This window comes from Pelecanus crispus, chromosome 1 (genome assembly GCF_030463565.1).
Source record: "Pelecanus crispus isolate bPelCri1 chromosome 1, bPelCri1.pri, whole genome shotgun sequence".
Classification (NCBI taxonomy): domain Eukaryota; kingdom Metazoa; phylum Chordata; class Aves; order Pelecaniformes; family Pelecanidae; genus Pelecanus; species Pelecanus crispus.
In genome coordinates, this window is record NC_134643.1 from 199274214 (window position 1) to 199401702 (window position 127489).

Here is a 127489-nt window from a genome sequence, read left to right on the forward strand (position 1 = left end):
TCCATCATATGAACACACACAATGCATACGGCTATGCAAAAAAAAAAAAAACGGGGGGAAAGTTGATCCTTTATAACAAAGCTAAAACTTTACATAGAAGTACACAGAATATAGTAGGGATAAAGGAGACAAATTACTTGCTGCAAATGTCCCTTAAATTTATATGAAACTAATATTTTCTTCTCTATTGAGAGAATAAACACAAATCCTTCAAACAGAAGCACATACTGGTAGACTGTTAGAAAAAGCAGATCACAGCATATATACAACCTATACTCACACAATGAAAGCAAACTGGAAAAGGAAGTGCATAAGTTAAAGCTCCTGTTCATATCCATGCCTATGCCTGAAGTGTGGGACAGGACATCAAAGCTTCTGCTTCTGACTTTCTTCGACCTCAAGACAAGATACTTAAAACCATACACAGGGACTTATATACATGCCTTCATTTTCAAGGAAGCTGAAAAGTGGCTATCCATTTAAAGACTTACTCAAATTTCATCACCCAGACAGGTTCAATGTCTTCCCTTATTTCATTTACTCACACAATAAAATGTTGTTAAAAACATACTTACATGAGTTAGTAAAACATCGAAGTTTTATTTTAAGTGAAGAATAAGTTTTAATATTACAGATTCTCTCTGTATATTTTCCAAGGTTTTATAGTAGACTATCTTACTGGTGTTCTAAATGTCTTAAGCAAAGTGGTAGTCGAGATGCCTTAGTAAAAGGTTAACTGCTTTTGGATTCACTGCTATTGTCTGGCTAGACCCCAAAGTAGTTTATGTAATACCAAAGGAGACAGGCAATAACTTCATAATTAGGAATCACGCTTCTTAGTCAGAGCCTCATGTTTTAATGGAAAATGTGGTTTTCAGTTCTTAACAACTGGAATCTGGATTGATTCTGACATCTAACTAACAATGACCAATTCTCATGTAAGTGTCACTCCCACCTTCCTTCCCCACCTCACCCTGTTCTCTATTGCTTGAATTAGTCATGCAGCCAGACTGATGTCTTACCACCAAAAGTAAGCAGTTTTCTGGCTGTAAAAAAGAGGAATTGAAATGATGGGTCTTATTATGTTTCCTTTTTTATTTCCCCTACCGTTTACTTAGGCATATAAATATTTTAAGAATGCAGACATATGCTGGGATTATTTTCAAGGTCATAGAATGCAAAAGAAATCATGCAAGAAAGTAAATACATAATAAGGATGACTCAGATTAATTTGGAAATATCTAGGAAGTCATCAAACCTTGTTATTCCCCACTGATAAATATTTTGTAGTATACTTCATAATTGTCTGTCACAGTAAAGTCAAAATATTCTATCTATGAGCCACAATGATTTCTGTTACAACTTATTTAACCTGGAATTAGTCAGAATTTGAGAACAATTACTTGCTGTAAATGTCCCTTAAATTTATACGAAACTAGTATTTTCTTCTCCATTGAGAGAACAAACATAAATCCTTCAAACGGACACATATACTGGCAGACTGTCAGAAAAAGCAAATCACAACATATACAGAGCCTTTTCTCACATGATGAAAGCAAACTGGAAAAGGAAGTGCATAAATTAAAGCTCCTGTTCATATGGATCCCTATACCTGCTATAGAGCTCCCACTACACGATACACATATATGCAGCTGTATTCTCTGCCTCTTTAACACCACTTTTCCCACAAAAGTAGGTTAGCATATCCCAATGGGTCTTCTGGGGATGACCAAAACAGGGTGACATTGTCTGCAATGGGCCATATCCAAAGCCACATCATTCCGCTCTGTCCACAAATGGAAGTTGAACATTTGGAAGATATCCTGCCGTCAGGGCATAAACCCAACTCAAATTTTGATGGTGAAAGTACTCATATGTGAGTCAGCTTCGCAGAGCAGGGACACTCCCAAACCCTGCACTTCTGCTTGTTCTGAAAATAGACTAATGAAATCTCTTAACAACTACCCAGTTACATATTGCTTTTTCATAATCGCATGCAGAAGTTCACTAGCTTGTATGATTTGTATTATCATCGTGATTGGAAGTCCCAGGCAACATGAAGGTCCTCTCATGGTAGACAACACACTAAAATGCATTATGAGTCAAAACCCCTGCTCTGAAGAGCTAAATTAGGATTGAAATGTTCTGATTCCTGAATGCAGACATCACAAACAGGGTTCTTGATGAAACTTCTACCCCAGAAGTCCACCTTGTCTCCAGCAGGGGGAAAAAAAAGTGTGCTAAACCACTTAGAAATCACCCTCTGAACTGCTCCAGTAAAGACTGTGGTATTTAAGGTAGATGAAAACTAGTGACACTTTACTTCAAATCACAACACTGCAATTTTGCTACTTCACTAGTTGATAAATAGCAAGCTCAGCTGTCCTCACATCAAGAGGGGATGAAAGGAGGGGGAAGGCAACCTCATTAGCCATCTTGCTTTCTGTTCCTTTCCTCATGAATTGAGGCTCAAAGCAGAATAGAATGATGAGCAATGGGAGGGAAGGTCGTTTTCCTGCAGACTCACGGTGGTTAGAGACAGTGTTTTGAACCCAGATTTTGAGTGACATCTCAGCTTTGTAGCAGAGAATTCTCCTAGAGCATATGGCATCCTCATAAATCAGTTGATGGCAACCTAAGTTCTGCTCTGATTAGAATTATTTTTTAATAATAATAATAATAATAATATGGGGAAGTGATGTGCATTATGTAAAACTATTGAGTATACTTGTATTGCTTTGGCTGGACAGAGTTAATTTTCTTCATAGTAGCTTGTATAGGGCTATGTTTCAGATTGGTGATTAAAACAGTGCTGATAACACAGGGGTGTTTTAGTTGTTGCTGAGCAGTACTTGCACAGCATCTGCTTCTTACACTGCCCCACCAGTGAGTAGGCTGTGGATGCACAAGAAGTTGGGAGGGGACACAGCCGGAAGAACTGACCCCAACCGATTAAAGGGATATCCCAGACCATATGACGTCGTGCTCAGCAATAAAAGCTGCAGGAAGGAGGAAGGGGGAACATTTGGAGTTATGGCGTTTGTCTCCCCAAGTAACCATTACACATGAAGGGCCCCTGCTTTCCTGGAGATGGCTGAACACCTGCCTGCCAATGGAGAGCAGTCAATGAATGCTTGATTTTGCTTTGCTTTTGCGCATAGCTTTTGCTTTACCTATTAAGCTTTCTTTATCTCAACCCACAATTTTTCTCACTTTTACCCTTCTGATTCTCTTCCCCATCCCACTGGCTGGGATGAGTGAGCAGCTGTGTGGGGCTGAGCTGCCTACCAGTGTAAACAACAAAATACTGTAACTACACTCTTCAGCTCAATGTTATACCGTCTTTTCCTCAGAAAACTATGCAAAAAAAAAAAAAAACCAGACAAACAAAACAAGGGCAGTAGGAGAAAACCTGATGGGGTGAAGAATGCACTGTGTCTCAGGAAGGAATATCACTGTGGTTACAACAGTTTAAGATATATTTTTTTCAAATTTTGAAAAATTTTTAATCATTTTTTCCTCAACAAGGTGAAGTGCAAAGTCCTACACCTGGGGACGAACAACCCCAGGCACCAGTATATGCTGGGGGCCACCAAGGTGGAAAGCAGCTTGGCAGAAAAGGACCTGGGTGTCCTGGTGGACACCAGATTGACCATGAGCCAGCAATGTGCCCTTGCTGCAAAGAGAGTCAGTGTTATCCTGGGCTGCGTTAGGCAAAGCATTGCCAGCAGGCTGAGGGAGCTGATCCTTCTCCTCTGCTCAGCACTGGTGAGGCCACACCTGCAGTGCTGTGTCCAGTTCTGGGCTCCTCAGTACAAGAGAGACATGGACATACCAGAGAGAGTCCAGTGAAGGGCTGCAAAGATGACGAAGGGACTGGAGCTTCTCTCCTATGAGGAGAGGCTGACAGAGCTGGGACTGTACAGCCTGCAGAAAAGAAGGCTCAGGGGTATCTTATCCATGTGTATAAACACCTGAGGGGAGGATTTAAAAAGGACGGAGCCAGGCTTTTTCCAGTATTGCCCAGTGACAGGACATGATGCAATGGGCACAAACTGAAACACAGGAGGTGCTGCCTGAACATTAGGAAACACTTTTTTTACTGTGAGGGTAACCGAGCACTGGCACAGGTTTCCCAGGGAGGTTGTGAAGCCCCCATCCTCAGACATATTCAAAACCCAACTGGACACAGTCCTGGGCAACCTGCTGTAGATGGCCCTGCTTGAGCAGGGAGATGGACTAGATGACGTTCAGAGGTCCCTTCCAACTTCAACCATTCTGTGCTTCTGTGAAAATAAGCAACTATACCAATATTTACAAGTGCATGCACATCTGTAATGTATTCAATCTTTTCTTATTTCATATTTTATGAAGTAGTTGTAAAGAATTAAATGCAGAAGAGACATCACACCACACTATCACACCAGCCTGTCATATAAATACTTAAACACTGTTTCATTTTTGTTGACCATAAGTTGTTGTGGTCAAAACACAAAAAAGGATTCATCTTACTTAACTCTATTTCCCTAGGTAACTAACTAAATTAGTTGTCTGGGGTCCTGCTACAGGCAGTTCAGTTCATTCCACTCATTGTTAACTGTGGTTAAATGGGGGCTTTTATGCAACAGAAACCTGAACTGCCACCAAAAGGGATGTTTCCACATCCCCCATACTCCTGCATCCCCCCATGGAGACAGGCAGTATGCTGGACCCTGACCCTGCTCATTCCAGCAGCTGCTAAAAGAGACACAGAAGGATCAATGGGACAAATGGGGCATGACGGGACACCTCCTTCAGCAGCAGCCCAGAGGCATGTTAGCTTAAAATGGGCCTCTCACCCTGACCTCACTCTACTTCTCTCCACTGGCTTTACAGGAATTTTTAAAATATAGCTCCAATGAATCTGTCTGCTAGACAGCAATTATTTTTTTCTGCTGTAATTAAATGTGTTTCATACTAAATCTGACCAACTCAGCTGCGCCCCAGCCAGTGGCAAAACCTTACAATCTTCAGCAGTTCAAAATCAAGCCTTATATATCCACATGCAGTTCCCAGTGATGAAAATATATGCAGGTAGGAAAAGGAAAGAAAAGTAGGATTTTATTTTTGTTACTTTGATCAGACATCTTTTGATCAATTGTTGGTACCTAAAGTTTACTGAGAGTATGAATCAAAACTCCTGTTACTGGGACCTACCTAGTGCTATATCCAAATAAAAGTGAATGTGAATAATAAATCTGCAGAAAGTACCTGCCTAAAAGTTCCACTTAGGCACAGAAAAATACACTCATGCATAGCATGATAATAACAAAGAATGTGCTAATTATCAGGAATTATACTAAACAGAAACATGCTGTCTTTGTAATAATAATGTGATTCACAAAAACTCTCCCAGAAGGAATGAGATCAGATTCCAGTCATTTTTAATGTGGTCATTTTTCATCTGTTCATTGATCTAATTGCTTCATCATTTACAATTACATTTACATTAAAGATTTGCATATTTAACTCACAATCATATAAATGTTCCCATATGTCAATGACTTCATTCTAGTAAACACAGAAAAGGGATGAGGGTGCCAATGAATACTGCTAAGCTTCTTCCATAACTGAATCACCGTGTCACAAAAAAATCAAATACTATAACAGAATTACTAGGAATCAGTCATAAGAAACAGCTGCATAGCTCCCCAGACAATATTAAAGCAACATAGCTAATGTTGGAACCTCTGTGGCTATGACTCGAAGGAGAAACAGAATGTTTGTGAATATTCAGGCTACTTCTCAGTCTTTGCTTTCAGTGTTACACAGCAATACCCTGCCATCCTACTGCTCCAAGCAATGACCTACTGACTGTTGTATGTCCAGAAATCCTAGAGAAGTGCCAGCTGCACATGTGCAAATCTATTATACATACACAGTCAGTCTAATGTAGGGGACACAGGAAACTATTAAGCATCTCCAGGTTTCTAAAATATTCTATCCAAAGTTCATTCCTGTTCAAAGAGCAGGCAAAATGTGAGCTTAAATCAATCCTACCAGTTTTGTTAACACTTTTCTGCCAGAAATATAAACATCTGCAGTCATGTAAGTAAAGCAAGCTATGCAATACCTTTTTGAATACTGAAATCACTGATTCATTACAATATTTGGCCATATTCTCAACCTCTGTAAGCCGCTATGGACTTTGGTATCACCAGCTTACTCTAGCCTTCCTTATTGAATGTTGATTTTGTAACAAGTATGACCATGAGAAACAAAGGCTACACATGGGATCCACCTCACCTAACTTTAGACCTCTACACAGAAACATTATAATTATGGTTAAAAAATAGATACTTCTATGGCATGGTTTATCTGCTCTATCTTTGATGAACACTCCAAGATAAGATGAATCACTTGAACCCTTTTAGGACTGATTGTTTCATACCATTGAGCAGGGATTTATCTCATTGTCTTTTAGCTACTCAAAAATTTACAAATCTGAACTGAACAGCAAGGCCCCCCTGACAGTCACTGGGGAAAGACAGGAATCTCCAGAAAGCGATCCAATCCTGATACGGACATCTAAGATAGGAACAATCGCAAGCTATGGAAGAAAGTCACTTGGATTCTTAGCTTCATCATTCCTCCTGAGAGCATAGCAGCCTAGTGTGGGAGCATTTTTCCATAATTATATATGAAGTCACATCAAAAAGCAAATTACCCCAATACTTATATCAAAGGTGAGCAGGTCTGTCTCTTAAGGGTTTTCCTCTGAATGTAAAGAGAAGATAAATATGAACACCCAACTAATTTATATAAGCAATGAAAGAAAAGAAGAACCAAATTTTACTAGGTTGAGAAGAGTGGTTTCTTCTTTGAGACTTTTTTTTTTACTCTATTGGACCATAATCCACACACAACACTGTTGAGCAATCCATGGTAATAATGTTCAGAAAGAATTAACTTCACTGTCCTACATATCAGTCCTATGGGTGATATCAGAGTGATATCAGATTCCTCCTCTAAAACCTCTCAGTCCCAGAAATGCATACTGAGCAGAAGCACCAACCCACCACAGTTTCCACAGGCAGGCCTAGGAGGAAGGTTAGCACCTAGTCAGTGCTTTTTCTCCGCTTCACCCAAGAATCTGAGGCTGATCCGAGAGTCTCTGAGATGCCAAAGGGTCAAAAAATGGAAACAATACTCTAATGCATATCTCTTGCTTAACTGATACAGGTTCATCCATTACCCATGTGTCTCAGTTGCTGGAGAAAATAACGGATGGATGGAAACAAGCTGTCTTGAATATAAACTAGGAAAAAGATGTCTGACAGTGATACTTAAACATAATTACTTGCAGTACCTTGTGGCCACACCAGTCTCGACCTCAGTCATGGACTGTAATTTCCTATAAGCCAATCAGCAGAAAACCCAGGACTCATACAGATTCTTCACTACTGCACAATCTATAGAGTGACAAGGAATACCTTTTGCTTCTGTAGCTCATCAAAGGAATTCAGTGACATACAAGAAATCTGTGACACACTGACTCATTGTGCAACCTCTGCCTTTATGTTATGCTGCTTTGAGTCATTGAACCTACAGTCATGTGTGGCTACTGTGTGAACAGCCCATTCAAGTTGCTAGAGTCAGCTTAATTAATGACAAAACTAAGCACTGATACACCACCTCCATGCACACAGCTTCCCTACCTTTCTGTTTGCTTCTGCCTCAAAGCCAAAGTAGTAACATTAACTTAAGGCCCTTAGAGAGCTAGGACCTGATAGACTCAGACAGTTTAGCACCTACCTAGATAATCTGCAGAAACACTGCAAACAGAAACATGCCTGCAGGTAGACTGCAGGACAGAGGGTTCTCAGTAATAGGCTACCACATATTAATACAAGCCCAGATTTTCAAATGCTTTGCTAAGAATACAAAGCCCTTTCATTTGCTAAAACTTCCTCCAGATTGACAAAAGAAGAGAGAGTAGAACAACTCAGGTACTGAAGTGGAAAGCCTGGAAGTGAAAGGAAGTTGGAATGATGCATTGTTCTGTAAGTCTGTAACATTTCCCTCATAACAAGAGAACAAGCACACTTCCACCAATAGAAAATTAGGCCCCAATTTTAAACCTATTTAATCTTCATTAATTGTTAGCCTTTGTACTATTATTCTAGCAGTGCAAAAGTATGCTGTCATCCTCATGAACATAAAAATATCTGTCCTTATAAGTTTACATGGACTGATTTCATTTCTCCATTTAATTTAGCTGAGTTATGCCAGCACACCATTTTAGACATGCAACTATGAAGAAGGTGGAAGCAGAGGAAAACCACCAAAAGAAATATTTTTTCTGAGCACAATCCATCTTTGTTGTATAAAGTTCTTCATCTCAACAACACCTTGTTCGCCATCCAGGTTTGCAGTTGACAGGTTTGTTGCAGGTAGTCTTGGAGATACAGGGGTTGCAGAGTTACAAGTACAGACCCAACATCTCAATTTGTTCCCTGTAAATCAGTGTGGCCAGCATGAATCTCCTCTGTCCAAATGACAACCTGCAGATTGACTTCCGTGGCCACTTGCTTCCAGCTGCCAGAACAATGTGTGCCTCATCAATGGCAAGAAGACTAGTTTACAGCTTTACCTTTATTTTTAAATGAATGGTTTGTTTCATTCAACAAAAGACTTTCTTGTGATCATCCCATGGCTGTTTTTGCCAGCTTTTCACATCACGTTTCTTCATTGTATGTCATACATAGAAAAACAGAAAAATATGTCCTGCAGCCGAAATAATTTCCCACTCAAACATAAAAACACTAAAACATGAACAGTCGGTGAGAAAGCCGTATAATGACTCAGCAGGAAACATGTAAGACACAGATGAATATGAGTCAGAGACACAGAGGGTTTATTGACAGTATTGACTGCTATGCATCTCTCCGGGAGAGATATGTCAAACGGTGGGCTCTGAAACATCCTACTCTCAAACTGGAAATCTAAAATGAAGAACAATGTTTCATTCATAAGATAATCTGCATGGATTTGAAAAGTGTAATGTTAAAGCAGGTATTAACGCATAAAATACTCTAAAAGTGAGGACAGTGTGGGAACCTAAGAATGTAAGAACTGCCCTTCCAGCTACAAAAATATGTTCAATTGATTCCAGCAGTGGCCACTAGCACCTGGTTTACAGAAAAGAGCAAGAAAATGTAAGCATATAGAGATCTTTTTTTAATAATATTTTCTTTGTTTCCCACAATCATCAGTCCAGGGACATATTGAGCCAGAGTTTGTATCCAGACCACCATTTCTAACAGTTACGCAGACCATTTTCATCCATTTGACTAATCAGAAATGCCCATTTTTTTCTCTTTTTGTATGATGAGAAATTATGCAAAGTCATTCCCTTACTCAGCCTCTCTACCAAAAGCTATTCAGAAGGCATGAAAATTCATGACTGGAAATGTGTTTTACTCTTTTCACCACTGAATACAAATGAGTTAGTAAAGTTCAGAAGTTTCCCCCCACATATGGACATATTTTCTCTTTCTTCCTTTTCTTTTTTGCCATTTTATCGTATTTCCAATGAAGAGGTTCTAAAACTTACATAGGACTGGAAGGGGAAAAAACAAACAAACAAACAAAACAATGAAAGAAAATAGCATGTCTTAAATGTTGTTCTATTTCATTCTAAGACAAAAAGGGAAAAAGGAAAAAGTAGTGGTAAAAAAAGAACCCTAAACCATTCAGTCCACCTCTTGCTGGGTTTACAAGATAATTCCAGTTGGAAACCTTAGCTAGACTATATTCCAGGCTATGTGGTTTTATCATTTATCTGTCCAAATTATACCTATTATATCTGCTATGCAAGCCACATGCTATTTGCACTGTGCTATGGTTGGGGGGGGGGGGGCGCAGGAAAGGAAAATCTATCAGCAGCAAATCAGACATATAATGAGGGAACAACATAATCTGTTTTTTACTGAAACCTCTCCCATTCTTTCATGCAGTTTTGAGCTTTCCATTTAAGTGCTTGGCTAACTTTCTCCACATTTACAGAGGTTGCCCTTTTTCTTAAAGTGGGACTGATGGGAAAGTGTGGGCTTTTTTTTTTCTAAAATAACAACTGGAAATATGAAACAATTATTCCTTACCGGGTACATTTTCAACTGTTTTTTCTTTATATTAGAAGATTAGATTTATATTAGATCTATAATTAGAACAACTTTGAAACAACAAAATTAAGGGGCAAAGCTTACTGGTCAATTCAGTTTAACTATGTCTTTATGTGCCATCACTCAGTTGCAGTAATCATATTTCTTTTACCTTATATTTCAGTGTAGTCATTTCAGGACCACTCAGGTGTAAAAATAAAATACCTTAAGCTAATAAAAAAGTTCCTCTCTATGCAACATTTTCTTTACAGAGGACTAGCTATGTCAGGACTAGGCTGACAACTTATGTGAGGAACAACATGTGACACCGATCCAAAGGAGACAAAGGAGAAATTATCAGGAGGACCCCCAAACAGGGAAAGAACTATTAATGTTAGATAAGCAACTTTTTCTCATACAGTCACATAGGCAATTTTTCCTGACTCTAATAATTAATACTGATAAAATTAATAGAGTACCAAATGAATGAAAGTGTGAGGAAATCTGGAAATAAAACGTGTAATATCACCAAACCATACAATAAGTAAGTACACTTTTCAAAAAACTTCTGTGGAAAAACATCTGTGCGAAAAAGTGCATTGGTTACACAAGAGAAACCTGGTGCCTGTGTGATGCTGGTTTGCTAACATCTGGAGAGCAGACGTTCCTCAGCCAGAACTGCCATGTTGCAGGAGCAATCTTTGAAATAAAACCCACAGTCAGGGCGACATTGAAGGTGACCTCAGCTACAACAAGATTTCTGATTATCAGATCATGTAACCATTCCTTTTCTATCAAATCCTCTGTCACTCACTCCATACACAGACCACCAATGTGCCAATGACCTACTGTTTAATGTTTTATTTACCCTGTGTTCACTCTCATGCATTATTCATTGCAGGGTATTCAACACTGCTGTGAAGACAAAATAGTATGTTTCTGGGTAAGTTTTCATGGTTATTTATGGTACGAAATTGTATCTGTCTCCTGAGTATATTGAGCATTATATGACACTTCAAAGGACAGCTCCCACTGACTTCCATCCAGCTGTGAGACCTTAGCACTTCTACAAATGTAACCATAAGATCTCAGACTGGGCAGCCATTTATTGACCGTTTATTGACCACCAGAAAATGACTTTTCCAGTGACATAGCACAGCCATGACAGAAACACAGGATTCTCCAGGGCTGCAGTCATACATATAACTAATAAAACTAACTTTCTTCTTGAAAATATTTACTAAGAGAAACCTTGCTATTTCAGTAACAAGTTGTGGGTCCTGCAGGTTCCTGCAGATAAACCTAATTCATGTCCAAAGTAGGTGTATTGGGTTTGTGAGGCAAGGTTTTGGTACCGGGGGGCTGCAGGGGTGGCTTCTGTGAGAAGATGCCAGAAGCTGCCATCATGTTGGACAGAGCCAGTTCTAGCCAGCTTCAAGATGGATGTACCACTGGCCAAAGTTGAGCCAATCAATGAAGCTGGTAGCACCTCTGTGATAACGTATTTAAGCAAGGGTAAAAAATGCTGCACAGCAGCAGCTGGGAGATAGGAGTGAGAAAATGTGAGAGGAACAACTCTGCAGACACCAAGGTCCGTGAAGAAGAGATTCCCCTGCAGCCCATGGTGGAGACCATGGTGATGCAGGTTGTTCCCCCGCAGCCCCCAGAGGTCCACAGTGGAGCAGATATCCACCTGCAGCCTATGGAGGACCCCACGCCAGAGCAGGTGGATGTGCCCTGAAGGAAGCTGCAGGCCACGGAGAGCCCACACCGGTGCAGGCTGCTGGCAGGAGCTGTGGCCGGTGGAGAGGAGCCCCATGCTGGAGCAGGTTTTCTGGCAGGACCTGTGACCCCGTGGGGGATGCACACTGGAGCAGTTCTTGAAGAAGAGCAGCCTGTGGGAAGGACCCACATTGGCGAAGGTCATGAAGAACTGTATCCCAAGGGTAGGAACCCACGATGGAGCGGGGGAAGAGTGTGGGGAGGAAGGAGCAACAGAGACAAAGTGTAATGAACTGACTAAAACCCCCATTCCCTGTCTCCCTGAGCCACTCAGGGGAAGGCGGTAGAGAAGCTGGAAGTGAAGTTGAGCCCAGGGAGAAGGGAGGGGTGAGGGGAAGGTATTTTTAGATTTCTTCTTATTTCTCATTATCCTACTCCATTTAATTGGCAATAAATTAAACTAATTTCCCCAAGTTAAGCCTGTTTTGCCCATGACAGTAATCGGTAAGTGATCTTCCTGTCCTTAGCTCAACCTACAAGCTTTTCATCGTTTTTTCTCCCCCTGTCCTGTTGATGGAGATGGAGTGATAGAGCGGCTTGGTGGGCACTTCCTGGCCAGCCAAGTTCAACCCGCCACAGTAGGACAGGAAAGCATTGGAAGATTAGGGGTATACAGCATGTGAAGTCCCACAGCTACTGAATAAGCCTTTATTTCTTGTGGCTTAGCCACAAGAGCAGTGTCTCTTCAGTCTTCCTGTTTGCCTTGTCAGGAGTCTTCCTACAACATCTTGGACTGTGAGTGATACAGCACTGAGACATTTTTTGAGTGTTATCTGATATGGGTCAATCAGTACTGAACTAAATCTTCAGCAAAATGTTAAAATAAAACCTGAATCTAAACATGTCCCTTCTTCACAAAGAAAAACAAACCTAGGCTCCATATACTCTAACCACTCTTTGTAAGTCTCTGAAGTTCAGGAAGGCAACCCTAATACCTACATAGACTTAAATTGAGGTATTTCTATTTGTTCCTTACAATGCATTCTCACTCATTTATTGCCATGAAATGTTGTATACTTTCTCATATGTTATGTAGTAAATGCTGCATTTGAAAGAGGTAGCTGTCTGAAATTATATAGAACTTAGTTATTGTAGAAGGCATTAGTTTCAAACAGAAATAGCAAAAGGCTATGCCAGAGACTTCTCCAGTTTACAGCTGGACTTACTTCAAAACACCTAGATTTTTTGTCAAGCAATTCAGAATATTCTTTGCTGAGGAGAAGAGTGAGGTTTTATAATTAAGCCTATTCATAGCATCTGCAGAACTGGATAGTTGCCGTCTACATCAGAATAATGCTGTAGTTGCTTAAAAGATGAAGTTATGGAGTCAAGAGAAAGGACATCCAGTATTTATAACTCACATCATTAGATAAATTGCATTGGTGGTAAACCCCTTATTTAAAGCAAATAACAATGACACCAATGACACTAATTCAGAAGGATCCCAAAATTGCAATTAAGAACCAGTTCACAAATAACTGAAATACAGCACAGAGTTGTACTTAAAAAATTATGTTATGCTATTCATAAGGCATTTTGTAAAGAACATACAGTTATACAATCTCTGATTTAAATTTCTAATTAAAAGCTTTATCAATATGTTTAACTGTCTGAGTAGTATAGTGAACTTAAAACAGGATTATTTACATGACGTGAAGTCATGCAAACATGTATGATCTGCAAAGTCAAAATGTGTGTTATTCCCCAGGCAGCAGTTTGTCCTGGACATAGTAATTAATATTTCTAGCAAAACAAAACAAAGACGAAACAAAAGACACCTCAGATTGTGGAGGGACGCAGGTTAGTGAATGGTGCACTATGCTGCTTTTAAGGCCACAGGCCTTGGGCTGGCCCGTCTCTTCAGTTAGCCTACCTGGCTACACACTCTTCCAGGACTGAAATGGACTCCATGGGAAAAAGTCCTTAGAATCGTGAGGAGTAGGTGTTAGTATTGATAAGACATTTATTTTAACACATAAACAGAAATTACAAACCAACTTTTCATTACCATATGGAACAAACTGGCTTTGTTCATGTAAGAAAGGGCCAAATACTCTTGATTTCAGTGTCAGTTCTAAGTTTTGGATTTATTTATCATTTACAGCATACTGTATTATAATAGTAATACATGAAAGAAAGAAAATAAAAAGCTAAAATGAAAAGGAAGCAAATTCCCATAGGAAAGCTTTCTAGATTCTCTACACGAAAAGAAGATGCAGTGACTGTTCTATCTGGAAAGCAACAAAAAGAAAATGGATTTGAGTCAATGTTCTTCTTAACAGACACACTTGAGGCTCATAAAGCTGAAAAGCAGATGCTGCCAATAGCTGGAAAGAAACATATATTCTCAAACAAAATTATGACCTGATACATAAGACAAAGTTAGATCATAAGGATACTTGGCCTTCTCACCAGGTGATTTTTTCCATGCTATGTCAGTTTAGCAATATTTAATCTGACTTCTTTTCACAACTACTTCTTCATAAAAATAGTATTTTTTATACTGAATAGCATGTTAAATTGACTGAAACCAGAGGCATATTGAAAATTTTAAAACTTTGAGGCACGCGAAGAGAAGTATAATGTAATTGCTTACTTTCTGGGCTTGAGAAAAGAAATGAAGGGCCTTGCTTTCAGCTATTTCATTGATCAGTTATTAATTTTATTACAGTTAAAATTAGTACTAAATAACTTAATCCAGATTTCCCTTAAGTGCCTGAGTATCACTGTAGATGAGTCCCAACTGCCATTTTAGGTGCGTAGTTGCGTTAATTGAAAGTGTAGCCCACCAAAATCACCATTTGGTATCTGTTCAATCTGGAGGGACAGAAACTGTGCAGCTGGCCAAGCTTCTGATACCAGAGTTCACCTGATGCCTTGAATGCTACACCTGGGAACTCTCAGAAGAAATGTAGTCCTGTCAGCTCTGAGAAGCTCAGCACCTGTTTCATGCATAAACCAGATTAGGTGTTCCTCCAGTCCCAGGCTTGTTACCTTTTAAGAGCTCAATTCATGAGGCATGTTCAGAGCATACACAGTGGGTCAATCTCTCTGTAAAAGAGAGTGAAGTGTCCCTCTTTCCATCATTAGTGGTTGCATAATGATTAGTACAATTACCAAAGATGTTGATGATGGGCATTTAAGTCCACTCCTTGCTTGGGTGATTAAAAATTCTGTTCCTGCTTTCCCAGGGAATCCTCTCCCCACAGCTTTAGGATGTTCAGAAAAATGTGTGCTTGTAGCATAAGACAGTGTGAGGGATGAGTGGAGGAAATTGGAGCTATTTTTGATAGCTCCATTCAAATTGGGCCATTCTTCATGGTTAAGAAAATGTTCTTCAAACCAGATAGGACAAAAGAACATGGAAGAAAGTGAGGAAAAACTCCGGAGAAAGGACTGATAAAATGTGGATCTAATCTCTGATCATCTTTTGAGAGAAAGGACTGATGTCTCCTCAGTTTGTTACAAGGGCTCTACCTTCAAAGGAATTTCTGGGCAGTGATTCTGCTGCAGAGAAGCGTGGGAAAAGTTATGGTTAACAACACTGCTGTTTTCAACAGTTTTGAAAATGTAGCATCTATGATTTCCCAATCAGCGTGTTGGCACTCATGAAACATCCATAGGTACTTAGCTCTGCCTAATTTGGACAATACAGTGTGTTTCCACTAGTAAAATGAACATGCCAAAGCACTTGCTCTGGTCTTCCGGCAAGTTGGCATAGAATGGTGTGCATCCAGGCTAGTAAACTCACCACCTTCCAAAACACCTTGTGCCGGATGCCATTTAGGTGGCAGAGACCCAGGCATATAATGTACCTCTCAGAGCTTTAAAGTTACCCACACACATCTCTAGCACGACATACAGGCCACACACCCCCTCATCTGCCTCACACAGTGGATAACTTCAGACCCAGAGATGCTCTCACATGGGCAGTTATTGAGCACACTGCGTGTTAACATGCTGCCTCTGGATGCTCATATTCCCAAAGCTCCTACTGCTTTGAGGTTTTGTTACTTATAGCCATATCAGACAGCCTTCCATGCTTTCTCAGGCTTGCCTTCTTGTTTGGGGCCAACAAAACTGTTACTCAGCAGAGGCTCCACAACACATGCATCCCACGTCTGGTTCTGAGACTTGGTAATGCACAAAAGAAAACTGCTATTGAGGCCCAGACCTCCCTGCCAAGGTCAATAGCAACAAGGAGGTCCTAGTCTGCTACGCATTACCTTTTAAGAGAAGGGAGGCCTAAGGCTTGAAAGACTAACACCCATTGGCAAGACTACATTGTGTTACAAGTGGGATGACCAGCAATGGATGAAGAACTTCCCCCTACAGAGAGCCACCTTTGAAACTCTCTGTGGAGAACCGGCCCTGGATATCCAGCCAGAGACCATCACAATCCATCAGCCTATCCCAGTGGAGAAAAAGATTGTCATTCTTCCCTCTTTCAAGCCTCACTACCCCAACTGTTGCCAAATACTGGGTAACCAAATTAGTTTCAGAAAGCCTCCAACATGCAGGAAGGTGTATGAAATTGTGAAGGCTATCAGCTACATCATCTACACACGGCTACTATGTACCAGCAACGCTTGATATTTACTTGGGCATTTATTTTGGCATAAGTAGTAGGACAAAGATGCACTGAACAAGTAACTCTTCTTAAATTGGGTGTCCTGAAAGACAGTATCATGGGAAAAGTAAAATGTTAGAGTCAAAAGGCTTAATGCAACTGAGGTTTCAGAACGGCAATTTGGTCATACTGAGTCACAGGGCAGGCCAGCGACGCCTGGCAAAAAACAAGAGATGATCCTGGACTGCCAATGAGCTATAGCAAAAGTTGAATAAAGTCTATGATACCAAATAATCAGTTGGTCAGTGACTCTCTTACATCACCTCACTGATTTATTCATCTTCCTTGTCTACTGGAACTGCAAACTGTCTTCCAGAGACAATGCTGTATCACGCACCTGTTTCTCCTTTGTGGGAACTTGTAGCGAACAAGCTCCATGTACAGTATATCAAACTATACACTTAATCTGGTAGAATTCAAGCTATGACAAATTTACAGGTCATTTTACAGTGTTCCTCACAAACGTGTTACAGAAAACTTTCTCTGCCTTTTCTTGTCACAGTATATATTACCCTTCATGCTGATAGAGATAGGTAAGTTTGTTCTGCACCATCTTATAGTTCTGTGAAGAATTTAATAGTGTCCACCTTGCTTTTCCCAACTTCAATTCACTAAGACAAGGTGAAAACAGAAGCCTGACAAATCCCAGCACACAGTCAAAATGATTTCCTTTGCTACAGAGCAATTGACAAATGTGCAAACCCATTACATCACATTCTCCCACAAATATCGTTATCAGAGCTTCTCAGAAACATAATGACAACTTCCATTTGAATTTAATCAAGTTCTGTAAATGTGAGATTTCTAAAAGAATAATTAAGCCAAATATCATGGAAAGAACCTTAGTTGTTCTGGATAAATACACAACTGCATATGTGAAATTTTAAATTATTGACTTTTTCAAAAACTTAAGGAAGGAGGGAGGTTTCACCCTATGCAAAATATTAAAAACAAATACTAGCAGACCTGTCAAACTTCTCACACTCAGTTTAACACTCAATCTTCTGGCTCTGCCATGGTCCCTTCAGTTTGTGTTTTTGCAGCTTCACTATGCCAGAGGCCCACGTCAGATGTCACATGTCACCCTGATCTGGGATTTGTTGACTACTGGTTGGACAAAACGGCTAGTGGGCTGGTAGAATGGCAGCAAAGCCAGGAGCATGATCACACTACATGGTCCTCTAGAGCAGCCACTCCGCACTATCAGCCCTTCCCTGCGCCCCCCCCAGCACACATACCATAGAGCACACTGACTCCAAATGCAGGTATACATCCCTCCTGTGATGCTACATGCACAGCAAGGAGCTGCTGCTGCTGTCACTCACCCCCGTTTGCAGGCACACATCCAGCATACAAGCAGACATCAAACTGACAAATGAATCCTGTGTGTCTGAAGTCCAGTCACTTGAGAGGGATATTTTCGATATTTTAGATGCTGCTCTTATAGCAAACAATGCCAAAGGAGTAAGTGCTGCTACTCATGTCAGGATGAATACTAACTTCCCATCTGTTCAGGTCTCCTTTTCTTGTCACAAGGTGGAGCTAGCTGTCTCAGGCTTATAGTCAATATAGCAGGAAAAAGAATGTCTCCTTTCTTACACCAGAAGCAATAGCAAGCTCCCCATCTGCCTGCCCTTGGCTTTGAAATATACTGATGTGGTCAGTGTAATTAACCCTTTGTATAGGTTTGCCATGAGCCTTGTGACTCCCTTTTACATTAGCATGTATGAATTTTACCAACAGGACACTACTAAAGAGCAGAATACAATAATGTTAACAAAGTACTGATCGCGTGCTATTTTTTATTCACTCACAACAACATGAAATAAGTTCTTATAACCAGCAGGGAAAGAGCAAAACTCCATGGACTGGGTGTCAAGCTATGAAATATTATGTCAAAGACCTTGCCCATCCTTTGGATTATAAACCATTACTGTTGTGACCCATTCCTTCAAAATGCAGCTGAGAAGGTTACATGACTGGAATTAACCCTTGTTCTACAGAACTAAGAAATGTCCCTTATACCTGTCTCATCTTCTTTAAGTAGACACTTAAATAACCAGTGTATAAAATGCAACCACAAAGCTGGAAATAAAGCTTCAACAGCAATTAAAGCAAAATTTAGAGATATATGGATTAAAAAACATCATAGTTAATTTTTTTTGTCATTGCTAAATTAAGCTATATAATTTTATAATAACCATGGATCTGTCAAATGTGCCTACTTCACCAGTATTAAATACAATGGATTATTTAATATTAACTGAATAATATATATAGCCTCTTTTAAATCTCTAAAACTTACAAGCCTCTGACAAAATTTTCACTTCTGGCAACATCTTAAGAGATTTCTCCGTAGCTGATTTTTAACCATCTGCCTTAGCAGTACAGCCCTGACCTCTAGTGGGTTGAGTGAAACAGTCATTGCAGGCAGGATAACGTGCTAATTTGATTTAATAAATAATTTAAAGCTAGAAAATGTAGAAGTACCAGCAAAGCCATACAATCAGCCAAGGACTAGCTATTTTATTAAACAAATGAAAATTAATTACAGACCAACAGCAGTACTGTGTTTGCCTTATGCCAACATCCATCTGATTGATGAGGTGTTTGTGACACTCAGCAGATGATTGCTCATTCCCGCTGGGAGCTCTGTATTAAGTAAACCCCATTATTAGTCTCTTAGCTATCTGCATAGTTTGGTTGACTTATCTTTTTCTGGTTAACTTACCTTTTGCCCAAGAGAGATGTATCATTGGATTCAGAAAAACATAAGTCAGGTTAGGGATAAATACATTGCAATTTTTTTATAATCTAAGAATACCTGATTACTGTGAAGACTTACTACATTCAGTGAAAAATGAACACTTTCCTGATACACTCCAGACTTCAAAGATTAAGGATCTTAGGTTTCCTGTTATTTTTGTCCCACAGTGAAAATTAAATCCAGAGCTCTGAAAAGATTGCTGCAATGATTTTCCAACTAAATATGGGAGGCTTCCATATGAAGACTGTAGAAAATATGCAAGACACAATATTAAATTTAGCTGTCTTCATCCAGAAGGCCAAAGAAAGACACAAAGTGATGGGAATGAAGGCTGTCTCTTTCAAATTCCTGACATAGGGTAAATGATGTATGGACAGTCTTAACAGGATAGGCTTAGTTACTCTACTATGCTACTTCCTATATATCCTACAGTCTCCAGCACAGAAGTGCTTAGGAAAGCACTCGTACAGTTGATTCTCTTAGTCACATTATGTACCTACATTAATGTAAATAATGTTGTTCTGATTTACCATGAACTAAGCAAAAGGGAATCAGATCAAGCTAGACAGACAGAACATAACAAAGGCATCATTATTGGAATAAAAAATAATTAAAAAAACCCCACAAAGATACCTCTTGCAAAGAGTCACAAATGTGCCGCACTTTCACATCATCTGTATATGGCAAATATGCAGATATGTTTTCCAGACTCTGAGTACTGCAAGAGAAGACCAACAAATCTGTTGCTTATGAAGTCTGGAAAACTCAGCCAAAGCAGCTCATCCAAAAATTAATTATGTAGAAATGTTATATTTCTTTGCTTATTTATTACAGAAGGAGCTCAATAAAAGTTGCATTTTTTAATATTTGAAGAAGAAAACATCCTTTTTCTATCATTACTATAGATTAATTAACTCAATATCCACATTAACTTTGTTCACAATAGACATACATACATATATATATTTTGCCAAATGAAGAATTTGACAAAAATTTCTAGGGATTCCTGAGGCTGTCCTAAATTTTGTTATGTTAAGATTCTTGCATTCAGACATCATTGCCTTAATTAGAGGGCCCCATTTTACTGTTCCAGTACAGTTTGACATGGCAACCTCACTGTTTAGTGAAAAACCAAGTTGACTGCTATGATCTGTCATATTGTACCAACTGGTACTGGACAAATTCTCTCCCCTGAAATACTCAAAACATAAGAGATGATTTAAAGGTAACCCTCCCTTTATATTCTAGCATGCTACAGTCCATTACATAAGCTTGGCATCATAGATTCATACTTAAATTTTTGACTGTATCTACATTGCCCTAAGTTCTCCTCGAAGTGCCCTCAGTACCAAACTCAGCAACTTTTCACAGATTTTGTTCTACAGCACAAGTGGACTCAGCCTGATAGTCTATGGGCCCTGCAGTACTTTCCAGCACAACTCCTCAAGCAACACATACCTCCAACCACAGGTTCCCTGGCTTTTGGAAAGAGAATGACAGCTATCCCAACTCCAACTGCAAGCAAGGGATTGACCTAGCGTCATGCCAGAATCCTGTGATAATATCAGTTATTAAAAGCATGCTTTGGCATTCTCACAACGATTTCTGTGTAAGCACAGGGCAGGGAAAAGACCAGCCAGAGTGGCATTTTTTTATAAAGTATAACCTGGACTGCATAACCTCCTCTAGCCCTAGCTAACCCTGACTGTCTGCCTCCAGATCATCAGAGAGCTGATCTACTCTGACCATTCTCCATCTCCCCAGTTCTCACTTCCTCCTCCCTCCCTTTCCAAAAGAAGCAGAAAAACTGCATCCAAAAATCACTCCTAGTAACCTCAGCCTCTGGTTTGCTCTCTGTAGCCCACGACATTTCAGATTTACCATCGGTCTGCTGTTAAATCTTCTTGCTTTATTTGCTGTCCTGAGGAGGATGTTAGCTGCTAAATTCAGTCTCCAATCTCCACATTTCTGTGAACAGAAATCCCAGCAAGTCTTTATCCATTTCAACTCCTATTGACCAGTTTGTGCTGTGTCCAGCAGGAGCTGTCAGGTTCAAGCAAGGGGGAAGCAATGAAGAACAGATGGTAATTAGACATTCTAGGCTGGGTTGCCCATCCTGCTCCTCCTTTGTGTCTGTGAGATGCTGGTAGGAATGAGACAGTCTTTTATGTAGGACTGGGAAGTAAAGTGTCAGAGGTGCAAATAAGTTCAGGGTAGAGCAAGATGGAGATGTTGAAGAAGTTGAAATGGTCTGCAGAATAGAGGTTGTCTCCAGGTGTCCCATACATCAGTGGTGTGAATGCACTGTTCATCCTCCTAAGGCTCCATCATGTCCTGCAACACAGACAAGGTAGTTCAGCTTTAGGTAGCCTCACTGCAACTGCCATCAGAAGAGGAAATTCAAAATAACACATGTGGTTGGAACTAAGTAGCTTCAGCTGTTATATTTTTCTGATGGAAATCATAAATAATTTGCAATGATAAAACAATTTCTTTAGCCGTCAAACCAGAAAGCCAACAAAGACGCCTAAATCACTCTGTGTAACTCAGAACATTCTGAAAATCAAGGCTGGTTTTAAGGGTGTCTGGCTGAGCTTCCCAAAACTGAGGCACGAGAGCTCTTGCAGAAAGACTCAGTTTGAGATGGAGACACCTAATTTTAGGTGTCTACATGTGTTAATGCTCCTTTAGTCAGAGGAGCTCATCAGCACAGCCAAGAAGTCCAAGAGAGTGACTCAGTTGACCAGCCACAGGCTGAATAAAGACAGGGCTGTAGTACCATTTTAGACTCCGTTAGGGAACCTCTGAAGAATACAGATCTTCCTCAAGTTCTGTGTTGTATCTGACAGTCCTGAAAACATGTCTAAGATACAGCAAGGGCATCACAACAGGAACTAGGTATTTATCTTCAAGCAATGGAACCTTACGCAAGATACCTACTTTAGAGCAAGCTGAATTGATTTCGAGGCTTTACTGAGTATAACGAACACCTATGCTCCTAGCTCACTTATAGTTACTTTGTGTGTATTAATTATGTACTGAATCCTACCCCAAGTCACTTAAAAGCATTCACTCCACAGTATTTCATGTTTTCTTAACCTCTAAATGAAGGGGGTTCCTCTGTAACTTTCTGTGCATGCTTTTGTGAAGCAAAAACAAATGCTCAGACAACAAACTGAACATAAATTGAGTAAGAACGTTGTTTATCTCTATTCACCTGTATTGGGTTTGTGTGGTGAGGTTTTGGTAGCAGAGGGGCTACAGGAGTAGCTTCTGTGAGAAGCTGCTAGAAGCTTCCCCTATGTCCGCTAGAGCCAATGCCAGCTGGCTCCAAGACAGACCCGCCGCTGGCCAAGGCCAAGCCAATCAGCGACAGTGGTAGCGCCTCTGGGATAACGTATCTAAGAAGGGGAAAAAAACCAGAGGAACACAAAACAGCAGCTGGAGCGAGGAGTGAGAATATGTGAGAGGAACAACTCTGCAGACACCAAGGTCAGTGAAGGAGGGGGAGGAGGTGCTCCAGGCACTGGAGCAGAGGTTCCCCTGCAGCCCGTGGTGCAGACCATGGTGAGGCAGGCTGTCCCCCTGCAGCCCAGGGAGGTTCACGGTGGAGCAGATATCCACCTGCAGCCCGGGGAGGAGCCCATGCCAGAGCAGGTGGATGCCCGAAGGAGGCTGTGACCCCATGGGAAGCCCACACTGGAGCAGGCTCCTGGCAGGACCTGTGGAGAGAGAGGAGCCCACGCTGGAGCAGGTTTGCTGGCAGGACTCATGACCCCCTGCAGGACCCACGCTGAAGCAATCTGCTCCTGAAGAACTGCACCCCATGGAAGGGACCCACGCTGGAGCATTCGTGAAGAACTGTAGCCCATGGGAAGGACCCACGTTGGAGATATTCATGGAGGACTGTCTCCCATGGGAGGGACCCCACACTGGAGCAGGGGAAGAGTGTGAGGAGTCCTCCCCTGAGGAGGAAGGAGCAGCAGAGACAACGCGTGATGAACTGACCACAACCCCCATTCCCCATCTCCCTGCGCCGCTGTGGGGGAGGAGGTAGAGAAAATTGGGAATGAAGTTGAGCCTGGGAGGAAGGGAGGGGTGGGGAGAAGGTTTTATTTCTTATTTTCCTACTCTGATTTGACAGGTAATAAATTAAACTGATTTTTCCCAAGTCGAGTCTGTTTTGCCCATGACGGTAATTGCTGAGTGACCTCTCCCTGTCCTTATCTTGACCCACGAGCTTTTCATTACATTTTCTCTCTTCTGTCCAGTTGAGGAGTGATAGAGTGGGCACTTGGCATCCAGCCAGGATCAACCCACCACATCAGCAACTGTAAAATTCTATTTAAACAGTCAAATTAGAAATATCGGCCTACAAAAGAATGGATGGTTGTACTTGACAAGGTGTATCTGACCTTAAAAATAAATAGAAGCTGTGGGTCTTCAGCATGTCTGCAAATGATTTAAGTACTAAATACAGATGTACATACCCAAGGTAGGAAATGTTAGCCACAGGGATTTATAACTGCCCACACAGAAAGTCAATGACATAACTGAGTTAGAATTCAGGAGTTCATGGCTCTCTGCCCTAAGTTTTATTCACATGCCCACAGTCTGCCTGATTTGAACAAAGAGCTTCCTACTCATAGCGTGCTGTCATTTCTTTTTTCATCTGTACTCAGATGAGAGGACCATACTTGAGACACTGTCTCAGCCTGAACATATAAGTCTGACTCAGATTCATATGCCTGAATGCCGTTTAATTTTGAAACAACACAGGAAAATGAAAATCACCTTCGCAATTTTGTATTGGGACAAGCGTATCACTATTGCTACAGAACTCTGGTACTCTGTTCCCATGAATGCATCAAACATACTAATCATGCAGATCTGCTTATAGACAGATAGATATTATGAATGAAGGTTTGTTATTGTTACAGAATAATCCAACTTAGATTAACAATGAGACTGGCTTCTCACCTACGCAGAAATGTTTAAAGCTTAAAAAAAAACAGTCCCACCACAACACTTTGATCTGCCATTTTGGTTTGTATTTTTATTGTTCTATACAGTCAGCAAAGTGAAACATATATAACAAAATTTGGTTCCTGTCTAAGAAATTTTGAATTTTTTTTAAATCTAATAATACGTATCACAGATTCAGTTAGTCTTTGAATGATCTTATTATAGACAACTGAGCTCACTGTTCCTTGTAAGCTATGTGGTTTATAAGCCAGAACATCAAGAGGCATAGCAGGCTTCATAGCAGCTGCTGTTAATCCTTTATGCAAAAGCCATTTGCTCATCGGATACTTCAGGACCTGAAGAGTCCAACCTCCTGTTCAAAGCAAGATCAGCTATGGAGGCAGACCAGGCTGCTCAGGGTTTTGTCCAGTCAGGACAACAGGTAGGTAAGAAAGGAAACTGAGAGAGCTTTGGCTCTTGTGCCAAGAAGGTACCTGAGGTTGCATGTACAGGAAAGTGTCTTTCCGAGTGAACGGATTAATTTTCCCTCAGCGTCAGAAGGGAACAAAAGAGGCATTGCAAACACTTCTATCACAGTTTGTCTTCCAATAAAGTTTTGCAGCAGCATAGCTATTCCCTGTTCCTTCTGTGGAGCTATGAGTATAGGATCAGCTGATTTCAAAGCTTAATTTAGTGAAGAAATAATGCTGAGAGAATTAAGTAGTATTGTCAAGTATTGTTCTGTCAGTATTACAGGACAAAACCAATTTTGCTGACCCAAGGCAGAAAAGCCACACCACACTACAACTGAAAGGGATGAGGAAGGGATGAACCTTAAGGAGAAGTTAGTTTAAATATGAGAACTCAAATGCAGTGATCAACAAAAGTGGATTATCTTTCCAGATTCAGCTAGAGTCAAGTGGAGATCCATGTTAAGTGATGGATCTCCACTGCAGAGCCCCTAATGTAACAAAGCAAATTGGCCTGTAGAAGCATGGGGTATACAAAGCCTAATCTGTTCATCTCATCTGTTACACCAGACAAGGTTCTTGACTCAAACAGAAGAAAATCATGTTTCTTACTGAGGTCTAAGAGGGAGATTCTGCTATCAGGAAAAGGAGCTTGGGAGACTAAGTTATGGACGGACAACTCTTAAGTTGGAAGGGATGAGGAGAAATGGCTTTAATTATTTATTGTCAGCATTCCCTGTTCTGAAGGAGAAAGCACACTCATTGTCTGGTAGCAAGAACTTTCAATGAAATTTAGTCAGTAAACTGCAAGATGACTCATAACATATTTTCTTGGACAGCATCTATCTTCAGATGCTCTGCATGTGTAGGAGGAATGGTAACCAAGAAGTTTTAAAGGACAGCTTTTTAAATGACACATGCTGCACAAAGAAGAAAATGAGAAGATGAACAAACTGAAAGATAGATGGAACAAACTGTAAGACAGTACAGAAGGACTACCAACCCTGAGGACTGATTTTCCAGTTTTCTCACTGGAAAAGTAAGTAGGTTCCCAGACCAGTTCTGTACCTCCAGCTTTGTTTGAAAACCTGGGTTCAAAATGTTCAGGCTTTTCCACATGGATTGCAGAGAGCCCAGAGAGAATACAAAGATAACTGGATTAAGCTAACTGAAATCAAGTACATATGACTTGCTATAGGAAATCTAAGATTTCCAAAAGCATGAGTAATTGGGGAGGGCAGGCTTTACCATGAAGCCTACTGAGGTCATTCAAGTGGGAAAAGACTATACAGGAGCTCATATTTCAAATGATGCTCAGAATTCCTCAGAATGGAAGAGAGTGATGAGGACATTTATCTAGCATGATGAATGGCTAAATGACCAGGAAAGCATGTCCAGTGCTCCAGAGTTAATCACTGAGCTCAGAAAAAAAATTCTCTAAATTTAAAGCTTCCTATTCTGAGCAAGTATAACAAATGCTAGAAATGTATTACAGGATTTGTATTTCCACCACCAATCTTCCCTATCCCGAAACCACCATCACAAAACCTGCAACCTTTCCAGGAGGATAATAACACGGATGGAAACTCCCAAGAGATTCTTGCTACATATTTTTAATAGAATTATGAAGAAATTAATAGTTTTTATTTACACAGATGCTTTACAACTCTAGCTTTAATGATCTCACATGTATTATTGTAATATACACGTGATTTTTAGCTAGTTAGCTCCAGTGACAAACTATCTGCAGTGAAAAGACTAATTTTCAGTAAAATACATATGACTAATATATGCCAAATCAAGCAGAAGAAGGTAGAAGACCTTAACAGACTTAGAATAGACAACAGCAAGCATTCAAAACACCATACTTACAACACTCTTTACCATTATCAGCATTGTGTAAAAGTTGGCCATACATTCATTATTTATTCCATCTGTGTACAATAAGGAATACATATTAATTTGTTGCTGGTAAGGGGACAAAAAGGGCATAAAGAGACAGTATGTTTAGAGAATATGCAAACCATCTGTGATCCTAAGACATCTAGTTCCTCTGTTGAGAAGAAAGCACATTTCCAAATCCAACACTGAAATGCCTTTGTAAACAAAGGCTCACACTGGAGTAATAGCAATATGCCGTTTCTCACCCACCACAGTGTTATGTTAGGCAAGCTGAAGCCCACACACAGACAGGTAGATTGCGGCCAGATTCTCCAGCCCAGATATAACCTAACTTGGAGGTAGCACTGTGGGAAGGTTGTAGGCCCTCCAGAGGCCGAGCATAGCACAGGACTGAAAAGACATTTCTGCCTTGGATACAAGGTATTTTGGGGAGTCTTCAGGCAGATAATAACTACGCATTACGCCAGTCTTGAGAGGTTAGATCTCCTCATTCCACCCTGAACTGAGATGGGAAAAAAAGGCACTCAAAACACAAGTCCTGGTGATATAGGCTAAGAATATAGCTCAGGTGTCAATCTTTCATTTTCTATAGCCAAACAGTGAATAGTTGAGAGTAAAGCAAGCCTCTTTTTCACGTAATGATAATCTTTTACGAGAATGGACAGGAAAATGTGTCATTAGGATGTCATTTGGATAGGAGGTCTTATGAAACGCGCAGCTCTCCTGCAGCTACTCAGGTCACCATTTCTCCGCTGTGAATCCCCATGGGACTTTACAGGATTCAGCACATTGGTGCAGAGCTGCTCTCAAAGGCAGCACCACAGGAGCCAACGGAAGGCCTGCTCAGATGGTCACTGAGCAGTGACAGAATGTGCAGTCAACTAAGGGTTGGCATTGTCACCAAGCTAGACCATGGCAAGAAGAACGTGTTGTTAGTGTGTGGGTCCCTCGAAGGGGATGATGATGTTGCTGGGCAGAAAGAGGCTGTCTGATTATCCCAAGTAAAATACAACACAGTTCAAAAACACAGGAACTTTCTGCACATTGCCACTCCAATGGTGAGCCAACACTCCACAACGTTGCTCTAGGCATCACATTAAGCTGAGATGAAATGAGATTTAATTTATGCCTGTATTTTGCTATGTTCAACTCTGACTAATCATATGAAAATACAGAAAGTTACAGACTTAAGCAGAAATCAAAAAATTATTGTTAATCCTTTCCAAACAAAGCCTAGCTAACAATTTAGCACTCTCACATTCCCAGCGTTCTTCAGTTCACAGGAAAATGTGACTGAAAATGGCATTATAATGACAATTATATTCTGATAACTTTTATAGTTAAGGGGTAATGTGAAGCAGATGGCATACAGCACAGAACTATAGAAAAATTTAGGTTGAAAGGTAGTCCAACTGCCTGATCAAAGGTGGGCTAGCTTCAAAGTTAGATCAAATGCAGCTGCAGAACCACTGTACCATGCATCTGCTAGGTGCCTGGATGAGTCCAGGAAGAACTGTCATCTGCTCCTGGACCAGGATGGGATCCTGGTCATCTCTTCTCTGGTGTTCAGGAATAACGTGGGCTCATGACAAACCATTAAAGTAGCTTTTCACATGCTGAAATTAGGTGCCCATCTTGTTTATCCCTGCATCTCAAGAACACTGACCCCATCAGAGGTTTTTATTGTATGTACTGAGAACCTCTGAGAGACTCTAGGCAATCCCCAATATCGATACAGGCTGAGGGATGAAGGGATTGAGAGCAGCCCTGCAGAGAAGGACTTGGGGGTACTGGTGGATGAAAAGCTGGACATGAGCCAGCAATGTGCGCTCGCAGCCCAGAAAGCCAACCGTATCCTGGGCTGCATCAAAAGAAGCGTGGCCAGCAGGTCGAGGGAGGTGATTCTGCCCCTCTACTCTGCTCTGGTGAGACCTCACCTGGAGTACTGCGTCCAGCTCTGGGGCCCTCAGCACAAGAAGGACATGGACTTGCTGGAGCGGGTCCAGAAGAGGGCCACCAAAATGATCCGAGGGCTGGAACACCTCTCCTATGAGGCCAGGCTGAGAGAGTTGGGATTGTTCAGCCTGGAGAAGAGAAGGCTGCGAGGAGACCTTATTGCAACCTTCCAGTACTTAAAGGGAGCCTATAGGAAGGATGGGGGCAATCTTTTTAGCAAGGCCTTTTAGGACAAGGAATAGTGGATTTAAACTCAAGAAGAATAGATTTAGACCAGACATAAGAAAAATTTTTTACAATGAGGGTGGTAAAGCACTGGAACAGGTTGCCCAGAGAGGTAGTAGAGGCCTCATCCCTAGAAACATTCAAGGTCAGGTTGGACGGGGCTCTGAGCAACCTGATCTGGTTGAAGCTGTCCCTGCTCACTGCAGGGGGGGTGGGTTAGATGATCTCTAAAGGTCCCTTCCAACCCAAAGCATTCTATGATCACCAGCAATTATGACCTCCAAAATTCTGGCTATCCTCTAAGTGTGAGATGCAGAGGGGCTAAGAAGAATCCAGTGCTGAAACCAAAACAGTGTCAGCAGCAACAAGATAAGAGTACCTGGCTGGTTCTGCAGGAGGCACCCCAGCATCACTCTTTGCCTAGAGCTCCCCGTGACTAAATTTCCTTGAGTTTTCAAGTCACCTCTTGTTAGGACATGTCAAGCACTGCAAGGTTAACAAAGGCACTGAAGGGTAGTGTTAGGTGTGGTCTTTCATATAGGACTGGCTGCTGAATCATGGGGTAGCACACTTGCTCAATGCTATGAACAAATAAGTTGTGACTCGAGCCAGAAGTGCTAGAAAGGCCTGGGAATAACAGGCAACAAGTCAGGTAAGTGCTGTGCCCAGAGACAGTATGTGCAATGTATAGTGTAGATGTGCCTGGGAGAGCTTGGAAATACTTGGACTCAAAGTATGGATACCGGGAGCACATCCCAACCAGGAACCCTACTGCTAGGATGCCCATAGAAGCGACCCAGCACAGCACTGTAGGCATCTCATGTGAACCTGGCAGTAGTTTATTTTAGCCACATCCTTTGACTTTCCTGTCCATGCTAAGGGATGATGAATTTAATTTTTTTCCCCAATTTGTATGATTTTAGGAACACAAATCCTACTTTAAACTGTTTTCCTAACATGATGATGTTTCAATCCTTCATCACAAAGATTTTTATCAAGTAATCCTGATACTTGTTAATCTGTAACAACATATTATTTAACTTTGCTTGCAGACAGATCTGATCATTGTTAGACAAGTATCTGCCAAAAGCAATACAGGCATTAATTAACTTCTCTGGAGGAAGAGGTCACAGTAAATTTCTTCTCAAGCTGCCCCCAATCCCTTTGTTGTTGACTATGTAATTAAAAGAAACTTCCAATACATACATGAACGTATATATACCAAATCTGCTACACAGTTCTGCTTTATCTATTTTGTCCTATTTTACAGAAAACTGAATATTCCAGAAAAACAAACAACTAACCCCCAACAAACAGGCAATCATTTTTTCACTTTACAAACAGCGGGCTTTTAATGCAATTTTAAAACTAGCTTTTATCACTTCAAACTAGTGGTTGTTTGCATAATGATCTGATGAATCACCTCTAGCAAGCTACCCAGAAGTGCTAAAACACTCACAATAATCTATTCAAGAGAAAAGAGTCTTAAATGTTCACGGTATCATTCTTTAGAATAATTCCTGTATACCTCAAACGGGAATTACGAAAACACAGAGCATTACGATTGAGTAAAACTTACATTCGGGCAAAGCAATTACCAAGTAATTTACATTACTAAGCAAAGCTTCCCCAGCCATGCGTCCACCGTACCTTTCTCAAGTAACTCCTCCCTGTCCTTGAACTGCTCTCACACCACCCACCACCCAAATTTTCTTCCCTGCCCTCAGAGAAACCAGCTTCCGCAACGCGCTGCTGCCCGGGAGCCACACAGCAAAAATCTTCAAACATCCTTACGGCATCCCTGAGACGCAAGGAAGCAGATTCAGATCTTCACAACGGCATTACACCTTTGCCCTGCGGAGGCAGCCGGGCACCTGACTCCCACTGGGATCCCGCCCCTCCTGCAGCCGCCGCCCGCCTCAGCCGCCCCGCCCCGCCCCTCAGCGCCCAACGGCCACTCCGGGCGCGAGCGGCGCCCGCGGGCCGCCGGCCAAGGGGCGGGGCTTAGGAGCCCGCCCTCCCGTCTCTATGGCGACGCGGCGAGGCGCTTCCGCCCTCGACCTACTGCACCTCGTCGCCATGGCGACTGCCCCCGCCCCTTCCGGGAGCGACTCGGAAGCGGCGGGGCGGAAGCGGCCGGGGGCGCCGCGGTGGGCTGAGGCGGGGGCGGATGAGCGGGCGGCGGGGGCCGCTGTGCGCGGGGCAGGGCCCCGCGGGAGGCCGGCAGGTAACGGCGCTCGGCGTCACGGGTGTCCCCGCCCGGGGCGGGGGCGGTTGGCCGAGTGGCGGCGGCGGCCCCCCCCTGCGCCCTGGCGGGCCGGGCCGGGCTGGGCTGGGCTGGGCTGGGCCAGGCTGGGCTGGGCCGGGTGGGCCGCGGGAGCTGGGGGCCTGGCCTGCGCCCTTCGGCTCGGCCGCAGCGCGATCTTGCGGCTTGGCCTGGTCCGGCCCTTTCCGGATGGCTGCTGCGGTCGGTGGCTCCGTCCGGTCGCTCTCCGCCCTCGCAGGTAGGCCCGTGTCCGCGGAGACGGCGGCAGCCTCGGCGGGCGCGGAGGTGCGGTTGGCCCGGCCGCCTGCCCAGCACCGCTGGGCGGGGCGGTCGCAGCAGGGCCTGGGCGGATCGGGCTCCCCGTCCCTCCCGGGGCTTGCACCTGCACCTCGCTCGCAGTCGGGCTGGGTGCTGTGTCGGTCTCCTTCTCCTAGGACCTGGCTTCAGCCTGAGCCCCGGCGGGGGCGGAGAGGCTGCTCGGAAAGCAGCTGGCCTGTCGGATGGCACGGATGGACGCCCCCCGGGCCATCCTGTGCAGGCTCCTTTTTGCCCACCACCTCGCCGTCTGCCAGAAGCCAGCAGGTTTCAGCCTTGCGGGGAGCTGCGAGTCACTGTGGTTTTTTTCCTATTGAAATTGGTTCCACGCTGTAACAGCTGAGTAAGGTTTAGGGAGATGTGAGGTAGCAGGTATATGTCATCTGAGATTTAGAAAGGTGTTTGGCAAAGCTGTGGCTGATGTGGAATGTAGCTGCAACAGAAATATTTCCACAAATTAAAGTTATGTGTGGTGGAATTTCTTAAGTGGATATTTCAAATATAGTGATGCACTGTAGTGTTCAAATATGAAAGCAAAATTGACTTGAATTTTCACATCTCATTAGGAGTGATACTAAGGACAGCATTTAAAGACTGGGGGATTTGAGCTAGGGGTTTTTTTTTTCATACAACTATCTAGCTGAATTTAAAAATGAGATGGCATAGGGACATAGTATCTGAGGAGCATGGTAGCGTTGTGCAAATTTTATTCACTTTGTAATTGACAGCTTACTGTGACTCAGTATTAAACTAACATCTCAAAATAGTGCTGATAGTGGAATTGTTATCTATGGAATAATACCTTCATAAAAGCAAAACAACCTAATAGGGTATAGTAAATGTACTGGCTGCTTGCCATTAAATATTCTAGCCTTCTGTGTATCTGCTGTGGTGTTTGGGGTGTCTAGGTAGACTGCTGCAAAAGAGAAGAGTACTTGGCTGTATAATTTCAATTATATGCTTATTGTTACTATACTACTTAATATAACTAATGTAAAATGATTGTGCAAAGTAGTAGTCATTAGAATAGGAACCTCTGCACTTAGACTTAATGGTACCTTTTTGTTTCTGCTTTTGGAGGAAAGGATACTATGCAAATGAAATTCAAGTACAATTAACCACTGAAAATGTTGTATTTAAATAAAATGGTTATTTAGTTTCTTAGTGATATTTTTTTCTCCTTGATTTTTTTTTCCCCCCCTAGTACCCCAAGTGTGACTGTAAAATATGATTCTTTGCCTGCTGTACCAAACTTAAGTACTTCTTTTGCCATTTGGTCACCTGGCTTCAACTACAATGGTAAGTTTTGATTCTGGTAATATATTTTCAGATCTTTTCACTCTAGTCTCCTAGCTGTCTGGATGATCCGGAGAATGCCATTAATGTTTCTTGTTTTCTTAAAAAAAAGATTTTTCTTGTCACTCCTGAGTTCTGACATTTCTTTGTTCAGGAATGTCCGTCTGCATAGCTTGTAAATACTTCTAAACAGTCATACATCATAGGAACTATTGTATAAAGCTGTTGGTGTGTTTTCAGTCACGACTGGTGTTAGACAGTGGAGCATGAAGTATAAATCCTGCCTCCACCTAGTATTCTTCTATTCACAGGTGATAATATTGCCATGGATTTTTACCTATTGTCAAGTAGTCGGTGAACTGAATGTCTGAAATCATGCAGTTATCCACTAGACCTATGTATTTGACATATTAATATAGACACCTAAACATTTTAAAATTTCAGTGCTCTGCAGTGGCAGGTTCTAATGAATAATAGCGTGTCAAGTGCTTCTTTTTTTTCTTCAAGAACGGGTAAGAAATTTTGTTTTAGAGGTACTGTAGGTGAATGGTAAAAAGCCCAAGTATTTTTGCTGTATATTTCTCTGTTGTTACTGTAGTATGCACTTCTCCCCTGAATTCTCTTCTAATGTATGAAATAACTAGTGCTGCCGTGTATTGGACGTGGCTCGTATGCCTTCTGTTCCTTGAGGTTCAAGTAAAGTTAGTGGCTTTTACAAACAGCTCATAGGGATGGGTTAAACTGAGGAAATAACGCAAATGTGTATGTGGGAAGGAGTACCTATTACAAGTGTTTCTAAGCTTTAATGAAGAGTGGGAGATTCTCCAAAACATTTCTCTATATTTTTTGAATAGTGCAGCCTAGATTTTCTACTTGTCATCTCTAATTGTTTTGGTTAATATTTGTTATTACTTTCACTAGGTGTGATTTCTATTCCTACTTTTAATTCTAATTGCCTTTCATTGTTCTAAGACTTCATAATTTAGTCAAAACCTTGCAAGTGTAGACACTTGGTGGTGAGATTAATTACTATTGATGTAGTTACATGAGGTTTCAGCTGTTAAGTTTAGTATGTGCCAAAGAATGTTTGAGCCCATCTTCTGACTATAAATTCATATCAGTAGCAATAGAGTTTTCATAGGGGTTTTTATGTATGAGGATGTTTAAACAGTTAATGTACTTTCTGAAAAAAAACTTTGTAATTCTTACAGCAACAAGCTTTAGAACTGGCATTGGATCGTGCAGAGGTAAGGAGTAGCTACATTATTTGCCCGTAATATATCGGTCTCACAGTTAAAAAATACCTATTGTATTTTTATATTTCTTCTGAAAAGCAGTGGAGGAGCATGTTATGTAAATGTATATGTGTGTATGTAAATAATCACACATACATGTAACACTGGTTTTGCAAAATTCTCACTAAAATTGCTATGTCACGTATTTGTCTCTTACCCATTGTACTGAGAACATCATCAGGTGCAATGATGATAGACTATGTAGGACTTCAGTTTTCCCCTTTTAAACAGCAAATCTGTGTGTTGTGAAATAAGCAGAGATGTACGGTGGTGATCCAGGGACAGCTGGCAAAAATATATGGCAAAATCCTCTTTGTGTTTTTAAGGGTAGCCCACTTGGAACGAAGAGGCAAGTGCCTTCACATTCATGTTCGTTCATGCTGACATCTGATATAATGGATACCTTGAACCCAATTATGGGAAATACATGTTTCTGTGGGAGAACATCTCTTCATTGAAATTCTGAACTAAGGTGTTAATCAAAATACATCAGACAGAGTTTTGGAAAAACATGGTTAGGATATAAGCTACATTTAATGTGGGATGATATCTTAATTCTTCTTTTTTAATTCAAATATTTAATGTATATGAATTGTATTTGTAATACACAGCTCTACAGAGAAAACTAGTGTAAATGCAAGAAACAAGGGGAAATTTAAACTTCCTGAAGTTGGTTACGTTGAGGAGTATTTGATTTGCAAATGTTGTCGAGCCAGTATGCATGAATTTGGTTGTATCTTAGCATGTTATCTTCAGTACATTACCAGGTTAATTTCAGTAGTGTTAACTACTACAGAAGTGTTATTTACTACTGTAATTGCAAAACATGAATGTAAAATCAAGACTTTGCTTGCAACTTATGCCACAGCTATGAAATGCTGTTACACAGCTAAATTGAGATGTGTCCTTGTTGATGACTGTATCATACACCAGATCATGTTTAGTACACTTTTGAAACAGTCATGTACCATAATTAAATTTCTTTGTAATATATATGTTATTTTTTGGTTTATTTTTGTCTTCTAGTATATCATTGAAAGTGCCCGTCAGAGACCTCCCAAAAGAAAGTATTTATCCAGTGGAAGGTAGTAAGAGTTTCAGTATTCAGCTTTTAAATAGCATTTCTTTGATTTAATTTTAGTTACATTTTAAGCTTTTTTAATTTCAGAAAATCTGTATTTCAAAAACTCTATGATTTATACATAGAAGAATGTGAAAAAGAGCCTGAGATAAAGGTAAGTGGAAATAGCTGAAAAGCATTTCATTGCTGTCTGAACAAGCAAGTTCAGAAAATATTTTTTTTTATTTCACTTAATTCCTTTGTTAAAAAAAGAATAAATTCTGGTTACTGTAGTAGTTACCTAAGGCTAACACTACAGGAGAAATTATTATTATGACTTTTGTGAACTAATCTTTGTAATTGAATAAATCTGTTTTTAAAGGTAATAAGGTAGAATGCTGGCAGAGGATTGTAAAGATTGTGCTCTTGAGATGCTTTTCTATATATGAAAAGAGAGAATTTCAAAAGAATGGTCTAGAATGCAGAGGTGTATGTAACAAGTTTATTAGATAACGGTACTATTAAAATAACTGAGTGATATAATATGAATAGTAAGGCCTACACTGGCTTGAGTGACCTGTTCATTCCGACGTAATTGGGCGTCACTGAAGTCAGTTGTCGCCAAGTTCAGGGCCAGTGTCAATGCCGTGTGCATTGTTGTCAGTATCACTGTTTCAGAATTAATGGCTTAGCATGACTGCCGTGGGAAAGAAATGCAGAGAATTTTTTTAGAATCTTTGTTGGAAATTCAGATTTATTTCTCAGATAACTGATGAACTGCTAAGGTGTTTTGTGAAATTCTTTCATAACGTTAGTAAAGAAGCTCAAACAGGCTTAGCAACAAATCTAAGGTGTAAAATCATAGAATCATTTAGGTTTTAGACCTTTAAGATCATCCAGTCCAACCATTAACCTACACTATCAAATCCACACTAAACCAATCAAGGGTAGACTAGACTAAACCATGTCCCCAAGTGCCACATCTACCCATTTTTTGAACACTTCCAGGGATGGGGACTCCACCACCTCTCTGGGCAGCCTGTTCCAATGCTTGACCACCCTTTCTGTAAATAAATTTCTCCTAATTTCCAGCCTAAACCTCCCCTGGCACAGCTTGAGCCCATTTCCTCTTGTCCTATCACTAACTACTTGGGAGAAGAGCCCAACACCCACCTCACTACAACCTCCTTTCAGGTAGTTGTAGAGAGCTATAAGGTCTCCCCTCAGCCTCCTCTTCTCCAGGCTAAACAACCCCAGTTCCCTCAGCCGCTCCTCATAAGGCCTGTGCTCCAGAACCTTCACCAGCTAAGGCACTAAAGGCACAAGCTACTTTGCTAAACTGTGAATATCTAATGGAATAAGAACAAGTGTAGAATCTGGTGTTTTGCTGCTTTCCAAGGAAATAAAAACCTATGAGAAGACAAATGGGAATGAGATATTAGTTACTGAGCACCTGTAAGTCTTTTTTGTGATTCTGATGCAGTTGTTCTTATTTAGCATATGGTGCTGATTCAAATCACAAACATGAGTAACGTGTTAAGCAAATTACAGACTTGAAAAGGTTAAAACATCAATAGTGAACAAGTAACAAGATAATTGAGCATCAGGGAGAAGATTTGACTTGCTAGACTGGAATCTGGGAAAAAAGTAGGATAGCTGTTGCTAAACTAGAAGGCACTCAGCAAACTTATCCAACCATAATAGGATTAAAGTAGTGAAGAGAGTTATAACAACATCGCAGTAGGTGAAGTGGGTTATTGCTGATCTAGATTTGAGTGAAAATTTAAGTGATGCTTTATTGAAGAATTGGAAGCTTATTATGATAGAAAAATTTGTATTTAGAGCCCTTATTCACTGAACCAAGATATGGATAGTTAATAGATATCTTGGTCTGATGTTATGGGTTGTAATTACTGAAAATGAGAAGCTCAAAGATCGACGTGCAAAGGTTAGAATTAATGCCATTGTGAAACTTCATCCATGAGCATAGAACTGTTTACTTGTCTCTTAATTTGAAGAATAAAACTGAAGAAGGAAATAGTGTTCTGAGTGGAGTTTGGCCAATGACTTGAATATAGTTAGTTTAAAGGTTTCAGTGTACAGAGGTGTGAAAGTTTCTATTCCAGTATTGTACCATCAAAATGGTACAAGTTGTAATTATGCTGTCCACTCAGAAGCAATTTTTAAATTGATGCTGAATATTATTGTTCAGTCTTAACTTTCTCCCTTTATCTTAGCTCTTGTAATACTGCATCTCTCCCATGTTCCTATTTTCTACCCTGCAGTTTGCTTGGTCACTCGTATCCTTGTTCTTCGTGTGCACAGGGAAGATCAGATTTTCCACAATAATTCACAAAGGGCTAATTAATTCTTCATCTGCAATTAGTCCAGTCAGTCCAGCTTCATTACTTCTCAGCATCTCTTCTGTTTGTGCATATGCACACTGGAGAGAGAACTATGTTGAGGTGATTATCTAGAGCAATTTGTTTCATTTGGACTCTAGTGTGCAGCATTCCTGTATGTAAAAGTTGAAAGACGTAAAAATCAAACCCAGTAATTTTGGAAGCTGTCTTAAACACGAATGTGGAAACAGACCTGGTCTGTGGAAACAGACCTGGTCTGTGGGCTGGAAGGATCTATGCTAGGCAGGTAAATCTGAGGGGTTCCACTACAAAAAAAACCCCCAACGAACCAAACAAAAAAACCCTCTAAAACCCCAACAAAAAAACCAAACCAACCCCACACAAGCAACCTAAAATTACTGATCAGTTGCCTGTTCTCAGCTGGTGCCTTCTGACAGCTGCACATGGTAGCATCAGTGTGCAAGCATGAAAACATACCAGAGTAATGAAAGTTTCAGAATGCTGCTAATGAAAGTCACTTGAGTTCCACGTTGGTCTAGTGCAAAAATAGTAAAGCACAGGTCTGCTACTTTGCTGTAAAAGTGCTTCTAAGAGGTACACTGGTAGCTGAGGGGAATGAGTAATTACAATACGTGAATAAGCCAAATGGTGCCAGATAACAGTGGGGGGTTTTTTGTTTGTTTTGGTGGGCTATTTTGTCCTTGATTAATCTCTAATGGTGATGAGTGATATGCAGGGTTGGATGTATTTGAGAAATTGTATAAAACATCTTGCGTGCATCTTTCTGTTCTTGAAGAATATATAAGTAACTTGCATGTGTAAGGTGAGGAAACAATTAACTGTAAGAATGTACTTTAAAGTAAAGCTGACCTCATTAGGGTTAAACAAGCAGACTTTGTTCTGACCACAGTATTCCTGAAGTTTGATCTGCAAAAACTTACCTTAGCTGTTACTTAGGAAACAGATGTGGGTTTTGCCTCTGCTCCAGAGGCTGCATGGCCCTTGTCTTCATGAGCTGCATTCATACTAGTCTCTATTAGAATGGCAGCCTAAAGATTCACACAGCCAGTTATATCCTAGTGGAAGTATACTTCATTATGAGTTGCATTCTTCTCTCAGGACCTGGTTTTGGTTCAGCTAGGTCACAAGCATCTTTAGGCTTCAGTTTGTTCCTTGTATTTTGTAACAAAAAAATGATGCTTCCTCAAGTTATTTTATCGAGTTGGGGTTTATTTTTCAGTCAATATATACAAAACTCTGCTTTGCTTTTTCTGCTTCCTGAAAGAACAGTGCTTAGCATTGTTCATGAAGTTAATTTTTAAATAGTTAATAGTTCTGTTGAAATTGAGACAAAAGCGTATCTTCCAAGTTGCATCTTCTATGCATCCATAAAGTGGTGCTGGGATTAATGAAACATGTCCAAAGTCAAGGAATAACCTGGGGTGGTTGGTTTAGATTTCCATTTCACAGAGATATAGTAAATAGCTACAAGACCTTTTTTTATGGAGGTGATCTGTTTATTTTGTGGTTTTTGACCAACTTCTCAGTCATAAAGCTACATGGGGAAAATCAATTTAAGATGCTACAGTGAGGGACAAGAAAAGCAGTCACAATAAAGATAAAATCATAATTTTGTGTAACACCAGTGCACCGTTGGAGGAGTAGGTATTAAAATTAACATTTCGCTCATAGCCAAGGATGGAGGAGTAACAAACATAGCATATAAATCACTACTTCAGTCATGTTAGCCAGGAGTATTGGGTGTTCTGTATGCAGTGGTAGTCATTAGAAGCCACTGGGAGCAACAGGAAGCACATGAGCCTTCTCTGTGCTGCTTCCCAGCCATCACACAGTCACTGCGGTGCGTTTTCAGGAGGGAGGAGTGCCGCTTTTCTGTGGATGAAGTCAGAGAGGGTTAGGAGTTTTAGCTGATGTAACAGAGCAGTATAACTGGCCTGGTTGCTTGGTATCTAAACTCTTGCAATGAACACTTAAGAAATACAATACACCTCACGCTACTCCTTGATCTTTAAAATCCTTCCAGGTAAGACCTGAGCTAATGCTTAGTATCAGCCCTGAGATAGTATCTCTAATAGCCAGCTCAAAGGAAAAAACTGATTTTTGTAGTCATAAAAAATTTTCATGCTTAGTGAAATGTAACTCTGCCTGCTTAATGAAATGTTTGTACTTAAAATGCTAATTTACTCCAGTGTCTTAGAGAGGCTTTATATTTTAAAATGTGTTTAGAATATGTCTTAAGAAGTTCAGGTCATATGAATGCAGTGTCAAAAATGTTCTTAGGCTTGTGTTGTTGTCCTCTCCTCTCTTTTTACCTGTCTTACCCCTCAAACATCCTAACCCCCCCAAAAAATGAAACGAGCAAACAAACAAACAAACAAAAAAAAAAAAAACCCAAGCCATAACTAGCCAACTATTACTGAACAAAACCTAAAAATTAAAAAATAAAACTAACATGTTATTCACCAAATAAATTTAAATTCAAGAGTGATGTGATTAACTCAATTTAATTACATGTACAATTGAATTACCATTATACATTTTACTTAAGAGGTGTCTAAGGAGCAGAGACCTTCCGTAAAAATGAATCTCATGGCTATTTCTTGCATTCATAGACAAATTTCTGGGGAAAAAAGATTAATTATATATTTAGAAATACTGTGAGTGGTTACTAGTTAGTATAAATTATTCAGTGCTTGTATTTTGGAGGGAATAATACCCTTAATTGAATGATCCTTTTTCTTCAGCTCATGAAAATAGTAAAGTTGAATTAGAAATGTTAACAGTATTATTAGTAACAACTTCTAGAAGCAGTATTAATTCTGTCCCAATGGTAAAGGAATGGAATTGTTTTTAATTTTTGATTGCTTTCGTTTTTATTTTTAAGTATAACTTTAGTATAAATAATTAATTTCTTCTTAACCTCTCTTACATAACCTGATGATCTTTTTTTAAATCAACTCTTACGGAATTCTCATATTCCTTTCTGTCCTCCTAATGCCATTGCATAACTAAATATGAAAGTATTAATCTATCCAATACTGAAAAGTAACTTTTCCATCAAAAGATGACAATATCTCAGTTCTTAAGAGAAAAGATGTCAGAGTAGTTGACTGTTGACTCCACGCTCTGATGGCAATTACTGTACCCCAGACTACTTCATACTGTGTCTAAGTGAAAGCCCAAGAGCTGTATCCCGTGTGCAGCAATGTGTCTGAAAATTGAAGCAGCACGTGCAGTCTCTTGTTCTGGGGTTCACATGAGTGGTGATTAATAGGAGTTTTAGCTGAAGAAAGTTTTGCACGGCAGGCTGCAGCACCAGAGTCCCTTATGAGGAACTGGCTTTCCTGAGAAGTCTCTAACTTTGCCATGACGTTTTACCCCATTCTCCTCTGCTCCTCTAGTTCTTTCCCCATTAATTCTCCAGGATTTATGTGCTACTTTGTCGTTTTCTTTGTGTTAGTTTCCACAGTTTCTAAACTGTAAAAGGCAGTAGGATGTAGTCGCCATCATTCGTGATGCATGGGGAAGAGTTAACTTTGGGAGTGGTTCCAAAACTACATAGCAGGAGATGAAAAAGATTTTTTTCCTTTTTCTCTGCATACCAGTTACAATGATGTGTTGGATTATATTGCTGTGGGATTTGGGGTTTTGTTTTCGGTACTTTTCTCTTAGGAACAGTTCCCCTACAAGAAATGATTCTGCTTTCTATGTTCCCAGTATCTCTGGAAAGATAAATTTGTTCAGAAAGAGATAGCCTTCTACTACTTGGCTGGGTGTATGTGAAATGAGCAGAGTTGGGCAGTCTGAGTGCTAGTGTTAACTTCCAGTGAATGGTTCCACCCAGACCTTGTATTCAGCTATGAAATCTGCCCCCCAACCAGAAGGTGTAAAATTATCTGAGGTTTAGAATTCATTGTTTTAAGTTCTCAGGGGGCTTTTAAAATGATTAAATTTGTAGGATGTACATGGTGTCTTTGAAACTTACTAACTAATTTTAAAAATCTGTTATACATGGAAAAGATCATTCTTATAATTAAAAAAGGAATAGTCTCTGCTGCTGCTGGATCAGATTTCAGCAAATACAAACAAGGCAGTGCAATTAAGAAAGCTTCCAAATGCTGTAATTCAATATTTTAATCCTGGAAAGAACTGTCTCTGTCTGTTAGGAATATTTGAAAGTACTAAATATTTTGTTGTTGTTATCAAACAATATATAGTGTATAAATGATGGTATAAATTATGCTTATAGAAATGATACAAATAGTAGTGCACTGTAGATTTACAACATTGTAGCATAGGGTCATTCTTGTTAATAGAGTTGTCTGTGGACTTATAATTCGAGGGTTTTTTTAATTTAAATGAGTATTTTTTTTTTTAATCTGTGTATAAGTATGCATAATAATACATAATGAATATACTCTGCTGAATACAGTCCAATTAAATTTAACTGGGCTTGTTTAGCTATATACTTCAACATGAATCTAAATCATACTCATTCTAGCAATTGTTTTTATTGCTACTAATTACTTGATAGTATTATGTTCATAAGCAATGTTTGCTTTTAAAGCAGAAGCTGAGGCGAAATGTGAATTTACTCGAGAAGCTGGTTATGCAGGAGACATTGTCATGTCTGGTAGTGAACCTCTATCCGGGAAATGAGGGTTACTCACTTATGCTCAGGGGAAAAAATGGTTCAGGTAATATTTTTGCTATTTATTTTAAAAAATACTCATAATGCTGTATAAATAGTTAGAATGTGTTGTTGCTTACATTTAACTGTTTCACTTCTAACATAACCCCTTGTGCAAAAAAAACCCCCACAACTGTACTTGAACTAAAAAATTGCCTAAAGCTATGAGGTGCTCAGAAACTGTCTCTCATGGTGCAGCGTAAATCAGTAGATACAACTCTTTTTGATAGCCTTCCATTCTTTTATTTCCCCTTAGCTTCCCAAGTTGCTTATCTGAGTTTCTCTCACTTCAGGCTCCTTCTGTCAAATTGTTTCTTTCACTGCTTCCTAAATCTAGGTCTGACTAAAGGCATCTGTGTTCCAGTTTAGTTGCATCTTCATGCCACTGGTACTGTGAGGTGCAGTAAGAGCATACAGTATATCAGCTGGGAGCAAAAATTTCATCCCGTGGAGCTATAAAGGCATGTTGCCTTTTGGCACAATAAGAGCAAAATCAAGCTCTGGGAACAGAAATGGATGTAAAAACATTATTTCTGTGCAAAAAAATTGCCTGTTTGGATACGTTTACACTGTCCCTGCTTTTTCCTGTGGCAAGCTTGTTTTAGATTTCACGTTGTTAAAGTTTGAACTTGAAAGGCAAAAGAAAAACAGTATGTTTTGTTTAAATTCAGATTCTGAGACCATTCGGCTGCCTTATGAGGAAGGAGAGCTGCTTGAATATTTGGATGCAGAGGAGCTACCACCTATTTTGGTTGATCTTTTAGAAAAATCTCAGGTTTGAATGTTTTGTTTTCAAAAAGAACTTATGTTTTGTACCCAGATGGACCTTGATTTTTTTTTTTTTTTTTTTGAATGCTTCATGTAGGTGGTTCCAACCACAAGATGCAAAACACTTGTGCATTTGGAACTGTAATATTTAATGCCCCAAATAAATATTTTATTGATATATAGGGAAAAAAAAAAATGGGGAGGAAGGGATAGAAGAGAGATTGCTATGGTGAAGGCTGCTGAACAACTTCAACTCTGTGCTCTAGCAAAATATTCTTTGTTGTTTGTCATTATGACGTATTTGACATGGGGAATTTCTTAGAACCATTGCTGGCATATGAAAACACTACGTTTGAAGCTTGTATTTTAGGTATGTCTAGGTATGTAGTAAAGACCACTGGTCTGACAAAATTAAGGATCAGTTTTATCACTGAATATTGTATGATACATAACAGACTTCTTTTTGGAGGCAGGGGCTGAGGCAGATTGGTAAATATTTGTTTATTTACAAGTTGGGGTTTTTTGTTTCAACTAGGTTAATATTTTTCATTGTGGATGTGTCATAGCAGAAATACGTGACTATAGGCAGTCTGGTAACATGAAATCTCCAACGTACCAAAGCAAGCACATTCTTTTGCGTCCTACAATGCAGGTAAAAAACATTTTAAGTCATTCTTCATTGTTATGGTAGTTCCTAGACTGGATACGAACTATTACTGAACATGTGTTGTAGTTTAACCTGGCAGGCAGCTAAACACCACACAGCCGTTTTCTCACTCCCCCTGCCCTGCCCCAGTGTGATGGGGGAGAGAATTGGCGTAAAATTTGTGGGTTAAGATAAAGACAGTTTAATAGGACAGAAAAGGAAGGGAAAAAAATAATAGTGATGATAAAAGAATATACAAAACAAGTGATGTACAATGCAATTGCTTACCACCTGCTGACCCATTCCCAGCCAGTTCCTGAGCAGTGGTTGCCACCCCCCGGCCAACTGCCCCCAAGTTTATATACTGAGCATGACATCATATGATATGGAATAGCCCTCTGGCCGGCCTGGGTCAGCTGTCCTGGCTGTGCTCACTCCCAGTTTCTCACTGGCAGGGCATGGAAAGCTGAAAAGTCCTTGGCTAGGGTAAGCACTACTTAACACACTGATGTTTCAGTTGTTGCTATCAACATTATTCTCATACTAAATCCAAAATACAGCACTATATGAGCTACTAGGGAAAAAAAAAACCACAAAAACGCACACCTCTGTCCCAGCTGAAACCAGAACAGTATGTTAAGAAATCTTATTTAGTTGAAAGCTAATTACCATTATGTCTTCTTCCTCAGACTTTAATTTGTGATGTGCATTCTATAACAAGTGACAACCACAAATGGACACAGGTGGGTTAACAGTTATTTTAGAACTTTACAGGGGTGTGGTAAATATGCAATAAAATAACATTTATTTAAATTTTTGTTTAATAAAATCTGATGATAATTTTTTTGATTAATCCAAACTGTCAGTGATGTGCATAGTGCTGCATGGGACACACTCCAGAGAGCTGCCAAATTAACTTGTTAATAGCATCTTCCCACAAGATGCCACAGAAAACAATAGGATTTGCTAAAAGTTTTGGAGAATCAGACCTTAATTTTTGGTAATGCAGAATGACAGTATTGGAGTTACTCCAACTAGTTTACCTTACTTCATTCACCTTCAACATACATCCCCAGAACAGCAGATGGAGTCTAATGACACAGTTGTTCCTCTAGCGTCGTTTTGCTGTTGATACTGTTACAGTAAGGAGAATCCTAGGTAACTATGGTTTTACTATGTAGTTAGTTAAATGCTGAATAGCATGGTGTACGCAGTGTGCTCGTTTGTATTTCAGAGCCACAATCATGCTCAAATCCATTTCAAATTGTAACCTGAAGTCTAAAGTAGATCGTCTTTATGGCACTGATTGCCAGTCCATCGATATAAATCACTGACAGAAAATGGATTTCATTGCCACTAGTACTGTGTTTAAAAGAAACAAAGAAAACTCACACAAACAGAACATGCCCTCTACTTTTCAGAAGGATTTATTTTCCTGTTGGAAACCCCACCCAAAGCTCTGTAATTCATAATAATGGTTAGTGATACTTAACTGTTGAATATTTTCTTTTGTTGACTATCCACACACTATTTTTTCAGTTTTCTTTAAGATACTGTGCTCATATGTGTAGGTATAGATCAACTTAGTGTAAAAGCCTTCGTATTTTTTACATTTATTAATAGCTGTGTATATTACAGGAGGACAAACTCCTACTTGAGAGCCAACTTATTTTGGCTACAGCAGAGCCTTTGTGTCTTGATCCTTCGATAGCAGTGACCTGTACTACGAACAGACTCCTGTACAACAAGCAGAAGATGAATACTCGCCCCATGAAACGGTAGTTTTCAGTGTGAAGTGTGTTGAGACTTTCTTTGAAATTTTATGAAGTGTTTCAAAGAAAAATATAAGCAATGCTTTATGTGAAAATTTTGCTTTTCGTATGCAGTGCTCAAAGTAACATCTACTTAAATATTAGGAATATGAGGAACAGTCAAGAAATTATCTTATTTAAGTGCTCAATATTGTACTGTATTTCAATTAGTAGGTACTGTAATATGCTTGTTTTTGCATATCAAAAGAATGTGTATATTTTCTTAACATAATACTTTATTGCAGTTTTGATTTTGTCTTTTTCTTTTTTGCATAATTCAGACATAAGCAGAGTCAGATGGCAGCTCAGTAATGTAAAATACATAAACGGATATCTTGCATATTGGTCTCTGATTTGTTAAAAGCTATGTACAAGTTTAACCCTGAATGAGGAAATCAAGGGAATTATTTATATGCTTGATGTTTAGGCTAAACAGAAGCGTAGGTGTATTAGACACTTCAAAAAATTAAAAGTAACGCAGCATGCACTATATACAAAATGTTGAAATTGTTTCACTTTTGTGCATGGTTGTTCACTTTTTTTCACAAAAGCTTGAAAGGGTTCACGTTTGTTCTACTAAAAGAGTTGCATTCACTCTTTAGAATGAAAATGTATGGATGGCCTGTCAGAATTACTGACGTATTTAAAACTAGATTTGCATTGAAATACTATGCCAATATACAACCAGTGGTAATGTCTAAAAAAGTATAAAAAGTGAAATTGATCTGGCTGTCCTTAAAATTAGAGCTTGGTGGTCAACAAACTTTACACTAGAAAAATAGGCAAAGGTGTTAAATGAATGTCCAGAACAGCATTAATGTACCAGTGGGTTTGGCATGAGACAAAGAATGGAGGGTAGTTACTGTGCTTATAACTGTATAGTTACATAAGCAGTACACAGATCTTTTGACAGAACTGAAATATATGATAATACACAAATATTTTAAGCTTGGCAACTTTTCAGTTAGTTACTCATTTTGACAATGTACTTCAATTACGCATTTCAAAAATAACCCTATTCTTAGTGCTGAAACACATGAACAGAATACTGTATTTTTTTAAAAATATGAAGTCAAGAGTTTGAGTTGTACCATGTAATCCAGACTAGCGATTTTAAATTAATATTTCAAAAGCTGTTTTTTAGTCTCAATGTAAGTAGGATTTCCCTGCATATTTTTGTGTTTGTGTACAGGCAGTGGAGATTTTCATTTTGATGGTTTTACAAGCTTATCTGTCATTTTACCATAGGTGCTTCAAAAGGTACTCCAGGTCATCTCTGAACAGACAGCAGGAAGTAGCTCACTATTCAACTCCACCTCAGCTCAGACTACTTGACTACTTACAGAAAAGAAAGGAGAGGAAAGGAGCCCAGCAGTATGACCTCAAGATTTCTAAAGCTGGAAATGTAAGTGTTCTGAGACAGGTGGGTATACTTCTAACTATTTATTTAAAACATTTAATAAATTAATACTGCTTTTTCATCTTCCAGTGCGTAGATATGTGGAAACAGAACCCTTGCTACTTGACTGCGCCTTCTGAAGTGGATGTAAGTCCAGTTGTTAACATTAGCAATTATTAGCAATTGTATTGAACATTGTATTGTATGAAGAAGTGACTAAAGAGTATCCAGTATCAAAGAATGACCTTTAAAAAGTGGGAGTGATTTTAATGTTTAAAATCATTTTTCTATACTGTAAGGTGTAAACACAAGTTAAAATACATTGGAATGCATTGCAGTTGTAACATGATAGTTCGGATAAGATAAACAGTGCAAACAGATCTTTAGTATTGTTCATCTGTGGGTTCAATGAGCACATGTCTATTTGAAGTTCTCTGATAATATAAAAAATAGAAAAAGAAATGAGGTAAGGAGATTATTTAAAAATTAGTCACTTCCCAACCTGGTAGAAATTCCTCTTTTTTGACATGATACTATGAGACATAATATTTTCAATAGTTTAATTTTTTATATGAGAGCTCTGGTTGGGAATTCTTCTGATCACTCAGCGTGTGTTCTTTTCTCGGGGACATTCATATTCTCCATTTCTGTCACTGCCAAAACACATACTACTAGCGTACAGAAGGGACTCAGTAGACTAGACGAGGTTGTAGCTTTGGACTTAATAGGGCTGGCATGAGTGTGTGTTAGACATGAAATGATGCTGTAAGTTTGTACAAACCTTCTCCCTTTGCACTTCAACAGTATTGTACCTGACCTAATTAGAGTCCTTAGGACTTAGTGGTATTGCAAAATTTCTTAACCATTCCACGTTGCAGGCAGTAATCTCAATCTGTAGTCTTTAAGCCATGTTTCACACATTTAAGTTTAACATAGCAAATATGGTATAACATAATAAATGTAAAGTTCTGAAGGTTCTCCAATTCATTTTTTCTGAATGGATAACACAAAGGAGGGACACTGTACAAGTATCAAGCTATCCTTGTCTGTTTCTTGCACTCACTTTTAAAGACGATCGTGTTAACCATTGTTAAAAACAAGAAACTGTGCTAGATTGACTTTAACTCTGGCCCAGTATGACTATTGTTTGTTCTTTTCTGATACCTCCATTTTCTTTAAGGTGGAAAAGTATGCCAAAGTGGAAAAGTCTATCAAGCCTGATGATTCACAACCAACTGTCTGGCCAGCCCATGTGAGTAGTTTAGACCTTTGGCCAAACTTCCCTGTCTAGTTAAAATGCCTCTTATTTCAACAAAATCTAAGTAACATGTGAATAGTCTTTCCTCCCCCAATTTAATTAATCTTCCATGTGTTATATAGACACAGAAAGATTACCACAGATACTTGTAATTTCATACAGTGTGGCGTGCATGTGATCAGTCTTGTAATTTCCTCAATTTTCCAGAAATACAAGGAAAAGCAACTTTAATCTCCCAAGTAACATGTGCTGTTGCTGTATAGTAAAGAAAGCATAGTAAGTTAGAGAGCAGTACTGTGCTCAACAAATTGCTTTCTTAACTCAGATACTCAGACTGATGGAAAAGAGCTTCTGTTAAAATGAAAATGTTAAATTTGGAAACAGATTAAGTAATACTAAATACCTTTTACAAAAAGCTCTTTCTGCAGTGTTTAAGGTGAAACTTAAGATTTTTGACACAAATTACACAATTTGATAAGTAGCCATTTAATATAATTAGCCATAAGTCAATTCATAATGTCTTGCCTCCAAAATTACAAAGAATTAATCTTCATTAACAGCATCTATCATTATGTCTTTGTAGTTTCATATTAGCAAAAAGTAATACCTTTTCCCATAGAACTTAATCTTTGTCTCCAATGTTTTACTCGGGACATTTTTTTGCATTGTCATAATTTACATAAAACTTTCTAGAGGTTTCCCCAGTCTGCTTCTCCATATCTAACATGATTGTTTAGGGTTTGCAATATTTTGTATTTTTAAGAGATGATAAACTCTCTTCTCATCCCTTTAGATAACTTCTCAAATCCCTTTCCTTTTAGATAATGCACCCCTTCTTATAGAGTGTTTCTTACTGTGTTGTGTAGAATTGGCATATTTTACTAGCTGTTTCTTTTACCACTTGTTTAAGACTTACTTAGTTATTTTCTTCTGTCTTTTTAGGAAATAAAAGATGATTATGTGTTTGAATGTGAAGTTGGTAATCAGCTTCAAAAAACAAAACTGACCATTTTTCAGTCTCTTGGCAATCCCTTGTACTATGGTAAAATTCAGACACTCAAAGGTGATGAGGAAAATGACAACCTATTAACTCCATCGCAGTAAGTTACATGTTCTTTTAAACTGTGCTACGATCTGATAGATGAACAAAGACAAACAGTACTTATAATTTTCAGTTATAAAAATACTCTAGAGCTAGAAATCTGATTTAAGAGTTTTGTTTGAAAAGTTCAGGTCATGAACCTAAAATTTTTTTAACAAAAAAAACCCAAACCAGAATGTGTTCAAGCAACCATCATATCTTAAATGTCCTTTTATGTAAAATCTGCATGTTCTTTTACATTAAAGATGCATTGTAAAAAAAAAAAAAAAAAAAACAAAAAAACAAAAAAAAAACCACCAACCAAAACAAAACCCCAACAAACCCAAAAAAAAAAAAAAAAACAACTCCTCTAATTGTGGAGATACCATGAGACATTGTTAGCACTCTTTTCAGTGTTAACTCAGTTTTGATTGTTGTCAAAATTTGCCTGATGCTGCAAAAACGTAAGACTTCATTACATTATGTTTACCCCTATGCAAAGAAATTTAGGCTACATAAGTGATGAAGAAAAACATGAGCTCCTAAGAAGCTTCATCATTTTGAATTGTTTTGAATCTGCTGGTTTTTGGCTGTGGTTCTACAAAGATTCTCTATTCTTGGCTCTTTTTGTTGTGTGTACCAGATTCTTTGTATGGAGGAACCTGTGCAGCAGAACAGACCCTATAAATTTCAGTAAGGCAAGAGCAGTGAGCCCGAGCAAACTTTAGTTCTGTTAATGAAAACTATTTTTATTGTCTAGTGTGTAATTCCTGTCTTATTTTTTATTAAAATCTTAAAATCTTAATAGTCAGGATGATTTATTCCTAGACTGAGCTATTTACTGTTTCCATACTGTCGTGGTTTAACACCATCCAGCGACTAAGCACCACGCAGCTGCTCACTCACTCCCCCCAGTGGGATGGAAGAGAGAATCAGAAGGGTGAAAGTGAGAAAACTCATGGCTTCAGATAAAGCCTGTTTAATAGGTAAAGCAAAAGCCACACACTCAAGCAAAGCAAAACAAGGAATTCATTCACCGCTTCCCATTGGCAGGCAGTGTTCAGCCCTCTCCAGGAGAGCAGGGATCACATGTAACAGTTACTTGGGAAGACAAACACCATCACTCCCAACATCCCCACCTTCCTTCTTCCCCCAGGTTTTTATTGCTGAGCATGATGTCATACGGTATTGGAATATCCCTTTGGTCAGTTGGGGTCAGCTGTCCTGGCTGTGTCCTCTCCCAGCTTCTCATGCACCCTCAGCCTGCTCGCTGGTGGGGTGGTGTGAGAAGCAGAAAAGGCCTTGACTCTGTGTAAGCACTGCTCAGCAATGGCTAAAACGTCCCTGTATTACCAGTGCTGTTTCTAGCACAAATCCAAAACATAGCCCCATACTATGAAGAAAATTAACTCTATCCCAGTCAAAACCAGCACACATGCTTAGTACTGATCTTCCTGGAACAGCAGTGCTACCTGACAGGCTGGGAATTAAAAGGATTTATAGGTGTTAGATGCCTGGGGTTTTTTGGAAACCACTGCTCTAAGACATTACCAGTTGAAGTTCATAAAAATTTGGATACTTCCTCGTTAGAAAACCATCATATGAACTAAAAGGTGTGGAAGACATTTTTGTTGTTCTGCTGCAAAATAAAACAATGCTTTTCTTTTTAGCTAGAGAAACAGATAAAAGGTCTGTAGTGTTTAAAAAAAAAATGACTGAAGTAATAAGTTCACAAGCCATAAGCATTACACAAAAGAGAAATGCTTATTTAGGAGTTCCAGAAAATCATGAGGAATCAGAATATGCATAGTGAAATGAAACAATGTAAACTAAATGTTTGTTAAAATACTACAGGTAGGGCTGGTTTTGACATACCCACAGGACACTTATGTTTATGTTTCAGTGTAAGCTTATTGATATGCTGATTTATACATAACTTTTCCCTTGTACTTTTTACAGTAGCGATTCTGTAGCAGTTACTTGCATTTTTTGAAAGTATAAAATACAAAACTTCCATATTCTGCCTTTTGCTTTGTTGGCAATTTACTCTTTAAGGAGACTATATTAGACCATGTGTGTATATTGCAAATATAGTTATGAAGCCAAATTTGTATTTCAAGTACTAAATACCCAGTCCATTAAATGGATACGGTATCCCTTGTATTTTCAGCAGGTCTGAAAAAAGAGCAGCATTGACATTCATTCAAAGTTTTGTGATTACAAAAACATGTTCTTTTAGTTAAAATTGTGACTGAAAATGTATTATACATTTTACGTTTCAGGTTCCTTATTGGTTCGAAGACTGATGCTGAAAGGTAAATTAATATAATGTATACAACCATTTGGCTTCATGCCAAATAATTAATGCTGTTCCTTTTTGCCATTATGACTGCTAATGTTGTGGTTATAGAAACAGATGCAGAACAGATGAAGAAAATAAGAGGAATTAATCATCATAACAAGAAGTAGGATATAGTGTGCGGTTTCTATATTTAACAAGCAAGGAAGAATAGAGGAAAGCAAATACGTGAATACAGGTGTCCCACTACCTAAATTTCAAGCATGTCGTTACAGTTATTTGCACAATTATTCTTGATTACACCAGCAATAATAAAATTCAGAGAGTCCTTAGCCGGAATTTCATCTTGACATTTTGTATGGTAAATTAGCAATCATAGAAATTGTTTGAACTCTAAGTGTAATCTAGGGCTTGTATATATGCAACTTATTTTTGTGTGTTATGCATTACTCAATTCAGCTTTCTTAGAGAAGCAAGTAACAAAACAGTTTTTCAGTTGTAGAATGATTATGAGTAGTAATTCTGGGATAAGAGGCAGCAAAATAAGTATTTCTTCAAATGTTTGTCAGTGTGCATCACATGAGACACCTGTGTTTCTTTGTGCATATGAGCACAGAACCTTTGCAAAGCAATCTCTGCCAAAACCATTGTAGTTCTGTGCCTTCATATGAGACCTCGAGGTGAGGTACATGCCATAGCTCTTACCCCCGCCCTCTTCTGAGGTGCTTGGCAGGAAGACGAGTCCTTGATTTGGTCAAAAATCAATAATAATGTTTTTTGGTTTAATAGATAGTTTTGATAAAGAAACTCTTTGCTTATATTCTCTCCTGCCTCCATTGTGCTGATAGAGACTTTTGCTGTTTGTGCTGTAAGCTGAACTGGGGGATTGGTTGACTGAAAACTAAAACAACAATAATACAGGGGTCTAGTTTTAACTGGGATTGGTTTCCTGATCCAGTTTGCCTCTGGGTTGCACAAATCATTCAGTCAAAATAAGCAGTTGGGTTTCAGGGACTAGAACAAGAAGAAGCTGTACAGGAGGAAGGAGGGCAGGACCACCTTTTTGAGTACATGGCATTTTATTGCTCTAATTCCACTGTGATTTTAAGGCAGTCTAAAACCTAATTGCTGAAAAAAGTACACTGCACCCTTTCCTCTGCTGTGTATCTTGGGGCCCTTGCTTATGTCTGTATTAGTCACGTAGCAGCATACTGAATCAGTGCTATACCAAAATAAAGTGTAGTTCATTGCATTTAGGTGTAAGCTAATGGAAGTATTCCAGCAGTTTTTCACTGAGATTCAGTCTGCCGGAGTATAAGTGACAACATGTCTTTGGCTTGATTTTTCAAGACTGCAAGGTCTTTGTGAAATGGTATTCCCTCAACTTACATCTCTACTAATTTGAGAGAACTAGTATTTGATTTGGTAGAACAGTATTTTAAACTTGTTTGCGTGATGCTATTGAAGCTTTAAATTCCTGGATACATCACTGCTCATTAGTCTCATAGAACAAGACCTGGCTGTCCTGGTGCTCAAAGAAGGGTGATCGCTTTTGGTGTGATAACTGGTTCTTGGGTGTACATTCAGTATGGACCTCTTAGTTCACCCCTTGCTTTCAGAGTCCTCATCTGACGTAGACCTCAAGTTAAAAGATAATTGACTGTTCTACGGGGAGCATAAGCAGAGGACACAGCTTTATAAAAGATGCTGGACCCATGTGATGGGAATGGGATCGCCATTAACTGACATCCCAAAGAACTGCAGTTACTTTTGGGAAGGGAACTGTTCAGTCTACTGTTTTGCCTATTCTTCAAAAAGAGGGTTTCTTCAATGTGTTTCTTAAACTGTATTTTGCATTAAAAAACCACCAGATTAAAAGTTAAGATGCAATAAATTTAAGAAAAGAGCCCAGAAACATAAAGTAGAAAGATATATAGAGATATAGCTATGTTTTATATATGTGCATCTCTATTTTATATGGATACACACTTACATAATATATACTTACGTATAAAATGAACAATATATGACTATGTAACATGTATGATGATGTGTGTTTACATATACATATCTACAAGTTCAAAGTTGTTAATATATTTATGCGCTCATTATTTGTTTCAGAGTGGTGAACCAGTATCAGGAGTTAGTACAAAATGAAGCTAAATGTCCTGTGAAAATGTTTCATAATTCAGGTGGATCAGTCAATCTTAGTCATCTTTCTCCAGGCAAGGAAATGGAAGTGAGTTTATTGAGCCATACACTTCTTTTATTTGGACTTTATTATTGAATTATTAGAATAATTTTTGCTATCCACATTTAAAAGTAAAATAACCTAGAAATTTCTTTCTGAATTAATTTTTAAATGATTTGTTGTCATAATCATTCAGAGTGAGTATATTGGAAAAGTTAGAGGAAAGCACTTTTGTTTTCAGTGTTCAAATGTTGTGTCTTTTAGCCGTATCTCTTTTTTTTTTTTTTTAGCAGTGTGTAGTGTAGTTAGCTCCAAGGTTTTGTTGTAGCATTTTCCACAGTTCAGATGAACCTTTCACAGAGCAGAGCATTTTACTGTATGTAAAATGCAGCTATGCATTTTATTTTACAGGTCAGAAAACACAGAAGCAGATGTAGTAGCTGAACTTCTTTTCTTTTACCTTTAGAAATTATTAAAGTCACTTTCTCTTTAGTTTGAAGATGAAAACTTAAAAAAAAAAAAACCACAAATGGTAAAACCTTTAAAGTGCATGTGTTTGTATGCACACATCCAGTAGAAATTCCTGTGTTCCCGAAGTCTCGTGCCTGTTGGCATTGCCTTGTGTTTTACTTGCTGTTCCTGGCTTTCTTGGTCAGTACTCTAGTGGTAAACTGTATTTAGGACCCAACTAGTAAATTAATTTTTGTATCCGTTGGGCTATTTCCTTTGCTACATCTTTCCCCTAAATACCTACTTTTTAAATCTATATAAATGTATTAAAACCACAGCATAACTTAGGATGGGAGGATACTTCTGGAAGTAGTCTTGTGCAGCTGTCCAAGTCCCCATGGAAAGCTGGACCAAAGTTACTCAGGTTACTCTACTTAATGATCTAGTCCCCTTTTGAATGAGACATTAGTCTTTACTTTCAGAATGAAGAAAGCAGTTTTTAATAGTAAAAGAGAAAGGTAATCCTCAGAATTTTCCTCAAAAGATTCTTTTTTTTTTTTATAAGCAAGCAATTAGAAACATGTAGAGGGAGTGTCTCTCTTATTACTGAGAATCAGTGGAAGCGAAGCTATCTAAAAAGGCTGATTCTGCACAATGGTGGATGCTCTGATTTGTTAGCCCATGCACATCTAATTTAGGCTCCAGCACTGAAATACTCCATTCAGTATACTGACAGCCTTATTTGCTAGTTTCAGCAGTTTTTGAACTGTATGTTTGTTTAGACACTACTTTCTTTTATGGGATACCTGCTTTATAGGTAAAAATATATAGACTATAAATGTGTTTCACTGTGGAGTCTTTCGATGGTGTCAGCTATTGGAATTATGGATTTAGGGTCTGTTGTGAGTGACTGAGAACTACAGACTTGATTAGCTGAAGTTAATTTATGTTCGAACAACCTAATAAGTAGGCTAAGAACGAACAGAAAGGGAGCACCTTTCCTCTGAAAAGATTAGTGAAGTTCTGGTCCCACTGAACTCAATGAGTCAGTGGGACTTTCCTGAATGTATTTCAGTTCCTACACCCAGAATCAGGAAATCTGATCCTGTTCTCTAAGGAAATGGCAGATGTATACAAATGGTGAATGAATGAAATCATGTAATTTTTCAAGAAAGACTAAATTGTCCTTTTATTTAAAATGCATCTCTCATTCTTGCATTTGTGAAAAGTTACTAAGAAGGATTTCTGAACTGTGGAGAAAAGTGAAACTCCTTAATTTTTTTTTTTTTGCTCGCTTAAAATTTTACCGGCACTTGCAAGCTGCTTCTTGATGGTAAGCATTTTATCTAAAGAGAGTCAGTCATAGGCTATGTTTTAAAAATAAATAAATAAAAATCTGAAATGTTTGAAGGGAATTTTGTCATGGTTTTGAGGAGTCAAATACAAATGAATTGTCTTTTCTATCAAATATGTGGAAACTCACATTATTGCTGTGGTAGTGTTAATTTCTCTTTCCTCCTAGCAGCCAGAAAGTATATCAGGCTCTGTTCAATCTTCAGTATTGGGGAAAGGTGTAAAACACCGACCTCCTCCCATCAAATTACCTTCAAGTTCAGGAAGTAGCTCTTCAGGTAATTATTTATTGACTTCAGCATCTCCTTTCTATGTGTTCTGCCTATTGTAAAATGACATGATATCCCTTTAGTAAAGATTTAATTTAAAAAAAAAATCAATACCCTCTTTGCGAAAATAGCATCATTTTGTTGAATTCTGATTATATTGTTCACAAAACTTGTATCCTAACAAAATTCAAGTTAACATGTACTCAGAGAACAATAATGTATTTTAATTATGCTTTTTCAGGTAATATTTTTAGTCCACAACAGTCAAGTGGCCATCTAAAATCCCCAACTCCTCCTCCTCCTCCTTCTAAGCCTCCTGGTCTTTCTCGGAAACAATCTATGGATCTTAATCAAGTTAGCATGCTCTCTCCAGCTGCCATGTCTCCTGCGAGCTCTTCACAAAGTGAGTCACGACCTAAATTCTCCATTAAATCTTAGGCTTTTGCATAAATGCTTCCTGAGATAAACTTCTTAACCTGTGGAATGATGAAACTTAAGTGTACAGTGTACCCTAAATTGTGTAAGTTGTGCAGCTTCAGGCAGGTCTCTTGTTCACTGTATGTATTTTATGTTTATTGTAACTGTGTTCGTTTTTTCTGTATATATGTATGCACCCTCTGTGTATACGTTTTAATACATTTTATGCAATTAGTATGATCGCATTTATGAAAGGCTGGTAGATGATGTGATGAGATAAAATTCCAAAGTGTAGATTTTTTTTTCCTGCAGTGTAAAAACAGTATGTTAGATCAGTTTGCCTTTACATAATTTAAGCATCTGGTTTTTAAATGTTATAGGAGCTGGTGCAGTTGTATCTCTATGTATGTATATAATCTGATCAGTCCCAAGGTGGTGATACAATAAACGATAAGATGATTTTTTAAAACACTCCTACACTGTTTTACAAATCATTGCTGATTGCAAGTGTGGTGGTGATGCTGATGATGATAGCACCATATTCTCAGGTGTTAAAATGTAAATTTCAATAACAAGTGACATCCTAGTTTAAGTATTTTCATTAACGCTGACAGGATCATTGTAATCATAGCTATAGATCATAAACATTTTTTTAAAAAAATGTATGCGTCTTGAGACATTTCGTGAACAGATTTGTACAAAGAGAAATCATAGCTGCAGTTTTTCAGGTTTTTTATGAGTAATTGTATACTGCACATTCCAGTATCCTGCACAGTATTATAATACACTTTTTGCATTAAATGATTTAAAATCTGGATAGCTCAAAAGGTGTAACTTTTCTGCCTTCTTGTTTTGCACAAAGAAAAAAAGAAAACTTCTAAAAGTTTTCTTCTAACATATTTACTCTTTTTACATTAGTACTATGAATTGTGTAAATCTGCTGCACACAGTTGTTACTTTAAGGCTCTGGTCACAACAGCTGGACATTCACATTTATTTCCTTTCTTTCTGCAGGACATGAAAGCTTAAAAAAAAAAAACACCCTCAAGCTTTTTGAGGTTTTGTTTTGGTTTTCTACTGAAACTCTGCTTACTGCATCCACAATAAATATAGCTATACAGGCTACATTTAAGCAGAAGAAATTACCCAGTAACTTTTAAAGATGCGGTATTATCCTCTGGTTCTTGAACAAATATTTTTAGTTAAACTCCCATTTGCCAAATTTTGATCAAATATCTGATGAAATTTAGATCAACCCCAGGATTATTGAAATAGTGTATGTTCTTTGTTGAATCTGTTGTTTTCCATATGTTTTTAACATGATGCTATTGTGCAGGCAGTGCATATAGACTATATGTTTAACATTTTAGGACAAAAACATTAATTAGGTTAAAATGGTCACTAAGAAATTGTTTTATTTTGATTTAAGTATTTCTGAATGGAGTTGTGACTTAATGTATGATAAATTATGGAAGGACTTAATGGAGGATAGAAATTGGTGTATGGCTTAAGGAATTAAGTGTGGAGAATGGGTTTTCTGTGTGATTATACTGCATCCTTAACAATGAGTGCGTGCTGCAACACTCGTGTCGTGTAGAGATTAACACTTGCAGTCTGAAAAATGGAACAAATTGTCAGTGCTAAATACGATTCCATTAACCTTATTATACAAAAAGGACTGGCCTTTTATAACGAACTAGCACTTTTTATTTTTCTCAATGAGCAGGGTCTGGAACTCCTAAACCATCTACTCCTACTCCAACCAACACCCCTTCATCGACCCCACACCCTCCTGATGCTCAGAGCTCAACTCCTATTACCCCTTCTGCCACCCCTACTCCCCAAGATTCAGGCTTCACCCCTCAGCCCACTTTGTTAACCCCATTTGCTCAGCAGCAAATGTCTCTGAGCCAGGCACTGCCTGTAATGACCATTCCTCTTTCCACCATGGTAACATCCATTACTACAGGAACAACCTCCACCCAGGTCATGGCAAACCCTGCAGGACTTAACTTCATCAATGTAGTGGGCCCTGTGTGGTAAGTTTTTTGGTTTGGTTTTTTTTTTTTCCCTTATGATGGTTTCTTGCCCTGGGTGGGTTGGTTGCTGGAACAGTGGGGTGGGGAGGGGTGGGAGTGGTACAGGACTGTCCAGCATCCATTCGGATAGATATTTTTCAGGATCTGCAGTACAAAAAGATGATTCACTTTATAACTACAAAGTGAAGAGCCACTAGAAATTGTTTGTGTTTCTCAAATGTAAGGCACTTACTATCAGAATATTGAAAAGGTCTGTTAAGAAAATTGTGCTTTCAGCTTTTTGGACGCATATAGTTGAATTTCATAAAGCTTAACCTCAATTTCAGTGGTTTCTGAGGTTTTGCTCTTTCAGTTTGAAAACTTTTTTATTAATCAGGAAGTGGAACACCATATGCAGACCACTCTAAATGAAAAATGGAAAGAGATGTAATATTAAAGTGCCTATGAATGGAAGTTGTATGTGAAATACAAGAAAACAACAAATCTGTTTTCTAACAATTTAATCAAACATTGAGGTTAAATATTCTTTGATCCTTAAAACTCATTTTGTGGTTTAAAAAAATAACAAATGCTGCTGTCAAGAACAGATTGTGTGGTATAATGTGAACTGCTTTTTAGACTAAAAGAAATTCTGCGATCGGTATAAGATGGTCAGTGTAAGACACACAGTGTGCTTCAGTGCAAGTTACCAGACACTTAAATTTCTCATCCAAGGTATTCAGCAGTTGATCACTGTTGATTAGATCTTTTTTATAGTGCAAAAAGAAAACACAAGCCTGTTCCTTAACTTTTTGTTATGATAGTACAACCATTTTGAAGATTCTAGAAATACTGAAAGAACAATGGAAAATAAACCACAAGTGGTTCTTGTATAGATTATACCAAAGAAAAAAAATCGTATATACCAAGAATATGGATTTACGTATTTGTTATACCCTAGGCATAATGATTTTTTTAAGCTGCCTTGATGCTTTAGCCATAATCCTATTTACAGCAAACAACTGATTTACTTGTCATGAGACAGAGGGCAAAAACTTAGTTACTCAGACTTGCTTGTACCAGTTGGGTTTGATGTCTTGTCTTTCCTCTTCTACAGTGGAGCACAGACACTGATGAGTGGTTCAAACCCTATGTTGGGGTGCAACACTGGTGCCATAGCCCCTGCAGGTATAAATCTGAGTGGCATTTTACCATCAGGAGGTCTGGTACCAAGTGCGCTGCCCGCTGCAATGCAGTCTGCCTCCCAAGCAGGTTAGTGTGAATAAGTTGAAAAGCCACCCATCAGATAGGGACAGTGTGAAAACATATTGTGAAAACAATGGATGATGAAAGTGGCCATTGTGTGAACAGATTTTGTGTTTGATGGCTGGAGCTCGGGAACAACATACATATTTTTGCATTCAAAGTGTAGGCTGCTTGTGATTTGTTTGATTTTTGAGGAGCTAGACCGGGGAAACCTACTCTAAACCTGGATTGTTTGGTATGCTTAGTAGGAAGTTTGAGAGAAACTCCAAATTCAAATGCAACGTTGGTAATGATGACTGCCAGAAAAAAAGGCATGACTGAACTTAGAAAGAGGCATCACTTTTTAAATGTGCAGGGCATTTTATTCTGTCTCTGGTACTGCTTTATTCTAGTAGGACAATCAATTAGTTCATTATTGTCTTCAAAATGACTATAAATCTGCATGCCTCTAGTCATTAAAACAGCATTTAAATTCTTAGTTATTTTTTTCTGAAAAAAATAAAGGCAAAAAAAGCTGTAATGTATGATTATGGAAGCAGAAGTATAGAAAGGACTTCAAGATATCCATCCCTTACACTGAGGCAGAGTCAAATCTGTCTAAACCATACTGAACCAATGCTTATCTAAACTGGCTTTAAATACCTTCACTAAAGAAGATTCCAGTCTCCCTCAGTAGCTGTTTGCAGTGGTTCATTATCCATATGAAATGTTTTCTTCTAATTGCAGTGCATCTCCTTAATTGCAAGTTAATTTGTTTTCCTCCTGTTCCTTGCAGACATGCAAAATAGTTGTTCACCCTTTCTCTTTACGTTCTAAGTATCAAACATGCTGTCACATCCCACATTTGTCTTCTCTTTCTGATAGGTCGTATTTTTCAAACCTTTCATAATCCTGTCACTCTCTTCTAGACTGTCCAATTTGCTTACATCCTTCTTAAAAAGTGATAACCAAAACTGGACACAAGCCTGAGCTTGGCTGATTTACCACTGTGGAGCACAGCAGAATAAATGCATCTCATCTTTTCACAACATTCCCGTTAACATTTCCCCAAATGAGGTCTGCCTATTTTTATTTGTATTTTTTTGCAACAGCATTACATTAACATAAAAATGACTTTACTGGTTTAAGCCAAAAATCCATCCAGTTTATATTCTGTCTCTGACAGTCGCCATTAGAGGATACTTAAGAGAGAGTTTTAGATGAGGCAAAAGTGTGAAGTGAAACATCCACTGTATGTAACTGTACCTCTTCTGGCAGTGTACAGCTTTGAGACTCTCTCAGCTGAAGACTATTCACGTGGATCTCTGTGCTTAGTATCCTGTGCTAGAATTCTAGTCTGTGGATTTATCTAACTGGTTTTTTGAACACATCTATATTTTTGGCATCTACAGCATCTTGTGACAGTGAGTTTTATAAATGTAAACTGTGTGAAGAGGTTCTTTTGTGTGTTCTGTAGTTTGTGATAAGGATGATTTGGATATGTTTGTGACTTGCTGTAATTTCTCACGTCCTTTCTTGCTGTATAGACACAAAGCTAGTTAAAACTTTGTACTTGTTCGTTTGTCTTTTTTTAATTCAATGTTACTGATTTTTGGACCCTTTCTTCAATTCCCCAGGATCACTTCTAATTCTAATTCTGTCCTTTCAAGCACTATCAACCTTTACCAGTTTGGCATCACGGATTTTTACATGCTGCGCTGTTGCCCACATAACAGATGGGAGTAATGAGCTGAGCTAGGTCTGTGGCAGACCTCTGGGGGATTCTGTTTGACAGCTGCTGTTTTACTGGAGCATTTGTATCAGCTCTATACCCAACTCACAGCGTACTACATATACGTCTTTTTTTAGCGTAGCTTTGATGAGTGCCATGTGGAATAATGCCAAAAGCTCTACAAGTCAGATACGTCTTGCCAGAAGCCCTTGTAGGGGGTGGGCAGTTGGTAAGATTTTGGGTGGGATTGTTTTCTGTTACTGATTGAGAATCTGAGAGCCTGTTACTTCATGGAGTCCTTGGCCATTTCTGGAACTACTGTACAAAGACTAAAGCTTCATAAAGCCAGAAGACAAATCACTGAAGAATAACTGCTATGATATTCTCCACATTCACCTTTGTGTAAAGGCATTAACAGGTTATAGGTTACGGGGTACAGTGTTCAATAGCAATACAGTTTTCTTTGTTTAGTCAGCTCTCTTTAACTTTGAATCTGGATAACTATGAACTTATCAACATTACAGAAAATGCAGCATTGTATTAGGTATAAAATTTAAACTTGACAGTGTTCCAACTTCCAACTGTTTAGAAATGATCCCAGTGGAAGGGTGTCTTAATTGCAATACACATATATAATTAAGTAAAGACTTCCTACTAATAAAAAGATGTTTTCTTTAACAGGCAGCCCCTTTGGTTTGAAAAATGCATCAAATCTTCGGCCCTTAAATCTTCTACAGGTAATTGATATACTTGGACACAATAATAATGATAATTTCGTAATTTTCTTTAGAGACGTGTTTAGTGCTGCTTACTGCATTGCCCCTCACAGATCTTTGAAGCCAGTTGGTCAGACAAACCATTTATTGCAAATTTTAATTGCTTATTTAAAACACTTAGAATGAGAGAAAAAGCTACTTCAATAAAGATATCAGGTGGAAATTACATTCTTAGCTCACAACAAAGCAGCTAGTTCTCAGTAACAATCTAAAAATGCTGACATTTGAATTCAAGAGATTAATCTTAAAATACAATCTTCTGTTTTCAGGATTTGCCTAAGCTTTTGTTGCAAATCATTCTTCAAACTGAAGTTATGATTATTTTAAAAGCACAAAACAGTACAGTAGAATCACTCAGGGGTTACATGTACAAGGCCTAAAAGCTGAGCTGAACATGCACAGGTAGGTGCAGTAATAGCTTTAAAGAGCTTTGATAAAGTAGGGAGTTTAGAAGGTCTGTAAATGTTTTCTTTCCACTAAGCATACATACAAACATGAGCAAAAGTTGCTTATTATGTCAGAGCTCCATTTAAAAACAAAACAGGAAATGTTTGTGGAACCGGGTGTAGTTCCTGGATCTTGGAAGTCAGCTGCAAGTTACAGGTGCAGCAGCACAGCTTCAATGGTCCACAAAATGTTGCACCGTGCTTCAAAAAATGAATACCGGTAGAAGATGAGCTGTAGCTCTGCTAGTTCCTCCTCCCACTCCTGTACACACTCCAGAAACATGGAAGAGGGCAGGCACAGGAGGCAGTTATGCCAGAGTAGAGCTCTTTCATAAAATATAATGCTTGTATTGGTGTGATTCCATGTTGAAATACATCCTTTCAAGCTACCTCTGCCACTCATATAAGCGAAGAATAATTTGGCTGAAATCAGTGCAATTAAAGCTGGGGAAAGGGAGAGGAATCTAGACTGTGTCACTTCAGCATTTTTTTGCCTCAGACCTTGTGGCCCGTTGATTGGAAACGTCTATTAAAATTTAGTGGATTATTCTGAAAGTGAAAATAATGTAAAGGCTAGTCTTAAAAGCACTGAATATTTCCAGTATCAATACAATCTCTACTATTTTAATTAGAATAATAAAATTGTATTTTTCTGTGGAAGTATCTCACTATAATTTAATGCAGGTTTGTTTTCTGAGCATAAAGCTCTTTCACAAACAGCAGTTGTAAACTGATTCATTTTAAAGGATTTAAAAAAAAAAAAAAAAACCCACCAAACAAAACAAAACCTCCGAGGAGTACGTCATTATCAATGTCATGTTCACCCTAGGACAGTGGGAAACTCAGCAGTTTGATTGAATTATGCCTTTTGTTTTTAATCTTCAACAGCTTCCAGGTGGTTCACTTATTTTTAACCCACTCCAGCAACAACAGCAGCAGCAGCTGTCACAGTTTTCTCCACAGCAACAGTTTCAGCAGCCTACAACCTGTAGTCCTCAGCAACAGGGAGAACAGGTGTGTGCTAACAGCCCTCAGTCTGGGGTGCATGGATGAAACAGTTTCTCCTATTCTCCCCATCTCCACAAGTAAACGAGCCTTTACAGGACAGATACGAAGCAGAGGGGGAGGAAAGTCTTCCTCCAGAACATTCTCAAACTGCAGAGACTGCAGTGGCTTTGTGGCCATGGCTGGAGCTGGGTTATAGTCCTTTATTTGTACCCTGTATAGAAGAGCTATAACAAAACAAGTGGCTAAGCACTGTCTTACTATAGCATGAAGAGAGCCAGCCCACTGTACGAGTGGTGTGAAATCAGCTTAGTGTTGTCCTGTTTATCATAACCAGCAGATACACCAGATGAAGAGAGGGAAAACACAATCAGGATTCCTAGAGTAACTAAAACTACTTATTTGCACTGCTGTGAGCTGGCTTATGATCCTCACTGCTGTACTTCCAACAGAATTGTCCTCTTTGCACCAGAGGAAGTATCAGTCGGCTTTAAAGCTGTAATCTTAAGACACTTGCTCTACTGCTGCCTGTAATTAGTGTTAAAGGCTTTAATCACTATAGAAGTCTAAAGTCTTTGATAGAGACCCATCTGTCTGTTCTCAAAATGACACATTTTGCATGGTTGGTTCTACCTGTGCCTAAAAATCCTATCAGTACTAATGCAGCCATTTGAGGAAAACTTAGCTGCTCTGCTTTTGTTGTCTTTATCTTTTGTCTTCCCAGACATGCAAGACTTCTGTTTACCAAATAGTCTCTACTGGATACTCAGTTTGTCATAATAATTTTGCTTGTGCTGCTGTAGACTGTTCATAAATAAGATGTCTCTTTAAAATGTTTTTTTATGGTGTATAGTCTCCTGTGTCACAGGCCTTGTTCTGGAATGTGGGACAGTTTAATGGGAGACTTTCAGATTTATTCTCAGAATCCAAATGTCAGTTACTAGTTGAATTACTAAAAAAAATTCATGCCAGCTTGTACTATTGGGTTTCATTTTCTAGGCATTGAATGTTAAGGGCAATCACAAAAAGGTTGATGTAAGCCTTCTTGTGGCAGAAAGTTCTTCTGGAGGAAATCAATCTCTCTGCATTGCCTAACTTGCTCTACGGAACTTCTCTCTTACCATACATTATAGAGTCAGACTAGGGTCATTAGTTCAAATGAGCTATTAGGAATACCGGATTCCTTAGCTTTCACTGAGGATAAGAACGTATGTGTTCACAGTGCTGTAATCCCAAGTGCTTAGTGGAAAAAACCTAAGCCCAAAAAGACCAACAATTTTCTGTGCTGCGACCAGAATATACATATTCTTGTCTCATACTTAGGGTTTTTCCCCAATTGTTGGTTCTATGACTTTGTAAGTCTGTCTTAGTCGTCCTTATCGAGATGATGGTATCTTCTTAATCATCTTTTGATCAAGTTTACCTAGATCTTAGTGGCATTATTTCATATGGTTATTCGAAAGCAGCATTGCAACTCCTGGAAATGCACCAGCTCAAAAGCTGCTTTTTTTTTTTTTTTTCTACCCTAACTGATAAGCCATGCAGTTTGCTTGAATTGCATATGTAATACTTTACTTCTGCACTTTATGAATCAGTGCATAATTTAAGTTCTAGAAAAGGTCATAATTCATTACCCTTCAACTTCAGTAGACACTAGATCAGACTCTGCTAATTCCATTTGACTGATTACTGTGAGAACTACTCTGTTCTGAAAATAACATTTTATAAGCAGGGTTTGTATTTTTTATGGAATCAGGGAGTGCGTTGCACAGGATGAACATGTGAATGTAAGTTTCAGACTTTTCACATTTTGATTGATTAGGACCTTTGCACATGGATGGTTTCAGGTGTCACCTGAAGACTTTGGGGTTGGGAGTGGGACAGGAAATGTCCTAAGATTACAACCATAAACTGTAGTCTCTGCTGACTGCAGGGAAGTTGACAACGACACAGGACTTCTGCTGGGTAACGGGCCTAATACCATTTCTGCCAAAACAGAGCTGTTTTGGGGCATTCAACATCTGTTCGTTCTACTTTAATAGTTGACTACGTTATAGCCTGTATCTACATGCACTGGAAGATGTAGAATTAAATGTTTTTAAATGGCACTTCAAAAGTTTGCCTTCACACTGGCTTTGTTTACTTATTCATTTATACCAAAGTTTGGTAATAAGGATCAAGCTTTTCATTTTTGCTAGGGGTCTGACCAAGGTCCATCCAATCAAGATCAGGCATTATCTGCCCAACAAGCTGCTGTAATTAACCTGACTGGAGTAGGGAATTTTATGCAACCTCAAGCCACAGGTATGTGCTTGCTGAGTCTCCTTTTGTAGTTAAGTGTGTATCTTGATAAATTCACACTGAAATGAAGTTTGGTCTTAAAGAAGTCTTATATTGGATCAGAACAATTAACTGTTACCACCATGTGAATTATACAAGAAATAGTGAACTTTCACTTTCCAAGCATGCACTTTTCTGCTTTGTTTGGCAGTTAAGTGTAGTAAATTGATAGTATCACATGAAAATAAGTCATGCTTGACACAAAAAGAAAATACAGGGAACTTCCATGCCAAACTTCATTGAGGAATGTTTAACTGTGTGCTTGACATCCAACATGAGAAACCTCTTTTGTGCCTCCACAAGCACTTCATAATCTAATTATGTTCTAACTAACAGTATGTATATCATGTATACTTTATTCTGCACTGTTTCCAATTTGACTCTGAAACTAATTCTGTTGATCCCCTTTTTCTGTTAACACTCTATTCCTATGTCTTCCTTGCCTGACCCTGCCAAACTCGACCTGACCTCTTTGACCTGCCTGCTTTCCCCTTCTCCTTTCTTAGTGTTGTCTCAGCTTGGCTCTGCTGTGAACAGACCTGGGCAAAGCCTTCCTCAGCAGAGACTCCAGCTCTCCTCTGCCTTACAACAGCAACAACAACAAGCCTTGCAGCAGCAGCAGCAACAGATACAAGTAATCCAGCAACTTCACTCTGACTGTGTTTAAAAAATAAAACTAAAAAAAATTTAAAAATACAATTCTCAGCTCCAAAACCAAAAATCCTGCCCCTTTGACTTTTTTTTTTTTTTAAATGTCTTCATGGTTTCGCAAATTTTGGCAAACTATATCATGAAACATTTGCAATCTGTGGTTCTTTCAGCTTGGAGCACTGAATTTATTTTTATTCAAGCCATCCACCTTCCTGATTTGCTAACATTCAAGGAGTGCTTGTGGCACATACCTAAGTAAGCTCTGCCAGGTGCCAATAGATTTCAAAATAGCATGAGTGTAAGCACCTGTAATTCAAATGTAGCACTGCTACAGTCAGTACATGGAAGCAACAGCTCTGGCAAAGCATTCCTTTAGTATTCTGTCATTCAGATGCTTTACGAAAATATTTTAATATTTTTTTTAGCACACAGTCTCTTCTTTGTGATACATATAGAAAATACAATGCATACACTGAGAAGGTATTATGTTAAAAGTGTACTGTGTAACCCGAACATTCACTGAAGTTGCTGAGTTACTGCAGTTACTGCAATGGAGAGAAAGGGCAAAGAAACAAAGCTGTCCAAGTACACGTATAAAATGTTAGCGATGCCCTCAGCAGGCTTCTGTGCCACTGGTGCTGCTTGACTGTACTCACTGCCCCAGTATGTGGTGTGTTCCTCTTGTCAACCTGGTGCTTCCTCATTTTTTTTCCTCTTCATTTCCCCCCCCCCCCCGCACCTTCCTCTCATTCTTCCTGATGGGAAACATAGCTTTATAGTCAACACTAATAAGCTTTTTCTCCCCCTTCTTCATGGCAGCAGTTGCGATTCTTGCAGCATCAAATGGCTATGGCAGCGGCAGCAGCAGCACAAGCAGCTCACCTGCATCATCAACAGCATTCAGGCAGCCACTCAAAAAGTAAAAGGAAAAGAGGAACACCGGCCCCTCCAAAATCCTAAGACTTACTTGTTTATTCCCACCCCCCCAATAAAAAAAATTATTCAGAGGAGATATTCCCCCTGCCCCCAATTACAAAGGAGAAAGCTTAAAAACAAATCAGTGTTTTATATTACTGGTGGAAAATGAACTTTTGACATTACACTGAAATAAATGAACTGGTTGTGGAAGCTAACCCTGCAGAACGTTGAGATTTCATCTATAAATCAGCTAGGGTCTGGTTTCCTTAAGTCACTTAATTTTTTTAACAGAATGCTCTATCTTGTATTTTTTACCACTTGGCAGCATTGTACATAGTATAAGGGTGAAAAACATTTTAGAAAAAATGAATTTTGTAAATGTAGTATTGGTATTTGTTTATTTAGTATAAAAGGTTTGTGAACACTGTAACAAATACAATTTTTACAAATCCATTTTTGAGAAGATCTCTCCTTTTGTTCACTTGGGCTTTATACTTTTTATTACTTTGTCTATCAGCTTCTTTACTTCTTTGTGTCTTGTAACTGCTCTGGTGATGCAGTCCTGAAGCTTGGCTCCGGTAAGAGGACTTCCACCTAAAAATTAAAAGGGAACAGTTTGATTTTCTACTCACACTTCAGTTAAGTATCTCGATAATGTGTTTTCCAAATGAGAGTATTAAGTAATACAATAATTATCATGACCAACAACTTTCATCTGGGGAGCATACAGCTTCCCCAGCTCTAGCCTCAGGCAAAGAAAACAGAAACAAACTGGAGGTGTAACAGAAGACATGCTCAAAATCTGTCCTTGGCTGTATGTAGGTCAAGCTGTGACTTCTTTTTGAACTTAGAATAGACTAGACTACTTCAGCTGGAAGGGACCTACAATGATCATGGGGACCTACAACTTCCACCATGCCACCTTTTTCAAAATGAATTTCAAGAGCGAGTCAATAAGTACTCAAGCAGACAGCCTGTTATGATAAAGCACCCACGTTTTACAAAGAAAAGCAGGTACATAACATCTGGGTCAAGGAAAATTATTATCTCCATAGGTTCCTGTGTAATAAACTTAGAAGTACCGGGTTTATGGACGGAACATAGTCTGCCTTCATCATCAGTTACAATAGTTACTGTTCCAGTTGCTACATCTTCTTCTTCAGCAGTTGGATCAACAATGAGTAATGTGCTTGTAAAAGAAGAACATAAGCAGACACATCAGTATATGTTGCTCCATTAACATTATTGCAAAGTACGCATAACTTACTAATTTTTACTGTAGTCTTACAAAATACTTGTAGGTGGATTTAGTGCTCAGGCTTATGTGTTTTCTCACCAAAATGCACCAATTTAAAAAAAGAAGAAAACAAAAAAAAGGAAGTGGGAGATTACACATATTCAAGTGTATGTGTCTGTTAAAATACTGTCTCTTGGAAATACAGCTTTATGCCGGTTTCACAGACATGACACCCCTGTATTGCAGGAAAATGCAATATGCAGTCACTTATTTCATAGTTACGCAAAGAAAATGGCATTGGTTTTAGGTGTAGGCTGCACTAATCTCTACTAGACCTTAAGGCAAAACTCATTTCCAATTCACCAAAGTAGTTCTCAGTTTCTTGTCAGAGAACTCTTAACACCACTCAGACTGGGAATAGTTCAAAAATGGATTTACTGGGTTCCTCAAGGCAGCCATGTCATACATCATGTGATGCAGATCATTAAAAGATACTAAATGTTGTTATTTTTGAACCATTAAATAAGTTAAAAATAGAGCAAACTAATGGAAAAAGTGGAAAAAGTAAAAGGAGGATCTAAACTATAAGCCAACTTTGCACAACAAGAAAAACTTAAACTTAAAAAAGCCGAACCACCACCATTCAGCCTTAGTTTCTTCAAAAAAAAAAAAAAAAGTTTTTAAAAAATCACTACCATGACAAACACTTGGCTGAAGTGCAGGTATCATGACAGGGAAGACTTTAGATGAAGTTTTCATGAAGCCTCAGTTTACGCTGTTAAATTTAGAATTGATGTAATCAAACTCAATTTAGCAGCTGAGTACACCTATGCTAAGTGATGTTTATGACAAGTTTGTGGGGGGAAGTCAGTAGCAAGGCTACAGGAGCTCATTACACAAAATAGATGGAAAGGTAACAGAATTTTTCAATTTGCATCTGAGTTCAATGCATAATTAAAGGTTTTCTGGGTACTTTAAGACTTCACCAATAGTTTTGGATTGCCATTTAATAGCAATAGCGTAACAAAAACATCAGTCTGTAGCTACGCTACTCGAAAATACTGCTTTATTAATTCTACCCACGTGCACTGTGCAGCATCGGCCCTTTGCATGATACAGGGACCTGGCACGCACGGAGAGTCTGATGCATCGGACTTTTTATTCATGCACAGGTTGACCCCACAGGAGCCAGCTGTGGAGCTGCACAGTGCTCTGCATCAGTGTTCCTCACATGGCCACGCTATCCAGCAACAACTCAGAAGTTCTATTTATTCAAGGAAAGCTTTTACGCAGAAGAAGAATGTCTCTGGAAGTCAGCATATGTAAAGCGTATTATTTAGAGGCCTGTGTCAACAGCTGTAGAAAAACTAATAAAGCAGAATTGAAAAAAACAAACAAAACAAAACACCCCCGCCTCAATATTTAGTTTTAGGAGCTACAGGGAGACTTAAGTAACTTGTTTGATGCAACAGCCAGTTTCAGTGAAGGGAACAAAGCCCAACAGACTGTCACTGAAAGCTTTCTTCCAAAGGCAACTTTTTTGTCTATTGGTAAGTATGTGTGATTTGCGTGCAAGTAACATTCTACTGACAACCATCTGCCTATCATGCTATCCAAACTCTCTCGCTTTCAGTCTACGTCAAACTTCAGACCCACAAGAATAGGTATTAAAGCAATTAACAGAAGCACTCTAAAGTACTGATCACTTTCTGCTTTGATTCATTTTGGTAATCACTTGGTTAACATTTGAGATTAGTGCTCCCCGCACCCCATCTCATATTTGAATGAAAGGGCCTATTAATCATTTCTGTGATTGATGTGCCATAAACCCCTGAGTCTCTAAATATACCTAAATCTTAAATCAGATTCATAGCACAGTGAGCAGCACCTTATTTGTCATTTTCTACTTTTCAAATGGATACCGCCATAAATAACTGTATGTCTTATGAACAGCAGCAGAACACATACTTAACATACTTAGACTAATGAAGAGCCAGTAAACAATTTCAGGTGAGGAGTCAAGTTATCAGACGTGATTATTTTGAATTCTCATAATCAGATGCTTTACCTAGACGAACAATGAGTTAAGAGTGCTGATCATAGTTCATCTTGGGTAATTACGTTTTCAGTTATCTAGACGTTCTGTTGTTCTAACTAGACCATTACTTCTTACTTCCTCTGTTGACTAAATCCTTGGTATAAGCTGTTCAAAACCTACCATCTTTTCTATCACTTATTTACATAGGCTTCTAAAACATTAACTGCATTGGTAACATTCTTTCTTCTCAAAGATACTGCAAAAACATAACACAATACCTATTTCTGTACTCTTAAGCATATCTTTTAGGTTGAGAACCAGTTCTGCTGTAAGTCAGAGGAAGGAGTTGGACAGACTTCGTTTTGTTCTGCATACTCATTCATGTCGCACAACTACAGGTCAGTTCAACAAGAGAGGCCGTGGATTTAAGATCAAGTGAAACAGTGCTGCCTGAGACTGCACATTCTTCACTAGCAGAAGCACATAAGCAGCGCAGAAACATCACTGGTAGCATCCTCTGTCTTTCGCTTCTTTTACATACACAGTTGTTTTCGTAAGTACAAAACAGTTATGAACTTACTCATCAAATATAGCAAATGATGTGGCAACTGGATGCTTTCTGATAATCAGAGGATTCTTCTGTTTTAAATTAACTTCTGATAAACCAGTTTCTTCATTTATAGTAACTGATGGCAGTTGTACTGCAGAGATAAAGAAATGACAATGATATAATATTAAACATTGCTGGTTTTACTAGGCCTAGAGACTACTGAAATATTTAAGCTGTTCTTTCACCATACCGGTAAGCCACTGAAAACAGATCAGAATAGAGTTTTGGCTACATTACTGGTGTTCTGTACAAAAATTTCTTGAATTCGAGGAAAGTATTTAACTTAGAACTACCCATTTGAGAAAGTATTCTCCTCAAGCTAACATCCTTGCTTACACTGAAGCATTTTCTGCTTCCAAAACACCATACAATTACAATACCTTTACAGTCATAGTTAACAAAAAGGACTTTTCCCCAAAAAGCCTACTGGACATATAAAAATCCGTGCAATCTGATCTTCAGATAACTCTTGCTCTGACAACCCATACAGTGTTGGAGACAAGAAAATCAAGAGCAAAGTAGCTATAGGAATTCAAAGGCAAGCAATTCATTTAGAAAAGGAGGCCTTGCTGTAAGCTTCCTTTTATACTGCCTCCTACGTGCATTTATAACCCATGTACCTGTGAATAATCAATCCACACGTTGCATGCATGAAAACAGTTTTTTTCAAACTACAATGCCTTAAGCTAGGAATACTCTGTTGTGACAAATAAGCAAAGCCCCCAACAACTTATTCTGCCTACACAAAATACATTAACAAGGTAAGACCCTGATCTAGACATTAAAGTTGTTTATAACCACCACTGAAAGATTCAAATCTCTGACACAGAACAACACATGGCAGATTAGCTATTAGTCTTATAAGAGAGCAATAATACACATACAAAAAGATCCTGCTCCCCAGGTGTTACACATCTACGGCATCCAGACCATCATTTCCACTTTGTATTTGCATTTTAGTAATTTAGCATCCAAATGACAGCAAAAAAGCAGTCTTAAGGAATTGTGAACCAGGTACCTATTCATCATTATTCAAAACTAACGTATTTCTCCAAGCAATGCTAACCAGAGTGCATCTCTTGCTCTAGAGAAGACTTACCGTTTTTTAATGCTGCTAACAAAGCAAAGGCACTGGCATCCAAAATGTTTCCGTCATAGTCCAGACATATGATATCACAGTACAACACCCAAGCAAGCTATCAAAAAAGGTTTGCACATGTGAGATATTACAGCAGCTAAGCAAATGGTGCAATATCTAAGAAAATTCTGGCCACATGAACAAACAAACATACTTATTTCTATCATACGATTTTTACACTTCACATGTAAACCAAGCTATGAAGACTAAAAAGCAAAAACAACAACAAAACCACCCACAACCCCAAATACCTTCTTTAAAGTCTCAACACTGTCATCTTGTTAGTATGTCCATCTTCATTTTGAGATACAACTTACCTTGCCATTTGCAATACATAGATCTTCTTTCGCTATTATCTGTGAACTAAAATAAAATGAGAGAGTAAACCAGGAAACAGAAAATTGTCTTGCAGAGTTGTTTATGTTTTAAATGCATTAAGATGATTCTTACTTTTCAATCACATCTGCAATGAACTGGCTTGCTGCTTGAGCCTCTTCACCAGGTGGTCCAGACCGAAACCTCGTTGAACAGAGGGATGGCAGTTCTACATTTGGAACTAGGTAGCAAGAATCATTAGTCATAAACTAACGAAAGCAGGCAATGGGATATCAAAAATAGAAATAAGACAATGCACACTCTTAATACCATTTTATGTACTTCAAATGAAAGGGAAGACCAAGAATTTTTCAATCAAGCCTTCCTATTTCTTCCCTCAAAAATAAAGTCATGCATGAGTTTGCATTAAAGAACCTGTAGTACTCTGTACTCAGAAACCATGTATCCCATGGAGAAGCACATACTGCTAACTACCATTTTCTGTTTGTAATCCTGCTATGAATATCATGAGCCCACACAAACTCTTCTTTAAGTGTTAAGCGTTCTTAAGTAGATCAAGAAACAACAGCATTTTCATCCCACTGCCTGACTTTACTGGTATGCTATCTGCTTTTCATCAACCAATAAAACCTGATGCTTTAGACTTGAAGCAAAAACATTCATAAACATTTATGAAAAAAACCTAAGCATAATCAAGTTCACTGAAAACAGCAGACTTTGGAGATGCCATATAAAAAGGGGACTTAGTCTAAGTTCTCAGTTCCACGGAATTATTTTATTTCAAAAGAAACTCCAAACGGGACTGAGGATGCACCCCTGGGAGTTCTACAGTTCTCGGAGAAACAAACAGGGTTTATTTCACTGTTTTTAAGAGTTAAATATGTTGCCTACTGGAACTTCAAGACAAAAGTTAATGCGTTTTTGCGCTACCTTACATGCCACAATCTTTTATAGACAAACAACCTTTCCCCTCTTAACATACATACTTTCCCCTGCTGCAGGTTTGTTTTCAGCCTAGTCTGGAATCAGCAGTAAGAAGGTAGCTTTACGTGGAAAACTCGCAAGCAGAGCAGGGAGAATTCTGAAATTTCTGAAGTACCACTTCCTAGATGTCAATTTGGAAACTGCTTTTAAGGAAAGTAATAAAATTTTACCCAAATTCATTCTTTTAAGAAGCCTTCACAACACACTCAGTCTGTCCCATCATTACAGCCTTTTAGCTGAAGCAATACAAGATCTGAGTAAGATCTACACTGAAAAGCTTACCAATATATCCCTTATTAGCAGAATCTACTGCAGGTGCAGCAAGTTCCTGGAGAACAAAAGACAAAAATGGAGCTGAATTTTTTTTACAAGAAGACCTTCCACCTATTCTATATACGAATGGTCATTTTCTTCCCAGTTATCATTACAATGAGATTTACAACACTCATTTTTAATCAGTCCCTGTCTGTATTTTTCCTACGGGAAAATTCAATACAGGGACGTGCAGCGATTTGTCTCGTAGTTCATGGCAGGCCAGCAGTAAAGTTGAGGCTACAAGGCACTTAACAGTCCAGCCAACTAATTACCAATGCACTTAATGATCACTATTTAGTAACTCTTCAATTATATAGCTTTTATCTAGAAATAACAAAGACACTATTTTTTGTATGTATCTTTCCCCATACACAATACACACCACAAAAATACATTTCTCAGACTATACAGGTAGGATTAGACAATTAAATTATATATTAACTTTCACATCTGAAAGTAACTCAGGTGAAAGACTGTAATTGTGTCTGGCTGGCATGTTATTGTAACTCTGCAGGAGATTCATTCTAAACACGAATGCACAAGTTCAGCTAACAGCCAAGTTAGAATAAAAATCAACCATACCGCTTTAATTCCACAAACCACGGTAGTATTTCCTAACTTCACCAGGGCAGAACCATCTGCAGTTGTAATTGAACCTGAAGAGAGAAAGTGCTGTTCAATAAAATCTGGTTTTCCATTCAAAGGGCCTTAATTAACATCCACCTTCACAAAGTGTTTACCTTCCATCATTTTGTACTAAACACAGGCTAAGCAAAGTCTCAGTGAATCCAGGGTGGGAACAGAATCTCTCTATTAAACAGTCAATCACACAGAATCACACAGAATAGTTGAGGCTGGAAGGGACCGCTGGAGGTAAGTCATCTAGTCCAAACCTCCTGCTCAAGCAGGGGCACCTACAGCCAGCTGCCCAGGACTGTATCCAGACAGCTTTTGAGTATCTCTAAGGATGGAGACTCCACAACCTCTCTGGGCAACCTGTGCCAGTGCTCGGTCACCCTCACAGCAAAAAAAGTGTTTCCTGCTGTTCAGAGGCAACCTCCTGTGTTTCAGTTTGTGCCCATTGCATCATGTCCTGTCTCTGGGCACCACTGAAGAGAGCCTGGATCTGTCTTCTTTACATGCTCCCTTGAGGTATTTATATACATTGATAAGATCTCCCCTGAGCCTTCTCTTCGCTGTTCTGAACAGCTCTGTCAGCCTCTCCTCATAGGAGAGAAGCTCCAGTCCCTTCATCATCTTTGCAGCCCTTCACTGGACTCTCTCCGGTATGTCCATGTCTCTCTCGTACTGAGGAGCCCAGAACTGGACACAGCACTGCAGGTGTGGCCTCACCAGTGCTGAGCAGAGGAGAAGGATCAGCTCCCTCAGCCTGCTGGCAATGCTTTGCCTAATGCAGCCCAGGGAAACACTGACCTTCTTTGCAACAAGGGCACATTGCTGGCTCATGGTCAATCTGGTGTCCACCAGGACTCTCTGGTCCTTTCCAGGAGGGTGGCCCACAGCATATATTGGTGCCTGGGGTTGTTCCCCCCCAGGTGCAGGACTTCATGCTTCTCCTTGTTGAATTTCATGAGGTTCTTCTCAGCCCATTTCTCCAGCCTGTTGAGGCCCCTCTGGATGGCAGCATGACCCTCTGGCCTATCAGCCACTCCTCCCAGTTTGGTGTCATCTGCAAACTTGCTGAGGGTACACCTTGCCCCACTACCCAGATCATTAATGAAGATGTTAACAGGACAGGACCCAATATTGATCCCTGGTGTACTTTTTTAAACCAGAAATCACAGATGGTTACCGTAAGCCCACCTTTTGGCTGACTTACAGCAAGACCTAACAGAAGGCAGTGTTGCACAATGGGAGAGACTCTCAGTGTCAAGTTTGAGCAATAATCATCAGCTATTCCATGGTGGTACGCTAACCTGTATTCTACTTTTAGAAATTACAAGGTGTAAGAAAGGCAGGTAAGGTGCTGCTGCTCACTGCATAAGAAGTATCTTGCCTCTGCTTGAGACAGTTGCTCAGCAAGCTTAGACCAAACTAGAAGCCAGGAGTCACTGCCTCTTTCAAGATGCTAGGGCATCAATTTCGTACTAGTCAGTATATGCCTAAACATTGCCTCCAGTATCTATAATATACACTGCTGATCTTAGAAAGAAACAAGTTTCCACGACCACCTAAATTGTGCTGTGCATATCAGCCCAGGAGCAGAACCGAATAACAGTGCTCAAACATATTACTGTACCACACGTGCTTTTTAATGCTTGTTGAAACTGAAAATAAAAATCCTTCCTCTTTCTTATTTCAAAATTCAAGCACCAAGAAAACTGATTAGCAAGTCATTAGGGTCACTAACTACTACAATCTGAGATGAATAATACTTCCGCTATGATTATTATTATTCCAAATAAGCACTTACCTATGTTAACAGTGGTTGCCCGGAATTCACCTAATTCCCTTCCATCAGGTCGACAGTTCTCTTTCTAAACAAAAATTACAAAGTTCAATTTAGAAAACATATTTTATTAAATAACACACCAATAGTTATGCTATATGAGTTCACATAAAATAGTATTCTCTTTTTGGCAGAAATATGCAGTTACAAAAATGCTAGGGAAAACTCGATCACATTCCAGCCAGCTTTTCATCAACTGACACATAGTTTGTGGTTGTAGGCCTGCAAAAAGACCTATTTTTTTTAAATTTATTATAATTTATTTAGAAAATCAATATAGCAATAGATTGATTGTCTCAAGAGTAAGTACTACAGGCTAGATTCAGAATATCATCCAAGAATGAATACTCACTGATACCTTAAAATGAGAGTTTCCATCTATCTGCATTGTTAGATTTTGTAGGCAATTCCTCTCCCTCATCCCCACCTAGTGGAGCTCTTAAAATTAATATTAGAGTGAACTAAAAAAAAAACCCACACCAAACATACCCCCCCAAAAAAACCCCAATGTTCAAATATTGTCAGTCAGAAGCTGTACAACACCTCAACCTTAAGTCAGAAATTGCACCAATTCACCACCATGTTAAATCTGAATTATTATTCATCACAATTTCAAGCTTCTCAAAAGACTTCTGGTTCAATTATGACAACCAAAACTGACTGCAACAATACTGGACCCATTTCTAAGTTGATACTACTTAGTAATGGATAGACTGATTTAATATACCAACAATTCTGTGGTTTTCCTTCACAGTTACTGTGAGCATGATTAGCAGTGATATTCTCTCTTATTTATTTTTAGTGGCATCTAAAAGCCTGGTGTGACATAATTTTGTACTAGACAGAAACCTGCATCGCCATCTTGGTCAAATTTAACTCTCATTCCTTTAGAGTCCAACAGAAGCATTTACCCATCAAGTTGAACAGGGACACAACCTGCTGCAGCATCAATGCCACAGACAGATGTAAAAACATGTTCTGAAGAGTATGATCATTTTTCCTCTGCTCGGTGCTTTTTTTGTTTTTCCCTTATAGTTTCAGGTTTCTACACAGACGAATTAGAAAAAGCGGAAGCAAGCACGAAAAAATTGATTACAAGCAATTTATAGATACATATCATGATTTACTTACCAAAAAACTTCTGTAATATTCCAATGGTTCCACTGTTCTAAAACAAATAGAAAAAGAAGTTCACATGCAAGCTCCCAAGCAGGTAAGAGATAGCAAAAAAGATGAGCAAGCATGAACCTACAACAAATAATTTGACAATCAAGATGACCAGCAAAGCCGCTTAGCAATATGGTTACAGATAGATGAGGAAGCTCTGAACTGATCTAAGAAAAAGACATTTTCCTACCCTCACTTCCAAAACGCTGCTTCTTTACAAGGAAGCTGCCTGCACATACATCTAACACGAACTACTACCTTTCACCTCAAAAACCCTGACTATTAGTTTTAATTCAAAAGGTGTGTTTATTGAGACAAGGGTGTAGAATCTTTTTGAAGAAATGCAGAAAAGATAATTTTATTACAGTGTCTGAAATATTTGTTAGTTTAAGGACTGCATCCAGATGTACAAAATGGTTTAAACAATTTTACAGTCTTGAAACATTACAGTTTCTCTTAGAATCTTTAAGAAAATGGAAAATTAAGAAATATGCTTCATGCAGTGCTTCATTCATAATAATTGTTATTATTAATCACATACTACTAACAGCATTTGTGTATTAGTATTTTAAGCACAGAAAACTGAAGTAAAAAATACTCATAAAAGTGTCATAATATTGAACAAAACCTTCTCAGTTTTGCTAAAATAAGCACTTCTGGGAAAAAAAAGGATAACCGGAAAAGGCAAGTTTTCCAAATGCAAACTAACATACAGATGTATCACAACTCATGATGGCAAGCATGAAATAATCCCCGTTGGTTCCCCATATGTTGGCCCTGTACTACTGTTTTTTAACCCCAACACATGGCCTGTTCTCTTCCAGTTCATGTAAGAGCACTTGCTAAACTTTGTTTCACATATTTAAGCTGTAAATCTGGAAGAAGCAGGGACACTGGAATAGGTTTCCCAGAGAAGTTGTGGATGCCCCATCATTGGCAGTGTTCAAGGTCAGGCTGGATGGGGCTCTGAGCTGACTGACTAAGCGAAAGATGTCCCTGGCCATGGCAGGGGGGTTGGACTGGGTGATCATTGAAGGTTCCTTCCGACCCAAATCATTCTACAGTTCTAAAATGAGCAGGAATTCCCTACTGTTCTAAGCTCCTTGTAATGCTTCACTAAACTAGTTGTGCCCATACCTCTTCCCTTCGACAGAGAAGGCTGCCATCCTCGGCTTGTAATGCCCCGCGAACCATGGGACAGTTCAGGCTGGTGGGGCCTCTGGAGGGCGTTGGGTCCAACCCCTCACTCAAACCAGGTCCACACAGAGCAGATATATCGCTCAGGCCCTTGTCCAGCTGCACTGACTGCCTCCAAGGATGGAGATACCACAGCCTCCCTGGCTGACCACCCTTCACTACAACCAGCCGGGTTAGCTCAGTTGGTTAGAGCATGGTGCTAATAACGCCAAGTTCACCGGTTCAATCCCTGCTTACTGCAGGGGGGTTGGGCTCGATGATCTCTCCAATCATAGATTCTATGATTCTATGACCTCCCCCCCCAGTTTCTATCCAGAATCATGTTTCAACCTGTATCCACGGTCAACCTCTTCTGTCTTCTCCACACCCACCCTGTTAGGTAGCTCAAGGCCCTACTGATCTCTGCACTGAGCCGTGCTTTTTAAAGGCTGAACAAAGCCAGCTCACTCAACCCCTCCTCGTACTTTTCGAGGCTCCAGCCCCTCAGCGCCCTGGCAGCTCTCCATGGACGGTGCCTTCGCCTGCCCACATCTCAGAATCATAGAATGCTTTGGGTTGGAAGGGACCTTTAGACGCCATCTAGCCCAACCCCCCTGCAGTGAGCAGGGACAGCTTTAACCAGATCAGGTTGCTCAGAGCCCCGTCCAAACTTACCTTGAATGTTTCCAGGCATGGGGCCTCCACTGCCTCTCTGGGCAACCTGTTCCAGCGCTTCACCACCCTCATTGTAAAAAATTTCTTCCTTAACATCTTTCCTGTACCGGGATGGCCCAAAGCGGAGCCGGCACCCCAGGCGCCCAGCGCCACGGGCCTGAGGCGGCCTGCGCTGGGTGCCAGCAGGAGGAAGCTCCACGGGGAGCCCCCGACACCCACCCGCGACCCAGCGCCGCCGGGGCCCTCCCGCGGCCGGTACCGCGGCGTCACCTCAGCCGGCGCCGGCCGCAAACCCAGCGGCTGGAAGGGGCGGCTGCCGGCGGCAGCGGCAAACAGCATCGTAAAGAAAATGGCAACAGTTACAGCGAACAGGCTGGAGCCCTCTCCCCGCCGGGCGCACGCCGCTGGGGACGGCGCAAGGCCGCGGCGGTAACGGGGTAAAGGCCCCAGGAGTCCCCGCGGCGCCGGGGCGGCGCGGCCTCGGCGCTCAGGGGCGGGCAGAGGGGCGCCCGCCCGCCACGGGGGCCGAGGAGCGGGCGGGACACCCCAGCGCCGCGCAGGGGGAGGACAAGGGCCGGCGGGCCCGTCACTTACTTGAAAGCCGTCGCCATGGCTGCGCCGCCGCCGTCCCGGATGCGCCGCCGCCTGGTGACCCGGCCGGCCGGAAGCCGCTGCCGGAGGCCTGGCGGCGGCAATGGGAGCGGCGGCAAAGGGAGCGGCGGCGCTGCCGGGCTCCTGCCGCCGGGGGGCGCTGGCGCCTTCCCGCGCCACTCGCGGGGCGGGGCGGCCCCTCTCGGGGCGCTCGCTTCCGCCTCGCTGTCGCTGCGCGATAGGGCCCCGCCCCGCCCCGCCCCGCCCCGCTGCCCTCCGCCGGCCATGGCGCTCCCGCCGCCCCTGCCCGAAGCCGCGGCGGTGCTGGCAGCGCTGGCCGCCCTCCTCCTTGTCCTGGTGAGAGCCGCGCCGCGGTCACCGCGGGCCCGGGGGGCCTGCGGGGCGGGGGCGGGGGCGGGGCGTGCGGCGACCCCGACCCCGCTCCCGCTGTGCGGGGCAGGGGCGCTGCCCGGCCCCGGGGCCGGCCGAGGGGGGGCTCGGCGGTCTGCGGCGGGCCCTGGGACAGCGCCGCGGCCGCGGAGGCGGCGGGGCCGGCCCGGGCTGGGCGGCAGCGCGGCTCTCGCACCTGGCTCCCTTCCTGCAGCAGCTGGCGGGGCTGTGCTGGTGCGTGGTGGCGTGCGGGGAGCGTGTCCTCGCAAGGCGTGGGGTGGGACGCCTTGCAAACGAGGTGCGAAGGGAGCGTTTCGGCCCTGTAGCCCGTCTTGTAAAATAGCCCGGTAACGCGCTTGCACGGTGACTGCTCGGGAGTCCTGCGCGTTTCTCAGTGACTGAAATACCGTGCAAGTTTGAGCACTTCGGCACCCGGAAAGTGAAATCCTGCAGCCCATCAGCAGTACCACGTATACGGTGTTCCCGAGTAAAAGCGCTCCAAAAACCAAGTTCTACACATTTATTTTAGCCGTGCGTAAAAATGATCCGAGCCTCAGTTTTGCAAGCAGGTATGGCTGACTGGGCACGGGTAGTGCCTTTGATTTCAGTGGCTCTGTGCAGGATCAGAGGCAGCGCCAGCTTGTGTGGTAGGGATAACTTGGGGAGGGGGCAGCGGTGCTTGGACCACAAGTTTGGAGGCATCTGCATGCTTTGCAGTTGAAAACAGCAACACGCCAATAACGCTCATGGCAGTCAGAGTAGGTGAAATGGAGTAATCGAATGGCACGACAAGGTTTTGGCCCTGTGTGATTTGGTCACTGGATGATGTACTGCACCGTTGACCCGCCTCATTACTGAAATATAGTTGGTTGCCCCATGTAGCACATTCAACAGCTAGGTAAACCTTTACTAGAATGCTCAACAATTTTTCTTATTTCTTTTTCATCACAGGTTTGTATGATTGCTCATGTAACTGCCAGAAAAATGCCAGCCCTTCACCGACATGAAGAAGAGAAATTCTTCGTAAATGCTGAAGGCAGGAAAGAATCTGTACCAAGTATACATGATCCCCCTACAAGGGAACTCTCTGTTGTTGTGCCTTCATACAATGAGGAAGACCGGTGTAAGATTTTTCTTGTTTTGAGAAAAAGAAGAAAATCTGTCTGTTGTTACTCTAATAATGCAGAGGTCAGTTTATGATAGCAGTAGATTCTGGCAGGGCAGATTATGTATCTGATTTTGGACACAGTTTCCAGAAAACAGTCCAAGTACATTGAATTTCAAAATTAAGACACTGTGTAACTTGATTTCTGCTGCTAAAAATAGCATGGGGCACTTGTAAGAATCCTCTTTATTTTAATGAAGTCTAGCAGAATGGCTGCTCATTGCTCCTGTAAATGCTGTAAGGCAAGAAGTAGAAGACTTAAAACTGATTTGAGAACTTCCCACTCTGTAAACAGCAGCAGCAGCTTCAGACAAGCAGAAAAAAGGATGATCTCATGGGTTTCTGTTTGATTTGGCCATATGTATGAGTACCTGATATTAAAAAGTGAAGGCTTTCAGATGCAATAGAAATAATTGAACTCTAAAGCTGTACCACTCACTTGACAATGTGTGGTAGCACCCATTGTCCGTCTTTTTCTCAGTGAGTGAAAAAACCGAGCTGTTCAGGATTCCATTAAGAGAGATGTTGACAAATAAAGTGTGTCTGGACACAAGGTAAGCCTGGCCGTTTCTCAAGTCCAGTGCATTCCTTGTTCCTAGTTCTCATACACCTGTTGTCAGTAAGCAAGGTCTTAATATGCCTCATGTGATTTTTATTTAGTTGTCTCTCTCTTTGGAGAGAGAATAATCACGTGAGATGTGCTCAGGAATGAACATATACTGCAAAGACAACCGTAACATTGAATGTCTTTCTAACCTGCAGATAAATCAGCTGCAGAAGTAGTTCCTGTTCATTGGCTGAAGCATCATGGCCAACAACCTTAGTAAGAGAGGGCATGTTACTGACTAGCGTTAGGAATTTCTCTTGTTGCCTTCTCTGTCAGCTTGCATAAATAGATAAAGTCAGTGCTGGTTTGCAGGGTCAGTCATGGAGGGTGATTTTTTTTTTTTTTCCTTTAATATTGTGTAGAGAATTACATAGTTCAAAATGGAAAGTTGGGTCTTATCTTCAGAAGAAATGTTTTTATCCTGTCTTACATGTGTGATTTTCTTCAGTGTTTTTTTGCATTCAGAAAGGACAGGACTTAGAGTTGCAGGTGCTGAGCTTGTTTACTGAAGGTGGTGGTGTATGAAAGAGGCCATTTGCTCAGCTTTGCTTTGTGGTTGTTTTCAGCTTGCTTGTGCAGGTGCTTTTCGGTGCTTTGCCTGTTATAAACTACTAACCTGACCGCCTCCACCTTTTCTGTAGTACCTCTTATGATGGATGAAGCTTTGGATTATCTAGAAAAAAGACAGGTATTTTCATTTTGCATTCAAAATTCATTATTTTTCTATGTATTATGTATAATAAGTCAGTGATCTAGTCACTTTGTTATTTTGGTGTATGTTAAAACAGTATTACTTAGCCACTTAGAAGTAATGCTTCTGTTTCTTATCAGTTATTTTTAGATTGAATGCCAGAAGGTATTTTTAAATTAAATAAAAATTTAATATACTGCTACATGATGAAAAATCTTTGTATGCGTCATATCTCTCCAAGACAGAGATTAAGGATTAACCATACATATAGCTTTCTAAACTAAATCCTGGTTTGTTCCAACAAGTTTCTTAAGCATCTGTTCGTCATTAGGATTTGTTCTCTGGGTAAGAAGCCCTATTGTGAAGGTTTGTGGGTTTTGTTTTATTTGGGTTTTCTTAACAGTGATGTTGTTCTGAGCTTTCATCTTTTATAACTAAATTGATTTTTCAGTTCTAGATGGTAGCTAAGGAAAACTGACAAGCCGATGTAATGGAACACACATCAAATATGGCAATATTCTTTAATTATGCCATCTTAAGAAATCTACTACATCGTACTGGTGTCTTTTGGCAACCATGAATGAGTTAAAAACTGCTAGGGAGAAAAGAATGCTGATGTTTGAAAGACCTACTGCCTACTTAAGAAATTGCATGAAATGCGTTATTTCTGTTTTTATTTTCAAGAAACAAGATCCTTCATTCACTTATGAAGTAATAGTGGTTGATGATGGTAGTAAAGATCAAACTACAAAGGTAAGAAAAAGAAGTGTCTTACCAAATAATCAGAGGTATGGATTTTTGTACTGCGTTTGTGAAATATGATAATATTTTACATTTATGTTTTGGTACTTGAAGTAGTTGACAATTAAAAATCATGCTTCTGAATACTTTCTGTCATTGTCCTATATGCATTGTGCATGTCACATACACACATGTATACAACTATAATTCTTTTGCAAATACTAGTATTCTCAATTGGCATTTGTGACAGCCATTTTCCTGCAGCTGAGATTCTGAAAATTCTAATCGTAACTTCAGGAAATTTCTGATTAAATATTCTACATGTGCATAGTGATGTGAATATGAACTTGAGGAAGCTAAAAAGCCTTTTAAAATAGCTGATTTATACTGTGATTGACAGAACAGCTGACATGTTATATAGCTCTTTCCTATACCCATCATGGGATTGTTCATTTAAAAATCCCCATGCTAGTCGTAGTATTTTTGAAATAGTTCTGCATTCTTCTGCTTCAACTTTGATGTATGTCACTGGAAAGGAAGGCTGGCCAGCTTGATGGGTTTTTTTACTACTGCTTGGAAGATGTTTGAGTTAGCTGCTGAAGTGAATGCTGCTTTTTCATTTACTTCCATTAAGCTTGTCTGTTAAGGATTGCTCATACATATTTTTTGACTGCTTTGCATTCCTTCTAGCATCATTTCTAACTGAGCACACTATAGCCATGGGCCTCTGGCCTTACAAGGACTCAAGACAACCTTTAGAAAAAATGAGAGGAGAAAATTCATGCTTTTTCTTCGCCATAGCATGGAACAAAATATGTGCATCCCTGCAGTGTGAATGGGATTTTAGATCACTGTGAATTTTTGTTTAAAACCACAGATAGCAGCAAGAGAAGTGACAAGTAGGTAGCAGTAGTAGAAAACTATTTTTCTTTGATTAACTATTGGTGTTGGTATAAAAGGTCTGTAATAGTATGATATAAATTACATTAGTATTGAGTTTTTTTGGACTTGGGTGAATGGGGTTTAGAATAGCTTGGGGGAATATCCTGTTCTTATTGAACATGACTAGCTTCTTCAGTCTTCTTGTGTTGACTGTGAACTGGTTTTTATTTTCCCAAACAGACTCCAGCAGACACTGGCAGTGTATTTGTGCCGACTGAAGTCTTTATAGCTCTGTGCTATTAATTTGTTTTAAAAAAAGGGTGAGCAAATGTAAACTTCCACCTTGATTCCTGGTTTTGTTTTATGCTGGTTTTTTGTGTGTCTATCAGGTTGCAATGAAGTACTGCAAGAAATACGGAAGCGACAAAGTGCGAGTGCTTTCTTTGGTAAAAAATCGAGGGAAAGGAGGAGCAGTCAGGATGGTAATTAATACTTTCATCTCCTTCTCTGTCTGAACTACCTGTGCCCAAATATGCAGAAGATAGAGCTGTGCTGATTGACATTTTCAATTCAATACATTGACAAAATGATTATCAGAAAACTGAGTACAGGTTCTATAAATTAAGGCAAAAACTCTTTTCAAAACAAACTTATTTTAGATCTTGGAAACAGTATTTTCTTGCCAGGAAAATCAATAACAAAGAATTTTTTTACGTGAGAATTCAAAAGAAAAAAAGACCTGGATTTCATATTCCTGTTAGTTCCACTTAGAAATAGGCTTGCGTTTAAAAAAACCCAACCAACAAAAAAAAAAAACCACACCTTTACAGATTAAAGTAAAGCTTATGTAGAGGAAATACAACTAAATTTGCAAAGATTGCTTTCGAGGTCATAGTTGTGTTTTTAAAAATGGCTAATGAACAAACACTCTCATCCAGCAAAGTTTGTGTTTACTGAAGCCCACTGTTATCACCCACGCTCAATAGTAGAACCAGCACAGTTCATGCTTTCATGTATTAATTTTCACATAAATATTATCATAAAATCATCATGTTCTAAAAATAAAATAGCTGTTACACGTTTAGAAGGAACATTTTTTCCTAAGATGAATGGCACCGTACTTTTATGAAAAAAGGGTGGTATCATTTATGGGTTATCAGTGACTGTCTTTATCTGTATTTTAAGCTCTATCTTTAATATGTCAATTTAATTTTTTTTTATGAAACATGAGTAAACATAGCAAATGGAGAGAACATTAAATTAGAACATAGGGAGCTTTTGTAAGGGATATGATTTTGAAGTTATTCCGAGAGAAGCAGAACAATTCTCTGTGTGATATATTTTTGCACTGCAGAGTGTAGAGTGGATGTATATACTACTACTTCCTTGACAGATTTTTCCAAAGTCACCTGTGCTTGGTTACAACAGTACTTTTGGCAAACCCACTGCTAATTGTTCTCCTGTCTGGACACCTTCAAAAATTGTCAAAGATGTCTGACTAAGAATACAGCAAAACAAGCTGCGAGACCTGTGCATTGCAAATGTTTCACAATGATACTGTGACTTAAGACTTACTTCTGAAAACTATTTTAAGATTGTCTCTTGAAACAGTGTTAAGAAAAAATGGTGCTGCATCCTCCTTTCCATAGCTCAAATGACAAAGAAAAGCTATCCAGTGCAGTGGCAGCTGCTAATCACTGCTTCTTTGCGCTCCCCTGCATAGCTGACTGTAGCAACTTGTTGTCTCTTGGGATCTTGGTTTGTAAAGCTTTTAGTTTGCAAGCTTCTCTGGAAAGGGATTGTTAACCTTTCGTGTTCATGCGTTGTCTGTCACTGTAGGACACTACTCAGTGTGTGAAGTCTCTTAGGTGTTATTACAATATGAATTCATAAATTGTTGTTAGTAGCAGACTACTAAGACTCATCTGTTGTGTTGAATCTTTGAGATGCCACTGTTCTAGTGGCTACATTAGGTTTTTGGAGTGTCTTGCAGCTCGCTTAAGACAAATACTGATTTCAGAGCTGTTGATTTTTATTGACTATTTTGATTGCAGGGTGTCTTTAGCTCTCGGGGAAAAAAAATTCTTATGGCTGATGCAGATGGAGCTACAAAATTTGCAGATATTGAAAAAGTAGAAGAAGGTCTAAAAAATCTTCAGCCATGGCCTGTGAGTATAAATTCTCATGGTTTTAGTTTAATACACATGTATACAGATTGATTTTTATAATTCTCTTCAACTTGAGTTTTTTGAGATCTGGTTGAAGATGTAGGTGTACGTCTGAAGACCTAGGTGTAAGCTTAGAAGCTTGCAAGAATGGGCTGTCAGAAGGTAGCTTCCAGAGAGTTCTTACTTCCTTTCCATTCACTGTGCCTATTTCGATGCAGTACATAATGTTCTATTTACCATTCTTCCTTTGAAGTTGTTCTATTTTGTATAAATACCATGTGTTGCCTACTCAGTTAAAAAAAGATTTTTTTCTTTAACTGTTTTGTATTTTCTTTTTATCTGATGTCATCCTATATACCTTTAAGGATGCATCTTAATTTCACCCTATTTTATAGAGGTTCTTTTTTCTCAGACTTGTTAGGTTAATAACAGTATTTGGAAGAACTTTTATTGTAAATAAAAATTCAAAAACCTGTGAAACAAGAGCTCCTCCCTGCATAGTCATTCTCTTTTGGGTGCTTGACTTGAAAGAACTGAGGTTTATTTTCATTAACCTGGTGCTTAAATGCAGAGCATTGAGGTACTTGTAGCTAGTTTCCCAAAGTGCCAGAAGCGACGTGCAGCCTTGCAGCGGGAGCGAAGGGTCGCAGTCTGTGGGCGCAGGACCACAAGGTGCGGGAGCCGCCGGGCGGCGGTGTTTCCCTGACGCTCTCTGCTACCAAGGCGGCAGCAGCTGCCGGTTCTCCAGCATCGGTCCCGCACTTGCAAATATAGTAGGTTTGAGAGATTTCATGTGAGAAGTAGTAGCGTGAGAGTAATTTTAAACCTTTTGTTTTGATCACGTCTTTTGATTTAATTTCATATTGTATTTTTGGCTGACACTATTGCATTTTATTTGTTTGAAGGTACATCACTGCACAAGTACTTTATTCTGTTACCCCTTCCACAGTGCAATATTTAGGGAAAACATACATTATAACATCAAGTGCCTAGGAGTGCTGAATGCTTATCTGTGCTATTTAACACATTTACCATATGCATACCTCAGAGGAACGATGTAAGCTAAACCAGACCTTAATAAATTGAGCAATTTGTATGCGCCATATGCAAAATGTAATAAACTTCAGATGATCTATTAATTCTAGAAAAGACTGATTTTAGCCTCAGAATCTAGCAGCAGAAAAAGTGCAGCTACAAGAAGCAGAAAAGTGTACTGCTGCTTTGAAATTTTTTGTTGTACAGTTCTCAGCACAAGATTCCACTGATTCAGAAAACGTTAGTTTAAGTAATAACTCTTTAATTTGTATTCCTGTGCAGAACCAGATGGCTATTTCCTGTGGTTCTAGAGCTCATCTGGAGAAGGACTCAATAGCAAAGGTTTGTTTCCATTTCCTGCTGTGTACTAATACTCAAATATTTGATTCTGCTCTACAGATTTTACAATTAAATAATCAATATTGGTAAAAGAATGGAAGGTAAAAAATAGGAAAAGCTTTTCGTAAGTGTAGCATGTGCTCCATCATATGCAAAGGATGTGTTCTAGATTTCAGGCGCTTTGAACTGGTGTCAGTTAGTGTTCCAATTTATGGATTTAATTTTCCTAGTTGAGAACATCTTACAAGCAGAGCTTCTAATCCCTGACAGAATTGGTAGTTAGTAACCAGTACTGGGGCTGGAGTGGAAGGCAACCGATGAGTTCATTTTTATTGATTGCCTTCTAGTGCAAGAGCTTGATCTGCAGATCTTGAAACCTGTTCAAAATGAGTTACGGATAATTAGCAGCAAACTGTTTGAAGAGTATCTCAATTCATGGGAAAGCACTGTAATTTTTCTGTATTACTCATAGTAAAATTTTTGAGTTTTGAGCGCACAGACAGTACTGTTCTGTGTGTGGCTCTTGTGGAATAAACAGTGATGCATAAGCACACAGTCTTATCTTGCATCTGGTTTTCTGATGTCTTGGCAGACAGTAGTTGACAAAGCACAGGCATGGAACTTGTATTGCAACAGACGCATTGCTGGACTAATTTTTTTCAGCATCATTGGATGTGCTCATCATGTTGAATGTTCTCAAGAGTAAGCTTTGTTTATACTGATGTTTAATACTTGAAATGTTTCTAAAATATATACACAACTACTAAAATAGTTACGAAAGTTCAAAAGAAATTGCACTGGTAATGTTCAGCCCCTGGTAGATCTTTAATTTTTTCTTCTGGTTTATCCGGTACAGTTGGAGTGGTTCACTGGAAAGACTTCTTGTAAATACTGCTGCATATATGTTAGCATCCTCACAAAAAAACCAAATCCAAAACCTTCACCATTATCAGAAATTAGGATAAATCTTTGACATGGTACTTGCATGCTTGTAGTACAGAATATACCATTTGCAGTTATTTGTTATCTGTGCAACCAGTGTATCCTGGAAATGTTGCTACTACATGGAGGCCATGTAGTTGATACATTTGAGCCCAGAAAAAATGCTTCATTGTGTGGTCAAGTACTGAATATAGATAAACTTTCTTCAGTGCATTCATACTTCTTTTCATCTTTGAAGGTCTTGCTACATGAAGGAGAGGAATTGGAACAGGACTTTATCTTTTAATGCAAAAGTACAATTTTTAGGATGTGTCCATCCTTTGCTTCCTGTTTCTCACCATATTTCTGACTTTTTTGGTAAAGGAATCACCACCTGATTAGGTAGTACTGCTCTGTTTGATATATGTAGCCCATTTCATCACCAAGCTGTCCCTAGACCGGAAAGGAAAGACTCCCTTTACCACATTGGGAAGAGACTGTTGTGCAGTGCAGTAGGTGTAAAAAAAATTTAAAAAATTAAAAAAAAAAATTGCAAAACAGTCTTTGAGAAGCTGGGATTTCTGTCTGGGCTTAGTGGCATCTAAAACAGTAGAATGAAGCTGTAAGAAGCAGCTGTATGGGATTTATTATTAAGATCAGAATTTCATCCTTAAATTCAGTCTCAAGACATCAAGAATTCTGTTCTGCCTCTAGAATTGTTAATGTACTTTAATGAATCCCTAGTATGACATGCATAAATAGTCCTGGGAGTGACGAACATAACCCAGGAACTCCTCTTTGTGAAGTAAGTGCACAGTTTCACTGGCTGACAGTCATGCAGCCTCTAAGAGCTTCCCAGTTGGGACCAGTAGCCTTGTGTTCTTGGTCACACAGTGGTTCACCTTCACCAAAAGAGCCAAAGAATCTACACCAGATCAACCATTAACCTAGGGCTAGAGCACTTTACTGAGAGGCAGAAGCTATGAATTTGAATTTCCTTAAGCCAAAGGCTATTACATAATAAGCTGAGCATCTTCTCATTTTTCAAATGAGGCTTGAAATTATTAGCATTAAAGGCATCTCTTATCACCCAGAGATGCTTACCAGTTAAATTGTTGGCTCCTAAAGATTTTGCATGGTATTTGGCTTGCAGTCTTAGATACAATCACCTAAATTGAGCTTAAGACCAGCAGTGAGTTCAGAAGCCGTTTGTGGATCAGAGTTCTAGTTGTTCAGGAGCTGTCTTGAATAAAAGACTAGGAGGGACCTCTGCAAACACAGAGTCCAGCCTCTGGATTCTATGGATAAACTTACCTTTATGCTTATTATGTCCAGAACAAAAGTGTAACCAAGGAGTAGGCTGGGAGAATGTTTACCAGGAACATAAAATACATTGGTGAAAGCAAAAGAACAAAAGAGGTGACTGTGTAACATTGCTGGAAATATAAAATGAAATATTATCTTGCACAGCAGCTGTTACGGTAGTCCTGTTTTCACTTGGTCCACCATATACTGCAAAAAAGTGCATTCTCTAATTGTATTCCCTTAAGTGCCTTAACATTGTGTGTGTGTAAGCTCTGGAGATCTCGCAGTCTTGAGTGAAAGAAGTGGGGGGCAAACAACAAGAGATGCTTCCATTTGTGTTATTTTTATATTATAAAACTTTTTAATTCTTGAGTCAGAGTAGCGGCTAGAACCTGTTTATTTTTAGTGTGTTTTCTTAAGAATAGCAGTGTTTATTGCACTGCTGGCTTATTCTCCATTGTTTGTCCTGGTAAATTTTGAATTTGTTGGACCTGTTCAACCAATTTTTAGGAAAACAAGAGGACTAGACCAAGGGGAAAAAGAGCTTGTAAGTGTCCAGTGGAATAGAGCATGGAGCATGCTGTCCCCTTCTCATTCACTTTTCCTGGGGGAATTCCCAGAGAACCATGCAGAAGATACTATGGCTATCCCACTCATTAATTGAAATCCAGGTGCAGGTTCCTGCTCCGCTTAATAAGGCATTATCCAGAACAAAAAGCTGCTCTGAATTAGGGAAGGCAGAAAAAAGAACTTGGGCTTCTCATGTCTTAGGCCAACATCCTAACCATGCGCTTGACTGGCAAGTCTTTCCTTTTCAGCTGTAATTTTGTTTCACTGTAACAATTGAAAAGTTCTGGTTTTATTCCAGTGCAAAACAAAAACAGTTTGCAAACTTTGAAAGCTATCACAAAACAAGATTATGGTCCAGCTTTGTTCAAACACTTCACTCGTCACTTGAATGAAACCATCTAACTTCTCGCCTTTTGTCCACAGCGCTCTTACTTTCGAACTCTTCTTATGTATGGGTTCCACTTCCTTGTATGGTTTCTCTGTGTCAAAGAGATCCGGGACACACAGTGCGGATTTAAACTTTTAACCAGAGAAGCTGCCTTGCGGACCTTCTCAACTCTTCATATAGAACGCTGGTAAATTCTTTCTTTTTTTTGTTGTTGTTTTTTTTTCTAATCGAACATGATTTTGAAAAAGTAATTTCAGTATTGCAGCTACTATGAAGCATGTGATGTCTGTGTATAAATCCTAGCTGCTCAGTTTAACCAATTATAGTACTACTTGCTTGGCAATTCAGATTTCTTGTTATGCTAAAATATCCTGGTATTTGCTAGGAATTCTATTTTATTATTAGGATACACTTTAGGAAATAGTTGAGTAATTTTATTCTTTCTACTCGTGATGATAGGGAGAAAGGGAACAGATAGGCTTACTAAGTTTTAATTTTAAAAGAGCATCCAACATAAACTGCAAGAAGGATTTTAAGACTACATTGCTGAGATTTTGAGTGACAACAGTTGACTCGACTACTTGCAGGTCCATTTTACTTTGGCATGTGGTATAGAAAGAGTTGTGTAATACTGAGAAGTAGGACATTTTGGTTTTGCCTTATCAGGGCAACTGGTAATTGATTAGGGGAGCAAACAAAAAGAAAATCCCAAGAACTCTTCTCTCTTCACCTCTAAAAGAAATCTCAAACAAACAATTCTTGATTGTGTTGTAATCCACTCCCTATTTCTGAGTGTCCTCTCTCCTTTTACAGATATGAGCCATGCAAGCAGAGTAAGAAATGGAGAGAAGCTCTTATTATGATATGGAAAGTTAAGAGTTGTTAATGCTATTCAAAATTTTTATTAGTCTATGCATTACAACCTCACAATTCAGTACTGCTTAACCAAAACATTTTACCTAAAATCCGTATCTGATGTTTGTAATCACTGAAGGCTCAAAGTGAAAGGAAATGCCCACTTTTAGCTTTTTTTTCTTGCTAGAATATTTCATGAGAGAACTACTGAGAGATCTCATTGATGTAAGACAGTATAAAAAGGATGCATAGTCTTTGAACTACTTTGGAGCTCTCTTTCATTATAATTTAGCAAGAACAGTTCCCTTACGAGAGAAATACAGTCATGAATACTGTTATGGGACTAAACACTTTTTCTGCACAAATACCATTAATTTCTGTAAATTTCCTACACCACAATTATTGCCAAAAAGGATGGTGACAGTCCCCAGGCTTAATTAAATGTAATCAAATCTTTTCAAACTATTGTCTTCATCCAAGAAAATCTCTCACAGTCTACTGCTTGCTGACAGGGAACAGAATTACTGAACAATGTTCTCATACAAAACTGTGTGTAATCCTGCAGTCCTAGTTAATTCCAATACATCTAGTTTTAGGTTGAGCTTTGGCAGTGATAGTTGAGTGATATTGCTCCTCCAGAATGAGATTGCAAAGGTAGCGTTTGGGTGTGCAGATCTGATGCAGAACGTGGATGGAGCTTCTGTTCAGTTGAATCTGGAATTATGAACCATCAGCATTCACAAAATCACTTTCCTAGCTGAGTGGTTTACTTATTGCCCTATAGAAAACTGTAGCTGAACCAGAAATACGATTTCTGCTGCTACTTCCAGAATGAAACTTGATCTATAAAGTTCTGTAGATTTTATATATAGGAATTTTCTAAATACACAGTTAAACATGTATGCGTAGCCCAGAAGTACACATCTCAAAATTATCCTATTTAACTTCACTCTCTAAATGACTGAAAGAAATGAATGAGGATAATCAGTTTAATCTGTAAAAATGCAATCTTCAATCGTATTCTGTTGTAAACAGAGTATTTTGAATAGAATTGTACTTACTGGGCAAACATTATATAACATGTTCCGTTTTTTATTTTAAAAAATCTTAACAAGCTTTCTCCTGCTACTCAGATTCTCTAGCAACAAAGGAACAAAAGAGTAAAAATAATTGTCCTGTACATTGTCATCTGTACCCCATTATCCAGGAACAGCCAGTGAAAAAGGGATATTGCTAACTTATTTTATAGTATGTGGAACACACCAGATCTTTAGGTCTTGGTGTATTAATTCATTGTGCTTATATGTGCTGCCATAAAATTAGCCTTCTATTCTTGCTCTTTTATTTACAGTAATCCATAAACTTAATCCCCTAAATGTTTTCCTGTTTGTGTGAAATTTACTGGTTAGTGATGAAGAATATTTGTTTTGTTAGTCAAGAAAAGAATAACTCAAATTCTTCCAACAAACAGCTCTTCAGATACTTCCGAGTTGCAAATTTGCCTAAAACAACAATAGAGGTTTTTTTGGTTTAATTTTCTGCCAAAACAGGCAATATGTTGCCTGCTTTTATCCTCATCTGTCCTTCAGGCGGTCCCTGTACTTCCTGGCCTTTATTTTCATACTTACTGGCTAATTTCAACAAAGTCTGACAGAAGAATAGAGATCTCAAGATGGAAAGCTTTGGCAAGTTTTGTGGCAACTGAAACCCAGATTATTGCTACTGCTAGAGAAAAAACTACAGCATGGACTCAAAAGTTGCTTATCGTCAGCTTCATAGATAGCCATTCAGCATGTGTAACTGGGAGCTGACATTTCAGTGCACAAAACAGAGTACTGTCCCTTTCCCAGTTAATATTCATAAGTTCTGGAAAGAAAACTGGGAGATGGGGAGGTATAAGCATGCGGGGAAAGTGGGTATATTAAAGCAAACAGTAGTCGTAAGTGAAATGTCTGTGGTGTACAGACAGTTGGGATAATTGCAGTAGAAAATGATACAGGGACATCAAACATTCATCCCATAGAACCATACATTGGGTTCCTTTATATGTGGTAATGTAAGAATCTGAAATAGCCCAATAATGGAAACCTCTTATTTTAAACAAAACTGGCCCCTGATATCTTTCCATTGCATAGTATGTTTGTAAAAAGGAAAATTAAAACTGGTCAGACATTGTGCCATGGAGGTTTTGTACATGTCATGAGAATGAAGATGTAAGAGGAAGAAATAGTAGTCAGTATTATATTTCTGCTGACTTGGAACAGCAGTGAGTCCCTCACTGGGTCATAGAACAACTTGTTCATCCTGAGACTATCAGCAGGGGGTTGCAGAGAAACCACTATCTTGATATTGGACAAAAGGCTCTGAAATCTGGGTTTATTACCTTCTCTGCATCACTGCATTGGGGCTATTTGACATCTGAAGAAATTATTTGGTTCTTTTTGAATCTTAAAACCCTTGTAGTGAAGTGGAGCTCTGTTAGGTATTGAAAGAATAATTCAGTTCAGTGTGGTCAGTGCTCAGATATTCTGGTAATAACGGAGGAGAGTGCTGGGGAATATTCAACAAACAAGCAGCATTTAATAGGATAAAAGCCATCTGAGAGCCAGCACCCTAGTCACTGAGTCTGTCGAGGGCTCCCCGGCTGTTGAACCGGAGCGTGTGGTGAGCTGTTGAAGAGTATGAACATGATTTTTCTGCAGAAGCCTCATCTGTCCTGTCTGCTGAAGTTTTGTCAGGCTCAGATTTTTTGAGGTTCTACAGTGTTAAGTGAATTCTTATGTGAGGACATAATAAATACTTAGAGTAAACATTAATACATATTTACACGTGATGTTAATATAAAATTACTATAAAATTGGCTATCTAATAACTCCTGTCCTGAACTGTTAAGCTTACTGCTCGGGTAGAGTATAAATACACACACACACAACAGACAGGATTTGCTTCATTGCACCTGGAGCGCATCTCCTTGTCATCTAGCCTCCCTTCTTATACCGATAGAAGGGACAATTTTAGAGTATAATTCATTTCATCCTAATGTAGGCCTCTAAAATAAGCCAGATGAAGTGCAGCCAGCAAATGCCTGTTTCCTGCCCTCGACTATAAAGGGACTCTGGACAATTTGTACAGAAGGAGTTATCTCTACTATAGACGACTGAAGTTCAGTAGGGTAAATTCGACTCATAGCGTAGTAATATGTAGGAAAAAATGCGTCAAGTTGCTGGTGTCCCAACTGCATCAAAAGGATAAACTATTCAGTAAATCCTGAAAGTAACGAGTCAGAACAAAAACTTTGTATCAAAGGCAGCTCAGTTTCTGGGCTGTATAGGCAGCGACAGTTGTTTCTGTAGACAAAAAACCCAGAGAATTCTTCCCTTTGGGTAAAGAAATCCAGCAATGCCTTTGCATACACGAGAGCACCAGTGCTGAACTAGCGTTGGGCAGCAGGAGACCGCCCTGAAGTGCTGCATATTGTCAATGCTGCTCCAAAAGGCAGAGAAATACATACTCAAGAAATAATACAGGTTTTATTTCTATGTCTCTCAGCAGGCTGATAACATGCCTCAGTCAAAGAGCAAGTGTTAGGAGCACAGTCTCATTCTTGGAAGCTGAACATCTTACGTTCTTGTAAAAGATACGTCAATGTAAACAACATAGCTATCCTGCCGCTAGGTTGGACAGGCTGAAAGATTTCTACGTTTCCATCCTTAAACAGCCATCAGAGACACCAAAAATAAATGCATATAGTCTTTTCAGTGTTTCACCAGCACCACCAATAAAATGGAGTCTTGTGTTTCCATAATCACCTTTTATATGAAAAAGAAGGGGAGAACGTCAAGATCTTCCTTTATATGATCTTATGTGCATCTTTGGCAATTTCAATATCAGTTTAATCATAAGGAAATAACCCAGCGTCAGCTGCATTAAGAATGAAAAACTAATTGCTTAGACCTTCACTTTTTCCTGCTTTCTTCCTCCTCTTTCTATTCCAGTGGACATTGAATTGAATATCACCTCTTCAATGTTAAAAATACTAGAAAACAGACCACAGTTTTCTTCTTGCTGTGCTGAATTTGATTTATAGATGCTTATATTTAGGAAATCTGAAAAGCAAACTTAAAGATACAAGGAAAAATACTGTTTCATTATTATGGTGATAAGGATCATGTAACACTTTTTAAAGAGAGACCAAGATATTTCCTAGAATATTTTGTTAATCTAACCCTAAAGTCTAGAAAACGTTTTGAAAATTAATAGATACTGGAAGCTGTTTATATATTTGATACTAAGAAATAATGCTTATATCCTAAACTAGCTTTTTTTTGTGAGTGTTCTCATTGACTTTTTTGTTTAACTCCTTTGGAGAGCTGGCTGTGTATATATGAATACAAACCAAACGTTCTTGAAATTTACTTTCTAAATAGCAAAGTTTTGACATTAGTTTGAAATGAGAGCAACCTTTTGAACAGAGAGCATATGCTTTGCATTTTAGGTTCTGAATCCGATTACACCAGTAATCTATTTTTCAGAAGTAGACAGAGCATATTTTTTAAAGTAAAACTTAAAAGAAAATTAAAAGGGTTATTTTAAAAGCATAATAGAGACAGTTGGAATTACTCACTTTCAGGCTCCAAAAAAACCTTTAGTTCTGCATCTACAGTCTTGACTTGAGAAATGTAACTGTTTATGTTAAATTTTAATGTACAGGAGGAAAACTGGAAAATTAAATGGTCTCACTGGCAGAATTTTCCTATCCTAAATTTGGTCATTGATTTCTTCTGACTACAAAAAAAAATCATAAATTTTCTTCCAGACAGAAAATGTCTTTCCTTACCTAGGAGAACTAGACATAGCAGCGGTTACTGTCCTACCTGCAATATTGATAAAATGAGGGGAAATTCAAAACATAGTTCTAGTCCTGGTTTGATGGACATACTTTTGTAAAGTGGCAATTTATAATGATATTATGCAACTCAGCAGATCACTGATTAGATCAAATTGTTGCTATTACTTTTGTCTATAAAAATTGCCTCGTGCACTGAACAAGCTTTTAAAACTTGAAAGCTCAATATAAAAAATGTTTGTTTCTCCAGTTTGTCACTAATCTCTAAATGTCAATCTCTATATAAAAATTACAGAAAAATAAGCATTCATATTGTTACAGGGATTTTTTTCCACTTCTTGACATTGTAGACCAACGCGAGCAGTGGAATGAATTGTTTTTTCCTGGTTTTGTGCATGACAAGTAGAATTGTTTATAAACATCTAATCAACACAAAAATATTTTGCTGTTATAACTATGTCTGTTTTGTCTTGTAAAAAAATCCTGCTCCTGGCAGACATATGTGGACTTTCAAAAGTCCCAGCGCAGCTAGAGCAGTACTGGCAGTCTAACCTTCTTGACGTCCTATTTCATTCTTAGGCCTCTTTGACCATTGAAAGTTTTCTCTGCCCCTTAAGAGTTTGCTGGAACAACATATCTTGGGTGTAGAAAAGTCCTAAATTCCAGTTAAAACAGCGTAACTTGAAGACCTAATTTTGATATTTGGAACACTTAATACTGGACCAGCAAAAAAAAAGAGTCCTAGTGCAATTTTAAGATACAGAATAATTTTGCAGGGTAGATATTTTATAAGCTGAATCATTTTAAGGGTTCAGTTTAAAAGGGTTGAATTCCATTAAACACCTACCAACTTGGTGTTCAACTGAATTTTAGCCACATTGTCTTAAATTGTAACAACCAAAAGTAGTCCTTAGCGTAAACACAACCACATGGAGAAGTTTTTCTGTATTTTATGTTTGTGTTAATTAACACATAATGGAGCCACTATTAGAAATAGATGGCGAAGTTGTTCACACCATGTATTTTTGGATGTCTAACTTTGGGTACTTAGATTGGAGCCTGAATTCATCCAGGCTGGAGCCAAACTTGGGTATTCTGAGCTGCGACCCCCTCTGCAGAGGCACCTACTTTCACGCTCTACAGCAGGATCTGGTGAAGTACGTGGAGTGAATAATTCCCTGCTATTTCTAAGAGCGGTTCTGTCACATGTTAACTAGTCACAAATGGCTTCATGTCAAAACACATGTACTGCACTCACCAACTCATCCGCTGGCGTTGCTTTGATCTCCTCTAGGGTAGGCTCCAGCTAACATACCCACACTTAAATCTTGACTACAGAAACTTCTGTATGGTTCTTCTGTACCATCTGGATCTGGTGATCTGCAGTATGGGTGTAATAGTATCAGTGTTTTGAATACACTGAGATCTGTATTCTCTGATTAACTATTTAGTGCGCATATGACGTGTACTGAAAGGTGGTGGGGAACGGGGGAATTAAAAAGATATCCCAGCAGTATACTATGGAAGTCATTCTCCTTTCAGCTTGGAACAGGGTTTTTTTAATTTCAGGATATGTTCACTGTTACACAAATGGCAACCACATGTAACATTATTAGTGTTCAACCTGATTAATTCCTGTGCTTTTAATCTTTTACTTTGAGCGCTGTAGTTCACCAAACTATTTAATGTTGTTGTACTCTGATGTATATGCTGACATTCCAGTAATGAGTTGTCCGTAGGAATTGTTGCAAATAACTATTAGTTCACTAGGCTAATACTTTAAGTAGTAATATTTTTAGAGCAGCTCATATAGTATAATTCATCAGACAATTATTCTGTGTCTCTTAAGATTTTTAGTCAGTTAAGTAGTAAGTATTACAAAATTAGATTTAGTCTTAATACACATGACTCATAAACATTCAAAGGTGAATACATGGGGGTTTTGGCTTACACATGTAAAATGTCAGCAAAAAATTAAATAATACAACTTCAGTAGAAGAGACCATGGCATAATTAATAAAATAATATTCAACCCTCATTTAAAGAAAACAGTGAAATGGCAAGGCTGCTTGGAGCAGATTCAGTTCACTGAGGTAAAAAAAAAAACAAACAACTTTTGTTCCTGCATCTTTTTTTGTGACAACTAAAAAGCCTGTGTCCTAATCAAAATCAGATTTACAAAGTGGTTCTAAATTCTCTGTACAAAATAACTGTAGTCTCTGTAGATAACCTCTGTTTATGCTGCCTCTGCATGTTTTAATGCTGTCCAGAACAATATCAATAGCTCTCCTGTAACATACACGTACACTGTGAGTTCAGGTTGATGCATGTTTGGTAACGATTTCACCAGCAAGCCAGTGTGCTGTGATCTGTACTTCAATGGGAACCTACATGTATGTGTCATACTTAAGTGCGCGTTTCAAAGTGGACTTCCTTTGTTGCATTCATTAATAGTTTTGCAGAAATGCACTGCACTGCTTAAAAGGAGAGGCTGGCTTGAAGTAGAAGGAAATAACATCTGAACTTGGCTAGCAACGTGCTAAAGTATGTCTCTTTGCCTGCTCTTGATCACTTGTCTGTCCTTTCTAGCCTTTCTGTAGTGTTAAATGGGATTACCAATGACTTAAATTCAAGTAACCCTTGAAGCATGAACGAATAATGTTATTGTTTTATTGCATACATTTTCTCCAGTGGCAAAATATTTTTTTTGTTTGTTTGTTTCAAAAGAAAATTGTCTTGGACTTAGCAATGAGAACTTAAGGAGATTCTAAACTTAGGAAGTTATGGAGAGAAAATGTGGACTAGTATTGAATTGTACTTGACTGCGTCACAGCCACATTTTCAAGACCTATGTAAGCTGGTTTGGAACATCTGTTCCATTTGACTTCAAACTGGAAACCGTACCAACAGATTGGCTGAAATGTTTCCAATTCCTTAACCTTCAAGGTTTAGTTCCCTGGGAAAAAAGCTCTGTGTTTGAATATGTATTGAATCTAGTAGAAACCACATGTGGATCGCCATTGACAGTTTTTTCCAATACAGACTAGTATTTTTAAAAAGCTTTCTGTTTTGGAGGGTGGCTGTTTAGCTTAAATTCCAATTACTAGAACTCATTTAAGGAACAATAACATCCCTACTGTCATTTGAAAACTACAAAGAGGGGGAAAAAAAGGACCCAGCAATCAGTAAATCTAAGAAATTTAACCAAAACCAGCAGAATTTTCATAATTGTGATTTGCATTCACCCTTTTCAATAGCAGCTACTGGTAGTTTCATATGCTGATTTCTACACGAGCATTACAAGCTGTAGTTGCCAAAACACTTTTCTAATATCACAAGCCTCAGTGTCTCAGATCCAGAAGGCCTACTTGAGCATGCAGGTGCAAGAACGAAACACACAATTTGAAATGTGCAGAGGACTGAGAGGATTAAAGCATATTTTGGACAAACTGGGCAGGGAGGGCAGCTGACTTAGAGTAGGATCACTTCCCCAATTAATTTTGCTGCACAACCTGCAAACAATTGTGCCAGCAAAAAAGACAGGTCTCCCAAGAGGGTTTTTGTGTTGCACATTAAATGGTCACCAGGTAAAGTACAACTGTTGTTCAGGTTCTGTTATGCATTGTAACATAAATCATTTCCCACTTTTGTGCTGCTGCCTTTATTCTTGACTTAGAAAGTACAAGGAGAAAACCATCAGATCAGCATAAAGCCACAGTAGGTAGTTGTCCCCTTTGATGAAACTGCTAGAGATGTAGATTGACGTAAAGCCACAGCAGGTAGTTGTCTCCTTTGGTGAAACTACTAGATGTGTAGATTGACACTGCACGTTTGACTGCTTGGTCTTTAAAAATGTTTAAATCATGATTGTGGCAGAATGAAAAGTGAGCAGTGGTCTGAACACAGCGTGACCTATACCTTCAAAAACAGGATGCAGTGAAGTATTGTTGTCTCTATATTGGCTGTGTTCTGAGCGGTTCAGTCAGGGAAATTAATTTCCCTTTCATGGGCATCTGACCTGTAGAGCATTGGTATCAGCTTCATAAGTGAACACCAACCTCCTTAAATCAGGCTAGGGAGTTAATTAACAGTGCTACCATCTTTCTTCTGGAAATAAGTGTGACTCTTTGCTTTTTCCTGTTTTTCTTCAGGGCATTTGATGTGGAACTTCTTTATATAGCTCAGCACTTGGGAATACCTATAGCAGAAGTTGCTGTCAACTGGACTGAAATTGAAGGTAGGGAAATTGTTTATATTCTTGTAAGATTCCTTACGTGTCAATCCAGAACAAAATATCCAAGGGTCTTCCCATATTTTACCCTGGTTTGGTAACACACAGCCTTCTTTCCATACAAATTTTGAATTTCATGTCCTTGCCAGCCTTCTGCCATGGCATGGTACAAGAAGAGTAGGTGAAGGGGTAGCAAGGGAGAGAAACTCTTCACTCCCACTGGAGACAAAAGTAGGTAGTTATACTGCTAGGGCAAAGCGCTACTTTGGCACATCCTCTTGCTGTAATGTGTTAATAAATATATTGCAATTGTAAAACACTGTTCAGGAAGCTTGACCATTGCTGTTTATTGATTCAACTCCATTTCACTGTGTCTTGCCTTCCAAAATTTTCAGCCCACCTATTAAGGTCTTCTCTGGGGCACCCTCTTTTCTTAAGATGTGATGTTCTTTCAGACCTGTAGGGAGGTCTCTGTTACTGCGTTACTGGAAAGTACAGTAGCTAGAGCTATATGGAGCTCTCTCCATACCTATTTCTTCATAGCAAAGCCAGCTTAAGAGGTACTGTTTGCTTCTGCTTACTTCCTCCCTCCCATCAAATGCAGTTCCTTCTTTCTTTCTCTTTCATGTTGTTTTCTTTTTTTAATCTGAATTCCTTCTCCTTAACACAACCCCTGAACAACAGAAAGCATAATGAACTGCAATGGTGATGAAGGGTGCAAGCAGAGAACATCCTAAGCCAACTTCACTAGAAAAGGAATGTTTTCTTTCAATGCAGTTCCACGTGTATATTGCACCTAACACAAATGTTAGCAGAGGTGGAAGAGGGCTTGGTTTCATAGCGTGGGTTCCTTACCTTGCCCGAAGATTGGCACGTTCATATTATTGCCGTAAGACAATGTGGTGGTCCTCGTCTCCAGGGTCGCTAAGAAATCATTTGCTTAATTCTTGTTGTTCAGGTTCCTATTTACTTGAACAAAGCCTTGTAGCAGAGAAGACTATGCATCTTGTGACATACGTGGAATTACTGTGCTGCTTGCAAACTAGAATCTCCCACCTATGGTATAATGTAATTACTATAAAGCAATAATTTTCGCAATATACATTTTTATTAATGTTAAGGTCTAGGTTGTGGGGCTGAATGTGCTGAGAATGCAGAGGTTCATGACTGCTTAAATGTATGTCTTGCTAATGCTCATTTTTTCTAACAACATCTTTCTGATTTTCTTCTTCATTAATCACAGGTTCTAAGTTAGTTCCCTTTTGGAGCTGGCTGCAGATGGGCAGGGATCTTCTTTTTATACGACTGCGATATATGACTGGTGCCTGGCAGCTTGAAACAAGAAAATGTAATTAGGTTATTTACATTTTCCAAATATATTATTATACTTAATGGAACATGAGAACAGTTTCAATCAAGTGAAGTGGTGATGAAAGCTGAGGTAGTTCTTCATTGCTCCTGTTGTATGTTTCATTTTTGCAGCATGTATATGTTTTATAAGATTGTCAGCAAGGAATTTGTACATTGTTTTGAAAAGAGAAAGCATTTCCAAAAAGATTTTCTTATCTGGTGATCAGGTTTTTATTTTACTAAATGGTAGCTTTAACGTGTCTTATAAATTCACTCAAATAAATATATCTGCTTTTGTCTCATCATACATTTGGGATTTCCTTATACATAATAAAAAGAGGCACTCTATTCTACATTGTGCAAAACTGTGTTGTGAATGACCACAACCATTTGTTTCTGTAGTATCTGGAAATATGTGGCCATATTGCAACTTGGAATTATCAATCATGGTTCATGCTGATGCATGTTTAGATTCAATGTTATGGGAAACATTAATGGATTTTACTGAGAACTTTCAGTAGTCTCTTGACATTCCAAATGTTTTTGTCTGAAGCTGAAATAGTTTGTCTGAGATCAAACTGCAGATCATCTCCAGACTGTAGAAGGTCCAAGAGAAAGCACATTTTGTTTTAAAATGTTGTCTTTTATAAATATGTTTTGTGTGTTTGTACTAATTAATACTGCATGCTCAAGGCTAGGAGTCCTTGGCATCTACAATCTGTAGTGAAAAGGGTATGGAAAGCTAATTCAGAGCATACAAAAATGAGACCAAATGTACGTTGGGGGCCTGTGCATTAGCAATGCCAATTTGAAGTTCTCATGCTTCAAATGAGATCAGAGAGGGAGGGAGGGTCTTGAGTCTTTCTTAGTAATGTCATACTCCGTTACAGTATGCAAGTTTCAATAGTGCTTTCAAAACAGTTGTGGATTGCCAACAAACTAAGCCAATCTTTCTTTCAGAAACATGTACAAATTTGAACAGATTTAAAGAATGAATGGTATATGGTTGTACTTTCACATGTGATTTCACTGATGATTTTTCTTATTCCTTCTGCAATAGTGAGTTGAGTTTTGCTCCTGTTAGGATTACCTCAGTTTTCTATAAATGGAATTGTTGGAATAAATTCTCAAAAAGTACCTTCAGTTTGATATCGCAGGCTTTATTCTCTTGCCTAGTCCACATACATCTCTATCACTTCTGCAGAATCAACCACATGACTCCTTGTTGCCTTTGCTAGAATAAAATACCAGCTTCTCAGTTTTTGTAAAATTAATTTCCCCGATCAAACCTCAACAATGATAGCTCTGCCTATAATTAATTAAAGTTGCCTACCAGTTCTCAAAAGCAGATTCCTAAAATTTTCCTCATGTCTTACCTTAAAATTGAGCTTATCTGAAATTTTAACCAAAATAGTTCACATTTTTCAAATTATGAGGCTTAGGTCATGTATTATTTTCTGCATGATAAGTAAACATCTGGTGACATCTTTAAAAAAATTCTGCTTTTGAATTGGATGCCAAAACTTGGAAGGGGGGTGCTGAATTTATGATTTTTTTTTTTTTTTTAATTTGTGCATTTTCTGCAAAGTTTTGAAAAAAATTTGCAGATAAACTCTCCGGCAACTCTCTCCTTATTGAGCGGTCTCCTTTAGCAACTGTGCATATGTCAGTCCAACAAAATACTTTATATCTTCCACCTCAGAGATGCAGAAGTAAGGCTAGATTTACCATCTTTGAGCTTTGTGGGGTTGGATTCTAGAACTTGGCAGGGAGTTCTCTTAGGCTTTCAGTGGATTTGAGCCATGGATAGAGGTCACTACATGTCTTCATAGTCCAGAGTCTGCTCTCTAGCTCTGAGGTTGGTAGGGGACATGGCACTGGTCACACACATATGCCTGTGTCTCCCTTCTCAGCTGCCTTTCAAAGCAGGCTTGCTACATCTAAACTGTTTGTTGGAGGTAGTCCTTGACCTGTACTGACTGCCACACTGTGCCCAAAAATATTTTGAGAGCAGGGATAGGCAGCTGTGGGACACCTGGCACGGTGTAGTTTACTTGTATAGGTATAGCCTGACACATTCCGTTGCAGTGGGGATAAAAGCTGAACTGGGATGCAAAAGCAGGAGTAGTAAACTGGGACGGGAGGAGAATGGGGAGAAACAGAAAAGACTTGATCTGGGGCTGAGGTTGAAAGCCAGAGAGTGAAATGGAAGATAGAAGGTACTGAGACTGCATGAGGAATGGGGGTGGAACAGCAGTGGACTCAGCAGAAAGGCTGGAACAAGGCAGTGGGGAAGGAGACAGATGAGTTAAGGATTGAAAAAATTATGATGCTAATGAGGGAAGGGGAGGCTGAAGGGGCTCACGAAGCCAGGTCCTCTGCAAGAATAGGGTTAGGACAAAAATAGCCTAAAACAAGTTGGGACTGAGGATATAGTGGTATTTGGAGTCTGGGCTGGAACCCAGGACCCCTTTTTCAGTTTCTCAGTCATTATTTAATGTCTACAAAATCCTTTGGCAAATCACATCTCATCGTCTTTCTGTGCCTGTCCATAGAGAGAGTAACTGGCTATCAGTTATTCTTCCAGCCCTGGTCACTGAAATCTGCAGTAGATCTACAGGCTCCAATTCTGAACCGCATGAAGGAGCAATGGAATCTTTCACAAAGATGTGGGAGATTATACAAACCAAGTTTCAATGAAAGCTCACTTTTCAGAGTTAGAAAGCCAAGTATGAAGAACAGAGGAAACAAAAGTAGCCTTTCTGACTCATTCCCATGTTTTATATATGTGCTATGAGAGGAGATACTTGCTTATGTAAGGACTACTTTTCCTAAAAGACAGATTTTTAGTGCATGGGACTGATTCGGGAATCAGTGACAACTCAATTGATTGGCCTTCTCTATAGAAAATGCAAGTTTGGATAGAGTTTAAATGAGACAAAGGATTAAAAAGAGGCAATATATTCTCCTTCATCGGATAAAGTTAAAATAAGACAGGCATATGGTTCTTTTCCCTCTTGCCCAAATGGTCAACACATTGAAAGGGGGTGTTAGAGGTACAGATTCAGTTCCTCTATTGTTTAAGACCACAGCCAAGCCCACATCTTAAGAAATGGTGAAAGAATTCCCAAACCCTTCTGCAAATCACTTCAAAGGGGTATTTGGACAGCTCAGTGATGCAGATATGGCACTATCCCTATCTGTCAGATCAGAGTTAGAAAAATTGAGTTCCAAATCTTCCATAGTGTGTTCTGGGGTTGAAGCATTATCAGTTGCTTTTCTGAGAACTGTTTTTCTTTGTGTGGAATGATCTTGGGTCTGATGAGATCAAAAGTGATCAAAAGTTCTTGATCTTTTGATCAAAAGTTCAAAATATGTACTAAAGATGCCTTTCCATGGTCTTTCAGTGGAAGCTGGGCTCAGTTGTGTGTGCGGTGTTGCTTTCCTCATGGTTACAGAGCCATGTGAATTCACAAGTTTCTGTTTCCCATTTCTGTTTTCAAATCATTTGTTTATAAATACTCTTGCATGCCACTCACATTTTCAAGCCACAGCAATAAGAGGTATGTCCTTCCACTTCATCGATACGAATTTCCTTACTGTCTGATCAACAGTTACCTGCACTTGTTGAACCAACTGCTTCAAGCTTTCTTTGAAGCAGAGGCAGCAAAGGAGACTTAACTTTAGCTGAGAAGGATGGTTGGCTTTGCCTTCTGTCACTCGTGTAGTGATCAGAAGTCTTCTGGGTAGCATACTCAACTCCTTATATTTGCAGATTATGAAATACAAGACACACAGGCTGTCACAGGAGACCAGGACTCCACTGGGCACATGCTCTAACAGAAGGTTAGACTCATGCTTGGGTTTAGGTTTTTGCTCACAGTCAGTTATCAGCATTCCTCTAAATGTGTGTTGGGCAGGTACATGGGAACATCACACTCTTGAAGCAAAGGTGCACCTGCTTTGTGGATCCCAACAGGGAGCAAATAAAAGGTTAGCAAAAAGTGGCTTTTCACTGTCAAAACTACAGTGCGTAAGAGTCTGTCCCTAGTGAAATTTAGTACACCTGAGAAACTCAACAGGCAAGTGCAGGTCAACCAGGAGATCAGGCCCAGCCAGCATGGGTTCATGAAAGGCAGGTCCTGCTTGACCAACCTGATCTCCTTTTATGACCTGGTGACCCGCCTGGTAGATGATGAGAAGGCTGTGGATGTCATTTACCTGGACTTTAGCAAAGCTTTTGACACCGTCTCCCACAATATTCTCCTTGGGAAGCTGGCAGCTCATGGCTTGGACGGGCATAGTCTTCGCTGGGTAAAAAACTGGTTGGGTGGCCGAGCCCAGAGAGTAGTAGTAAATGGAGTTAAGTCCAGTTGGCAGCCGGTCACGAGCAGTGTTCCCCAGGGCTCTGTTTTGGGGCTAGCCTTGTTTAATATCTTTATCGATGATCTGGATGAGGGGATTGAGTGCACCCTCAGTAAGTTTGCAGATGACACCAAACTGGGTGGGAGTGTTGATCTGCTGGAGGGTAGGATGGCCCTGCAGAGGGACCTGGACAGGCTGGATCGATGGGCCGAGGCCAACTGTATGAGGTTTAACAAGGCCAAGTGTCGGGTCTTGCACTTTGGGCACAACAACCCCATGCAATGCTACAGGCTTGGGGAAGAGGGGCTGGAAAGCTGCCTGGCCAAAAAGGACCTGGGAGTGTTGGTAGACAGCCGGCTGAACATGAGCCAGCAGTGTGCCCAGGTGGCCAAGAAGGCCAACAGCATCCTGGCTTGTATGAGGAATAGTGTGGCCAGCAGGAGCAGGGAGGTGATTGTCCCCCTGTACTCGGCGCTGGTGAGGCCGCACCTGGAATACTGTGTCCAGTTTTGGGCCCCTCAATAAAAGAAAGACATTGAGGTGTTGGAGCGTGTTCAGAGAAGGACAACAAGGCTGGTGAAGGGTCTGGAGCACAGGCCTTATGATGAGCGGCTGAGGGAACTGGGGTTGTTTAGCTTAGAGAAAAGGAGGCTGAGGGGAGACCTTATCGCTCTCTACAACTACCTGAAAGGAGGTTGTAGTGAGGTGGGTGTTGGTCTCTCCTCCCAAGTAGCTAGTGATAGGATGAGAGGAAATGGGCTCAAGCTGTACCAGGGGAGGTTTAGGTTGGATATTAGGAAAAAAATCTTCACAGAAAGGGTGGTCAAGCATTGGAACAGGCTGCCCAGAGAGGTGGTGGAGTCACCATCCCTGGAAGTGTTCAAAAAACAGGTAGATGTGGCACTTTGGGACATGGTTTAGTCTAGTCTGCCCTTGATTGGTTTAGTGTGGACGTGGTAGTGTAGGTTAATGGTTGGTCTGGATGATCTTAAAGGTCTTTTCCAACCTAAACGATTCTATGATTCTATAACTCCACCTCATTTATCGTGGCACTTACCTGAGGGTGAGGAAGATCTGGGTTCCAGCCCTTCTCTTCGGGATATTTCCTGTCTGTTTACTATATATTGACTGTATTTACTTAGGATATCAGGTGATAGAATTCTTGAGAGCACTACTCTCCTCAACTGTTGCACAGCGAGCCCAGAATCAGTGGAAGATTCTCCTAGGTACCATTTTAGAAGCAGTTTTGCTGGTTTATTTGCACAAAGCCATAAAAAGGAGCATTCCTGCTCCCTCTACACCTTTTCTGGGGCTGGTTTGAGTCTTCCTCAAGCCAGTTCAGCTCACTAGAATGGCAGGATGCCATCTTCCACTTGTTTGTTTTTTTTTTTCCTTTCATTTCTTCTGAGAGAGTTTTCTACCATTTCGGTGATTTAAAATGACTCACTGAGTGGTCCAGCAGGCACAGGGTGCAGCAGCAGCAAAAGGAGGACTTCCCCTTTTGACAGCTGTGAACTCACCACAAGCTTAAAGAATGACTTGTCATCTGGAGGCTAGGACAGTTCTCTAAGGTAGGAAATGTGAATTTAAATTCCTCCTTTTTTAAGCCTAGGCAAAAACTGAGGTCTTGTTGCCCTCTCAAAATGAGACCTTTAATTACTGAGCTCCAGCAAGAAAGTCCTGGCTCCATCTCCTGATGTATTCCAGAGCCCCCACTTGATTTTATGGAGTGCTACAACACAGAATGGGAGGCTCAGGTGGAACATTTCCTGGTCGTTCCTACTAGGAGAAAGGCTGATTGATTCACATTTGATGCAGTTCTACTTAACTACAGAGATTGTGTAGAGAACCAAGTTTCTCTGAGGGTAAGTAGACTGCTTCCCTGATCACAAAGCCTGTCATTCAAACCAGTGCTCTGCCTAACGTGTCCTCACTCTTCATAGACTTGCAGAGATACAAAAGGTCTCCTCGTTTGTATTTCAGTATCTTAACCTTTACTATTTCTTCTACCCTTGCATTTGCTGGGGTGACTCCTGCAGATACGAGTCTTTGAGATTACTCACAGTCCTGCATGGCCCAGCCCTCCAAGGACACGTAAAAACAAAGCAGTTTCACAGACTTTGAGAAGGAAATAAAATCAAGCAGGAAAATCTGCATGGTAATTCTGCAATATTCTTACCAACATCAATGCCTGCATAGCTAGTGTTTCCATAAATTTAGATTTCAATTTAAAATTTTTTTTTTTTATCTCTGCATAAAAAACTTACTTTTCTGCACCACTTTACCAACACTTCATGAGAGACTTTTTCAATAGGCTACTTAATATCAAAGAGTTCTCTTTGAAAAACACATGCAAAAAGCCAAGTTACTGAAACAGTTTCAGTAGTTTACACCAGTTTTCTTCACTGTTACCATTTTTTACCACAACCCAAAGCAACAGCAATGCAAAGTCCACTGATACACACTTAGCTTTTATCCTTACAAACCATTTTTTCCTTACAAGCCATTTTTTTACTCCTGTGTCAAATACAGATTGGAAAGACATGTCCTGCTGATGCACAGTATGTTTTCTGCGACAACTCTAGCAGTTAACTCAGAATCCCTAACTGGCTCCAGTGACACTGCAGCATTATCACAAAGCAGGGTAACTCTAAAATGAATAATAACGCAGCTTTAATCAGTTTTAATCTATATATTCAGGGATCACTACTCTGAAGGGTAAACAGCCAAACATAGAAGACAACTCCAGTTCATTCTGCAGAATTGTGTTCAGTAATATATCAATTTACAACTCTCAAAGCTTCTGTGCAGACCCTTCTACCACCACCAATGCAGAGGAGTCCAGGTTAGCTGTTCACCATGGAAAATGAAATTGTATTAAGATCTATAAGCACAGCAACATCTCCAAGTCATTGAATAGTCCCAGCCAGTATTTAACTTGAATCCTCTGCTAACATTTAAGGCTCTGGAGACCAATCCATAATTATTTATGTACCTATTGTCCAAGTGTTCTTTGGGTTCACAGTCATAATGTTGACTGCAAACTAAAAATAGTCCAAATGACGGGACAGGCAAAGACAGAAGGCTGCAATGAAGTTTCTGTATCTCAGTGTTTATTACTTAAAATAACATCTAACCTTATTTATGATCCGTGTATGTTTCTTAGGGATGCAGTGGCATGTCTGTTATAGCTCAAGGGGCATGAATTAAAGTAGTGTTCCAGCGTTGTTGAAGGCTGCACCCTGCCAGCTGAACCGTAAGTTATCTACCTCTTTGGGATAGGGATTCAGAGGTTAAGAATTGGATGCTACTATGTCGTGCCTATTGCGTTAGCCAACAGCACATAAGGGAGTCTCGAGCACACTAGCCCAAGGGGTCACCTAGGCTCAGGGGAGAAGCTACAGACAAACCTTTGTTTCTTACTGAAAAAAGAGATGGTATTTTTATATGACCGAGCTTAAGTAATAGTTGTGAGATCATAGCTGAGAGGGGTGTGCTAGAATATGATTTCATTTAATAGATCCATCAGAAAAGAAAGAGCTAACTAGCCTCCATTTTCCTGGATATTTTTTAATCCATTTTTCTTTATACCATTCATAGATCTGTTCAACTGCCCTAACTGCATAATTAGGTAATTCCCTGGTGTAAAAAAAAAAAACAACAAACTTTTCCAGTCCTGCTTGCTTGGCGCAGTCTTCCAAGTACCAGTACACTTTTGCAGGTAACAGTGAATCAGTCTGTAAGTTGTCCATCTATCTGCCAGATTTGGTTCATGAGAAGCTCAACATGACCCAGCAATGTGCGCTTGCAGCCCAGAAAGCCAACTGTCTCCTGGGCTGCATCAAAAGAAGCGTGGCCAGCAGGTTGAGGGAGGTGATTCTGCCCCTCTACTCCACTCTGGGAGACCCCACCTGGAGTACTGCGTCCAGCTCTGGGGCCCCCAACATAAGAAATACATGGACCTGTTCGAGCGAGTCCAGAGGAGGGCCATGAAGATGATCAGGGGTCTGGAGCATGTCTCCTATGAAGACAGGCTGAGAGAGTTGGGGTTGTTCAGCCTGGAGTAGGGAAGGCTCCAGGAGGCCTTATAGCAGCCTTCCAGTACCTGAAGGGGGCCTACAAGACAGCTGGAGAGGGACTTTTGACAAGGGCATGTAGTGATAGGACAACAGGTAATGGCTTTAAACTGAAAGAGGGTAGATTTAGATTAGATGTAAGGAAGAAATTCTTCACTATGAGGGCGGTGAGGCACCGGAACAGGTTGCCCAGAGAAGTTGTGGATGCCCCATCCCTGGAAGTGTTCAAGGCCAGGTTGGATGGAGTTTTGAGCAACCTGGTCTAGTGGAAGGTGTCCCTGCCCATGGCAGGGGTGTTGGAATTAGATGATTTTAAAGGTCCCTTCCAACCCAAACCATTCTGTGATTTTGATACACACATAGACACACACAGCCTTAGTATGTGCACATTAGTGCAAAGGGTAGACCTTTTTTTTTGCTAAAGCAATGTGCTCCATGTCTCCCTTTCTGCAGAAAGAGATGAACTCTTGCTGGATGTGTAATCCACTGGTAATAGCACTCCATACCTGATGAATGTAGGGCACCCATTTTAAAAGAAAGAAGTTGAAACATCTAGCCCATTTCAGACCAGCAGCCGGCTCAGCAGTAGCTCTTCAATGCACTGTAAATGCATGACTGCAGTTATTAGAAATAATCTGACTTACTTGAGGCAAATGGCAGCAAGCAAGCTGCAGAAGCACAGTGCACACTGTGCTGGGTCAGCTGGGCATGTTGGCAACTGCAAAGTAAGCACTATTACAGCAATTCAGCAGGCCCAGGGGAAATGCTTCTAACTTCTCTTGATGAGAGCCACGCTAGCAGGGAGTACTCCTCTTTGGACCTCCTGCAGCTCCCAGGTATTGCATTAAGGCCTCCTAATTCTCATACCTTTTCTAAGGACACAGTCTACCATCAGTGAGCAGTAATTCAGTCATAAGCTCTCTAACAGGCTGTGGGCAGTTATCCTTTGTCTACATTTACTCTACCACACTTCCCAGCACTCCCATGCAAGCAGCAAATTATATAACTAACTTACTCATACTCACAGTCTCTTTCTACATGTACACTTAATATTCAAGGAACAGCTGCAGAGCAGACAAGCATCCTCCCAAAATGGCTTAGCCACGGGGGATCCTTCTTACCTGCATGACCTTAACTCCCTCTCAGGTACATGCTTTTGCATCAGTCAGGCTCTACCTTCCTTGGGTCTTCATGTTCTGCTGTCAAGATCACTGTCCTCTTTTGAACTTTGAGCAGTTTGTTGTTTTAGCAGAGTGAACTTCAATATCTAGACTGAATCCAAGCCTTTGTTGATGGTATGTTCTATGCAATATTCTTTAAGAACAAGGTGACATTAACTCTGGAATTCCCATCTGGTTTTTGCCACATTCTAATATGTCATCTGGGGTTATTCTGAAGCTGTATAAAGATCCCGTTACAAAACAAAGGGAAATACTGAGTGTCAGCTTTTGGACTGGAGATCAGAAGAGCTGTTTGAACCACAGGATGATGAAGAATCATTGAGTTCCGCAAACAGTTTTGGCAAATTCACTTTGCATGGTCTCTGGAAAGCAGCCTTCCACATGTGGGACAAATCTTTATCTTCTTATCTTTGTGGAGTAGAGAAAGGTTTAGCTAATTATGTCAAGGACAGGCTTCATCTGTAGCCACAGTACAACCTCAGTTACATAGGCTGTCTTAAACTACCCCGCTGCATGCTCTCAATCATCTGCTGTCAAACTAGGAACTAGGTCAAAACCACAAGGAATTTCTAACTCTTTTTGGCTGACTAGGTCTGGTGCCATTTAAGGTCTCAACAACAGAACTGCTGATAACTTTCATATCTTGTTGCCAAAAAACAAAAAACCAAAACTGTATCCATGGCCATCTTCCAGTCTTTAAGCCAACTCATAAGTTTTGGAAATGGTAATCAACTGTGTCAGCTCTTCCTTTGGTAGTTTTACAAGTCTGGCTAGGTTCTGCCTGGTAGAAGGTTTCATGATAATTAGAGCTTAAGCACAGATGAGGTTAGAACAACCTTTACTGTTTTTTAATCAGACAACATCATTTTGGTCTCACAAAAATGTTTTCTGATGTTATGTCTAATTTCACTATTCTTGACAATTTATTTTCTCAATAAAATGCTTCATAAGAAGAGGAACAGAAGAAAAATAACCAGTTTTCTGCAGGAGTACTGCAATGGGACTACAAAAAGGAACAATTATTCTCATAAAGAAGACATCAAGCAATTCCATTCCAGTATTTGCTAGAAAGCTAGAAAAAAAGAATGGTTGACTGCACAAGAACATATTAGATTTAATCAACTTCTGTGTGCACTACTCATGTTTTCATGCATTGCCTTAACTTCCATGATACCTCTGAAATTCTTACACCCACACCCATATCTGTATATAGTGCAAGTGAACCCATGGCAAAAAAAAATCTGGACCTTTTCAGTTCACTTATCAAATTAATTAATTATTGGGAAAGACTGTTTACCAAAACAAATAAATACAGCTAGACAACTTACTAGAGCCATTCATCTCTAAGTGGTAAACAAGGAATAAAGAATGCTGTGATTTTTCAGACGCTACAGAAATACTGCAGAGTGGAGATGTTACCATTTTGTCTACATGTACAATGTTTGTCTTTCACGTACTTGCCAGTGCCTTCCTAAGCCTCATGCTAACTAACAAAGGAAGAGCTAACTTCATATCCTGGACGTTGCCTTCTTCAGACAATAGAAGAGGATCATGGTAAAATCCCAAGTACAGGGTCACTGGTCAGGTAACCTAGAAATTAATTACACCTAAACAATCATTCAAAGAAGGGAGAATGTGGTTGCATCTTACACTGGGAAGACTGAGGGTAGGAAAACCCAGTGCAAGGCCCACTCCGTTTCCTGAAACCATGGATGCTCTGCCTCCGATACTGAAACAATTTCAGATAAAGTAACGAGGAAAGGTTGATCTTGCTGTGTGCACCCTCCCCCATCATGAAGGAATTTCAGGAGTGGCTTGAACAGACCTGCATGTTTAAGGGAATCTAATTTTACATGTACTGATTTCTCTGGGTTGTAAAATAATGAAGGATTCTTTCTATTCCTGGCTACTTCTGATTTGCTCAAGATTATAGAGTACATCAGTCTAGCCCTAATCTGGAAGATGGGCATGATAATTTATTTACCCTCAAAAAACCCCTGCTGAATTTTCCAGTGGTAGGGCAAAAGATTTTAATATGTTAGAATAGAAGCTCCTCGCTGTGAACAGCAAACATTCACAGGGGGGTATGAAGTGATTTTGTTAATTACGTAGGACCCCAATTACCCTGCCTGCAGGCTGCACTAAAAATCCTGGGGTTTTAGCTCCTTTCCTCCTAAGATGTTCTCTATTAACGTAAGCATTATGCATATAGCTCTGTAGGTGTGCAGTCAACACCAAGCAATTACATTCCCTGCTTTAAAGAAGTTTTATTATGCACAGTGACTACTTTGGGGAGAATACCATCTTTACTACTAAGTGCAAATCTAGTGCATAATACAGTTGCACAAGTTTGAGCAATGTGCAAGAGCTTTTATTTTCCCATCAAGCAAGATTTTTGGGGAAAACATTTGCAGAGTGGTCATTCCTAAAGCCACTGTGATGCTCAGTCAGATATTTAGGAATCAGGAAAAGTCAGCAAGTATGTAGACTGCTATTCTCAGCTGTGCCTAGATAATAATTTATAAGGACCCTAAAAGCTTCTTAGGAAACTCACATTCCTAGCTCTGCAAAAGGTTCATTCTTTCCATGTTTCTTCAGCAGACTTGTCAACATTTTGCCCCTAATTTAATCTGCATTTATACTCCCTCACAGTTGAATCCCATAGAGTCCTTCTAGATAGGACTGTGTCCTGTATAGATTAGTTCTTCATTCTTGAAGAGGAGGACAGATCAAAGTAGGCAATGCACCTAAGATGGCTGCTGCCTTTGTAGATGGTAAGACACTAAAGAACTTCAAAATAAATTGGCTGACATTTCCCAGGGCTTTGCTTAACACAGCAAAAAAGCTTATAGGAAACATTCACTGGATGTAAAGTCAGTGGCAAACATTATCTTTCATATCAAACAGATGATGTAATTTAAAAAAACGAAGATGCAAACCTGACATCAAAATGTTATGTGGCAACACACCATTTGTGTCTGATAAGTGCCACTAAGCCAGAGGGAACAGACCTTCATGTAGAAGCAGTGTTTGCAGCGTAGAAGTAGTTTCACACCAGAAACTCAGCAAATGCTGGAACAGAGCCACAACATGGTAGTGCTACCAATATTTTGTTTTCTATTGTGAGGCATTATATATGCACACAGTATTTCAAATATAGATGTCATTTAGTAGATTGATTACATTAGTGCAAGGCTTCTCAAGTTTTATGATGCCGCGGCTTTCTCAACAGCAGAGAACAGTCACTCTTACAGATCTACTACATTTTTTGCCAGAAAATAAAAGGCTAATGACTTGAAATATGAATGCCACAGTAAGGCACATGATTAATAGCCACTGAGTAATAAAATCATTGCTGACAAAATATGTCCAATGAAAAGTTTAAATCTTGTCCAATGAAAAGTTTAAATATCCCCTTGGGAAAGGAGTCCTCAGTCTTGTGTACAGTACGGTGGAGGCATTTTATTCAATAGCTTGTCAGGCAAGTGTTATGAAGCAGTTTGCAGCATATGGACAAGAACCAAGACTTCCCATTCTCAGACACATTCCTCTGTAAAAAAAGAGGCTGTGTACCTCTCCACTTAGCCTGTATCCTCAAGAGTCCTGCACTCCTTGCTGAACAGCAGCCCAATTTCAACAAGAGTTCAGTGACCCCATGCTAGACCGGTGGCTATTTCAGAAAAGAGGTACCATGGATTAAATTCCTTTAAGCTAAGGAGGACCGAGAACCCCTCTGCTCCATTTTGCTGTAACCATTATATTGCTGTGGTAACATAGTCCCTACTTCCTATCTTCCTCAGAAGATGATCTGGTGCTCATTCTCCTACAAAGAGGTGCAAGTCTTGTGTGAAGCCCTGAGTATAGTGCCTCTTGAAGCACACATTTCAAGTGTATCATGTGTTTTCTAGCAGCTGACTCCAAATTGCTTTGCTACCACATACATAAAAACAAAACCAGAAACTGTCATACACAGGCGTGTGGAGTCTCCATACCATTGAGAGATAGCCATGTCACTAAGCCTACATAAGTTTCCCATACTGCTGTAAGGTATGGTCTTGATCTTCTTGTCTGTCATCCTCATCTCTTCCTTTATGTCACTACTGCACAACCACATCTACATCAGGATATTGCCCAGCTGAATGCTAATGCATTTGAAGCGTGCTTCATTTTCAGCTGGACCTTTTACCCACCAAACTCCCCACATGGAGACTCAACTATAAATGCCTGTACAAGGGAAGGGACAAGAAGGCACAGCCAGGGAAGGTGGGACAGTCCCTACTGATAGCAGCCCTGCCTTGATCAGCTGAAGACCATCATGGAGCTGCACACACCCTGCACTGATCCCACTGTGGGAGCACCCAGTCTTGTCCATTACAAAGAGCCCAGCCACCTACCTTACACTGTGAGAATCACCCTGCTGTGCCAAGCACCTACTCTTATGCTCAACAGCTTTCAGCTGAGGGGCTAAGGCAGGCAGGGAGAACTGTTACAACTGCCATCAAAACTTTACCAGAAAGGGATTATGCAGCCGTATTGTGGAAATGAGATCCATTCCCAAACTCTTCATTCACTAAGGCATAATTAATTGGGAAACCATTGTTTTGTAGCATAAGACTAAAAGCAACAGAATGATCAGTTACTTCTGCTAGAGAAAACTAGATTGGGAGTATCATGGGAAAAGAAAATAAGCCGAGCAAGGAAATTTTTCCAAAATATGCCCAGTCCATGGTCTCATTTCTTCATCCCCTGAAGAATCACTGTGTGGTAGCTGTTTATAGTAGTCAGTCATAAGTCTTGTCTTCCCAAGATACACAGTACAATACCCCAGTAAACGGCACCAGCCTACTGGAAGTACCAAATAAGATTAAAGAAACCTGAAGGGAGAAGTTGTTTCAGCCAAGGGGAATATGGGCCAGGTGACAGACTCCAGCTCATGCAGTGGCTGTCCCAGCCGGAAGAGTTCTGACACTGTCCGTCGCATAGTCAGCCAGAACACAGCCCCTTAAGCCAAGGCAAAGATCTGACCTGACATCTAGAGATGTGGGGTATCACTACCACACCCTGGCTCCTACCCTCGCTCTTTTCATGTTCTTAGCATCCTTGACCTGGTACTACCCCAGTCTACACCCAGCCAACGCAGCTATAAAGGGGAAAGTAGCGTCCAACTTTTCTTCTAAGGCTTTTGATCATTCTCCTTGCTCACATCAGTTGGCTTCCAGGACCTGATACAAGAGGGTACAACAAGCACTAGGTGCCTGCCCCTCATCTTCCGTATCCATCTCTCTTCCCAGCAAAGCCCCACAAGGCTGCAGCCATCCCACTACCTGTTAGTCGTAGTGCAAGCAGCCCAGACAAGAACAACTGCTGGCTCTTCATTGCTTTCAGTGGATCTCTGCAATGACTGTAACTCAGTACAGGACCAAAACCCAGAGCTGCTGCTGCTGCTGCTCATCCCCCATCAGGATCTCTGAGTTCTTGTTTCCCTAAACTGCAACCTCTCAAACTGTGTTCTCCACCAGCTGGAAGCTGCTAGGCAAGAGAGCAAATACCTCACACATGCTGGTGAATAAAGTCTTCATCAATTTTTACCTAACCCCACAGGAGAGGAGGAAAGGGTAGCCCCACCTGAATACCAGCAGTGGCACAGCAGGCCCTTGCCCCATTCGTATCAGAAGTGCCACCCTCCTAGGCAGCCCTCCATTTCCTAGGACTTCCCACAGAACCTTCAAAAACCAAGTAAACCAAAAATCAATCACCCCCAGGAAGCCTTTAAAACCTGCCAGCTAGGACATAAATTCCTGTGCCGATTCCTTAACACCTGCAACCTACTTTTCCTACACAGCTGGGCTGCCAGTGGTCTAGATCATTAAAGGACCTAGATGCCCTATTGCAGGCACATGTCAATACAGGCTAACATGCAAACTGAGTTAGACATACAGCCCTTAGTACAGCAAAGGGTAACTGAGTTGTGGCACTGCTGCAGCATATATTAAATATAAGGCATCTTTGACTGGGACCTGATATTTTACAGAGTATTGGGATTTGTTATCCACACCAGGGCAGAGCTGCCCAGGCCACATCACATTTTCTCTCTCTCTATTAAGAACTCTGGCTTCCCTAAATGTAAATGGAGAGTTTGAGGAAACACAAGCCTTTGATGTGTGTGGGGAGATGTAATGCATTTAGGCAGAATATTTTAATTATGTGAATTACAACAGGGCAGCCTGCTCTTTTTTTCTTTTTTGCATGCTGAGTCATTTCCACTTGGACTCTGCAAACATGGACCCATGCACTGAGTGTTTAAGTATTTGGAATAAACTATTAATACTGTGCTCTAGCTTTGGCAAGCCGTAAGCAGAAAAAAGAAATCACTCCTTTTCTTCTTTATTTCCCTGCGCTTGTTAGTGCTTCCTTTGGAAGAGACTGTAGAGCTAGTAGAACGTCCCAGTTCGAGATACACAGTGCCAAGGGCCAGTATGCTGAAACTGTCTCCCCCAGTTCCCAGGGACTGACTTCTGAAATGTCTCTGAGGCTTTCAGTTGCCATCCAGTCTCATTTGTGTACAAAATATGGAGAGATGAGTCAGAGTAATTTCTTGCCCTTTATGAAGAAAACCTGATACCTTGTGCACAGTTGTGGTATTTCTATACACAGTTTACATACTTGCCACCAACCTAGTTTTATTTTTCTTTTGAGTCTTTTGATTTTTTTTTTCCTACAGTAATTGTTCTGCTGAAGACTGTAGCTAAATGAGGTGTTTATTCAGCATCTGTGCCTTCTAAATATTTACTAATAAAGATCTTTTTAAAAACTTTTTCCCTTAGCCTGTTCACTAGGCAGCATAACTTTTTCCATTTCTTTGATTCTGAAGCCCCCCTTATTGTTAATTATTCTTCCCTTGGCAGCTGAAGGAAAATGTGGCAATATATACCAAGCCCTTCCCCACCCCTCCAGTTAACAAAGATACCAGTTGTAGATCAAAGAATCCATCAGAACAAACTGCTTCCTATGCAATAAGCCCTCTGTCTCTGGAATAAGCAAGTTTATCTTCATTGTGCATTCCGATAAGATGTTATTATAGTAGTGACTTTAATTACATTTCTCATTATTACATTAGTGTGCAGTAACATAGGGTTTCACTGAATCTAAATGTGTTAGTTTCTAGAATATGGTGCCTTTAAGTCTTGTGATGGAGGGAAGTAAAACTTCGGAAGCCACAAAACAACAAAAAAAAGGTTAATTTTGCACTCAGTTAGGCAGATGTCCGTGTGGAAGGAATGAGGAAATTTTTCCAGAATATGGACTGGAAGGTGGAAAAGGACAAAGAGACATCATAAAAAGGCAACAGCATATGCACCCCTGTACATCCCTGTAATGCAAATGTGGTAAGATTCCATAAAAGTAGCTGCTTTATGACTTAGTGAATAAATAAATTTTTTGTCCAAAGTGATATACCTAGAGGCATATTTCAGTGGACCATCCTTAAATGTTGATCTGTTTTCCTCCATACGAAAACAGCTTCTTCTCCCCCTATTTCTTTTTTTTTTTTTTTTTATGGTAAGACTAGAAGCTGTAAGACTAATGCGCTATCTCAAAGTATTTCATCTTAGGCATTGAGTGGGTTAAAAAATATTTGTAGATATAAAAATATTCTTTAAGATCTGTAGATTTTGGATGTCTAACAAATAGTCACTAAACTGATACTCAGTAAAACAGATTTTCATGTAACTCAGCTCCTCTGACAACTTGATTAAATGTGAGTCCTGGTATTTGGTGCCAGGTGATTCCCAGGGGAGTGAATTTATCACATGCTTAGTCTTGCAATCCTTACTCAATAACTGCTTGATCTATAACTTATTGAAAATGGTGGTAGTTCCCATGAACTGCAGTCAACTTTAAATCAGGGCATAAATTACCAAAATGCATCTCCCTCTGAAAGGCACAGACCTCCAAACAGACCATTGCTACTGGTCCTACAGAGTAGTAATAACTTCACAATCTCCAAGACAACTGCTATTAACATATTTGCAAGGAGTGGATTGGAGCGCAACGGTTTTCTTCTTGGAACCCCTAGGCAAAATATTCAGTTGGTCCCCAATTTTTTTAAAGCAAACACACGGTAAAATGATGCATTGCTTGACCCCTATTGCTTGAAGCAACTGTAAGTTTATGAGGCTCTTTTTACTTCTGCCAGATAGTGAAAATACAGATAAATCTGATCCCTATAAATCAAGTTTTTAATTAAAATACAGTAAGTTTTCTAATACAAATGGCATTTTCCCTTCTGCAACCTGCTTTAATGCCAACACTGAACAAATAAGCTGTGCTTATCAGTACAATGTTCTTGTCTGTCAAATATCACTGAGGTTTTTTTTTTTCTTCTCATTATATTTTGAGTTTTAAATAGTCTAGTTTATAAAGACGTCTTCCCCCCCCTCCCCCAGAAGGCATATATACTGTCTTTGTTTAAACCATGGGAGTGTTTTAAAATAAAACATTATTAAGAAGATGTTTGCCATCAACATTAATTGTGAACATCTTTTCATGTTTTCATCTGGAGAGGGAAGTCCGAGGACATCATTTAGTGAAAAGAGTTTCAAATGACATTCCAAGACGGGCTTTCTCAGAAAGTGAAACACATCTTTACAGTCTCTGTTTTGAGACATTTGTTAATGAGGTAGTAAGTCCATGAAAAAAGGGGGAAAAAACCCCAAAAATGTTAACTGGCCTGTTGTGCTATTTTCCCTTTTCTACAGCAAGAATATGAAGAAACCACGTAAGTGTGTGAGGATCCAAATAACCATACCTTCTAAATAAACACAACACGCAAAGGCTTTTTAGGGATCACTGCTGCACTATGGCTGGTTTATGAAGATAAAACATGGTGAGAACTATTAAGAAGTTCACAGGTGACTAAGGTAATGATTCCATGTGCCCATCCCTTAACATTATAAAGACAAAAGTATTTTGTTTCTATTTTGCACCAAACTTCTGTAGATGTAACTCTTTAAGCTGAGTTTCAAATGGAACAAGGCCCAAAGAACTGAAATTAGCACATTAAGATGACCCCACTCTTAATATTTCCAAAACATGCTGATCTTCTTCACATCTCCTCTTCACTGATAACATGGCCAAGTGAAGAATCTCTCTATGGACTCGCTTTTACATGTACTTTCAGGAAGGGTCAGGAAGGATATCCTGCCAGGTCAATAATTTCTTGTGAAAAGTTCTGCTCGCTAAGGATGGCTTCCCTAGCCTCCAGAATTCTGCATCTAATATGAAAGGAATATGTGTTACACTCAGTCTTGACAGGTAGAGAAATCTATTACTAAATTAAAGAGATTGCTTAAGGTATAGTGACTTGATTGCATTTGTGATGTGTGACCAGAAGATAGTTCAGACAGCTATGCATGTTCTTGGTATTTAAAAAAAACTCCAACAATCCAGTCTCACAAAGCTAAAACCAGTTAAAAGCTAAATCAGCTGAAAAGAAAGAAAATAAATAGTAAAGGGAATAATAAATAGGAACTGCTTAAAACATTCTAGAAGATGCTTTAAAAACCACAATCCAACTGTGAACGGAGGGTATTCTGGTTAACAGAGAACAGACGGACTCAGAAGGGGTACAAATGCAAATATATTCTATTAAACACTAGACAAAAAAGAAATAGAGATTTTAGGAAAAAAAAATATGGAAACAAAAGGAGGAGAAATCCATGGCTAGCAGAATTAATGTAAGAAAGGAGTTAAGCGTCCCAGAAATTAAAGTAATTCAAACAATTATTTGTATCAGTACTAGGTGGAAATGATAGAACTGTGAATAATAAAGCAAAGACTTCAGAAAGTATCTGGAAAAAAAGTTAAATGATACATTACTTATACTGCAAGGTAATAACATATTTTCTATTGTAACGATAACTGAAGATGATGTTAAAAAGCAAATCCCAACTTTTGACATTTTGAAATCATCAGGTCCTGACACCTTGCTCTCAAAAATTTTAAATGTGAGTGCTGACCGATTCATGGTGCTTCAACAGATTTTGGAAGGCTAGGAACGTTAAAGTGGAAGACAGCTAATATTATGCCAGCATTTTTAGAGATATATGGAATAGGTGGTGTAATTAGAGGTCTTCCAGAGCTAAGACCAATTCCAGGTAAAACAGTGGAACAGTTTACACAGGTTATAGTCTCTAAAGAATTAAGGGAGGACAATGTAAGTACCACCAGTCAACAAAAATATCTGGTGAAATTAAAACAGAATTAAAAGTTTAGCTGGTAAAGGAAAGGGGTTTGATATTACAGACTTTTCAGAGGTATTCGGCTTCACGCTACCTGACATTCTAATTAGGAAATTAATGTAAGCTGTATTTAATTTGTATTATTCTAAATTGATTAAAAACTGACTAGTTCCCAGGTCTGAAAATGTCACCATAAATGGGGAAAATTTTATCAACTTGATGGGTTTTTAATGAGAGCTCAGAGAGATCATTTCTTGACTTTACAGTATTTAACTATGTTTTTGACAATGATGCAGAACAAACTATGAAGTTGTTACTGAGAACTTTGCCAATGACACAAATTACAGCATTGTTGAAAAGGGGAGAGAAAGAAATCAAGGCAATGATGTAGTTAGATTGTCAATAGGGCAGGTGAGGACCTCACAGTCACTCCATCCCTCCCCATTTCCAAGGAAGGACCAGCTGTTCTGACACATTTTTGCCTAATCTGCTCTTCAGGGAGAGAGATTCCCCCACATCCAGAGGGAAGTTATTCCAGTACTTGCTTGTAACCCTGGTGCAAGAAAACAGAGCATGTTTCTGCGCACTCAAAAGTAAGGTGACACACAGCAGTGAAGAACATTTGCAGGCAGAGGTTATGAGGTGATGGGGAATCTAACCTAGAATCTAAAGAGATCTTGGTCATCATCTCAGCAAGAGCCAAAATTAAGATGCTAATGTCATCCCTATAGGTTGAAATATAGACATAATAAAGAAGGCTAACAAAGTTGGCTGAGCTCCGTGTACATCCCCTGATGTCTGGTAGAGCTGGAGAACCCTGTGTTCTTGATGTCCACAATTCAAAAAGATGTTGAGAATTTGGAAAGAGCTCAAAGGAGAGCCCGGCAACTCTTAAGATAGTTTAATCACTTGATGCCTAAGGGCCATTCTCAAGTGTGTGAAGAAAACGGTAGCATAAGCATAGGCTGTAAAGGGACAGCCATGTAGTAATAATGAGCTTTTAGCCTTGTGTAAAAGATACAAGATCAAACTGCTAGAAGCTGAAGCTAGAAAACTTCAGAGCAGAGAAAGCCATTTTTCTTTACAGCAAGGATAAGCCTAGCCACAGAACAACTTAGCAAGGTTTGTAATGGATTTTCCATCACTAAAGATTTAAAAATCTATGTTTTTTCCAGAAGATTTGCTCTAGCTCAACCATAGCTATTGGCTTTGATGCCAAAGTTCAGGGAAATCCTGGGACCTCTGGGTATGTGTGAAGCCAGAGGAAAGTGGTTCATTCTTATTGTTTATGAATCTTTGCATACTGTTTCTTTTCCACACTGCTGCTTTTCATCCAGCCAAATCCTCAACAACAAGAAAACTGTTCAGGCTAGTAAGATAAAGAGTGGACTCAGATGAAATGTCTGACAGTTCATCATCAACATCCCAATATTTTGGAGTTTAGAAGGTGAAGGCAGGGGATTATAGCGGTTCTTGAACCAATGCCAGCTGAGACTGAGGCACATAAATATTTCAGCCAGGTCAAGCAAACAGCAGGGAAGTGATTTCTTATTACACAATTCAGCCAGCACTGGCTAAAAAGAATGGAAACAGAATCCTTCTGGAGTTTACCTTCTAAGGTTTACTAAGTCATCAACATGGTTATGCCAAAGGAACAAGTGCAAAAGTAGGTTGTCTCTGTCCTCTTCTTCCACATGGTCTCATAGTTTTGAGGAGGAAGCAATAGCTTCTGTCAACTGGAAGGTCTTGTACTTCAAACTAATCTCAGCTAGTCTGGGATCAATCCACATCGCTTGGGATAAAAAGACATCCCAACAGTCATATTGTTCTGAGCATCTCAGAATCTTATTCTCTGCAGCAGAGAACAAGCTCAGCACAAATAACAAGACAAGGTAGCTGGATCTCAATGCATTAAAAACTTTGGCGGATTAAAGTCAAGTCTTTGTATGCGGATCAAAGAACAGGAAAAAAAAAAAAAGGAGTCTATGGAGTTTTGCTATAATAAGATGATGACAAAATTCACTGGAATTACTTAAAATTTATGTTCTTGTAGCTCAGAGTAGAATTTGCCCCCAAAATCTTTAATCACAAAAATTATGACTTCATTCTTGTGCCAGCTGCTTCAGCAGGTACTTACATACACCCAATAACAAAAAACTTCAGCTCAGTTACAGTGCTGGGTAGAAAATTATCCTTTCCAATTCTAAAAACTGTAATAACCTGGCCAGTTCAAATGTTTTCCTGAGTCTTTTTTGGTTGGTAATTGAAAGTTACCAAGAATGTTTTAAGTTCATTTGTCTGTATCACAGTGTGCTCATTCACCTCTTGACATGTCTTTCAACTCCGGATGAAAAGTGCCATGAAGCTAAATGATAAATTTTAGATCTTACTGGTCGTCTGACTCAAAAGGGACAGAATCCACATTCTGGTGGCAGTACATGAAGCCAATCAACCTGCTCACCTCTGTGTCTCCCAGTATTTCTAAACTACTGCTTTACAGTCTTCTCAGGTGTTCCTTGTTACATGTCCACTCTATCGCTGATTCCCTTTTTTCCTTCTCTCCCTTTAGGCATGCATCTCCAAACCTGCCTGCCTACCTCCTTCTTCTGCCTCTCTGAATTTATGGCTTCACTTTTAGAGTCTGAAGCACAGAGTAGCGAGATGAGCAATTCTAATGCCTTTGCTGTGAGGGAACAGAGAACACAGCTGCCCAGCACAGTGTCTGCAATGCTGCATTCACCAACATGTTGCACAAGATTGCAGCTGCTTTTTCCACCTGTTTTTCTTCTGAGAACTAGCATCTTAAGCCCCAAACATGCAGGAAATTGATGGGAGTAGCACAAAACATGTTTGTACGCAGCAAATGTTTTATCCTGCTTGTGCTGGAAAAGATGTGTGACAGAAGACTCCCTGATGGTTCAAGTGTTTGTTGTTAAACCTGACACAGATGTGTCCAAACTGTTCAGACCTTAGTTAGGATGCTGATACCCAAACTACACAGATGTGTCCAAACTGTTCAGACCTTAGTTAGGATGCTGATACCCAAACTGCCTGTGAATAAGAAGCAGGGTAAACTGAGCAAGCTCCAAGCTTCTAGACAGCACAAGCAACAATAAACTTAGCCAAACCCAAGGGTGAGGGGTAGGGGCTGGCCCAGTCCTACCCTGGGAAGGGGAGCAAAAGGTGTCAATTTAGGCATCCTGGCAGGGTTTGGGCACATTGTTCATGCACCCACTGAGGGAGTGAGGTGGTGGTTGCTGCTGCTTGAACAGTCAGCCTCTCCTTCCCAGCAGCTCTGCCCTGCACGTCTGACTCCACCCTGCAATACAGGAACAGCCCTTGCTTTCCAGGGCTCTGGCACAGGCAAAGCGGGCAGCAGAACCACAGCTATGTTCCTGTTCCCAAGAATCTGCTGCCAGAGTCAAGTGCCTGCTGTGTCTTTGCCTAGAGAAAGCCCATGAGGAAAATGTAACTCACACAGTAAATCCACGATACTGTGGCTAGAAGTCTTCTACTGCCCGTGCCAGCACGCTTGGAACCTTTTGAGGTATCTCCATCACGCAGCATACGACACTGCTGTTGTAACATCTATTTCTTGTTCGGTGGTGGACAGTGCCAGTACTTCACTGGAGCCCTGGAGCAGTACATACACAGAGTCGATATATTTACAGCTCTTAGGAACTCGTGGTTCCTTCCAAGTGGAAAAATCATGTTGTTCTATGTGTTTTGCACAGTTTCAGTGCTAAAAGAAATTAGAACCCTTCCTTCCCTTTTACAGCTACATCCAGTCTTTACTATTTTCTACATATCCTTTTGCTGATGATTGTCTTTACAGAGCTATCCAGCACGAAAAGACAAAACGCAGACCAAAAAAAGAACACTCTCAGATCAGGTTTTGGTTTATGAGTAAAGGTTGGTCCGTGTTTTACGGGATGGGATTTGAGAAGGAAAGTTACACTGTGTGCAGGCTGAGGGAGGGCGTTTGCACTTACAAGGGGAAGGATGGGAAATGAGGCACTCGAGAGGGATAATGGCAAATGAGAAATGGAATTAGCAGAGGCCAGGCGGTGCGGAGGAGTGACAGGTGATGAGTCATGCCAGCAGGAGGAGGGGAGAGTGGAGCCTTGCAACCAGGACACAGGCTTTGAAAGCCACACGGACGAGGATTTGGACTCAGGGATGGCTCTGAAAGTGTGTGTGAAGAGAGGGGAAAGGAGAGGTGGGATATGCGAGCCCTGCTCCTGAGAAAATACATAGTTCAATAGGTTTAGCAGATCACAGGTAACACCAGCATATATTCAGCCATTGGAATAAAACAGCTACGTGCACACGCCACATGATGTGAAATACGACTGTATGCAAAAAAAGCATTCCCTGCTGTATCATCTGTAGTATATCAAACTCTGGTAGTATACATACCCATGTGATCTCTTTTAGTTATACTTTTTCAAAATGGTGCAGTTAAAATCGGCACTGCAGAAATATGAATGCAATTCAGTCATTACACAAATAGTTTATGCCTATTTAACTTGAAGCTGCTATCAAAGTAAAGATTTAGGAAATTACTCGTAAATCTAGGCAGCAGCTCTGCTGCTATCACCCGCTGGCTGGGATCGCTCCAGTAGCAGAATTGGCATTTTAATTCACCTTGCTAACAAAGATGGGCTGGAGCCGGCACAGCGGGCTGTGCACCAGAGAGATGAGAGTATAGACCCACCTTGTCCAGCCAGCTTTTTGCTGGCAGCAGCAGCGGTGAGCAGAGGCAAGAAAAACCGGAGGTTTCAACACCCGAAAGAGGTGCAGTGAGACCCAGCAGAACTCGGCTACGAGAGCCCTCAGATCCATGATCAAGAGCCATGCCTCAGTAAGTTACACACCACACCTCCGCCGAGCCACCCTAACCGTACGTGTGTATAGCATTTGCAGTGTGATGTCTTAAGTGCATAAGTTAAAAATAAACAGCATTATGGATATAAAATCTCAAGTCATGCTGAGTTAGAATGTGTGACTGGCACTTTATAAATGTTTACAGTGATTTATAAATAACAGCATCTCTTCTGCCACTCATCTGTCGAGAAGACTCCTGCAGGAGACAGCAGTGGGGAAGCCGCTGGTATTTTAAGACATTTCGGGCCAAAGTGGGAAACAGAGGTATTTGGGGTGTTACATTGTATCTCCCTGTTCCATCAC

General features: G+C 39.7%; 3 protein-coding genes across 13 annotated transcripts; 2 read left to right on the forward strand and 1 right to left on the reverse strand.

Annotated features, from left to right (window-relative positions):
• Positions 1–31035: 31035 nt before the first annotated feature.
• SUPT20H (SPT20 homolog, SAGA complex component) lies at positions 31036–67671 on the forward strand. 8 transcript variants are annotated; one of them, XM_075728005.1, is made up of 25 exons: positions 31036–31066; positions 32625–32719; positions 33928–33963; positions 35038–35096; positions 35180–35246; positions 42026–42152; positions 42817–42920; positions 43449–43565; positions 44249–44302; positions 45198–45337; positions 46619–46775; positions 46860–46916; positions 47950–48021; positions 48970–49127; positions 51391–51423; positions 53529–53646; positions 55571–55679; positions 55912–56073; positions 58057–58126; positions 59223–59381; positions 61768–61819; positions 63193–63318; positions 65508–65613; positions 66156–66283; positions 67120–67671. In XM_075728005.1, exons 2-25 carry the CDS (start codon positions 32717–32719, stop codon positions 67258–67260), a joined length of 2355 nt encoding a protein of 784 aa, XP_075584120.1. In that variant the 5' UTR covers positions 31036–31066; positions 32625–32716; the 3' UTR covers positions 67261–67671. The 8 variants fall into 8 exon arrangements, with proteins under 8 accessions (XP_075584120.1, XP_075584110.1, XP_075584113.1 ...); XM_075727995.1 differs by lacking the exon at positions 66156–66283 and having other exon boundaries at positions 42023–42152; positions 57814–58126; positions 59223–59377; positions 61764–61819; positions 67120–67261; XM_075727998.1 differs by lacking the exon at positions 66156–66283 and having other exon boundaries at positions 42023–42152; positions 57814–58126; positions 59223–59377; positions 61764–61819; positions 67123–67261.
• A 21-nt stretch (positions 67672–67692) lies between these two features.
• Positions 67693–79990, reverse strand: EXOSC8 (exosome component 8). The gene is made up of 11 exons (XM_075728006.1): positions 79959–79990; positions 77478–77514; positions 76311–76374; positions 74459–74532; positions 73844–73889; positions 72692–72797; positions 72559–72604; positions 72203–72299; positions 71074–71194; positions 68301–68407; positions 67693–67812 (listed from the first exon to the last, which is right to left on the reverse strand). Exons 1-11 carry the CDS (start codon positions 79973–79975, stop codon positions 67697–67699), a joined length of 831 nt encoding a protein of 276 aa, XP_075584121.1. The 5' UTR covers positions 79976–79990; the 3' UTR covers positions 67693–67696.
• Positions 79991–80240: 250 nt separating this feature from the next.
• Positions 80241–103534, forward strand: ALG5 (ALG5 dolichyl-phosphate beta-glucosyltransferase). 4 transcript variants are annotated; one of them, XM_075706649.1, is made up of 10 exons: positions 80241–80312; positions 81297–81468; positions 82759–82805; positions 83493–83561; positions 84821–84913; positions 86486–86599; positions 87917–87976; positions 91193–91344; positions 101010–101095; positions 102333–103534. In XM_075706649.1, exons 1-10 carry the CDS (start codon positions 80241–80243, stop codon positions 102443–102445), a joined length of 978 nt encoding a protein of 325 aa, XP_075562764.1. In that variant the 3' UTR covers positions 102446–103534. The 4 variants fall into 4 exon arrangements, with proteins under 4 accessions (XP_075562764.1, XP_075562775.1, XP_075562785.1 ...); XM_075706660.1 differs by lacking the exon at positions 80241–80312 and adding an exon at positions 80724–80914; XM_075706670.1 differs by lacking the exons at positions 80241–80312; positions 84821–84913 and adding an exon at positions 80724–80914.
• The last annotated feature ends 23955 nt before the right edge of the window (positions 103535–127489 follow it).

Coding starts and splice junctions, on each gene's coding strand:
- EXOSC8 (XM_075728006.1), bottom strand. Junction 72,300..72,558: donor TATGTATTGCAAATGGCAAG/GTAAGTTGTATC, acceptor CTTTTTTGATAG/CTTGCTTGGGTGTTGTACTG. Junction 67,813..68,300: donor ATGTTCCGTCCATAAACCCG/GTACTTCTAAGT, acceptor TTTAATTTTTAG/GTGGAAGTCCTCTTACCGGA.
- ALG5 (XM_075706649.1), top strand. CDS start 80,241: ATGGCGCTCCCGCCGCCCCTGCCCGAAGCCGCGGCGGTGCTGGCAGCG. Junction 84,914..86,485: donor AAGGAGGAGCAGTCAGGATG/GTAATTAATACT, acceptor TTTTGATTGCAG/GGTGTCTTTAGCTCTCGGGG. Junction 101,096..102,332: donor CAACTGGACTGAAATTGAAG/GTAGGGAAATTG, acceptor CATTAATCACAG/GTTCTAAGTTAGTTCCCTTT.
- SUPT20H (XM_075727995.1), top strand. Junction 46,776..46,859: donor AGATTTCTAAAGCTGGAAAT/GTAAGTGTTCTG, acceptor TTCATCTTCCAG/TGCGTAGATATGTGGAAACA. Junction 55,680..55,911: donor TTCAGGAAGTAGCTCTTCAG/GTAATTATTTAT, acceptor ATGCTTTTTCAG/GTAATATTTTTAGTCCACAA.